We start from the raw sequence: 137,804 nt of genomic DNA, 5'->3' as shown, positions 1-137,804 counted from the left end.
ACTTTTTTAAAGCAAATTTTGATGGACAACATTTAAGCCCTGGGCTGGTCCAGCTGCGTTCGGAATATCTCATAATCTTCAGGAATGGTATCTGGAGGGGGAGAAATTGAAGTTGGTGTAGATTAGCATCAAGATTGCAAATGAGAAGCGTAGTAAACCAGTAACATGAAATAAACACACCCACAACCCTGTCGTGTGCAAACAGGAATCCAACGAGACCCGAGTGGTGAGACAGGTAAGAGGAGCTGGGACCCTCAAGAAAAGCCAAGCATGATTCCAAGGGATCAACATTCAATGGTAGTAGTCTCTTGTCTGAAACCCCAGTTCAGATCTTGACCAGGTGTAGGGGATTGCCAGTCTCCTTAACACCCCTGCCAATTTAATGGGAAGTGAACTTTTGGCTTCCTGTCTTCGCCAGTGCTGCTAGAGAAGAATGTCTGCCAGATTTCGCTCCGGAGCTCGGTGCATTTTAGTAATGGACAAGACAACCCCTCTCTAAACAACCCACTTTCATTCACATGGGATCCCATAAATGCTGCACTAGCTCGGTTACGCTAATTGAAAGAGCTGAATCTCAATCCATCCCTTGGGGGGAACCAGGAGCAGGGCCATACATTGCCTGGGGGAATGTCAGGGAGTCAAATTCCACCTCTCCCCCTCCCCCCAAAGGCTGCTGTACTTAAGCACCTTTTAGGATAAAATGCAAGTTGTGTTGCTAATCTCTCAGAGCAGGTAGCACTGCTGGGACAGCTGACAGCAACACTCCTGCTTATGGGAGCAAGAGGCTAGTCAGCACAGGGGACAACTCACCATTGCAGCGGTAACGCAGGTTGGACCAGATAATATTCTCCTGGGAGAAGCAGAAGACCCCCAGACGACCCCCTCGCATGGTTGTATCAAGGACGACTCCGCTGTCTGCTACCATTTCAGGGCCTTCATAGAAGCGAGCCCTGGAAAGGGGATGATGTATCTTAAGAGGCCTAGCCCTATTAAAAGTGATTTCCTTTCCCAAAGGAGGGAGTATTCCCCCTTCAACTCCTAGACATGCTGAGTAAGGAGAGGGGCACGGTGTTTGACTTTAAACAGGAGTTGAGTTTAGCAGTTGGTTCCCCCTTTCTTAAATGGTCTTAGTGCAGTTTTTAGGTTGACTCCCTCTCCTTGCACAGGGAACAGAGCAAGCCCTGCTCCTTACCTGATGTATCCAACTTGAGGCCGGTGCTGTAGGAACCAACGATACGAGGTCTTGTCCTTCCAGCCGGAATTCCTGGGGTCTTTCCATAGCAGTTTGACCTGGTCTGTTGTGTCTCCAGTGTGCCAAAGGGAATTACGGAGATATTCTCCTGGCCCTGTATTAGATTTCACTGCCTGAGGGAGGAGAAAGGGCTGTGGTCATGTGTAGCAGGAACACTAGAGGAAGCTAGTGCTACATTCATCACATGTAGATACCTTCTGTTCATAAAGAGCAGCTCTGGCCAGAGTGACAGCAAAGCTAGAGCGTCCTCCCCTTCCCGCACATAAGGTGCTTGATCTTAAACCAACTGCTCCCCGCTCCCACCCACCTGGTAAGACTAGGGGAGGACAGGGGCAGGGATATCTGAAGCCCCCAGGGTGTTCCTCTTGTGGTCTTACCTTCAGCTGAATTCCGGGCTCTGCTACTGCTCGGAAGGGGTTTGCCTGCCAGTATGTCTGCTCCATCTGCTTCCACATCACCACATAGAAACTGGAGCTGTCTTGGTAACCGAAGATAAAGCCTGCATAATCGTCGTCTGTGGCAGTGTTCACGTGGAAGGTGCCCTCAAAATCCACCCCGTTGAATGCAGTGTAACCTCAACCGGTAGGAAGGGGGGAGAAATAATCACCACTCATGAGCCAAGAAACAAAACAGCCTAGTCCCCACTAGAGCCTCAACCATCCTGTTGGGATCCAGACCTTCCTTTCATTGGCTTAATCCAGAGACCCATTCAAATCCGGTCTCTCCCTCTACTCCCTTAGCGTTAGGTCCTACTAGCGGATCAAAACCAGCCCCTGGTCTTGTTGAACCGAGCCTCCTGCCCAAGTGTCTAGTTTGTCCAACTTCCATATTAGCCAGAAACTTCCCTTGTTCTAGGTGTTGCTAAGAAAAATCCCTTACTTTATTGCACCCAGATTGCTTATTACAGAGCCAGAACATTCAAGACGAGAATTTCTTTCCTCCAAAGGAGGGAATTTGGCTGAACCACTAAAACCATCTCCAAAATGCTCTTTGAAAATTGTGCTGGGAAGAGGAATTACATCTGGCTGGAGAGCTGATTCTTACCCACAGCCAGGCCAGGATCGCTGTTCATGGTCTGGACAATTTCCATGCCCTGTGAAATGCAAGTGTTAACTCATTACCATCTGGAGTTGAAAGCTTTGATCATTGTCACGTGGGCTTGGGGCGAAGAGGTGCAAACGTGCTTCCCTCTCTAAGGAGATAGCAAAATTCCACTCAAAGAGAGTTTATTCCAGTCATCTGTGAAAATCTGGTGCTGATTTAAGACGTGCTGTAATCCCCACCCCAAAGGGCTGGGAGGTAAGGGAGAGATTCGGCTACTCGCTGCAGAGAAACTCGGGCAGGCTGGTGCCACCCCACAGGGGCCTCCAGCCATGTCTCTGTGACCTGAGCCATCTCTCCTCTTCTGGCTCGCCCTAGTGACAACACAACTGGGCAAAGGGCAGGCCCCAGCCTCAAGCTTTGCGGGTCATTCCCCTCCCACTCAACCAGCCAACAGAAGAACGTTGGGGTTTGCGGCTCTAGGTCAGTGGATTCGGCTAAGCCATCTAGCTGCATCGCTTACTAATTCCTAGCGCCCCCTCACACTAGATCTGAAGCAGTCTCCTACCTGATTGAGGACAATCCAGTTGGGATCAATCTGTGCGTCGCCCTCAGGGTCCAACACAACTGTCTGGAAAGCCCTGAAATCTGTCAGAGTCACTTCTGCATTCTCTGGGCACACGTCGATTCTGTCAATCACCTGGTCACTGTCAAAGTCATCTTCACAAAGATCTCCCACACCATCACCTGCGGAGGGGGGGGTGATAACGTGCACTAAGTCTCCTGTTCTCCAATAGCACCATCTCCTCCCACCTGCTCGGCTCTCAGCGCCATATTTTTTAGGGTAGTTGTATCTATGCTGTGATAACTAGGCATTTACCCCGTGAAAGGTCAAAGTGTCACAATAACCCAGAACCACCAGTGTTGATGGGAGAAGGTGCAAAAAAGAGACCGACTGAATTAGTCCCTACAAAAAGACCACCTGATACAACTCAGGCATGGTCTTAAAATCATTCCTGGTAAACAAGTGTGAGACTGGGGAGAAAAAAAAAAAAAAAGTCAATGAATCAAAATGGATGTGTCAAAAATTGGGCCTTATTGGTGGACAAAATAATGCGAGGACAGGCTCTTCCAGCCATCACTCCCTGGTGGGGGTCCTTAAAGACTTGGGGGAGGGGGAGGAAATACAGATGAACAGAAGGAGGCTACTGCTACACTGACTGAAAGAAGGGGAAGGAACAAGCTTCACTCCTGGCTGCCACCCCCGCTGTCTCTGGGGACCTTGGACCACCTTCCTCCTCATCCTGCGCCATGGCCTGACCTGCCTAGACCAGAGAGGGACCCAGATACCACCACCACCACCACCACCACCCCGCTCTGGCTGAGTCCTGACCACCAGCTGGGATGTGACACTGTCTCCTTCCCTATCTTATGTCTTCTCCTTTCTTCTGTCTGGTAAGAGTCTAGCTTAGCTGGCCAACACTGCTGTAAGCCTGTGACCAGAGGGCAACTAAAAGCCATGCCCTAAACAGTCCGATGCGGGCACAAGTTTGCCAGGTCTCGGAGCAGCTGATCAGACGATGGGCTGGGCCTGTGTTTTTCCAGCAGTGAGGCTGCAAGTGAAAGTCAACCCCAGAGCCAGCTGTTTTTTCTCTTTGCTGCTCTTTTCTCTCCTTTGGGTGCGGTCGTCTTGTTTTGTCTTTTAGGAAACAGGATCAGACTCTAACAGCAGCTCCGGCCCAACTCAACTAATTTCCGCTCTTTTCCCAAAAAGGACAATTATTACCATCTTTTAGTACGATCTAAGAAACTGTCAAACAAGGAGGGTGGTCCTTTGAAAAACTCTTGCCAGGGGAAGGGAACAAGGGATGTTGTTAGCATAAAAGCCTTATTTAATACTTTACATTTCCAATGCTTTAACCAGTCCCACTTCTCTTTCGGTATCTTTTATTAAAGGGTAACAGGATTTGTAATGGTGCTAAGCAGCCCGAGGTGTCTCTAGCAAACCCCAGACCTGTTTAGTGACTAGGTTCTGGTAACGCCTTTAGCCCGTGTATTCCATCTAAATTAATAAAACCACCTCCCAGATAGGTGCCCTGCTGGGGCCGAGTGTCCAAGCACAGCTGGACTTCTCTGGAGATGGTTCTGTAGGAACCCCCACCTGGGGCTGGTTCCCCCTCCCAGTCACAGATGCTGATAATGCTGGGGGTGGGGAATTTCACACCTTTTAACCCCATTTCAATGTTCTAAACTGTGAGTGCCTCTTGCTCCCATCCATGGGGCCCCACTGACCATGATACTGGGCATCTGGGTCAGTCACTACACCCAGGAAAAGGAAGTCATGTCTCCTAAATGTTCTTTAAACTCGCTAGCACGTGACTGAAAGCAAGAAGGGGCAGGTCCTGCAGGCTGGTGCGACACATGTTCCCCTTACTGTCTGAATCGTCTTGGCCGGGGTTGGGGACTAGCCGGCAGTTGTCAGGGCCGGGAGGCCTTAGATCCGGAATCCCATCATTGTCATCGTCGTCATCACATTCATCTCCAATCCCGTCGTGGTCTGTGTCCAGCTGGGAGCTGTTGGGCACCGAGGGGCAGTTATCATGGGAGTCCTGGTGGCCGTCCCCGTCCCTGGCAGAGAGAACATCAGACAAGCCGAGCTCAGAACATCTGGCAAGAACAGTGGATACTAAAGGGCACAATAGGGGCACATGAACTCTGCCCTACATGCAACAGCAAGAAGCCTGCAGAGAGAGAGAGAGAGAGAGAGAGTGTGTGTGTGTGTGTGTGTGTGTGTGTTTTACAAAGGCACCCACCTGTCAGGTGAGCTTGGATCCTGCCTGACAACAGGAAAGTGGCAGCTGGTGGTTTCACCAGCCATAAAAATCTAACCTGTGACTTAAGCCATGATGAGTTTTAAATTCACTCAAGCTGGACATGTCTTAATAGACCAGGGCTGGGCAAACTTTTTGGCCCAAGGGCCACCTTGGGGTTGCAAAACTGAACGGAGGGCCGGGTAGGGAAGGCTGTGCCTCCCCAAACAACCTGGCCTCCGCCCCCTCCCACTTCCCACCCTCTCACTACCCCCCTCAGAACCCCTGACCCATTCAACCCCCCCGCTCCTTGCCCCCTGACTGCTCCTCGGGTCCCCCTTATCCAACCCCCCGGCCCCCTTACCATCCCACTCAGAGCAGCATGTCTGGCAGCCGCGCTGCCCGGCTGGAGCAAGACACGCTGCTGCGCTGCCCTGCAGGAGCGCCGTCCGCACAGCAGCATGGCTGCGGGGGAGGAGGGACAGCAGGGGAGGGGCCAGGGGCTAGCCTCCCCGAGCGGGAGCTCAAGGGCCAGGCAGGACCGTCCCACAGGCTGGATGTGATCCACGGGCTGTAGTTTGCCCACCTCTGTAATAGGCCAATAGTCTAGACTATTGCCTCAAGACCAGTTGTTACTTGTTCCCGCAACACTCCTGGATTGTGTGTAGCCTGAACAAGCCATGGGGCAGCTGGTTCTCACCGGTCCTGGTTGGTGTCGCACAGATCCCCCACCAGGTCGTGGTCAGTATCTTTCTGGTAAAACAAAACATTAACCATCAGCTGAAACGTGCCCCAGGGGGACTGAAGATTTAGATCCCAAGGAAGAACGGAGACTGCTTGGGCCTCAATTGCTATTTAGCGCTGCCAAAGTGAAGAGAGCCCCACAGCGGAAGCAATTTCTCCTGCAGTGCTCATTGTGAACGGGTTGATTTCTCCCTGCAACAGTCGTGGAGAGTCGTACCCTAGGCTGCACAGCCGCTGCTCCGTCAGGCCCACTGCATGCTGGGAACTGTGGTCTCTACAGGCTGCTATTTGCAAGTGACAGTCTTGTCACGCTACCAGCAAGGGCGCCCATGGCTGGGCAGTGTGGGTGCCATCCCTGCCCCTACCCCCGGGGAGGAGAGCTCAAGCAGGAGCGGCGTTTACTTGCCTGGTCTGGGTTACTGATGGTGGGGCAGCTGTCACACACGTCCCCCACTCCGTCCCCATCGCTGTCTTTCTGATCAGGGTTGGGGGTGTTTTTACAGTTGTCCACCATGTTTTTGATCTCTGAAAGCCACAAACACAGGGCCCTTTAAACCAGCACTGCCAGGAGAGGCATCTGCAGCAAGCTTGGGAGGGTAGAGAGGGCAGGAAGTGCGGCTGCCCCAGTTGTTCATGTCGCCATTTCTTGTTCTTCATCACCCCCCCTCCCCCCCGCCCTGTGTGCAGTTCATGTATTTATGTTCAGTGCCTCCAAAGGCTCTTCTCTGGGGCTGAAATCACAAGACCAGAGGCCACATTATTGTGAACCCTTTAATGGTTCAGGGGCAGAAGCACGTGCCTGTAAACATACATTCGTTTGTTCAGCCCGGTATAACCTTACTAACTAAAGAGGCAAAAAGAGAACAGAAGATTTGGGTCAAGTAAACACAGCCTGACGGGAACCAGCGGCCACAGGAGAGCATTGAATTGTTGAGCTTTTTGCACTCGAGGTGTGAACGTACTTGACTTGAGTTTTGGCCGGCAATACCACCAGGTGCCTACAGAGGGCAGCTATGTCTGTCAAAGGCCAAAGCGGTGCCCACAGCTGTTTGCTGCATTCACCAAACTGGGTTTTGTCTACACTAGATTTTTTTCCCCCTTTGCAGCTCTAAGGGTGAGAAACTTTAGTTTTCCAAGCAATGAACACTAATCCAAAAGTTACAGCAGCCTCCCCCAGGACACGGGAGTCTCCCTAGTGCCCATATCCCCTCTGTGACCTGGGTGAGAGCTAAACCTTTTCAGTGTCCTCCAAATATCCAGCTGGTATTGGAGGGGGGAGGAAGGAAGGGTGTTGAGTGGGGGGGAGGAAGGAAGGGTGTTGAGTGGGAGGGAGAACTATGAGAAAATCCCCCGGGACTGGTAGTTCCCAGACTGTGGCACAGGGTGTTAGTGCTCCTTGTAACAGCTGCTTCTACAAGTGTCCAGGATTCCCATTACAAAGAAATCTCACCCATGTTATTCCTAGACACGTCTGTACCATGCCGGCCTGAGAGAGGAACCGGTCTCAAACCTGCGTTCCTCACAGAGTGACAGAGCTGCAAACAGGCAGCATCTTATCTGTCCAGGAGTAACCGGCTGCAGAGGGTTTAGACCAAAGTTGTCAGCGTTTTCCCAAACTGCTCTAAAGCAGATTTTATAGATTAGCCTTGGCTTATTTACTACGCATCGGCGGTTAGACTCGGAAAACTCCGACAGCATCTTCCGGAGGCCTGCGATAGGCCAGACACAACATACTCCGCCACCTCTCTAACTTCCCTTCTTATCACAATGCCATCAGCTCCTCCACCACTGAATCGCACCAGAGAGATTCCTTAGTTGTAGCGACTCTGGGGAATAGTCTGTAAAGGAATTTCCTCTCTCTCAGGCCTGAGGCAGTTGTGGTTTCTGGCTCTAGAAACTGCCTTTACCCCCAGCCCAGCTAGCTGGTGATGACGTATAGACCAGCAAACCTGGCCCTGACACTTGCTGCTTTAACTCCCTGAGTGTTCCCTCAGCAGGCCTTCATCCACGGAGCGGCCTAGGCTGGGAGCCGCTCGGTTTGCCCAGCGGCTTCATTTCTACATGGAAGTTGCTGCAGCTCTGATTTGGGGACTCGGGTTCTAGGGCCGCTGTGAAGATCGCGTGTGTTGTGGCCTCTTGTGAGCCGTGAAGGCTCGTGGCCTCTGTCCGTGGTGGGGGCGAATCTCTGCCCAAGGACACAGTGATTAGAAGTGCTTTAGCCCATCAGAAAGTAGCGCTTTTCCTGCCGAGCTTTAGGCCACCTGGCTCCAGTATCTGGTTTCTGCCCAATGTGACTCAGTCTGTGGCCAAGGGGCCGGGACCAGCTCGAGGCACCGCCACTCTCGTTTGGGTGTGATACTAATACCCTTGTCAGCTCTTGGGGATCTGCGTCCCCGCCCCCCGCTCTTACTGTCTCCATCTATGTCATCGTCACACGCGTCTCCCTTCCCATCACTGTCGCTGTCCCGCTGGTCGTTGTTCTTCACGTGCCGGCAGTTGTCGCAGGCGTCGCCGAAGCTATCCTTGTCCGTGTTGCGCTGGTCTGTGTTGCGCACCAGGACGCAGTTGTCCTGTGAGGTGGGGGGGAAGGGAGCCGTGATGAAGCTATGCCCGGCCGTGGGGAAGGTACCGAAAGGGGTCACAGGGCAGACCTACTTGGAACTATCTGAGCCCAGCCTTGGCACCGAGCCTGATGCCCTCATTCCAGGCATTGTCGCAAAGCCCAGGAGAGGTGTATGTTCAGCTGGTACCAGCATTTGCCCAGGACCAACGCTGAAAAGCTGGGACACACCCATCCCTGCCACTCCCTCAGAGAAGCACGATTTCATCCAATCGCAGCCTCCCCCTCTTCCTCCACACCCGCCCCTGCCTTGATCGTTCCACGAGAGGAGCAAAGCCTCCGGTCAGCACTGGACAGAACAATGGCTCATTAGGGCACATCTGAAGCCCTCACCCCAGAAAGCCCCCTTTGCTTCAGGTACCTTAGGGGCTGCCCAAGCTTTGCCCAGCAGAGGCACACCCTGATTAGAGCCAGCCTCAATGTCACCATCCCAGGGTGGAGGCTACAGGCCTCCAGGCGTGTAGGCAGAGATGGAGCACTGCATGCTGGGACCTCTTGTTTCCCTGGGTTCGGTGGGTATGTGCTGGCACGGCTTGGGACTAAGCATTAGAGAGTCCAAACCTCTGCATTTAATATCCCATCTCCATCAGCGTCGTCATCGCACGCGTCGCCGATGCCATCCCTGTCCGCATCCTCCTGGCCGGAGTTGGGGACGGTCACGCAGTTATCCTGACAGAAGAGCAGCCGTGAAGTACCTTGAGCTGCTGGTGTATTATGGAAACACACCCACCCACCCACACACACACTTTTTTCAAACCACAAAAGCCTGGACACGCCTGCCCTGGGAGGCAGGTCACTCCTGAGCCAGGCCCAGGGGCTGCTGCAAGCGACGCGCCTGCGTGGCTTAGGGGACAGTGGTTCCATAGGGGTGGGAAAGCGGAGCTGCCCTGCGTTATGAGTTCTTTGCTCTGCATTGCCCTGGTGTCCTGCTCAATCTCTTACCTTGCGGCATTTTCGGTCTGTGCAGCGCAGCTTCTCATCTGGGAATCCATCGATGTCTGTGTCTCTCCCGCAGACGTAGCCGTTCCCGGCCCACCCGACAATGCACTGCGAGACAGCAGATGTGGGGAGTGAGGGCGCAGGGAGAGGTCTACTGCAGAACTGCTCTCCTGAGTCCATGCATCCAGGCTGCAGGGCTGCATACCATGGGCTGCACTTGGTCTCAGAACTCCTGGGGGATTGGATGCCTCATTCACAGGTGGGCTATCCCCTGGAAGAGGCAGCTGTGCTGTGATGTGGTATTAGCTCAGGTCTGAGCTCTCCGCTGCATACTGAGGCATAGAGCGAGACTCAGCAGCCCTGGGCTCCCCCTGGCCCCAGCGTGTTCCACTGGACCTTGGCTCCCAGTCTGAACAGGACTCACCCCCCTTCAGCGCCAGCGTAACGCTCAGGGGCTGTGAACACACAGAGACCACGGCTCACTGCACGTAGGCAGCAACAGGCCACTCCGGTGTGCGAACGGGGAAGTTCCTCTCTCAGCTCCGCTGGGAGAAGGAACTGATGCTGGTGGCACGTGCTGGCCAGTAGGGTCAGTGATAGACACAGGAACCTGTATGCACTTAGAAAAGCAGACCGGACGTGAAGGGAAAACAGGCCCCCCGAAGGCCCTGCTGTCTAAGCGAAGGGTGGTTTGGTTCTCACCACACACGAGATGGTCCCATCCCGTTCAACGATGCAGCGAGCTCTCTCATGGCACGGACTGAGTTCCCCGTTGGGACAGCGTCTCTCCGCCTGGCTTCTGCACCCAGCAGTCTGGTCCCCAACAAAGCCAGGCTTACAGGACCCGCACTTGTAGGATCCCTGCCAGGGGAGCAACAAGAAGTAACGTGGGTGCTGGGAAAACGTTGCTTGAACCCCCCCATCCAGTGGGGGCGACTGCTCCGTCCCAACTGAAAGGAGACGCTGCAGGGGGTCTAGGGGCAGCGGCCCAGGCCAGCTGTGCTAGTTACCCGAGTGTTGATGCAGATGGAGTTTGGGACGCAAGCCCTGGCGCTGTCCGTCTCACATTCATTGATGTCTGTACAAACCTGTCCGGGAAGGAGAAAGCGGGAGGGTGAGTCACACTTCAGTAGAAAGCAGCCGCCTCCCTTAAAGTGGCTTTTGGGATGGGATGAGGGGGATGGATGTACCTGTTTGTTGGCTCTGGCGAACGCTAACCCAACCCCTTGGGGTGCTGGTCCAGTGTAGCCGGTGGGACAGGGGTCACAATGGAAGCCAGGGGCAGTGTTAATGCAGTTGACTCTTGGGAAGCAGGGGTTTGCGCTGCACTGTAGGCAAGAAGGAGAGTTCCTGCTGAGTTGCTAGTTGCAATTCTAAACCAGCCATTCCTCGAGTCTGACCCTGGCGGGACGGGGCAAGGAGGGAGGAAAGGCCCCAAGAGGCAGGCAAGAGGGAAGGGGAGCTTTGAATTTCTGTGCCACTGGAAAGTGCAGCTCCCCATGTACTCTGCTCTCCCAAGCTGCATAGGGCGCAGACAAGGAAAGCAAATCAACTGACAAGATTCCTTCCTGTTAATTTCCAAGGTGCCATCTGTTTCCCAGGCAGGGCCCTAACTTACACTTCGTCTTGGCAGCGTCTCAGAGGCCAAAGTACCATATAATTTGTCATGCTGGTTTTGAGGGGTCGGGGTTTATTCACAGCACTGTGGTGTAATTGCCCATCTCAGAAGGAGAGCATTAGCATTCAACAGCACATCCAGCCCCAAAGACTAGACTTTCCTTCATTATAACTTGCTTAATCCTTTTCCCACCGTTTTAATTTAATCCTTGTGCATTATATCCCCAGTAAAAAGAACACCTTAGAGACTAACATTTATTTGAGCATAAGCTTTCGTGGGCTACATCCCACTTCTTCGGATGCAACCACTGTCATTAAACAAAGAAACCTGTTGCCATCCAACAAACCTCTGCAACTGAACAAAATTCTAGCCGTACAAAGGAAGTAAAACCGGTCTTTAGTAAGTGACCAGCCAAAGAATCAGGGGGGAAAAAATCATTTGCCTCGTAGAAGCTGATCTTAAACTGCAGAGACGGATCGGAAACAAAGACTGGTTTCCCGTGTTCAGAGGGAGCCCGCTGGGCAGGTTTCAGGGGTCCATTATGATCATCTAGTCTGACGTGCACATCACAGGCCAGCGAGCCTCACCTGATCATTTCTGCATCAGGCCCATGCCTCCTCATTGAGCCATTGCATCACTTTTAGAAAGAGACGCCAGGCCTTTAAAGACTTCTTGGATGGAGCAAGAAGAAGGGAGTTTTAATACATGAGACACGCACCCAACTCCAGTTAAATTACGGCGGGCATTGGTTTGTTGCATTAGGCAGGGAAATTTAACTGTGTGACCTCCATTGATGATGACAAGGCTAACGTGAGAAACCCTTACTCTGCTCCAGAGAGGAGTTAACCACAGGTTTTTGTAATGTCCAGTGACTCATTGCAGATGGTCTCTGACCTCATTGATATCTGTGCAGTGGGTCCCGTTGCCTGTGAAGCCCAGGGGGCAGGGTCCACAGTGAAAGCCAGAGTCAGTCTCTGTGCAGGTAACTCCAGGGAAACAGGGGTTTGGTAAACATCTGGGAAATCGTGTTATGCTGATCCCTGGGCCAGTTGCCCCTGGGTGCATGCCTGGAGAGTAGAAAACACGTTAGGAACAGAGCTGCCACAGCCAGCACCTAGCATATGTTACACTTACCTGGTGCCTTCTCATAGTGCTTTACAAATAGTGAATGATCTCTCACTACCCTGGGAGGGAAAACAGTCATGTTCCTATTTTGCAGATGGGGAAATTGAGGCACAAAGAAGTTACTTGTCTGAGGCCTCTCAGACTCAGTGGGAAATACAGCCTGGAATCTTGACTCCCCAGCTGGTACATTAATGACATCCACCTCCTTCTCAATCCTGCTCGCCTAACCGTCACACCCATTACCCAGACTCCCCAGGGTAGCAGAGGGTCCCGAACTGGCCCCAGAAGGGAGGGCTGGTATGACTCCCGGGTGGGAATCTAAGATTAGCATCTATTTCTGAAGCTCCAAGGTTGTCCCGTAGGAGGACTGTTACCCAGTCTGCCTTGGAGGTACGGATTAGAGCTGCAGCGATGCTATGAAGTGCTCTCGTTCAAGGCCCTGACAGCTCGACGGATAGCCCCAGGAATGCCGAGTCATCCATCTTTCCCCAACCTCTTTGGAAACCAGAATAATGAGCAGGGAAGACAGAGATCAAGTGAGAGGAAGAAAGTTCAAGACAGTTTTATGAGCAACTTATTAAAACAACTGCTGTGGATGAATGTGATTCTGTACGGTGGGTCCCAGAGGCTCTGGCTAATCTCTTTTCCTGCAGAAATGTGGAACCAGTTACTGCTCTATTCTTTAGCTGTGCTGGCAAATAACGGAGCATCTCCCTCAACTGCGCTCTCCTAAAACCAAGTACCCTGGAAGTAAATCTCAGCCCAGAAAGTGGCTTAGTGGGGAGCAGGCAGCAATCGATGTACAAAATGTTGCTTGTTTCCTTGCTGGGACGGGACAGAAGTGGCTTGGAAGGAATGGCACAGAGCAACGTTCCCTTTCATTCACAGCTCAAGAGCGGCCCACTAACTAGCAAACCTGTGGAGGTGCATTCCTGGGCGATTAGAACATGCCTGAGGTGGGGGTATTAGGCGACTGGAGGCTGTATGCACCTGAAAACCGAAATGACCGCCCTGCCCGGTGCAGGGCCGTTATGGAACACAGTTTATCCACAGTTGAGGATACAAAGAGCTGGGGGTTGTGTGGACTAGGCTGTTCCTGGGGTAGCCGTAGATGGAGAGGACTCCGGGCTCACCTCCCCGCAGCATTGCACAGGTTTAACTTGAGGCCTGATTTTCAAACAGATGCAAAAGGCTGCGTGGACACGCTGCGCTCCGGCGCAGAGCAGCGGTTTAGCTTACGTTGACTAGGAACACATCTGGGCCGATCTAAAATACAACTGTCCACACAGCGTTTTACACGCAGTTGAATTAACCTAGTGCCTGTGTGTGTCTAGGCCAAGGCCTGCGTCTCAGAAGGGAAGAGGCTCCCAGGCCCTGCACCAGCTAACGGTTCTGCCTGCGATTGCTACGGGGGTGACACCCTAGGACAAAGACCTGAGCACAGGGCTGGGATCCAGAAAACCCCAAGCTCTAACCCAGCTCCGACACTGACTCTCCGGGGGCAAGTTGCTTCACTTCACCCAGCTGTGCACTAGGGATACTTATCCTCCGCTGCCTCCCAGGAGTGGGTCGTGAAGCTTCGTTAACGGTTACAAAGTGCTTTGAAGAGGGGCATTGCCATGTCTGAGGATTATCCTAGGGCACGGCTAGTGAACATGAACAAGTCGACCCCTCGCTGGGGGCTGTGCTAGGTGATGTCTGTTGCTGGTTTAAACAGACGTAGGCGGCAGCAGTGAGCAGTTGGGCCTGGAGCATTTAACGGAACAACTCACCACAGGCGTCGCACTCCATGACTGTGTTTTTCAGGAACGTGATCTCCTTAATCTAGAAAGGAAACAAGAGCCACCAGTTAGCCAGGAGTTTCCGCTCCCATTCAGGTCACTTGCTCTGAGGCTTTTCAGCGCCAGAAGGGAATCGCACACCTGTGCTTCTGCACGTTTGTTTACAAGAGGCGTAGTCTCCGAGTTGTGGGCCTCGGGCGGACCGAGACCACTTTATCTCCCCGCCCTCCGCACCTCTCATACACCCTTCAACCTAGAGGAGACAGGTCCCCATTGCTGCCGAGATGAGCTTACCATGGGCCAGGGCAGAGAATCCCAATGCCAGGGGAGACACGTTTCATTTTTCCAGGGGCTTTAATACTCATGCAAGTTGTGGAGCTTCTCCCTCATAGCATTCCCTGCAGCTGTACCTCCCCTCTGAGCTGGAGGGCGTGAAAGGGAAAGTCAGGGCCAGTAAGGGGTTTATTAGTGTCACACACGGGCCACTAGACAAGGGGTTCAGACGGGGGAAATAGAGGGAGAGCAGAGACTCTCCGAATACCTGGGGTGTCAGACAGCCTGCTCAGCCCGGCAGGTGCCACAGCTGGTACCCAGCAGCGCTGAAACCAAGGCTTAGTCCTGCCCTTCCCCTCCAAAAGGGGCTTACTCCAGGGAGCCCCCCATTCACTTAGTGACCTGCTGGGTTTTCTAGTGTGGGAGGATGAGAGCAAAGCAGCTGGCAGAAGCCCCTGAAATGGCTGCAAGGGACTGGCCACCCACCTAGCCAGTTCCTTTAATCCAAAGGGGGGGCGGGAGATCAACAGGGTCATTAAAACAATCTTGCTAATCTGCAGTGGGGGGTGGAGACAGGCTGTCCCTTCAGTGGAGTGAAGGATGTTGGTTTGGCACAGACAAGGGTGTAGGTCCGTTTTCAGGCACATGTAGAACCGAGCGTCCCAGCACTCTCCATGACCCCAGCTCTCCTAAAGCTACAGCCAAGCCAGAGAGCCTGGTTCGAACCCAGAGAAAGCGGCTAGCAAGGGCAGGAGCAGCCCCAGGCTTTAGTCTGGTTCTGGGGACACCAGTTAGGTCCCAGGCAAAACGCACCTTCCAGCTGTGGCCCCATCGCAACTAGGAAAATGCATTAGCAAAGGTGGTGTTAGGCAAGACTTTGCACCAGCGTGGACACCTTTACAAATAGCAAGGGCAGACCCTGACTGCCTGGGAGCCTAGTGGACGAAGTGCACTGGCTGGGGAATTGTCTAGATGACTTCATAGGTCTTTTCCAGCTCCCATTTCTATGGTTCCATAACATCGCAGGGAGCAGCGCTGCCCAAGTGAGGGAAGGGGAGAAGTCAGACTGCAAAGCGACATCCTCTGGTCTCTCTCCAGCACCCCACAGCCCTGGAGTTCTCATCACCATAGATCAGGATTGTGCCCACACGGAAGCATCTGTTCACATCTCACCCACAGCTCCTACGTACAAGGGCAGGGGCTCATTTTCCACCAGACTCTTCCTCCATCCAGCGTTACCCTGAGGCTACAGTAATCTTCACGTCATGTGTTTAGAATAATTTAATCTAAGCCAGATGTAGCACCAAACCCAAATCCCCAATTCAAAGCATTCCAGCCAGCGAGGGAGTTTGGAGCAGGATCGGAGTGCTGCTATCCAGCACCACCTCGAATTCATCCAGGGTTGCTTGATGCTGTGGGTTCGGGCTGCATAGCCAACCTGGGGTTGCTCATTACTGATGTGTGAAATGCCGAATTGTGGAAAATAAGGTAATAGCAAAACGTAAAGAAATGAACAGCACATCTGTGTAAGCTTCCACCTTAGCCATGTGATGTGCGAGAGTCTGTTAGAGAGGGAATCCATGGAAAAGACGGGCGGGGGGGGAGAATAAATAAAAAAGCCTGTGTGGAGAAGCAACGCTCAGCTTGAAGGGAATGTTGGAAAGCACCGCCCTAGGCTACTGGGAGCCATGTCTGACCTGATTCCTAGCAAACACTGGATATTTATGCAACAGCCTGAAATGTGAGAGTAATTCAGTGCAACAGATGGTTTTGCAGATTAGAGGCCGTCCAGTTTGCACTGGCACCGGGGCCTGGCTGCCGTTCCAATTCTCTGGCAGGCAGAGGCTGCTGCCTCCCGTGAACGGAGTCGAGAGGGAGAATGGAGCCTTTCTATGGAGTTAAAAAGGAGCTGACCAGACAAACGGCCACCTCCTCGGTAAAACAGGCAAGATCTAAATTCACCCAAAGTTCCAAAGTCCCTCAGTTGCTGCTGGAGCTAGCGAGGTGTAGGATTAAAGCAACAGGAGGAAACCAAGCCAGTGAATACGAGGCTTGTTCAGAGCCCGTGTGACTTCTGTTTCCTAGAGCCTACTGGGTGGCTGAATGGGCTCCTCTCTCTTCCAGCCTGGCCTCTGCCTGTTGACTTCATAAGCCCACAAAACCAAGGAAAAAATGACTGTTACTGGCCCTGCCACACGTTACTCCAGTGATATATGTCCAGTCTGTCTATTCATATACAAAAATAATTCTTCATTTGTGTTAGTTTTTGGTAAGATGGGGGCCCAAGCAGCAGAGTTTGCATGGAAATTCGAATCCAAATGATCCCAGAATTCAGGGATGCTCAGAGCTAGGTGTGGGGGTCACGTGGGGATCCTACCCTTGCCTAGCATGAGAATACCATTTTGATCTCCCTGTTCAACAGGTCAGTGTGCAAGGCAGCTGCCTCCCTGGCCCCTCTGGCGCAGCGCGAGACAGAACTGGACCGCTTTCTCACGTACCTGCTGCTTCAGCAAATCTCTGACTTCCTTCAGCGCCAGGTTCGTCTCTCTCATCTCTGCGAGCATCTGGTGCCCGACATCCCCTCCTACTGAAAACAGGAGCATCAACAGTGGAACACGCCAAATAGTCTGCTCACCTCTGCATTGTGTGTACTGATTCTTAATTGTTCTGCCTCTCCAAATAATTACCAGGGCAGGGCCGCCCAGGGTGGGGGCAAGTGGGGCAATTTGCCCCAGGCCCTGGACCCCGCAGGGGCCCCGCAAACCCTGGCCCGGCAGCGGTCTGGGTCTTCGGCAGGGGCGGGTCCTTCAGTGAAGCGGAGCGACTGAAGGGCCCCCCGCCACCGAAATGCCGCCAAACACCCGGACCGCTGCTGGGTGAGTACAAGCGCCGCAGCTCCCCTGCTTTGCCCCAGACCCCCTGAATCCTCTAGGCAGCCCTGATAATTACAACCCACTAGCGAGGATCCCCTCCCCAGTCTGTGGCTAGGAGGTGGTTGTGAGAGTAATAAGGAGTTGCATGCTACAGAAGGAAGAGAGTGCAGGGACTTTATCACAAATCCTCTATCAAGAGGGAGTACCTTGTAACGTGATCAACATGAAAACCGTCGGAGGAACCTGTCTTCATTTCACCCCAAAGCCACTAACCAGACCCCTCTTCCTCAAGGGGTAACCATCGACTTCCCTAATGCATTTACTGGGCACATTGTGACACGTGCAGGAAACGCAAGATGGGTGACACCTCCCCGTCTCCAGGGAGGGGGAGGGTGTGGGTGACATTTGGGTAACCTGCCAAGATTCATCACTCTCCCAAGGTGACACTTAGCCCCACCGCTGAACTGCCAGGCCAGCTCATGCGTTGGCTGTGGGGTTAACTGCTCGGGTGGCAGGTTTTGTGCTGGTTGCATACAGGAGGGGTGTGCTGCTGACGAGGCAGAAGGAAGTTTACAGCCCAAGGCTGTGGAGGATTCTCTGGGGGCGGCACCAAACGTCAGCTGGCCCGAAGGCTGCGCCCATGCATGCAAACAAGAGCTGCTGCACAGGGGGGCCCACCCTGTTCCTAAGATACCGGAGGCTCTTCACCCGCTGCTTTAAGGTGCTTCGCGGGGCAGTGTCGCCTGCCCACTGGTGGAAAGCAGCAGATCCCCCGGCATAGAATTGGCTTGTTGGGGATTCTGGGACGTGCCAGGGACATCTGCCCACGTCCACAGAGTACGAGCAAGCAGGCACACGCACCTGCAGGAACTGCAGCTCCAGGGGGATTGAACAGAGGTGTGCAAAACAATTCCTAGGTCACCACTGGGCAAAACCAACCACTCTGAATTCTGATTTGGCCCCTCTTTGAAATATCTGATGGTCCTCGTGACAATGGACCATTCCAGCTGAATTAACTAACCCCAGCGGCTAGCTCATTCGAATCCCCCGCCATGCTGAGTGAGAGAGGCTCTGTCTAGTGTATAATCCTGGATACTGATGGGGGGGGGGGGGAGAGGAAATTAACATGATTTGTAACACAGCACAATTGTCCAGGCATTTGTCTCTGTGAGGTGACATCACTGCACATGCTACACGGGATTGGACCTGAAGACCATTTGGAAATCGCAGCTAATTCAGAACACAACAGCCTGCAACCAGCCTTGGCTCCCCGTCGGCTCTGCAATGAAATTCAAGGCATTTGTTTTAACGGGTGAAGTCCTGAGTGATTTGGGCCTTGTCTGCCATAGAGCCTGCCTCTGTCCTCATGCAGTCCCATAGCAGCCGTAAGCTACAGGGTCACTTAAGCAAATAAAAGGTCTTGCTATTAGCCCCTGGGTGTTCAGAGAGGGGAACCGGGCTCAGGATTTCAGTTCCTCACAACTTGGGCTCTAGGCCCAGCTCTGCCAAGGTATTTAAGCATCTAACGTCCATTGAAAGCAATGGTGCTTAAACACCGCTCTGGTTCTGGGCGCTAGGACCTAAATGTGGGTAGCCTTTGAGGCCTGCTGCAAAGTTCATCTCTGCGCCAGTGGGGAACGGCGCATTTAAAAATAGCTCAGAAAAAGCCACGACCGATGGATCAGCTGTGCTGCTCTTTTCCTGACCCCAAAAGGGAGACCACCACTCTCTCTTCTCTCCTCTCCTCTCCTCTCCTCTCCTCCAGGCATTTCTAACCAACCTGATCCCACGGTACCTCGCACAGGGAGCAGGAAGGATGTTTCCTATCCACACACAGCACTGTGTAATTGGTAAGGTGCATTATGGGAGAAGGGACTGTCATCCTCCTCTGAAGCCTGAGGTATCTGCCAACGCCAGTGGCGGGATATCAGACTTGAAGGCCCACGTAGTTGACCCCATACAGCACGTTGTATGTTCTGTAATGAATAAACCTGACTGTCTGGAGGGTTGGCTCTGATAAGTATCTCAAAGTTTGGGTGAATATTTGTAACCTCTCCAGCACAATTAGGTCTAGGAAACGAACCGACAAACACCACACGAGTGTCTAAGTCAAACACCAAATGAAACCTGCTTTTCCCAGTAGGGAGTGGAAGGTGGTCAAACATTTTCTGACTTCACACACATATTCTGAGTGTGTGTTCTGGCTTAAGGGTCCATTTTATCTGAATGGGTTTGTCTGTCCCGAGTAGCATGATACTATTTTAAAATGAACAATGGAAAAGATTGCATATTAAAAGAACTAAACACACACACAGAACCAGGTGTCCAAATGGGATTCCCCCAGGCAACCTGAGCATTTGCAGACATGCCCTTTATTTTGCAGCCCATATTCTTGAGCTCCCTCACGCTCTTTCCAAACACATTTTGTCCTTTGGAACTTGCTCTTTTAGTTCTCGCTTTGCTTGACATGGGAATCACAGAGTCCTCGTGACTTGAGCAACAATCCTGAACGTACTGCTCAAGAGACAAAGCACTGCCATGAATCCCACAAGGGGCTGAATTCCTAGCCTAGACGATAGGGTTTCCCTGAGCTGTGTGCGTATGCAGAGCATACAGAAATCCCAGGTATCTGCCATGGAACATCCTGCATCAAATAGGTCTTTAATCTCATCCTTTGCAATACAAAGATGACTTGCCAGGGGCATGTTATCCTATTTACAAAATAACAAAAATTTGGTCAGTTCCAGCTGCCAAAGGGGAAGAGATTTAATTTGTTAAAACATCGTTAAACAGAGGAACAAATACAGCCTAGGACTGGAACGTTTAAACCGACTGGCTCAAGGTTTTGTATGAAGCAACAATTCATAAAAATCGAATTCAGGTATCACCAGCTATGGTTGACGAGTCATCCGCTTTCTCGCTGCTCTGCTGCACACAGCGTTTGCAGAGAAGGTCCGCGCACATAGAGGTAATTAAAACCCACTTACCTCCTACACTTGTCATCTGACTTGATGCAAAAGGACAACAGAGGCTTAGGAGAAAAATGAAGACTAAAGTCGAAATCATTCTTGAATCCCAGAGAGGTGAGGATGTGTGGGCTTCTCTTGCAGGGAATTTATTAACCTGCAGGTCTGCCTCTGCTCCCCATTAGTGTCTGTGGTTTGCTGTTTATGAAGTTGCATTTCCTTCCTCTGAAGTTCTTCTCTGAGGCTAGACTAGGAGTGGACGTCATTTCTGGCTCCCAGTCCACCGAGAAAGGTTACAAAAGTAAACAATATGAAAAAGTCATCAGGAGAGCAGCTTAGTGTTTTTTTTAAAACCATCTTGCACCACAAAAAGGTCAGAAAATTCCAGAATTAAATGGATTCCCTTTTAGATCAATTACTTTTTTTTTGATGGGGTGGGGCGGGCCGGGCGGAATTTACAGCCCTGGCTCTACTGGCATTTTCCTTCTGGCATCGCTCACAAGAACACATCAGCTTACGGTGAATGTGGGCTGAACTAGAGTTTTATCCGGAGTCCCTTGGACTCCCAAAAGACAGTTCTACCACTTGGGCTCAGCTGCTGTATTATTGCATCCTCTTCCAGCCATTAGAGGACAAAACCATCACATCCTTCTCCCATTCAGTGGCCTTCCATGGGGCACAGGCTCAGCACAGATTATTACAGTAGCTGGGGGCCGAGCTGCAACAGAATATTTGTGGGGCTGCAGTGACCGAACCGGTCAGACGGTGAAGTGTCCATGTAGCACAAACCACCAGCACTAGCGGTGCTAGCTGGCCTTCTTGTTAGTTATCTTAGAGAAGAGGCCAGCACTTAAACAGGCCATAGAGACTTGCACACTTGCCCTCATCCAAGAGGGGCTCTTACGGGGAACGAAGCATACTGGCAGGGTGGTGGGAGGGAGAGCTCTTTCTGCTACTCCCTTTGCTGGTCCGGCTGTGTGGATAATTGATTCTCAATCCAGCACCTTCCACAAGCACCAAATTCACCACACAGCAAACCCAGGAGGACTCAAAAATCCACTTACAAGGCAGTTTTGGGATGACCCTGCCCATATGGGGATTGGGGCAGGAGCCTCTCAGCATCATCCGAATAAGAGGAAGTTATGGGTACAACTGCGGCCTACACTGGAAGATTATCAGGGGTGACGAAAGCCAGTTAGCGCTCCTCCTTGCTCTGTGCATGCTCACAGTAGGATTGTGAACTCTGAGAGGCTGCCAGAGCACAGCTGCAGCAAGTCAATCGTGCTGTTCTCGTAGAGGTGCCACAAACAGCAGAGCCCCAGAGCGAGGCACCTTTGGCTCCTACGCTGGTGGAGCAGCAGGACCTTTGCATGCTCATCTGAAACTTCTGGTAAGGTCTGAAGACAAAACGACCACGTAGCCCGTGTGCTAGAGTGGGAGGGGAGGCGATTCAGAGGGACCCCACTGGTGAAGGTGCAGGGGAGCGTTCAGCGAAGGGGGCGGTCCAGCAATTGTTAATGTTATGTTCCATGAATGGTGGAACAGGAAGTTTTTACTTTGTAGAGCCAGCCCAGAGTTGTATTCAAAATATAGTAATTTACAGCTGTTAAGCAGCCTTTATATGACTTGTCTGAAACACACAAGAGTCCTCTTTAGCCAACTAGGGCTGGCTACAGCTGGGTCAGGAGCCCCTAGGGATGCTAACGATGCCCATTTTATTTGCAGTAAATAAAAGGAGTTCAGCTTGAATTGAAAATAACTGTCACTTCCCACCCATTTCATCATTTTCATCATTCTTTCAGCACCTTCATGGCAAACCAAAGCAAAACCACTGTGATTGTCAGATCTTCACTAACAACCCGCTGCCTTTCTTGGGGGCCACTCACTGGAGAAGCCAGCCTACTTTTTTATTTTTAAGCCAAAAAATTTCAGTGAACTAAATTCTGTCGAAGATGCTGGACTGAGAGCCCTAAAGACCAAGTCCTCTGTCCCAAGAACACGTATTACTTGGGCAGCAACCATGCAGGCTTTCCACACATTATCCCCCAGCTAACATCCCTCCATCCTACTTTGGAAAGACCCCTTGCTAAGGGGCAAGAGTGTTGTTCAGTGTCTGTGGCCCATTCACCCTGTGGCCTTTCTGCTAGATGGCCAACAAGGGACCCTTTAGTGCTACTTCTGGTGGGGGCAGAGTTTGATGGGAAGCACATTACTTTGACAGGAGCCCGACGGCTCATTATGCCAGGCCCAGCACCGACTCTCCAAAATACCTGTTTGGTTCAAGGAAGAAAAGCATAGAACGAGAGAGACGTAACCCACATGGAATGAGGAGCGCACACAAGGGTCCCTTGTGAGCTAATCCCAGCAGGAATTCACACAGGAGAATTTGCTTAACGTGGAGAAATCTCTGTATCGATATAGACACAGACCAGCCCATCAAAACCGCAGCATTACAAAAATAAAAACTGGAACCATTCAATCCAAAGCAAATAAAATGTGCCGGTGCAGTAATAACGTTTTCTGCCATCCGAGTGAGGCGTTGCCTAATGATATCAGAGCAATAAAAATCCTTAAGGGCGGCCGCCCCATAAACAGGAGTTTGGATGCCATGTCACAGTGAGTGCTGCTCAGGCCCCGCCTAGCCAAGCCCAGACAAGGGCGAACGAGGACACACACTGCCCTTCAAAAACTAAATAAGAAAAAGTACAGGAAGTTAGAGCAAGTGGTTAGACCAATGCAGCTGCCCTGGGAATTGTTCCCTTGGAATTAATAAGGGTTTTAGTTTCTTGCCCTGTTAGTTTTGCAATAAAATTTCAGAAACCAAAAAGATAAGTCTCCGACCTGCCTCATGTCTCCTCTCCAAACCAGATGTTTGCCAACCCACGGTGCATGGACATGTGAAATGATGCAGCCCCTAACCAGAAAGGGAGCAGCACCTGGAACCATGCAAAGTCGTGGGGGACATCAGCAGCAATCCTGATCCCTCTGCTTGGGACTCAGCATTTATAGCTCGAACACCCCCCTTGCCATGGCTACCCAGTGCCTCACCTGGGGCTGCTGGAGCCTGTTGACCACACTGGTGTGTGAAACCCCCACGACTTTCACATAGAGTGTAGTGATTCAACAAACCTCTGAAACAACAAAACATTAGATGTTAATTCACTTCCTTCCATGTTAGTCTGGGGACTGAAAACAAAAGCTAAAGATAACACTGGGAGGGAGAAAAACAAACGCAAACCTGGGGTGAAGGGCATCTGGGACAGGCTCAAGGGACACTAGGAACAAGCCAAGCCTCCTCCTTCCAGGAAGTTAGCCCCTTCACACAAGATGAAGTCATGGAAGCACTAACAACAATCAGGGCTCCCACCTGTGACCCTTGCTGCTGCTGGCTGGTAAAGGAGTAGAGAACATCTGGGACCCCCACTAACAGAGCCCAGCTACATTTCTTCCTTTACCTCCCATCCCATAGGACACAATAGTCTAATACTAATGAAGCCATCAGTGGACCCTGGAGACGTCATTAATTCGCCCGTGCCTTTCTAAGCTAGATAATAGGGAAGTTAGCAGAACACACACACTGATCTGTTCATTTTAAATCCCACCTGTGAAGGAGAGAGAGAAGCGATTGTTACTTGGGCTCAGACACTCTGGTGCTGGGGAGCCGCTGATGTATCAGTCTGGGCAGCCGTGACCACCAGGAAAGTGTTTTCACTGCACACCAATCCCCTGCTGACATACTGCGGTGGAGGATCCAGCTCTCAGGGCTGGAAGGAAAGGGCAGTCTCCATTGCCCATTCAATCCTCGGCCTCTGTGCCAAGACTGCGAACTGTGATGTCTCTTTCTGTGACTTGGATAGCGTTCTGCATGGAGCCAGACCAAGGCCCTGAGCCTGTGCTGCTGTGTCTGATGGGCATTTTAGAAACAGGCACTTTCTCCACTCGCAATTCATTTGTGCAAATCAGTTGTGGCAGCTGTCAGTCCCCCAGCTCCCTGGTCTAGGTTGGAACTGACAACCCAGAGGGAGTTTCCCCGTCACCAGTCCCTTGTAGGCCTCATTCCTAGTGCAGACAGGTGTTTGCCAAACTATGTTTTATTCTACAGAACAAAGCCAAAATCCTCCCGCTCTGCCCCCCGCCCTTTTAATATTATATATACACACACACACACACACACATACACACACACTACAGAATTTTTCAGCAAGATACAGAAGATGGGTCTCCAAAGCAACAGGCCTGGAATATTCCCCTTGAGTGAATTTTCTTAGGTGCCAAGTTTGAAATCTGGGCCTGATTCGCCTCTCGCTGACCCCACCGTAAATCGCAAGTCACCCCAATGAAGCCCATGGAGATGCTGCGGCGTAAGAGGAACACTAGGCTCTTGGCACTTGCAAGTAGATACGAACGCGCTAAGCTGTATGCCCCGCTCTGAATGCGGGAAACTCAGCGTCGGCACATTCATCTCTGTCCATTTCTCTACAGGTGGGTAAACCAGTACAATGCAGAACGATGACAGATGGAAGGATTTCGAAAATGCAGGGCAAAGCCTATTAAATACAGATAAAACCTCATCCCTTTTCTAGGCAGATCTCCATGTAACGTGGGGACACAGACATTTTATGTTTTTAGCCTTTCTTGCGGAAGTTATAGGTCACTTTTCTTCCAGAACAGCTTCTGGAAATCATTTCCACTCTCATTCATAGTAGGCATATACACATGCAGAGGAAAATAGTGAGGATTTCTACATGTCTGTCTGGAGTTTAGCAAGCACACACTGTCCTCACAGGATGAGATCATTCCTACTCGTATTTTCCTTGGACTCATCCTGTACCTTTCTTTATTTGGGTCAGAGAGCTAGAAATCTCCCTGCAGCCAACATTCCAACAGCATAAATACACAGCAGACTAGAAAGGGCGCAGGCAGAGCTGAAGGCTACTGTTTTTCTTACGAGGGACATATTAAAAGTTGCTGACGTGCCTTAAACTTGTTTTGATCTAATGGGAAAAGATTTTCCCAATTTCCAGGGTCTTGTTTTTAATATTGCTGAGACAAAAAATGAAGAGGAGCCAATGTTTAGGTAGGCCCTAGTGTAACACTATTTTGTTCCCTGTGGCAGAACTTAATGCACACCTTGTCCCCAGAGCTGTGCTGACCTCAGTAGTGAGGCTAGTGCACAAACAACAAAAAGTTCACGGTGATTTCAAAGTTCAATTAGAAATACAGAAGATGGAAAATATTCAGTGAAGGACAAAATCAGAAGGAAAAATAAGTGATTTTCAAGCCTATAAGGGTGGAGTTGTTATAAACAAAGAAGAGAAAAATAAACACTTCCAACCTTTAGAAGTGTAAGTACTTTACAAAGTACTTGACAATGTCCTTTATAAGGTGGTGATCATATTAAGGACAATCCTAGGCTCTTGGAGAATACATGGATATTTATGTTCATAAAGATTTTATACATACAGTATATAACAATGGAGCTGAACAGTCGTCATAGTAGTTAAGGATAGACAGAAGAGATGGAACAAAGAGACCTACACGTCTCCATCAAATGCAAGACAGTGTAGCCCAATAGAGGATGCAATACCTGGCATTTAAATAGGCCACTTTCATCTGTAGTGTTAAGTGCCATATGAAGATGGATATTTTCCCCATTTTACAGACGGTGAAACTCCAGCACAGAGAGGTGAGGTGACTTATCTAAAGCCACACAGCAGCCTCAGTGGTAGACAGCGGAGGTCTCCCAAGTTCCAGTCCAGGGCCATTTTCTCGAAGGCCAGCCCTGGGACTGAGGGCTTGATTGTTCAGCATCTGAAGAGCTGCATTAAACCGCAGATCACCGAGATCGGCAAAAAAAGAAAAGTAATGGATAATTGAACAGTCAGATCCACAGGCAGAGGTGGTGCGACGGGAGGACTTGTGCAGGCTCTAGCCACCTCAAACTTTGCCGCCCCTGCCCCCCCTTCCCGTAACCACCCCTCCCGGTGCAAAGGCCAATGTTGCGCAGAAGTAAGGGTGGCCTTGGAAAGTTGTGAAACTCCTGGAAGATGAGGATTTTAAAAGTTATATTTGAAAATTTCCCCTGTGTGAAAGTCCCATTTTCAAGAGAACATTGATTTTCACCCTCAGGACGTTCTTACATTTTTTTTAGAAGGATTGACTATGCACCATCACAAAGTTCCAGTGTATAAGTAGCTATGAAGTGCCAGCTGTATCCTTCTGAAAAAGGATGATGAAATATATATGTTAATATGAAACTAAAATAAGGAGAGATTCCTTCCAGCATCTGAGGAAGAATTCCCATAAATAAAAACACATTCACATTCTCTTTGTCCTCTTCAACTCTTAGCCTCCAGCCAAATGTAAGAATCAAAATTAGCATGACTTGACTGGGAATTATTCAGTGTTGTCCCATTGTACACATACTGTGTAACATAAGCACACTGATAACTTCTCTATGGAGAAGGTGACATTTGTAATCCGTCAATTGCAAGGCAAGACAGAAAGGTGTTGTACAGCCAAAGGCTTTATTTTATTCTGTAAAGGGAATTCAATCTGTGCTGGCAAAAGGTGCCCGACTGAAAACCTTGGAGACTGAATCCGTTCTTTATCCACAGAGCCAGAACAGTGCAGGCTGTGCACGCTTCCTCAGACAGGCCACCTACTTCAGTCCCTCTGGGGCACTTATTTCGTGGTGTCTCTGCTGAGACACCCAGCAAGGGAGCCAATTAGTACTAATTGAGAGAGAGTCGCGTTTGTGTGGTGTCCACTAGGCAATGGACTCTGAACTCATGTCACATCAGGACCACTAGACAATAACTTTCCATCATTACTGCCCTCCAGGGCCAAACTCACACCAGTGATCTAGAGGTGAAAGAGGTTCGATGTCTCACTACCAATCTCCTGAAACCTCTGATGTTCCCCAAGAATCACCGGGGAGCTCTGCTGTCGTAGGTACTCATAGGGTCCTGATTACTGTAGTATCTGAGCATCTCACAATCTTTAACGTATTTATCCTCACGATGTTCCCATGAGGCAGGGCCAGGCTATGGTACCTGTTTTACAGATGGGGAAACTAAGGCACGGAGCGGCTTGACCAAGGTCACACAAGGCGTTTGTAGCAGAGCAGGGAACAGAACCAGGGTCCTCCCAAGGCCTAAGCTACTGCTGTAACCACTGAGCCTTCCTGCCTCTCCTTATGCGAAGTACATGATTCCCAGCAGCTGGCAGGGGCGATGAACGTTAGTCAATACACTCAACTCTAACAAAGGCAATGGAATATTGACTGAGCTCTTTCCCAGGAGAGGATATTAGCTTGCAAAGGGTGTCTCAGTAGCCAGGAGAATGAATCACTGAGAGGGGAAAGCACAGATTTCAGGGCAGACGGGGAATGAGGTGTCTGACACTCTGTGAGAAAGAGGGAAGAGGAGCAAAGATTCCTTCACTAACTCTTCTCGTCAGCAACATAAAATAGATGTAGCCAGTGACTGCCCCTGAGTCCAGCTGTATCAGAACTCCTGAGATCCTGAGCCATGGCTCGGCAGGGAGTCCGGATCAGGCTAAACTAGACCAGCCAATGGCTGTGGAAGTAAAATCTCTGTTGGATGTGTGAATTCTAACCCCACTGGTGTAGGAGGAACATCTGTCAATTGGGGTCTATTTAACCAGGTTTAGTTCCTTGCAGAGGAGAAAAGAAGGAGAAGGTGAGGCAATCCCCACGAAGACTGAAATGCTGGAAGAGTGCCAAGGGGGAAAGGGGCTGGAGGAGAGAATCATCTTGTGGAAAAGGTACTGAGTTTGGGGAGAGTTGGGCATCTGGGCCCTACCTCCCTAGGAAACTTTGGACTTGCCTGCAAGGTAAGAGAACCTATGGGGAAATGGAACTAAAGCTCTGGGTGTTGATGAAGACAAACTGGATATTGATCCATCCTTTATTAGTGTGATGCTCCTCAAGTGTACACCCAGTGTTGTGAGGCATCTCCCCACTGCCTGTCCTTCGCATGGGACAGCCTTGTCCGTGCCTGGTGTGGATCAGCTCCCCGAATCCACCAGCCTCTGCCATGCACGCTCTACCAGGCCTCGTTCTCTCTGTACAGGTATTGACAGGCACACACCAACCTCTGAATACTCCAAGTGTTCCCTGCAGCATCCAGCCCCTTATTGTCTGAACACTCCCAGAATTACCAGGATCGCTGTTCCCAAAAGAACAGGACCTTCCAGCTTGTATGATTCAGTTCAGGACCAGCACCTTGCTTAACACCACAGCACTTGGATTGATCTATAGAGAAAATGTTTGTTTATTATCAACAATTAGAAAGTCAGGTAGTAATGAGTAAGAATATTGGAAAAAGAATCAAGATCAGAACACACTTTCTAGAGACTAAACTTAACTAACAGATTAACCTCCTGTCTGAAGAAGTTTTCTCTCACCCAAAGCCAGTGGCATAGCATGCAATCATTCACTTGCATGCCTTAGGTGACCCAAAATGGCATCTTCCAAGCAGCGTGACCTTCCATGCATGTTGTGCAGAGGATGCCATTTTGCTCTACAGAAGAGCATCGTCCACGGGGGCAAGAGGGAATAGTCCTGGGGGCCAGATCTGGCCCATGGGCCACTAGTTGAACCAGGCACAGCTGCTGGAGCATGTAGGGCATACCGTGCATGCCACTGCCCAAACTTCTGATCAGTGGTTTGACCAAGCCTGGCTGAGGCCCCTCTTCATGAAGCAAAACCGCTGTCCTTTTACTTCCTCCGTGCAGGGTGTTTGGGAGTCTTCTCTGCCCCCCCCCCAATATAGCCAAGCAAACCTTTGATAAGGTTCTTCCCTCCCCCCCCAGCTGTTTCTCTCCCTCTCTTGGTTCCAAAGTTCTTACAAACCTACATTTGCATTCAGTTCAAACGGGAGACAAGAAGCCCGTTGTGAATGAGACAATACTCCGTTTACACATTAACAGATAGATGAATGAACAAACATACCTTGTCTGACAGCAAACCTGTTTTTCCCCTTTGCTGGTGATCAGGACCTACAGACTTTAAGAATATATTTTATTCATGTGTACACACACACACACACACACAACTCCTTACCTGGTATCTGTACATACATTCCACAGTGATTTTGTTGACCAGAGTGACACAGGCATTTATTCAAGACCTCACATGACACTCTTTGGTGAACCAGAATGTATACACCAGACCCACGAGATGCCTGTAACCTCTCTGCACCGCCTTGACAGGTGGCATTAAGAGGTTCTTGGGTCCCAATAAGTACTACTACACCTGAGAGAGTGTATCTTCCCCCTCCACCCGTTTTGCTGTGGTCAGGTCATCCTGGCCCATTAGGCAACAGCTTGGTGATACTTGGGGTTGGCTGGAAGGCCAACTCACCCTAGTGATGGTCGGCTGAACTCTCTAGGGCTGTTGACTCCAAGCTCATCATGACAAATCTCCTGCAAAGCACAAATCTCAGACCAGAAGCCTGATATTAAGTGTGGAGGCCTAGATGTTTGGACTCTTCACAAGCCCAAGGACAAGAGTGCTCGGGGGATTTTTACAAGCCTACAGACTTCCCACAATTCCCCCTCAATTATGCCTTGTCCTCAGTTTAACCCTGCTGGCTGAGAGGCTCTTGTTCCCTGGGAAGGTTCAGGTTCTGGAGACTGGAGGACTGGAAAGCAGGGATATGCTCTGGCCATGGAGAGCCTTGGTTGTCCCCGTCCCCCCCTTTCCTCTCAAGTAGCTCATTGTAATGAGGCTTGCAGATGGGGATGTAAAATGCTGCCAGAGCGTCTCTTCCCCACCACCACCCTGCTCAAACCTATCCCCAGCATATGTTGTAATCACACACCCAGGAGAGCTGTTAAAGGCCTTACAGGAAACATCTGACATTTTTTCCTTTGCTATTCATGCCATTTTCTATTAAGAACCATAAAGGCTTCTAACATTGGATTAAACTCATTTGCAACAATGAGCTAGTCCTGTTCCAAGGGCCAGCAGGAGCTCAGGCTTGCCGGGGGGGGAATAGGAGGGAGCTGGGATAATTAGTTGACCTGGACTAGGAAAAAAGACGATGATGAAGGGCTGCTCTCTCCAAAAGGAGATGCAAACTGATGGTGTGGTTAAGGCTGCATGGTTTGCTGGGAGAAGTTTTCCCTAGGGCTTGGAGCAGGCACCATTGTCAGTATGCAGTAAAACTATCTTGGCACCAGCCTCTCTTTTTGGTCCCTTCATTTCCCAGAAGCCACCACCTCTACCCTTAAGACAAACAACGCCGTCTACCAACTGCTTTCCACTTGTTGGCTCAGTGCCCCATGAACAACAGGTCACTTCCCAAAACTTCCATGGATTTGGCAGAGTTCAAAACAGTTGCTCTAAGCAAGCTATTATTTGAAAAGTGACGTATGTAATCCATCTAGGCAGACAAAGCCTCCTAACGTGTCATGAAGCGGTCTTTAGCAAAGGTGTTAACAGGAATTCTCTCCTCCAAGAGGGACTGGAACTGCTCAGGGCTCTGAGATCACATGTGAAGGTTGGAGACATGATGTACAAGTTTAAGTATCTGAGGGACAACAACATTTCTTATGGAGCACAGAGAGGCAAGATCTTGTGGATCTTTCATCAGATCTTTTATTAACACACCACAAATATCTAGCGTTGACCCCACTAGGGGCAAGATGCCAAATTTGATGGACCCAGTCTTGATGTCCTAGGGCAGGGGTGGGCAAACTTTTTGGCGTGAGGCCCACATCTGGCTATAGAAATTGTATGGCGGGCCATGAATGCTCAATAAATTGGGGTTGGGGTGCTGGAGGGGGTGAGGACTCTGGCTGGGTGCGTGGGCTCCAGGGTGGGGCCAGAAATGAGAAGTTCGGAGTGTGGGAGGGGGCTTCGGACTGGGGCAGCAGAGGTGTGTGAGGGCTCCAGGTGGGGGTGCAGGCTCTGGGGTGAGGCTGAGGATGAGGGGTTTGGGGTATAGGAAGGTGCTCCGGGCTGGGACCGAGGGGTTCGGAGGGCGGGAGGGAGATCAGAGCTGGAGCAGGGGGTTGGGACACGGGGGAGGAGGGGTGGCTCAGGAGTGCAGGTTCAGGACAGCGCTTTCCGCTGCTTCTGGGAGCTGCTTGAGGTATGTCCCCCCTCCAGCTCCTACGCGGCGGCGCGGCCAGGTGGCTCTGCTGTGCACTGTCCCGTCCGCAGGCACCGCCCTTGCAGCTCCCATTGGCCACGGTTCCTGGCCAATGGGAGCTGCGGGGGCAGCACTTGGGGTGGGGGCAGCATGCGGAGCGGAGCCCTCTGGCTGCCCCTACGCATAGGAGCTGGAGGGAGGACATGCTGCTGCTTCTGGGAGCCATGCGGAGTGGCCCCCAACCCCACTCCCCAGCTGGAGCGGGGCAAGCCCCACACTCCGCTCCCCAGTGGGAGCTCGAGGGCCGGATTAAAATGGCTGGAGGGCCGGATGCAGCCCCCAGGCTGTCGTTTGCTCTCTCCTGACCTAGGGCAATTCCTATGGTCTTAGAGCTGTCTAACTGCACCTGCTGTGCTACCAGTCTGCGGGTCGGGGCACACGGACTCTGTGAGATACGGGTCCTATTTCCACACGACATTACGCAGCCTAACATGCGCTGACCTCAAATCACCACCTCCAGCTACAAGCCCACAAATGCCATTAGCCCTTTTGTAGCACTGCTTCAAAAAGCCTCCCCTTTCTACAGGGCTTTTTAGCCTGCAGGATCCCAAAGGACTTGACAAACGGTGCGTATCTACCACCACCAAACACAGCCCCTTCAGGGTGGGGAGCACCTTCCCAGTACCCAGCAGCGTGCTGAACAGAGGGGAGAGGGGAACATTTTGGCCAGTGATGCTGAAGCAAACCTCACCTCCTCTTGGTAAGAGCCAAGGAATGGTTAGTGTCCATTCACAACAGCCAGCCTCTGTTTCTAAGACCCACATGTGCAGGAAACTGCATAAAATTCAAATCCTCTGCCTTGGAAAGATGAAGTGGTGAGCTAACTCCAGCATTTTGAACCAGTGGTTCTAGCAACCTTGTTTCTCACAGACCACAAAGCTGTCCCCTCTAACTATGATCTTCCCTATGGAACACCAGGGAAGTCTACGTACCATGCTTTCTAACAGCACAGAGGGGTCCGTGCCTCCTGAGCATCTAAACCACAACGGTCCTCAGGCTTTTCAGAGTGTTGATCAAATCTTAATCAGGAATTGTTTTTAGATATTTCCTCTCATTGGCATTTATAAGGCCCACCTCTCCTACCACTTTTTCATGCTTAAATAACGTCCCTGTGGCAACCAGTGATATTACTTATCGGGAAAAGAAACCCCAGGAAAAGATGTAATGTATGTTTAGCCATCCAGTACAGGTTAGCAGCTGGAAGTGAGGAGGAACAGTAACATACAACCAGCCAGCTCTTTGCAGACTCCCAGTGACCACTTGCTTGGAAACCACTGTTCTAGATGTCTAAGCTGCCATCAGATCTTCCAAGAGATGTAACCCTCTTTGGTGCCTGTGGTTGGAATTATCCTGCATTCAGAGGGGAGAAAGGATATACCACAGGGTACCTCTAGACTGCACTTTCTGATATTCTTAGTTGGGGGATGCCCTGAAGTGTAAATCTGCAAACTAAAGCAAGTATAACATTGCATCCTCGAACTTCCTGGAAAAGTCAAAAAACTTAGAATCTCGTGGCTAACGTTTAGGGAACACGGCCCAAAATGTTACTCTGGGTATCTAAACAATCTAGGTGCAGAGATATGCCTGCCATGTATCTCCAGCAAAAAGGTTGAGAGTGGGGCTTGGAGGCAGATAGTACAACTAGCATCTCCTCATATGTCTATCCTTCACAGAAGTAAAATTACCTGCGTAGCCCTCTAAATCTACTGCTCTGGATTCATGAAGTGGATAACATCCCAGACATTCTGAATCTCTCCCCACACCCTACTCTCACCACTTGCTCTTTTTAATTTGAGAGCTGGGAAATCACGGGCTCAGAAGTCTAGATCTTCTTTTCTTCAGCACAGCTCGATCCAGTGTGTCTGGATTGCATAACTGACATCTGTGTTTTTGGAGGGGGATGCATAACTCAAGCCTGTTTTCACCAATTACATTTTTTTTTCCACCAGGCTTTAACCACACACAATTTTCCTGCCTTCTGAAGAAAACACACACACTTTGTCTATTTCCAGGAAAGTGGGATTTTTCTGGCATTAAATTCTTCATGTAGTTAATGGGACTGATCACACGATCCTTCTTTTTAGTTTAATGTCTGCCTTTCCCCAACCTCTTTTCCTTTCTTTCTTACTTTCTTATCCTACTGCCTGAAGAGCAAGTAGCCAACAAATTCTTCCTCTTGGGATCAGTCAATGGACTTTAGAAAAGTGTCCTTTCTATTGAAAAAAATGAATATTTTTGGGGTACCTGCAGTTCGCAGTGTCCTGTATGGAAGGACGAAGGGAGCCGAGGCTAGTTCCAAATATCAGCCCTTAGAATAAGCAGGGTTAAGGACTCTTGAAGAGGCCAAATACAGCACAGGTAGTTCTACAATGCAGGTGGCAGTCTGGTACACCTCTCGTTAGGAAAGATTAGGGAAGTTTTTTATAGGCTCCCTTTCGGGCGAGTGTGGCCCATGGACGCCTGGTAAGTAATCAATGCAATTATCAATTGTGCCAAAGTTTTAGGAGCCCCTGTTCTGCAAACCACCTTCCTGGTGTGGCCTTTCCTTATTTTTGTCTGTTAACTTTAATGCTCACAGTGGTGACCTGGCGATTGGAGTCCTCCTGTCCTCCAAGAACAGCAAGAGCACAGTCCGCAATGGAGCAGGCTTACCTCAAATCAGAAACCCCTCTTCACCAAACCGGATACGCACTGAGGCAGCTGACTATGGGGCCCAACGACACTGGATTTTGCAATGTGGACACTGAACAACTGGGAACTGGATTGAGAGATTTGGGGGGGGTGGGGGTATTTTTAAGAATACCTTTAGGGAACTTTAGGCATGCGTCTGACAAAGTGGGTATTCGTCCACGAAAGCTTATGCTCCAATACATGTTAGTCTTAAAGGTGCCACAGGACTCTCTGTTACTTTTTAGGGAACTAACAAAACCATACTCAGAGGAACTCCAAACACTCCCTTGCCAAAGCTGGATTGATTGCCCCAGCCCCCAGCGCTTCATTACAGTAACAAGACACACCGGGAAACCAAGATCAGAGGAGAAATTCTCTGAAATGAGGAGAAAGCATTTTATGAATTGCCATGGAAATTCTTCAGGTGCGGGTGCTCGCTGCAGTTGCTATGGAAATGGGAGGGCACTTCACACAAGGGAGGTTCCTGGGGAGTGCAACACACACAAAGCTACACCTTGGCAGGACCATATGCTGCAGGATCCTGGTTAGTCACCTGGTAGAATTACAATCTCAAGGATCAAACAGTCTGAGCTTGGGACTGTAGCAGAGCCTCAGTCTTGCAGGTTACATTTTCCCCCTGTATGCTCTGGTGGGAGGCTACTTGAAAGATTTGTAGCAAACAGGACTTGGGGTGATGGAGCGCCTCCTTCCCAAAAACACTTCAGTGCTTCCACCAGCCACCCCAAAAGCTTAAACCTCTTAAGAGGTTTAGACTCAAGAACACGTGTAGAACTGTAAAACCCGGTGTCCTTGACAGAGACCCTGTTACACCACGAGGGGGCAGTTTGCCACAGTACTTGCTCCTTACCAGTGGGATTCTGCAGGTCCCTGTCAAAGACACTTACAGCTGTCATAGGCATGAACAGACACCAGAGAGATGTTTACACGGCCCACCCTGTGGCAGCGGGGAAGGACACAGCCATCGTCCTTGGACAAGGGCGCACTTCGTCTCTCCCACAAGAGAAACACAGCTGGTTGTAAAGATGGAGTTTTAAAGAGAAACAACAGCACAGATCTACCCAGCTGAGCCCTCATTCACAGCTGGTTAGAAAATGGCATTGAATGATCAGAGCCACGCTCATGCATAAGCATCCTCCGGCTTGGCCCTCAAAGCGGGCAGGTGCTGTTCGGTAAGGTACCGAAAACCACAGCAGCTTCCCTGCTGCTGGGAAGGAACACTTGTTTATCTGGCTGGAGCTACCTTAAAATGGTTACTAACCAGCGGGAGTCAGCTGGGTTCTAGAGTCTAAAATAGTGATTTCATATAAAATGTGCACAGCTTTATTCCTGTGAAACGGAGACGAAAGCTCCCAGCTCCCATTTCTCTATGTATGCTGGGTAGCTGTAGCTGGGTTGGTCCCAGGATATCCGAGAGACGAGGTGGGTGAGGTATCCAATAAAAACCACCTTGTCTCTCTAATTTCGCTAGTGTGTCACACCAAAACACCAGTGTGTGAGTTCCCCCTAGTGCTCCAGGCTGTCCTTTCACCTCACTGTGGGTTTCTTCTTCTGCAGTATTCATGATGCTTTAGCCAGGATGGGATACTGGCGGGTTTGTAATTTGGGCCTTTTTGTGTATCATTCACAAAAGAGAAGAAAAATCCAGTCTGCAACATCCTCCAGGTGAAGAGCATAACGCTGTCTCCCTGGAGAGGTGCACAAGATGGAGCACATCTGCATAGACTCACTAGTGACAGGTGGCCTCCAGATGCTTGGAGCCTTGAGGCTTAGCCAAACCGCTCAAATCTGCAAAAATATCAGGCCAGAAACCACGCAAGAATGACCTGGCCCTTTCTTCTCCTGGCCCACCTGGAGCTGGCGAGGAAAAGCTTTTATTTATTTATTAATTTATTTTCAGCACTAAAAGATTCAGTGTGGCGGTTTGGGTGAAGATTCAGGACCGATTCTCATCTCATCAAAGCCACTTTGTGGATCCCAGGGTTAGATGGGCGCAAGCCCCCACTCACCTCCAGCTCCAGGCTTGCTCTAATTTTAATTCCATAAATAAACCTAGTGGTGGTCCCATGAACTCGGTTTTTAGGGTTTTTCCCTCCCACAAAGGCCGATCTCCTCCAGCTAACACAGCAGTCAGTTCCTCTTAGCAGTCTCGGCTACAGCCAAAACACTGTGCGTATAACAGGTACTGAGTTCCTAACAAAGGCAGTAGAGGTCAAGCAGAGAAACACCTATCATAGGGTGAATTTGAGAGTCCTCTTTACATGCCTTGTCTCTCCTCTACTTGACAGCTTTTCAATCTTCAAGCCCTTCTCAGTGCCAGCCATTCTATCTACCACTTCTTTCAGCCAAACACACACAATTCAAGGAAACACCATGCCTGAGCTGAACAACCAGCATGGTCACCAAAGATCTAGCGAGAGATTTTAATGGCAAAGCAGGAGTCAGGGGAGAGGCTGAGGGGGTGGTCTCTGCGTGACTCTTGACTTCCTGCTTATATGAAAAAGTAAAGCAAACAGATGGTCAGCATGTCTCCCAGGGAAGTTGTCCTAGGGAGATCCAAGTTCCAGTTATGCCCCCAGATTCTCCCTATAAAACACTGAGCTATTTGCCATGTATTCCAGTTGGTGCCCTTTTTTTAAAATGAGGTTTGCGGTGGCCTCTAGTGGTATGCAGGAAGAACAGTCCCCGCTGTAACAGCACAAAAAGGAGATCGATTCATGTCTAGTGTCTCATGCAAAGCAGACCAGCCACTCAGCCATGCACACTGAGATTCCTATGCTACATGAGGAGGTAGTACCTGGAAGACAGTTACTCACAAGTAACTGGTTAAATTCCAGATGTTGGGATTAAAGAACCCATAAATTCAAACCAATTGTGTTTCCATAACTGGGTCAGAATCTTACAAAATCAGGTTCTCACAGGACTTCTGGTGCTTCCTGATCCTCCTCAAGCCAGATATACCATAAGAGCAACCCCTCTAAGTGGTATCTCAGCATTTCTGCTTCCAGGAGAGCCAAAAGGAAGAACACAATGTGCAGGGCGGAGGGAAAATCAACCAACCATATTTTTCTAAGCTCCAGGGAAAAGGTTCAAGATCAGTTTGAGATTCTGGCAATGGTTCAGGTCAGTTCTTTATGTAAACCAGTTCTTCCATCTATCGCACTTTGCTCTCCCAGCGCATGAGCTGAAAGCCTGAGCCGGCAGCCACATACCTATGCAATAAGCATGCCAACAGCAGGCAACATCCCATGGCAAAGTCTGCTCACCTCTGGGACAAGGATCCTCAGAGTTTTATTCCACCCACCAGTGTTCACACATCATGACAAAGGAGAGCTATAGATGGGCTCTGGGTAGGACCCATTTCCACCACTTATGTTAGAATAACATGAAAAGCCACTCTGCCCTAGAATGAATGTGCAATTTCTGTGGTGTTCCTATCAGCCCAGGATTTGGCTTCCAACTTCAAAACCAGCAACGCATGGTCTGGTTGCAGATGAATGCACTTGTCACTTGAAAAGGATGCACCAGCTTCCTTCCCTCCAAATTCCACTAATCCCCAGATCTGGGGGAGTTACTGGGTTTTGTTTTGGTGGGTTTTTTGTTGTTTTTTTTTTTTAAAGATTTTTTAAAAAGGAGCCCTTTTCTCTTCTGCCCTGCATGGCATTGGACTTTCTATGAGCCATCTGTTATATTGTGCAAGTTCCTCTCCTAACGCAGAAAGTATTTCCTCATGTCCTGATGTGTTTTGGCCAGTGGCCTGGTGTTGATCTTGGTCCACAGGAGTCCACTGCCCAATGCATTCAGTGAGGTGTGTGTGTGTGTGTGTGGGGGGGGGGGGGGGGATTAAAGGCATTGTTCAAGTGCCACTTAGAATTATGGCTCTGCCAACCTTCCTTCAAGTTCCATTTGCGAGCCTGTCTTCCAACAGAATCACATGCAAATCTGTTGCCAGTAAGGTGGCCTATAATATGTGAAATCCTTTGTCAATGACCAGCATGCCATCTGTTTCCCAAAAAGCTAACCACATGGTGCCTTCATTCTGCCTTGGTGCAGCATCTGAAACCACAAGTCATGGGAGGAGATTGAGGTCCAGTTAAAGTTCAGTGACATTTTATCTCTTTAATAAATGTTTTCCAGCAAGTGCATAAAAAGATTCTCTCCCCTCTTGTTTTTTCCATGTGACATAAGCAAGGCTCAGGGATTTCTGGACCAGAGCTCAGCAACAGCTCCAAGTAATGCTTCTATTTGGTCATAAGTCAAGCCAGGTAATGAATTTTCTGGTACAGACAGCCCAAGTCTACCACGTCCCAGACTCTGTGATGAGTTAGTGTTGCCATGGGCCTAGCTCAGCACCAAGAAATGCAAACAGATTACTCCTAATTATGGAGCTTGCACCAGCCATTGCTGCATGAGTCTCACAAGACACCCCTTGTAGCGTTTGCTGGCCTGTCTGGCATGACATAGAGGTGCCCTGCTTATGTTTCCATTTCTTCGTGGCACTTTTATTTCCCTTCCAGTCATTCGTTCACTGTTTGAGTGTCCTGCTTCTTCATCTGGTTTATGGAACAACTGGGGACCCAGATGACCCAAAGGAGGATCAGGCTTTGAACAGCACTTTGGGACTATTCGTGCTCCAGTTTTGTTGGGGCTCAGAAATTGTCCCCCAAAGGTGCCACGTAGAGCCCCGCAAATCTACGGATATCTGCTTTATAGCCATGGATCTCACGTGTGTGGATCACAGATCGGATGCGGATACAGATTTTGTACCCACATAGGGCTGTAGTGTCACGGTCCTCAAGGTATGGAATGAAGGTGTTGGGTGGGTCACACTGCATCAGCCTTTAGCAGCCCCTTGTTGCCAGTCCCTGTGCAGCAGCATCTCAGAGGGGAATCTCTGCTCCTACGTGACTGTGGCTCAGCATCTGACCAGTGGGATGTAAGATTGGGGCTGTTCATGAAAATCTCCAAGAAATGTTTTGTATTTTAAGATCCACCTACCTCTGGTAACACTGAAAGAAACATACAAAGTTAAGGACCCACCCATCCACTAATGCATTATGTAATATATGGACAGCCCCATTGTACTGGAAGGAGAGGTGCCAAACAGTGACCCCCAAAACAAGAGAACTAGATGAAACCCTCAGTTAATATTCTGAAACATTGCTTCTGGGAGGCAGGGGAAAACCCACTGCAGTTCAGGTCCTGGTTCAGGAAGTTGACACTCTAGCCATCTGAGACATCCACTCTCATGAGTACAGTTAAAATCTTGGATCTCACTGGGTTCGGGATCCTGTCGAGTCCTGTTTGATCAAGTTCCACAAATGGCCCAGGTTCACTTTGGGAGAAGATGATTTCTGGGAGGCAATGCATGGCATAGTGGAACCATTCATGACCTATGTACAGAGCTGGTTTGGATCCCTCTCAAACCCACAACGTTCTGGGAGATCAACATTCTGTATGGGAAACACATTCTTTCCTCTAAGAGTCAGCCTCCCTATCCCAAAACCACTCTGGCTTACAAATCCAATCTCCTGCTGTCCTGCACAGGCCCTTGGGACAGCAGGAATAATACATCCTAGGGAGATTGGCAGTTCTGTATTAGAAGGGCTTTCAGACTGGCAAACCTGTACTGTAACTCCTTGTGTGCTCTCCTGCTTTCTCTCTCTTCATCTCTAGCTTTGGTTTGTTGGGGGTTGGGAAGAAACAGCAACAGGACAACAGAGAACATCAGGATTAGCAATGTTACCATGGTGTAGAAGAGTTGACATTGATTTTGTGAAGATCGAACAGCTGCAGAAGGAAAAAAATTTGTTTACTTGGTGGGGTCTGCGCTTATCTGAGATGCCAGTCAGGACAGGTTGCAGCTAAAGATGCGCTAGATGGGGAATGTGTGGTCTGTATTAGCATGTGCTATTGCAGCTGTACGGGTTCACCCATGTTGATCAAGGGATTGTGGGATCAGGGCCTTAAGCTGTAGGCTCTTCGGGGAAAAGGACTGCCCTACATGCTTGTACAGAGTCTCCCACGATGGGACTGGAAGTGCTAACTCAGTATAAGTAATACTGACACGTCATATGGTTAAATATACATTATTACATTTACAACTTTCAGCAGAGTTTAGATACAGAATTGGCAAACCCAGAGGGTAATGCAGCTAATTAATGAACTCCTTGCATTATTTCATTTTTAACACAACTGCCAAATTAACAGATTTCTCCCACAGCAGGAGAAGGATATTTCCATTCTATGCATACATTCCAAGTAAAGATGTTATTCAGTTACACTCTAGGCTGAAACACAGCAACAACTAGTAATGAAAAACGCAGGGTGTGACTCAAAAAATATTGTTTTTGAAATGTAATTCTCTCTCAAGACATCACTTGCAAAAGCCAAGTTTAGATTTAACCTCTGTGCAGACTACACCGCATCAAAGTTAAAAACAAATCTCTAAGGCAGTCACAGATTTTAAGAGGAAGAAAGCTGTCTCCATAATCACAAATCATGTTGCTACAATTTGAAGTATTTACAATCTTAAATGAGACACCAAGGAGAATTTAAACCCACTATTCTTATTTTCTTTCCTCCACAGAAACAGAAGAGAGAATCACAGATGATCCATCAGCTCTTGAAATTCAAACAAACATAAAAACCCTGTATGTGGTGTCAGGTTCTACATTACATTGAAATAACCTCACTGCTCACCATCTGCTCAGATAAGTGCCCAGACATTAAAACAAAGAAAATATACAGTCTCTTAGTGAATCAAGAACTTAAAAAAAAATGTAAACTCAGATAAGGGTAGTTTGTTGTTTTTTTGTTTTAAATCCCACTTGAAGAACCCATGATGCCCCTTTGGGAAACAATATTTTCAGACAATTCTGCTTCATTCCCATATTTTTTTCTATGCAATTGACCTTGTACAAAGAGCTAACGTCAGTAGGCAACAGCTTCTCTCAAGCTACTACTTGAAAGTATCCCCAATATTTCCAGTAAATTTCCTTGAACTTGAAAAGGCCAGTCCTTTCTGGTAGCAAACTAATTTGTGGCAATCACTTAAAAGAAGGCCATTCCATAATTCAGTTCACCCAATTTTAACTAGAGAGATGAGGACAAACTTGTATGTTTATTCTTGAGGAGTTTCTTCCACTTTCATTCCCTAACTTAAGAACTGTTTTAACATTGTGATTGCTTGGGATAAGGTTTGAACCTACAGATCTACAGAAGGGAGTAAGTTAGGGTGACCTGACAGCAAGTGTGAAAAATCAGGACAGGGGGTGGGGGGTAATAGGAGCCTATATAAGAAAAGACCCAAAAATCGGGACTTTCCCTATAAAATCAGGACAGCTGGTCACCCTAGAGTAAGTGTAGTACAGCTAGCAGGAAAGCTGTAGCATGTCCTCAGACAATTCCAGATGGAGATTGTCCCCTAATGAGTTACTCAATTTTTAAACAGGCTGAAGAAGCACTCTCCTATGAGACCTCTGGTTGCTAGCAGACACATTTTACTTGTGATGGTCACCAGGAATGCCTGGATGGGAGCTGTTTATTTATGCTACACAGATATTTACTTATCCCCTGACTTTGGGAAACCTGTGCAGATGCTCAGTTATTCCACAGCTTTCACTTGAGAGGGGGATCATGAGGATTTGTTAAAAGGGATATTGCCAAGGGGAAATCCTACATTGAAAGAAATATTTCCCTGCATTGCTGATATTTTTAAAACTAACTTGACTTCACAGTTTATGCTCTTTGTTAACATGTTCTCATTCCCTGCCCTTGGAAAGTGAAATTAGATTTGTCAGAGAGTTTAAGGCCAAAAGGGATCATCTAGTCTGACCTCCTGTCTATCACAGGCCATCAGGACCACCCCATACCCACACACCAAACCCAACACCTGAAATTAGACCAAAGTATCACAGCCCACAAGAGACTAGACTATTACATGCCCCACAGAACTGGAGGGACTGAGGTACACCACTGTGAAGCACTCTGTATTTATAACTCGTTTCATTGACTGACATTATTACTAAATGCCTTTTTATGGCACTCACCACCATAGTGCCTAGGCACTGTTACCTATACATAGATACATTACAAAGAGAATGATTCTTCAGGAGTTCAACTAGCTTTCAAGGTCTCTTTCCTCCCTTCCTCCTTCCCCATATTTTTTTAAGCTACTTACGTGTGACTGGCTTCAGGAGCACCTTCCATGGCTATGTTGTAGCGCTGGGAATCCCTTTGGAAAAGAGAATTCTTACACCACATTGCAGGCTGCAAGATCTCAGGTGGAAGAAAGTTCTACAGTAATGGGCTCTGCTCCACTGCTGGTGCCTCTGAGAACACAGCTGGGCTACATCTGCTGTTACGTTCAGGTTTCCAATGCTTTAGGGAAACTTCTGCATTCACAAAAGTATCTGTTTTCATGGAAATGACTTTAGTTCAAGAAAACATCTTTTGTAAAGTCCTTTTCATGCAAAACTTAAATGTTCAGCCTAAAGATACTTGAAAAAGTCCCTTTAATGTTTTGTTGCTCTGAAGGGTTACAGGTTCAGTATTGTGCTCTGTATAGTTATAATGTAAAATTAAATATCTTTATTTCAACTTCCCTCATAACTGCAAATAAACACAAAACTCTTCTCCCTGTAATATTATAGTGACTTTTAACCAAAAATGGTATATAAAAGGGTGATACCATTCTTATTTCTGTTAGTGAACTGTATTACTCTCTGAGCAGATTAATACAGAAAATATATTGGCTTCAATGGGTTTACCATAGAGATGATTTTAGCTCACCATTCTTAGCAAAACAAATTTGCTTTGAGAAAGGCTCTTCATATTTCCGAGGCTGTTTTTAGAACTAATCAAGAGAGAAGCACACAAGGGATTTATACCAGCATGCATATGAAATTAATTGAAACAAGGATCACCAGCCATTCATAAAACACTTAGATGAGAGTGGATAGCATTTGATATGAAGAACCAAATAACATTCAGATAAGATGAAGATGGGGAAGCAAACTGAGACAAGTGAGGGTACTCCGAAATCAGGGGGTTGCACCAGTTTTACCTGCCTGCTACCCAAGTACCAGCTTGGTCCCCAAACATGTTACATCTCAAATTTCAAAGACTGGTGGCACCAGCATTCACAGGCAATGTGAAAATTGAAGGAAGCTAAACAAGTCCACCCTCTATAGACCTCACTCCTGCAACAGAGTGCTGGAGTATATCTACACACAGTTAGTTTCCATAGGGGAGCTTAAGTCATCAGTTCAAATCCAGATCAGGTTGGTAGTGATTAAAAGTTGTTTGACTGGTCAGTGGTCCTTACATGAAATTGGTTGGTGTATCTGAGTTCAGCTCCCAGTGGCTAAATGTCTACATCAGAACTGGAACCCCCACTAGCAAGCTCAGCAGAAGGGCCAGGGGTTGTATAGGCTATGGAGACTGAACTGCCTTTTGATATCCTTACAAGGGCAGTATTAGAGCACATTCACATGGTGAGGATATATACAAGAAGCTTCCACTGCCCGTGTAGTAAGTACCCATTCCGCAGATAAACGTGGGACATCGCTCTCTAGATCTGCCCTTCACCAGAATTCACTTAACCACAACAGGTACTGAAAAACCCCATGGGGAGCATGAAAGGAGATCAGAAAGGGGAAATAACTTCTTCACCCTGTTGTTGGTTTCTCTTGTTCTGGTGGATCTTCTCTGGGGCTGTCCAGGTAAAAAGGAAGACACAGAGAGAGGAGTCTAAAGAAATTTGTGCGCTCTCTGTCTGCAAGGAACATGTACATAGTCACTTGTATTCAGTAGATTCCCCCTGATTTTGGTGTTTGTTTTTAATATTTTACATATACATATATATACACATGTGTGCGCGCACACACACACTGTTGCAGCTAACACAGCAGAGCCATTCACTGACTAAGGGTACATTTTTCAAAACACTTAAGTCCCATCTACAAAAGTGACAGGCTCTTAAGTACCCAAGTCACTTTTGAAAATGGGACTTAGGGTAAAATCATCAAAAATGCCTAAATAACTTGATCATATAACTCATATAAATAGCCCCACCCTCTCTCCGCTTAGCCAAGCAATTGCCCTGTCTCCTGGGACAAGCTGTGAGGATGAATGTTCTGGAGCACCCATAACTGCACATGACTATTCATCCAGGCCTCATGGGACTGCTAAACATTTGCACAATGGGGAAGGTTGACTTTTCTGCTGCCTCCCAGCTACGCTCTGTCTCCCATGGGCACTACAGTGTGCTTCCTGCCAAAGAGTTTCGACCCTGCTTTCAGCAGCCAAAGATGCACCCCCAGAATGTGCCACACCGTCGAATTGTGGTGGGGGTAACACTGCACTGAAGTCACTGGGGTGCAAAGATTACATGAGTTTGAATATCACTGCGCATTAAGTACAGTGTAGCACATGCTAGGGCTGTGCCTTTGAGTTCCACAGGAACCCAATAAACCTTGACATTTGTTCGTTTTGTCTACGGCTTCTTTTGTCTCAAGGAGCCACTTACAGGCTGAAATAATATGAGATCTGGGCTCCTCGGGACAGTTCCACCATCAGCCTAAACCCATGGAAGACAAATACAAAGACTAGCCACCTACCCTTCTAGTCCACAGACCTATTAGAGATGTTCCTGTAGGTTTAGACACAGAACACAGACGGACACTGCAGGCAGCACTGGACGGGAGCAACTGTGCTGCTGTCTCAGCCCTATCTCCCCCCACTGCACTCAGGGCAGCCCCCCACCCCCAGCTTCACCAGCCAGAGCCCAACCAAGGGGCCCTTTGCACCAGTGACGGCCAGCTCCAGCTGCAGGGCGCTGCCGGAGAACACCAGAGCTGCCACCTAGTGGCTGCTGCTGACCAGGCCGCGTGGCCAACCCAACTCCTGCATGACCCAATACTACAGCTGACTGTCCAAAAGTAAAAAGGTGAGGACAAGCTACAGGTATGAAGGCTTGAGAAAAGAACCACTTTACTTATTAATCATTATCACAGTTTCTCACATCCGTAAAGCACTTTGGGATTGTTTGGGATGAAAGGGACTATAGAAAGAAAAATTATTATCCCAGAGTAACCTTCCAAACAAAAAGAAAATATACATTGCTATGTACCTGCACAGAGCTGTTCTTGGTCACGGCCAATACTACACTGATGTCCTTTTATGTCCCTCTTGTGGTGGAGAAGTAGTATTGCAGCATCTGCAATGGTAGCTAGTTTATTTACTTCAAAACCCCAAATTTGCTCCATTGCTGCTGTTATTTTATGTTTCTGTTTTCAAGATTCTTTGATATTGAAATTTCCCCAGTATATTTTGACACAGAAACTTGATCTGAGTAATGAAAGACCAGGAGGTATTCACTGCAGCCAAGCTGTGCAGCAAACTTTACAAGATTACGAGCGGAAGGATGTATTTTGTTGTAGGTTAAAAACAATGAATAATTAAAAATAAAAATCAATTCAGTTAATAAGAAAGAAAGGGAGGAAGAAAGAGATGCCTAAGCAAAGAAATGAAAATGACAGAGCAGAGAGAGAAAAGATTAAGTGGTTAAATGTGCATGATAAATTAATTTATTACATGGCCCTGCAATTCTGTAATTCATTACATCATTCTTTATCATATGAATGTCACCAACACAAATGTAGTGTGTGTGTGTGTACGTGAACATGCGCACTATAAATAAAAATGAGGGAAAACTGGCAGCACCAGATCTCTAGTGGGAAAATCACACACATACTAAGAAGCATAAGAGAAATCAGCATAACTCTGGGAGTGGGGAGTGAGAACAGGTAAAGAAAGAGGGGGACAGGGAGAAAGTGAGACATCTGATGGAAGAAGCCATTCCAGATTCTCGTTGCTGAAATTAATTGTTCATCTTTTCTTGGTGCTAGTCTTCTCCAAAGTGGGAACGTTTCCAAAGCTAAACCAGGGAGAAGAATTCAGAACCTTTCTTTAAAGAGAGTCTGAGAGGGGTTATTTCTCTTTCTCAAAAATTATCTCATCAGCATGTGTTACACAATTTTTGTGACACGAATGTATTATGCTCCATACTATGCACGCATCTGAACAATTACTGTTTCGATGAAGCGATGGGAGTGGGAAAGCAACACTGTTGTTAATAATTAGAACAGACAATGGTATCTTCTGTAGCAATTTACCATCCCTAACCTTCCCCTTCCTGGAGCCACTTCAACTGATGTTGGATGTCTCTGCTGATAGCATGCTGTTGCTAAGGGCTGTTGCTAGGCTCCATCACACACACAAATATGGATGCTCCGTCTTTTGGATGGGGCTGACTTCAAACAGGAAACTGGAGATGAAGTCCAAAAATGAGGAACATAGCCACACAAGCAAATTAAAAGAATGTGGGGTTCATATCTTTGGCATCAATATCATTTTCTATAACTTCAGTTACACAGCTGAGCACTGTCCACCAATAATTTATCATTAGAAAATGAGAGACAACAGTTACATCTGATGGGACAGAAGTAAACATAGGTCTGAAAAGGAGAGTTGAATGATATGGGCCAGTCAGAAATTCAGTCATTTTGCATTAACAAAACGATACATCTCAAATGTCTGTGGTCCCCTCACCCTGGGTTGTTTGCTTCCCAGATAAAATTGCTTGGATTCTTTGGCTGTCATTTCAAACAAGCTGTTTTGTTGCGATTTTTCACATTCATGTCTATTGGCTCTGAACATTTCACGTCATGGTGACACTTCCTGACACTGTCTCCACAGCTTGGAGTTTTCAGAGACCAATCAGCTTCTTCTTTTCATAACAGCTTGTTTTCTCTGAATGGGGGATGTTATCAAATCCCAGCATTCATGTGTCTTTGGAGTGAAATGTGTCGAGGGAAATCGTGGCAAAGCTGGCGATTCTGAAAGTGGCTTGAGTTATCTGCACTAACTAAGAGATGAACTGTTGTATATGTCACTTGTATAGCTACAATTAGCAGATACCTTTATAATCATCTGTTTGGGTAGATAGTGGGGAACCATAAACAAATGAAACCATCTTGCACACTGAAGCATGCAATTAGCAAACATCAAACATCCTTTGCAAAAAGAAATCCATCCATGTCTGCTTCCTGCACAGCTCCATATTACTGAGCACTGCTTATAAAAACTAGCTGATAATAATGGTAAAGAATAATGACTTCTCCAAAGATTGTGCTCTAACTTTCCAGAGCTTTACTTTCCTTAATTTGATGTTGGGTATGTAGCAATGAAGACTAAAGATTCAGTGAGTGGCCATCAACCCTGCACGAGCACAGAATTTAAAGATAAACTTACGGTTAACAGTGCAATTGGTTGAAGTGTGGATCACAGGACAAATGTAGCCATGGAAATTCTGTGATGCAGCCCACAGACATGCTCATCTTAAATATAGTAGTGCAGTCCGTCGAGAGTACGGGTCCCAGCAGGAATGCTCTGTGGTTTGGGCCAAACTGTTCTTTTGCTGAAATCATAACCTATAGTCTTCACTGGCCACATCTTCACATTCACTAACATAGCAATGGCAGTCTCCTCTATTTTACACAATTCAGGTGTGGCCATCAGGCTCTTGGTTAATTACCAGTTTGGTTTGGGTGAGCCTTGTCTACACATGTCAAAGTGAGCAAAAGGTACCCAAATACCTGGCTCACTATGGTTTACTCCCTGTTATTTGGGCCCTGGAGAGACTGAACCAACTTTGAAGGGGTGGGGGACTGGAGAACTTCCTTTGCAGCCCTCCCATTTCAGCACCTTAGACAGCAGCCTGATTTTGCAGGAGGACATAGCCAACATTGGTGTTCCCAGTTCAGAAGCTGAACCAGCTGCAAAATTCACCATGGGCTCTCTTGTGCCAGCAGTATTGTTTACACTTTCCAAATGACCTGTTAAAGTCCATGTTTATCTTCCATTTTATGTAGGATACGGGGGGGGGCGGGAATCAAGACATCTATCAGCAGTGCTCCAAACCTTTAGATCTGTTCCCAGAACTCAGACATTGATGATGCTGTGAAACAGCCAAAGGATGGAAGGGCATTTTGGGTGATGAAACCAAACGAGCAGCCCACTTGACTTCCTAATTTTCCTCTCCAGCATCCTACAACAAATAGCTTTGAAGCTGAAGTAGGATTTACTGTTCTGTCACAATTGTGCTGTTGTATGAGCTCAGGGAACAAACTGGGTGTTTGTGGATGCACCAATTTTGCTTCATCCGACCCCCATGCTTTGTAAGCCAGAATTCTGAAGAATTGCTCCCTCTTTCAGCTTCACTCTACTATCACCCATCAGGGAATCACAAGAAATTGATCATTCAGACTATCCTGTAACACTGGACAACTGAACTGAGAATGAGACTAATTTGTACCGACCTTAGTCCATGAATCTGGAAGCCTGTAGTCAGTGTCGTTTTAAACTTTTCTGCTTCAGAAGTCACAGCTTCCCAAAACAGAGGGCAAACAACTTCTCTCCAAAATTAAAAGGAGGGTCTACAGAAAAATGAAAGGGTTACTGGTTTGCAAATAGGATGCAAAATCTTTCAAAACCTCTAGGCCACCAGGTGAATCTGGCCTGGGTTGATAATAAACTAATCCTAATTGCTGTCATCCAATGGAATATGGTGTTTAATTTTGATGGATAATATCAAAGTTTATTTTTAAACATTTTTTTCTTCAATTTTTATCAATTTATATTTTCACAGTTGTGCAAAATTATGGGTTTTAAGCATTTTTATTTAAATTTTCACAGTTTCAGGAAATTAGGAGGGGTGTCACACAATAATTACTTAATGATAGTAGATGTGGAGATTTAAACAGCTAAAGGTTTATAATTGTTAAAACACAAATTGTCAACATGACATGTCAAAATATACAAAGTAAATATCCCTAGATCCAACTCTAATAAGTTCTCAAGCAGCATTTCTCTTCCTTTGCCTATCTGTAAATTTTTATTATTGATGGAAATATTTTTCGGCGGTGTGTGTGTGTAGTGAAATTGATGTTTACCAACATTTACTGATAAAAAGCTAATCCTTCCAAACTTACCTCTGTAAAAGGAGTTGTTGGTCTCGAGTTCCTAGTGGCACAGTTTCTATACTGTAAAGCCACTGCCACAATTATTCCCTTTATTGGCAATCTCAGAAGAAAAGACAATGCTCTCAGTTTTAAATGGGCTCCCTCCAGAACACAGCTGAGGTATATTACTGGGGAACAGTATGGGAGAAGCTTGCATGGCAACTGCCCATGCCATGTCTGTTGTGGATAAACAGGGTTTAAGTTTTCAGTGCTGTTTGGATTGTTGCCATTCACCAGAATAAAATTCATGATTTTTCTTTCACAAGGGGGTTCTATGTGGTGGGCAAACTCCTTGGGATAAGCCTAGACTTTGAGTCAGAGGGAGTATGATTTTTACTCTCAGCTCTAAACTGGCTTGAAATGTTTCTGTTCGTTTTGTTTACCCACTTGTCAACAGCCTCCCATGGTGTATTCACAAGCACTTCTTTCATGAAAATCCATAGAAACCTATGATTGTCCAGAGCTTCATGACTGAAACGGGGCCCAGGTCTAGAGGAGTCTCGGACCCAGATAATTGTCTCTCTGCTGTTCCTGATGCATAGATCAAGCCTGATTTATTCCTCTCCTCTGTAGAATGGGGAAGTTGTAAACTACAGAGAGATACTGTAAGTCTCTGGCAGTTCCCTTTCCCAATAACTCTCCTGTCATAGCACACAGAACAGAAAGTACCTTGAAAGTCCCAGGTCATGAAAACCTGATGATGTCATTTTAACATCCTTCTCCATGGAAGACTAGACATAGTGAGGCTAGTAAAACAGGAGAAGTTGTCTTTGAGACTTGAAGGACTGAAAATAACTCTAGTCCTGATTTTATACTTTACACACAAACACTTGGCGCTTGAGTCTGTGTGTGCTGGGTTACTGTTGAACTGTGGAAACTTCATGTAATGACTTAACTTGGTGCCATATTACAGTATAGCAGCAGGGACTTATTGCCTCAATCCGTTTTTCATACTGTCTCTTACGGTTAGTAGCTCATTTGACTAACTTATCTTAGTTGTCTGGCTCTATTTTCACAAGAAGGGACTCCCCTGAATGACTGGCAGGCTCAAAACTCATCACTACTACTCCTCATTATTAAAAAAGTCAGAATGGCACGGTAGTGTGAAGGGATACTAGATAGATAAAAGTCATAACAAGCAAATCCTTTTCAATCTTTTCAATCTTAAGGTCTAAATCACTTCTGTGACTCAATGGAATCCTCCATCCTATAGCCAGGCCAGTCCTTAGAAATCATAATGGCTTGATAAAACTGGACCAACGAGCAGATCTTTTAGCCTCAAACAGCTGGATTTGTTGGTTCAGGGAAACATATATATATAAATATTTGAGGGGTAGCCGTGTTAGTCTGAATCTGTAAAAAGCAACAGAGGGTCCTGTGGCACCTTTAAGACTAACAGAAGTATTGGGAGCATAAGCTTTCGTGGGTAAGAACCTCACTTCTTCAGATGCAAGACTTGGTGAGGTTCTTACCCACGAAAGCTTATGCTCCCAATACTTCTGTTAGTCTTAAAGGTGTCACAGGACCCTCTGTTGCTTTATATAAATATTTGTGATTCCAGATCTGGAAAATCATCCTTCCAAGTAGGAGAGCAAGACAAAGAATTGCCACAGTGCAGTACAAATGTCAGTGACTGACTCAAGTGATTCTGAATGTGGATAGTTTAAAGATAAACCCACAGTGTATCCTGCTTCCTCACAGAGGCTTAGAACTTTAAAGGTGACATCAAACAAGCCATGTGGGGAAATACTGGCCTTCCCAACCACTTTACTTGCTTTTCTATGTTTGAGTGGTGCATGATATTTCAAAGAGAAGGATGTTTCAAAGAGAGAGAAGGAGCAATTTGCCAGTCTCCATCAATGTAAATATTTCTTCAAGATCTGATGGACAGCAGCTAACCTGGTACACCTGTGCTCTTGGGCTTAGGTTTTCTCCTACACTGAAACTAGGAACAACATAAAAGTTAGATGTAGAAGGAAACATATAGTCTACTCTCAACAGCTGTGAATACAAGTTTTGGGACGGGGGAGAAAAGGTTTAATGTATGCAGCTTTACATGACTATTTTGCCACAACTGACCTTAGAAAAATGCTTAATTTTGTGCTGGTAAAAAAATGATGGGAGCACTGGAAACCAAAATCCTCTATTTATTCATCTCACCTATACCACAAATCTAATGTGCCTCAATCTTGACCTGGAAGCGCCATTTCTAATGATGAGCAGGGATTTCAGTCTCCACGGCCCGTTCAATTACTAGTGCCCCCGTGCAACTGTCAGCCAAAGTTCCAATTAGTATAAATCATTAATAATAAATAATAATACTTAACACTTCTCTATCACCTTCTGACTATCTCACAGTGCTTTAAAACATTAGTTAATACTCACACCTTCCTGTGATATGCATATTTGTATTCCTGATATACAGATGGGAAATTGAGGCAGGCAGACAGAGGGAAAATGAACCCAGGGTCCTACTTCCCACACTCTTGTTTAACGACTATGTCACACACCCTCTGATCTGGGAACGGAACCCAAGAGTCCTGATTCCAAGTACCCTGCTTTAACCACATCACAAATTACAGAGGTGGCTTTTGAGATGTAAACAAGCATCCCTAAGGGCATGGGGGCAACTAAGTAGCTGACGTGACATGCAATCATTCTGGGCCGGGGTTGGATTCAAACCAGTGACAGGAAGGTGAAAAGCCCCCTACATCAGTAGTTCTCAAACTTTTGTACTGGTGACCCCTTTCACATAGGAAGCCTCTGAATGTGACCCCCCCCTTATAAATTAAAAACACTTGTTTATATATTTAACACCATTATAAATGCTGGAGGTAAAGCAGGGTTTTGGGTGGAGACTGACAGCTCACGACCCCCCATGTAATAACCTCGCCACCCCCTGAGGGGTCCCGACATGAGAAACCCTGACCTACATGAACCAAAGGCAACAGAGATTTCTGTTCTCATTCTGCTCTGATAATGAAGAGCTTCCCCTCATCTCAACCTCCTGGAGGGAGGGGACAGCTATAGACCTTCCTCCCCCATAGTGTGTGTGTGTGGGGGGGGGGCAGCCTGAGACCTCCACCACCCAGAGGGGGCAATTAGAGACCTCCCCCTCCCCACCAAAGGGGGCAATTAGAGATAATCTCCACCACTGGGGCAGGGAAAGACCTCCCACCTCCCCCACCACGCCCCATGGGGGGCAGCTAAAGACCTCCTCCCCCACCCATGGGGGGGCAGCGAGAGACCTCCTCCTCCCCCACCACTGCCTATGGAGGCAGCTAAAGACCTCCTCCCCCACCCATGGGGGGCAGCGAGAGACCTCCTCCTCCCCCACCACTGCCTATGGGGGCAGCTAAAGACCTCCCCCTCCCCATGGGGCAGCGAGAGACCTTCCCCTCCCCCACCACTGCCTATGGGGGCAGCTAAAGACCTCCTCCCCCACCCATGGGGGGGCAGCGAGAGACCTCCTCCTCCCCCACCACTGCCTATGGAGGCAGCTAAAGACCTCCTCCCCCACCCATGGGGGGCAGCGAGAGACCTCCTCCTCCCCCACCACTGCCTATGGGGGCAGCTAAAGACCTCCTCCCCCACCCATGGGGGGGCAGCGAGAGACCTCCTCCTCCCCCACCACTGCCTATGGGGGCAGCTAAAGACCTCCTCCCCCACCCATAGGGCAGCGAGAGACCTTCCCCTCCCCCACCACTGCCTATGGGGGCAGCTAAAGACCTCCCCCCACCCATGGGGCAGCGAGAGACCTCCCCCACCCCCACCACTGCCTGGGGGGGGGAGTGACAGGGTCCCACCCCCTGAGAGGCGTGGCCTACGGTTATGGCCTCGCTCGGGCCCCACCCCCCGCGCCTTTCCCTCCCCCCCTCCGGGTGTGCGTGCGTACGTCACGGCTCCCCGCGTACGGGGCGCGCCGCGTCGTCGCCCCTGTGCGTTCCGCGTCACCCAGGCCTGGCGCGCGGCTGCGGCGGCCGGCCTGTTCCGCTCCTAGCGCCTCGGCATCGCTCCCGCTGCGGCCCGACCCAGTTGATTCGGCTGCGTCCGGCCGAGGCGACGGTTGCTTCGTTGGCGTCCGGCTCGTCGCGCGGCCCGGTGCGCGCGGCCCATCCAGGGCTTCGCGTCGCTCCGTGAGGCGAGGCCCCGCCGGCCGGAGGGGGGGGTGGGCCCGCTCCTCGCCGCCGCCATGAGCGTGGAGGCGTACGGCCCCAGCTCGCAGACACTCACCTTCCTGGACACCGAGGAGGCCGAGCTGCTCGGCGCCGACACGCAGGGCTCCGAGTTCGAGTTCACCGACTTCACCCTCCCCAGCCAGACCCAGACCCCGCCCGGGCCCGGACACGGGGGGCCGGGCCCGGGGCAGGGGCCGCCCGGACCGATCGAGGCACAGGTGGGTCCGCGCTGGGAGTGGCCGTGGGGGGCCGGCCGCGCAGACTGTCCCCCCTCCCCCCAGATGGGCTGCGCTCAGCTCCAGAGCTGGGCTGGGGTCCCGGGTGGGCAGGTGGCGCCCGGGAGAGGAGACCCCGGCCCCACCTCGGCATGGGCCGGGCGTGGCGGCTCCTCTCCACCTGGGCGCGTTCGCCTTCTCCGCCCCGCCAGAGAGCTGGGGGCGAGGGCAGCGCTGGGGCCTGTGCCCCTCTCCCCTCTGAAAACACATGGCGGGGCAGGGAAGCCCCGGAGACAGGGTCCGGTGTCACGGTTGCATCATGAAGAGTTGGTGACTTCCTGCGGGAGCTCAGTGTCGTTCTGGGGAGCACTTGGCCGAACCCCCAGCGAGCTTTGGCCGCTCATGCAAAACAACGAAAAATCCTGCGACGTATCACTTCCCAGCTTTGAGATTTATTTTTGAGGAAACCCCTTCTGGAAACCAGTTCGTGTTTCTAAACTCCTCGTTTCCAATTGCGTTGTTGCTAAGCTGGTTTGTTGTGGGCTTGCCTGTGTGTGCCTGTCACAACCTGGGATTGAAGTTCAGAGGCTTTCCGAATGTCATCGGCAAAATGGAAAATATAGTTAGGGAAATGTGATAGCAGTTAATATACCACTGAGTGTTAACCTTGTGTGGTGTTTTTATTGATATTGGAAAAGAAGGAAAACCAGGATTTTCTTGGAATAGTGAGTGAAAGAAAAGTGGAAGTTATGCATCCGAAGAAGTGGGTTGTAGCCCACGAAAGCTTATGCTCTAATAAATTTGTTAGTCTCTAAGGTGCCACAAGTACTCCTGTTCTTTTTGAGGAGTACTTGTGGCACCTTAGAGACTAACAAATTGCTTAGAGCATAAGTTTTCGTGGACTACAGCCCACTTCTTCGGAAAGCTTATGCTCTAATACATTTGTTAGTCTCTCAGGTGCCACAAGTACTCCTGTTCTTTTTGATGTACACAATGAAATACTATAATTGAGGGTAACATTAATTTAGATTTTATGGCTCTGTATGTGGCAAAAAAATTACATTGCTGTTTTTAAAAAAAAATCTGAAGCTTCATAATTTGCTGTAATATTTAAAAAGATCACAGAATATGCAAATTAGTTAACTGCATGGACAAACTGCATAGACGAGCAAATACTGATATAATCCCAGTACCAACAATGAGCTGTTTGTAAACAATGTACAGATTAAAATGCGAATTAAAAGGTGAATTGAAGTGCTATTAAAATAAATTTAAGATTCAAGAATATTGTGCGCGCTTTCATTTCTCCCTTTACTTATGAAGACTTATATTCAGAGTTCTGTTCTCTCCTACAATTGACAGCTGCCTAAGGCAGAATTGGGGGTGCAACTCCCTGAGCTGTTTTTGGTGTTCTTGATGTGTTCTGTTGTAAGAGAAACCCAGACTCCTGAACTCAAGTCATGGCAGTTAAAAGGATTCTCAGTTCATCTTTATTGGTCTCTTTACTCATGCACTCTGATATAAAATCTTAGCAAAAACCCAAGTTGCATATATCTAGACAGAGGACTTATTTTTTATAGAAGATTAATAAATAAGAGGGGAAAAGATTAACAACATTGCAATTTTTCATGCTTCACTCAGTTATCATCTTATCTGCATGCTCTTTGTATAGAACCTTCCAGTTAGATTACCTATACAGTAATCTTCTACATGTATAGAAATAATCACACATCCTACAAGAGAGAACCATACTAATATCATATATTGTCCTCCCAAAAGTCTTCAAAAGTCTTTTGTAAGTTTCTAAACAAATTATACTTCGTAGTTCTATAACATCTGGGTAATATTCCCTTCAGATTTTTCTGATTACGAGTCTTACAGATGCTAAAATTCCCTGACTGAGGATTAAGACCAAATACAGTTTGCTTTAAACATGTGGTTAGAAAGGTTTTAACTTCTACATTTGTTTTCCTATGTACAGTATGTTTAGATACTTACTGACAGATAAAATCTATAGCCATCCTGTGGAAAAACTTGTTTTTATATCTCTTTAACAAGCTGCTGAAACAATGTTTTAAGAAGCTTTTACAAGCTGTCGTATTTTTCTTGATACTCATTTTGCCTTCAAATACTTGTTTCACAGCTTGATTTTTTTTTTTTTTTTTAGATGTTGTATAGGCAATGTTCCTTTTGAACCACAATATAGCAAGAACTATAGATCTCCTTAGTTTTCCTAATCTTCTTATGTAGCTGTCCAGTCCTGTACATTTTAGCAGACTCAACTTGTGATCATATAGATCAGGGTCTTTCCCAAAGGCTTCTGGGAAATATTTTCCTGCCTTAAGTAGATACATAAATTTGTAATCTGTCTGTGCAAGAGAAGTAACAAAAAAAATAACTTACAGGGCCTGAAAGTTGATCACCTTTAAGTATTTTTTCACTTCATTAAATCCAGTTTAATCTTATTTTTAAATATGCGCACATTGTTTACTTGCTATGGAGTAATGTTCAAATGTCTCCCTAATTCCTAGGTGTTAGGAGGAGAGAGAGAGAGTTAAATATGTTTCCTTCGCTCACTCTTCTAACAAAGTATAGGCAATTGATCCTTCTCTCCATCGTGACTTTCTTTCTCTAATGTGTATTAAACCATAAATTTGAGTGTTTGTTGAAGTCGGCTGGTGTCCCACCACTGACAAAAGGTGTAAGGGATCAGCAGTGCGATTCAGCTGTCCACCTGTAGCTCGTACATAACTGGCCTTTTTAGATGCACTATGATGTTTCTGATCTTGTCACTATAGCTTCTATTTGCTGTCTTACCCCTGTTGTTTCTTACAACTTGTTTGTTGTCCATTTCCCCTCTTCACAGCATTCTCTAAACTAGCATTTAAATTTGTAATGTAAAGTTAATACTAACAAGTTTTTGAAGGTTCGTGTAGACAAGGCATACTGTCTCTCTCATGTGCTAAACTGGTTGAGTGACCACATCTGGAAAGATGGGCCAGTGGTTAGGGCTCTAGCCTAAGACATGGGAGATTTGGGTTCAATTCTCTGCTTTACCAGACTTCCTTTGTGACCTGGGGCAAATCAGTTAGCCTCTCTGTCTGTTCCCAATCTGCAAAATGGGGATAATAGTTCTACCTCACCTCACAGGGGTGTTTTGAGGATAAACATTAAAGATTGAGGTCTTCCAGTACTATATTAATGGGGCCATGTAAGCACCTAGAGTAGAAAAGTAGTGTGCCTTGTCTACACTAATTTTTAAAATACGTAAGCATGTTTTAGTTAACATCAGACCTTATAATATGCTAGGTAGACAAAGCCCAAGTGTCCTAAGACTTGTACATCTTACTGAGCAACCATGGTTTGATGACTGCTACCATTGTATGTTTTGTGATCCTCATTTTCTGTATCATATTAAACTTAGATTGTGTGCTGTTTGGGGTTCTCTGTTTTGGGAAGGCCTAGCACATTTCTGGATGCTTAAAAAATAAATACTTGTGATGGGACAGTACGCTGTCCTGTCCTGGGGACAACAACCATGTAGTGCTGGAATGGGTATTGCACCCAGTACATAGACCCGTAGCCTGAAATGAACCCTATTTATCTGAATACTGGAAGAGTTCCATATACTTGTTTACGTCATTAGTATTTATCCCACTGTAGCTTTAAGTTTGGTACCTACCATATAAGTGGAAGGGCAATAAGTGGATACATTTATGCCTGTGTGTAGATCAGAAGATTGCCAGACAGTGTGGTTCTCTCCCCCCCCCCCCCCTTCAGAAATTTAGAATGGCACTTCCGTGATATTTTGTTACCACTGACTTGAGAAGTAATATATTCAGGAGAAGCCTCTATTCAAAGAATCTTTCAGCTACTTTACCCAAACAGAATAATGCTGCTCTGTAATTTTGTCTCCTGAGTCTGATAAAGTGTTGCTGATCAGTTTTGCAAGGGAAGAGAACAAAAATGCTGAAGGACAGACCAGCTCTTTTGTGGTGTCAGTATTTTTATTGGCTAAGCCCCCATCTTTCAAAATGTTTATTACTAGGGTGCTAAATTCATTTTTTAAGATGAACACAAGACTTCTTTAATAAACAATTTGTGCCAGATCATTAACAATATGTGTATATAGGCTAAAATTACAAGAAGGTTTTAAAACAATAGTTGAATCACTTCCTTGTTACTTGCCTGCCAAGCCCCGAGTCTAGGCTACTATTTGTACCTAGCAACAGGTGACATCATGCACACCTAAAGTTCTGAAAGGATGGAAGCTCTGTATGATATCTTGGGTGTAGCTGATAGCCAATTGTTGTGGTCAGTTGTTGCAGGAGTACGGCACAACTCTGCTCTTAGCTGATGAAATACTTTTAATTTCACTGTCCTTTAAAATGAAAACCTGTGCAGTTCCACAGAAGCTAATTATCCACTTTGACATCTAAATTTATATAAGCTTCCAAACAGTTTGATTACAGACAAGGCAATTGACAAGTTTAATATATAATTGCTTTTTGAATTTAGGCCATTTACATTCAAAGTGCACATGTATGTGCTCAGTATTTGTACTGTAAGAAATTCAAATTATTTGAAGATCTGAATACTCTTTTTTGTCATGTTTCATGACCATTTAATGATATTTTAGTTACAAAATTGCACTATATATTTAAGGAAGTTACCAGTTATCTTTCTATGTCTTCCAGGGGACTGTTGTTCAGTCATTTAGCTGATGAAGTTTGGATTTGTCTGTCTTTGGAGTCAGTCTGACATGCTGTTGTTCAGTATTGCAATCCCTGTGGCCGCTGGAATTCTTCTTTCCTCTATGAACCATTATTCCTCATATAAGCAGCACTCTTTAAGCCGCTGGGCTGACTATAAATCTTTTAAATAAAAGCAATACTTTTGAGGAGGTAGTTACACTAAATATTCATACTTTTAGGTTGGCTGAAGGTGCTTGGCCCTGTGCCTTGTACCACACCTGATACATTTTTAGCTTGCAAGTGTTAGTCCATTCTAAATTGTATTTTGTAAATTAGAATTTACTTGCTTTTGAGATTAACTCTGGAATTGGGTGTTAATTAACTATGGGGTACTTGGATATCTAGATGAGAGGCATGCAATGAAGCAGATTTATTTTGTTCTAATTTTATGTAGCTCTTGCAATACTTCTGGAAAAAACTAAGGCTACTTCACTGAGATATGTAGTGTTCAGACAGCACTTCATCTCTTAATATGAAGTCTAGAAAGAATGTGCCTCCGTCTGTCCTTGGTCTTGGTTTTGCTCGGACTGCAGAGAGGTTTATTCAGAAAATCCTTGAGTTTATTAATGGGGACAACAAAAGTCTGAAGAAACTTAGAAATAGGTCAGAAGCCAGCATTTTTTGGATTTCATTTTTTTTAAGGTTTACCATCTTGTCATGAGGATAGCGGTAACAAGTTTCTCTGTGGAAATGCATATTTCATTGTCTAAGGGAACTAAAGAAATCATTTGAAGGTAAAAATAGATATCAAGAATAGACTTTGCATTAAATGTCTGACTCAGTAAACACATTAAAATATTAAATTAATATCCAAACTTTGGGCCTCACACAGACCAAACCTTAAGCATTAAACTTCCCTTTAGTGGGAAACTTCCCTTTACTATGACATTCAGAGGCAAATACTTGTCATGCATTTGCCTGATCCAGTCTAATTAACCTAATCCCCATAGAAGAATTTAATTATATCATATGTCCCTTGAGAGTGTCTGTCTTCTTGGAGTAACTTTCGCCAATAGCACTGTTCCAAAATGTTATGTTGATTAAGCCTATGCTAATCAATATGCTCACGTTGTGGTATTTGTTTTCCCAGACTTCATACCTGAAGGTGGATTTGGGATTAAGCAGTATTCCTCTTTGTGTTATTCCTTACCTGCCTGTGGGGTGGTCTTTCTTACAAGATAATAGGTCAGATATGTGGGTGGGGTGGACAAAGCTTTTTGGGACATACATCCTGGCTTTTGACACCAATATATTAGCTGAGCCAGTTTGCATGAGCGTATGACAAGCTAATTATTTATCTGCTTTCTAAATGTTATAATTGACACGGGAATTAAACTAGAGCACCTATAACTCTATGTGGCAATGGCTGCTTTAATCTGATACATTGAGTCAGATTCTTTTCATGATGACCTTCATTACTAGTAACAAGCACCCAAACCTGAAGCACTACAAAGATGCTGGGAGAAGGGGTAATTCAGCTACTGCATTGTAAATACCTGTGAAAGTGTGATCATTTTATTGCATACATTTTCTTTGTGCTTATCTCCAATGTCTGAGGAGCTAATGTTACATAAGCATAAAAGGGACAAAATATATTTGTAGCATGCATAAGGTTGAGATTTGGAGCATTAACTTTGCTGACACACATCCTGGGTCAGTGTTGCAGAACTGCATGGTAGTAGTGAATAGTGCTCCATTAGTGAAGGGGTAGAGCAGTCCTTTCATCACTCTTGTTGTACAGGCTTTGTTGTTCTGGATCTTTGAAATCATGTTTCTCTGAAACTTGGCAGACAGGCTAGGCTGTCTGTTCAGACTGAGTCTTGCAGAGTTTGTCTTGGATTTTTTTATAGTGATATAAAGCTATTATTTGGGTTTTGAATTGGAAGACTCATTAAATAGTTAAAACTAGCTTGAAAAATGTCTTATGTATAGTCATTTTCTTACCCGATCTAATATGCACAGTATTTTGTGATGCAGTATGTTATATAGCTAATATTACTGCATTTGTGCATTAAGTACTTTTTGTTAAAGAGCATGAGACACACTCCTGGGTAGCTTTGAATGATAATATGCTTAGAAACAATTTTTGCTTAAATCTATTTTCTGTACTTCTCTCATTTTTTAACTAGACTTACAAAAACAGGTTATTTTTGTTTAAGAATTCATTTACTCATTGATGTCTTCATGTAATGGAATCAATAATTTTGATATGCCAGACAAAAGATTATGGCCTTGTGGGCCAGGAACAGCAGAAATAGATGCGGGGGGAGGACCTAGACAAATAAAGATCCTATTTTCAGGTAAATATCCGTAGGAAACTATGGGGGACGGAAAAAAAAAAGATTTGACACTTATATAATTGTTTGAGCATAATTTGTGATTTGAGTAAATTCTGACTATGGGCAGAACAGCAACCAATCTATATTCTTAATCTTTCCATATTTATTTTATTGGATAATTCTAGCATCTCACATATAGACTCATATCAGTCAATGTTTGTTTTGTTACCACTGTATACTCCAATATTATCCTTTCTTACAACTACTTTTCTCTCCAAATTAGACCCTTTCAAAAACTTGTTATATTATCATAAGCATTTGTGAAGTAGATTAGTGCCCCAACCCCAGTCTTTCTGGCATGGGGTATTACTTATAACTGGGGCATTAACTATGTAACTTATATCATCAAATTTCTTTTTTAGGTTAATGGTCCTGATGGGATACTCCAAAATGGTGCAGTGGATGATAATGTAGCTAAAACCAGTCAACTGCTTGCAGAATTAAACTTTGAAGAAGATGAAGAAGATACCTATTACACCAAGGATCTTCCTGTGCACGCTTGCAGGTAGTCTGAGATCTTCATGAACTTCAGAGGGAGCCTCAATTAGGCTTAAGTAATCACATTGAAAACTATAAATCTTAATGATACTGTATACCCAATAAATATCAAAAGGACATTGGAATTGGTGTAAATATATCCTGTTTCACTGTCGCCAAACTTAAAAATTAATAAGTTTGAGAGCCATTTTGTATGCCTTTTAGCGAAGTACTTCCTTCGTACCCAACACAAATAACCTTCTTTCTGCCTTTAAATGAAGCTGCGGTCCATTGGTTAACCACAGGAATGGAAATTAGGATTTTAGCTTTAATCCCAACTCTGCTGTTGATTTGTAATCTTTGGGAAATTGACAGGTTAAGTCAATTGCTTGTCTGTAAAGTGGGGATATTTACCCAGCTTTCAGGGGTGTTGAGGACTAATTTAATGGTTGTAAAATGTTCTGAAGGCCTTGGATGGGCGGTACTCTATAGAAGTGACCAACTGAAGTCTTGAGTCCTGTGTAGTAAAATACACAAATGCTCAATTAGCATACAAGCAGCAGGTACATAGCTTAACCTATATACTAACCGTACTAGTCCACTGCAGTTTCTGCATATTGTAACACAGTATCTTAGCAAGGAATAGTGGCCTCTGGCGAGGCAATATATACATAATACATGAGGCAAAGAACCCTGTAATATAAATTCAGCTGCTAAAATATTTATTAAATTAAAACTGGGAGATGTTTGACCTCAAAATGAGAATGTAGTTAGTGCAACTTGGATGGAAGTGACTGAGGCTGACTTGGTGGTTTAAAGGCTGAATTGCAGAGCATTGCGAAGATTCTGTCAAAATGAAAATTAAGAGTATGGAATAATAGTTTAACCCATCTCACACCTAGTTGCCAGTTTCAGCTTATGTCTATAATACAGTGAATGGTCTGTGCATTTTTAATTGAACATTCCTGTAAACAGTTACCTGATTATTTTTACTTGTCTCTCTTTGATTTTAGTTACTGTGGTATCCATGACCCAGCTTGTGTGGTTTACTGCAATACCAGCAAGAAGTGGTTCTGTAATGGGCGTGGAAATACATCTGGCAGGTAAGTGACTAAATGACAGAAATGGCAATAATAAATTCTGTTTATAGAGAAAACAAATTAGGTTTCTGATGCAGCCTACTTCATTTTCTCATGTGATTGTTGACTCCAAAAGAAGGTTGGCTTTTAAACATCCACTTGAGTTTTTAACATGCACAATTAACCTTTTTTTTAAAGAAATTTGCTCTGTGGATCTGCATGTGAGCTTTTAGCTTCCTTCCCCATCCAATCTTCCCATTATCACCAGCACATACCAAGGAACCCATCACCTCCTCAAAGTCAGTGACTTAGGAGCGTTGTCTGAATGAAGCTAGCAATAGTTTCATTGGTCATTTGTCTACTAAATGAACTTTGTTTCCTCTCCTCTGCTGTTGTTCAGCAGCATCCATAATTGCTGCTCTTGCCCTGCAGTTGATCTGTAAGGAAGCCCCAGATCCTTAACTACTAGTAATTTTTTTAAAAAATGTGCGGTTTCCCTGGGAGCCAAGTCATTTCTTCACATCTATCCAAGGGCTTGTCTACACTTACATCTCTGCAGCGGAGTAGCTGCAGCGCTTAGTGAAAACCCTGCCTACACTCAGAGAAGTTCTCCTGTCAGTGTAGGTACTCCACCTCCCTGAGATGCGGTAGCTATGTCAGTGGGAGAAGCTCTCCTGTTGACCTAGCATTGTTTACACCAGGGGTTAAGTCCATATAATTGTCACTCAGGCGTGTGGATTTTCCACATCCCTCAGCGACATAGTTATACTGACATAAATTCCTAGTGTAGACCAAACCCTAGATCAGCTGAGTGAAGTGCTAGTGGTTAACTTCTTCTGTTGGCGAAAATAGCAAGTATTTGTAACAGACATTCTTTGTGTTTAGTGCTAACTGAGCTGTTCTATTGTCTTAAATTAGGATTAAAACTGAGTCTAGTGACCAGAATTGTTTTCTGCATTAATCGTATACGAACTTGTGTGTGTTCTGGTTTCAGCCACATTGTAAATCATCTCGTGAGGGCAAAGTGTAAAGAGGTAACTCTTCACAAAGATGGTCCTTTGGGGGAGACGGTCTTGGAGTGTTATAATTGTGGCTGTCGTAATGTGTTCCTCCTTGGCTTCATTCCAGCTAAGGCTGACTCGGTAGTCGTATTACTGTGCAGGTGAGAGAATCGCTTTTTGGGGGGAGTTCAAATAAAGGCTAAAGCAGAGTAGAATTTGATGGGATAGCCTCATGTATTTCTAAAGGGCAATACTTCCTGTTTTCACCTAATACCAAAAATGGTTCTTGCATTCTGAGCTGTCATCAGGCACTTTGTGGGTGAGTGCTTAGGCTTCATGTATTAAATAACATTTTCCAAGCCATACTAGAATAAATACATTTTCTATTATTCTGGGAATTCATCCTAGTTTTATGAAGGGAGTCTCAGGCAGTGAGTCTTTCCTTTCATTAAACACATTAAACTTTTGAATAATTTTATGTCAGATATACCAAAGTAACACTTCTAGGTGGAAGCTGACACATTAACCTCTAACTAGAGTGGTGTACTGTGGTTCAGACTGACAGGACTTCTCTCAGCCCATAAGATTACAGCTGTTCAAGAACAGAGTAATCGTATATTAAATTGAAAATGGTCCTGTAACAGAACATAGTCATGAAGTCATGGTCTCTACTAGATCTGATAAATGCTATAGCTTGCTATTTATCTGGCAGTAGAAGATCCATTTCTATGGTAAGCTTCTACTCTCTTATTTAATTATGTAATGGCATATTAGAAATAGTCCTCTGTTTCTGTTCTGTATGCCATCCTAATGAACAGTAACTGAATCAGAGGCAAACACTCTTAGGAACGTGCTACCTTAGATGGTAGGATTGTCAAAGTGATGCAATATCATTCGTGAATATTTTGAGAGCACTCATCTCCATGATATCATAGTGGCAAGTGCAGCACCTAATCATAGTGGACTCTTGGCCCAATGTAATTTTTGAAAATACTGAAAGATTTGACTTCAGAAGCATAACTTCGCATGGGTAAATTTGTTTTTACACTTGTCTAATTTAAATTCATTATCAATATCTTGATTGTGCAGGCAACCGTGTGCCAGTCAGAGCAGTTTAAAGGATATTAATTGGGACAGCTCACAGTGGCAGCCTCTTATCCAAGACCGCTGTTTCCTTTCCTGGCTGGTAAAGATTCCTTCTGAACAGGAGCAGTTGAGAGCACGTCAGATTACAGCTCAACAAATTAACAAACTGGAAGAACTCTGGAAGGTATGTGCCACTCTAAATTAGGAATGTGTAGCCAAATATTAAATTCTGTGTATTTAATCATGGTGGGAGAGACCTCACTATTAACCATTTGTATTATGCCATAGATTTACACAGCCTTTTACATTCATGCAGACATGTTCCCCACACCGACTTGACCATCCAGAGTCTTGACAAACTGGACATAGGATAGCAGTTCATGAGCGCGAGGGTTTGGGAGATTACTAATCAGATGGAAGAAAGGATTGTTTGGTTAAGAGTGGATAATGCTATGTATTCTGCATTTTTGAGTAGATCACAAAATTCCAACACGCTCTATCATTTAACATTGAAAGGACACCGCCAGTTTAAACTGTATCTGTAAAACCAAATTTCCTTACCTGTATTAACACATTAGATTAAAGTTCAGTTCTATTCTAAGCAATGATTATATACAAATATCTGAGTAAGGAGATGCCAATTTGCTCTTGGTATTCAGTCTTCTCTAACTTCAGTGACAAACTTTAACATCTAATAGCAGTTCGGAGACAACCCAACTAAGTGAGAGCAACTTTAATGAGTTTGCACAGTTTTAATTGAGGCCAGAATTTTGCCTTAGGTGATTTATTATTGATAGTGGTGTCTGCCCCAGAGAACACAACTTAACTTTCATGTCCAAGTCCGAGCTTGCGGGGATAACAGTTTAAAAAACAAACATAAAAAACAAAGCTGATCAGAGGTCAGATGATGGTAAATGAGGAACCCCGTGATGCTATGTCTAGTCACTTTTTAGAGGACAGAATTTTTAGTCTGAAACAATTTTAAAAATCTCCTTTACTCTCCCTGTAGCGTTTACTACTCTTATCTCAGCTTTGACAACGAAAGTCTGATCAGCTTGATGTTCTGGATCTCATGCCTTAGAACTTAATGTACCATTTCCCGATTCTAGGAAAATCCATCTGCAACCCTTGAAGACTTGGAAAAACCTGGTGTTGATGAAGAACCGCAGCATGTCTTACTTAGATATGAGGATGCTTATCAATACCAAAATATTTTTGGACCTCTAGTCAAGCTTGAAGCAGATTACGACAAGAAACTCAAGGAGTCCCAGGTAGTGTGATTGAAACATTGAAAGATGCTTATTATTTAGTTATTAGTAAGCAGTTCAAATTGATAACATGAAACACCTGGCTCCTAACAATAGAAAAGAGAAGACTTAAGTGAAATAAACGTAGCTTTACTACAGTAGCAACTGTCACCATTATCATTACTTGTACCATGGGAGATAGATGGAAAATGATCACACAGAATTTAAAGAGATTGGAAGCAGGGGGGTGACAGAAAGCAACAGTGGTGGTGCTACTGGGTTTTGAAACATGTCTGAATCCTTAGTCTCTCCTTCCTTCTTTGAGAGGGAATCTCCTCCTTAGTCTTTAGAGAATGTGATTCTGTGGAGGACATCCCAACTTTGAGAGAACTGTTACCAGTTTCATTGGCATTCTGTTGGGTCATCTCCTCCATGGAACCACACTTGCCTATCTGCCAGTTTTGGATTTCTCAGATGGGCTCCCAGCGGAACTTAGGGTGTCGTATGGGGGCACATAAACACCTGGCATATGTGATTAGCGCACACGCTTATGTACAGTGCCTGAAATTCAACATCTTTGGGGCCAAAAGCAGCATTCTTGAAGAAACTGTAAAGAAATTGGAGATGATGGCTCAGTACCTCAATGGTGCCAGTTGCTGGTAAGTAATTCAGTTTTGTAGAAATACAGTTGTTATGCAAATGGTATAAACTCTCTTTAAGTGTTTGTAAATATTTGGCTGTTCTGAGCATTATAGAAAAGGAGGATAGTCAAGAAACGTCTCTGGTACAATTCTTTTAGAAAGTAAAAGATGCCTTTTCTTTACAACTTAGACCCAAGATAACATCACAGTGAGATGGGACCTGGGCTTGAACAAGAAGAGAATTGCTTACTTCACTTTGCCAAAGACTGACTCAGGTAATGATGTCTGTTATATCTTCTTAGATTGTTTTGAGGTAGGTGTGTTGTCACCAGTAAGTAACATTAAAATTGCATACAGTCTGATGGTCTGTCTTGGGGCACAGATCAGTTTTGTATTTGTTGGAGGGTTGATTTACCAGTACAGACTTCAAAAATAACTGCTTGAATGTTCTTCTGTTTAGATATGCGTCTTATGCAGGGAGACGAAATCTGCCTGAGATATAAAGGAGACCTGGCCCCTTTGTGGAAAGGAATTGGTCATGTTATTAAAGTTCCTGATAGTATCCTTTACTTTTTTCTAGAGATGCAGATCATTTCACTGACTCAGCTGCACCGTGACTTGAGTAGTTCATCAGTTAGATCTCAGGGATAGGGGGATTGAGGCAGTTCTTTAGAGGAAAATGGAGTTGCTTCCATCCCAACGTAATTCTTTCACTTGTGCATGTAAAGTACTCGTTACCTTGAGCAGGTCACTTAGCTTCTGTGTGCCTCAATTCCCCATCTGTACAATGGGTTAATAGCACAGCCCTACCTCACAGGAGGGTTGTGAGGATAAATACATTCGACTGGCCAGTGCTCAAACACTACAATAATGGGGGTCCATAGGAGTACCTGAGATGATCTGCCCACAGGAGATAGGAAAAGAGGAAGAAAGGAAATTAACTTTTAAACTGCTTTAATCACTGTCCAGCTGATGCCCAGGGATCTGCTTATATTTCCACTTTCCAATATTTTTAAAGTGGAAAAATAAATTCCAAATTTATAAGATAAATTACTACTTAACAAGGCTCTGCAGATTATGGTGATGAGATAGCTATTGAGCTGAGGAGCAGTGTTGGAGCACCTGTGGAGGTTACTCATAACTTCCAAGTGGATTTTGTGTGGAAGTCCACTTCATTTGACAGGTACGTAAATTTACTGGCATTCAGAAAGTAGTTTAGAGACCAGCAGGTGTTTGACATAATCAAAACACTTTTTCCTGGAGTTCAATTTGAATTTTTACTGGGGAAGAAGTACTTTGCATCTGTTTCATGAAATTCACCTCCAGAGAGAGAATGAGGTGCACATACCAAAATTGGGACCATATAGGTCCTTTGCTTCAGAGAGAATTATTTTTTCTCCGTATTCTGTTTAGAACTGGATCTGATCTCAAAAGCGTCATTGAACTCCTCATTTGTGTACCTCATTCTGAATGCACATTGATTTGTATCATGAATATTATTAACGTAAAAGAAAGGAGACACAAACCTTTTCTCAAATTTTATCTTTTCTGGTTATTCTCTAGAGCTTCAGTCCATTTTGGATATGTCTTCACTGGAAGTGAAGGTGTGCTTGTAGCATGAATAGGCATACCCATGCTAGCTTTAATCTAGCTAGCACTGGTAAAATAATAGTGATGATGTGGTGTCACCAGCTTTAGTGCAGGCTAGCAACCTGAGTATGTACCTAGGGTTCCTTTCAGCTAGCCTGTTTGTTCTACAAACACACCTTCACTTTGTAGTGAAATCATGTAACAATTCAGTAGCATATAAGTATCCAGCTTTGTCTCTAAAACCTTAACAGCTGAACACGGCAATGAAATCTGAACTGCAATCTTTGGAGTTAGTAATCATTGGGACACTAAAGTCTTCAGACTTTGATTTACAGACTTCTGTGAGCCATGTGAGGCTGCTCCAAAAGAAACCTGTTTAACACAACTCTTCCTCAAACCCTGCAGGGGGTGTGGAAAGTAATCTTGACTATCTGTAGTGGTGTTTGCCTTCCTTGGAGTTTTTCCTCCTTTGGAAACACACTATGGTTCGCTTGCACAAGAGCAGTAGCTAAGAACATAGGGAGCTCAGGTTTTGCTAGCAGAATGACAGAAGGCTAACCCTGTTTGCCAGGCTGAAAGTGTTTTGTCTCCTCCCCAGCCTGCTTATTAAGCTAATGGGGTTTTGAGTTTGTTGCATCTTGTACCTAATTCCCCTCCACATTACAGAAGTTTGTGGATGAATACGTTCAGTTCATGTTTTGTGATCTGTCTTCACTTGCAGAATGCAGAGTGCTTTAAAAACATTTGCTGTGGATGAAACTTCAGTGTCTGGCTACATCTACCACAAACTGTTAGGTCATGAGGTAGAAGATGTGATTATTAAATGCCAGCTGCCAAAGCGTTTTACAGCGCAAGGACTTCCTGACCTCAATCATTCTCAGGTAATCCTATCATTTCTCTTGTCAGCCATAATTTCATAAAGGATTTACATACAAGGATTATAGACTTGAGTGAAAAAATGTATGATAACCTAACTATGCTTACCTACATTAAGTACAAACGATATGCTAAAATAGCAAAACTTTTTTCAGGTTTATGCTGTAAAGACTGTCTTGCAGCGTCCTCTGAGCCTTATCCAAGGTCCCCCTGGTACAGGAAAAACTGTGACATCAGCCACTATTGTCTACCATTTAGCTAGGCAGGGCAATGGGTAAGAAATTTTAACTGATAACTGAATACTTTATATGTTGAAGCTGTGTGATACTTTAAACACTTATTCTGTATTGATAAATAGAAATTAAATTCTACAGCTGTTAAAGTATATACTTAAAATACAATGCTGTCTTGCTGCAGTTGGAACATTTCTTCCAGAAGTGTGCCACTCCTGACAAACTTTCAAAATGCTGAATTTGAAAAACATGTGTGAACAGCTTATCTTTGGGATCTATTCAGATTTTGGATGATTCTGATCTTGTCTTGATTAGCTTTTTTCCTCTAGGAAAGTTTTATAATTCCTCAGCACTTGTGTTGACATCAGTTTTTTCTTCTGTTTAATTTTTAAGGCCTGTGTTAGTTTGTGCCCCAAGTAACATAGCTGTGGATCAGCTCACTGAGAAGATCCATCAGACAGGGCTAAAAGTCGTTCGTCTGTGTGCTAAAAGCCGCGAGGCAATTGATTCTCCGGTATCTTTCCTGGCATTGCACAACCAGATCAGAAACATGGATAGGTAAGAAGTTGTCCAAGAAAAATATCTTGGGGGCTTGGTGTTGCAGTAGGTTATCACGTGAGAATGGCAAACTACATTAAATTTAATGCAGAGATTGGGGGTAAGCCATGACTTAATAAATAATGTGAGTTCAGTTGTCCCTTGTGAACTGCCCAAAAAAAAAAAAAAAGTCCACTGCTCAACTGCCATTCTGCTCAAGGGAGCCCTAGAACCCCAAATATCAGGAGTTTTACACTAGAATTTTAAGAAGAAAACATGATTATGTTTTGATGACAAATTCCTTTGCTGTGTAGTATGCCTGAGCTCCAGAAACTGCAGCAGCTGAAAGATGAAACTGGAGAATTGTCATCTGCTGATGAGAAACGCTATCGTGCACTGAAACGAACAGCAGAGCGTGAATTACTTATGGTACAGACTCCTTTTCTCTTTGTTAGGACTTGTCATTTTTTGCAGACTAGTGAAGGGTTGGATAAGTAAATGTTTAAAACAGTATGTTCTTTGGGGCAGGGCCACAACCATCTACATGTGTTTGTAATATAGGCATAACAATTTGTTTACAACCTGTGATTAAGTAATGTCCCTCTTTAAATAGCTGCCTCTTTTCAATCCTGAGGTGGCTACACTTCACTGGTAGGTGGAGATCTGTGTATCATTGTAAACCACTTGGGAATTCTTTCAGATTTGTAGATTCCAAGGCCTTAAGGGACCAACCATTGTGATCATCTAGGTTGATCTTCTGTCTAGCACAGGCCATAGAACTTCCCCGAAGAAAATTCCTAGAGCAGATCTTTTAGAAAAACACTCTTGCAATTTTTAGATCAAGACAATGAAGTACTAAAAAAACTTGCATGGTTTTCCATATAAAAATATTATCTATTAATATACACTTGGTCGGTATTTACTAGCATGTCCTTTCATAACTGAAATTTTGTAACTGAGTGTGCTGGTGCTGAAATACATGTTTTTGTCTGTTTATCAGAATGCAGATGTTATTTGCTGCACATGTGTGGGAGCAGGTGACCCAAGACTTGCAAAAATGCAGTTTCGTTCCATTTTAATAGATGAAAGCACACAGGCTACTGAACCAGAATGTATGGTGCCAGTTGTTCTGGGAGCCAAACAGGTACGAAGGGTTGATCTAAAAAATAATGGAACTCCTAAGCAGATACAAACAGATATCTATTTGCTACTTATAATGCACAGAAAATGATTGTTGCAGCTTTCCCTGTTTGTTCTCCTGTGGGAGTGAAAACTCCCCACTTTTTGGATAGACAGTTCCCTATTGCAGGTCCAAACAACTTTTTTGTTTTATGTGACAGCAATAAAATTGTCTTCTTTCCAAAGTGCGATCTTTGTTTCAGTGTGATTGACATGTACTGACGGAGACTTCACCTCTGGATGACTCTAAGGGGCTACAACAGTGGTTCTCAAACTTTTGTACTGGTGACCCCTTTCACATAGCAAGCGTCTGATTGCGACCCCCCTCCCCCCTTATAAATTAAAAACACTATTTTATATATTTAACACCATTATAAATGCTGGAGCCAAAGCAGGGTTTGGGGTGGAGGCTGACAGCTCGCGACCCCCTACGTAATATCCTTGAGACCCCCGAGAGGTCCCAATCCCCAATTTGAGAACCACTGGGCTACGAGGTCTGCTATTCATTACTGGATATAAAGCCTATATGAAGCTCATCAGCATTCTTGATGATAATTTTAGAGTAATATGCTATACATTCAGTCTGTCTTGAAATCTGTCTGTTCTAGTATTGCATCAGCTAGGACATCTGCGTGAGAGCTTAAGATGTCTATACTATGTAGTTAATGTTGAATTTCTTTTTTTTTTATACAGCTGATCCTTGTTGGTGATCACTGCCAGCTTGGTCCTGTCGTGATGTGTAAAAAAGCAGCGAAGGCAGGCCTGTCTCAGTCCCTTTTTGAGAGGCTTGTGGTGTTGGGTATCCGTCCAATTCGCCTGCAAGTGCAGTATCGTATGCACCCTGCACTTAGTGCTTTTCCATCCAACATCTTCTATGAGGGGTCACTCCAGAATGGTGTTACTGCAGGTAAAATACAATTGACACAGAACAAATTGACTTACATGCAATCCACTGAGAATCAGAATGAGGGATTCATTAATATAGAATGTCTTAACTGCATTTGTTGGAAAGGAGGCATTGACCCTGGACTGCATCTAATTTTAATAGTTGCTCAGTGCATTTAAGGTATGTGATGCTAAAGAACCATTGTGAATGTTTTGGTTTATATTTTTTTCCTCCTCAGCGGACCGTGTGAAAAAGGGCTTTGATTTCCAGTGGCCACAGCCAGATAAGCCAATGTTTTTCTATGTGACACAGGGTCAAGAAGAAATTGCCAGTTCAGGCACCTCTTACTTAAACAGGTAAATAAAATTCAATGCTAATGTTACATAAGTGGGGAAAATTTTCAGTAGTGACTAAGTCCCATTGAAAATCAATTAGACTTAAGTGCTTAGGAATTTTTCCCATCTGCCTTCATATTTAGAGCCTTAATGATCCCCTAATATTCATAGGAAGGATGACGGATGACCTTGTGTCTAAGGCACTGGAGAGGGACTCAAGAGCCTGACTGGGGTTCAGTTCCTAGCTCGGGAACAGACTGTGACCCATGGGCAAATCACTTAAGGAACTGAGGCACAGAGGTTATCTGTAAAATGAAAAATTCCCCTATCACAGAGCACTTTTGTCGCTAAATTCATAATATTTGGAAGATGCGAACATAACATAAGAAATGGCCATACAGGGTCAGACCAAAGGTCCATCCAGCCCAATATCCTGTCTGCTGACAGTGGCCAATGCCAGGTGCCCCAGAGGGAGTGAACCTAACAGCTAATGATCAAGTGATCTCTCTCCTGCCATCCAGCTCCACCCTCTGACAAACAGAGGCTAGGGACACCATTCCTTACCCGTCCTGGCTAATAGCCATTAATGGACTTAACCTCCATGAATTTATCTAGTTCTCTTTTAAACCCCGTTATAGTCCTAGCCTTCACAACCTCCTCAGGCAAGGAGTTCCACAGGTTGACTGTGCGTTGTGTGAAGAATTGCTTCCTTTTATTTGTTTTAAACCTGCTGCCCATTCATTTCATTTGGTTCTTATATTATGGGAACTAGTTCTTATATTATGGGAAACAAGTAAATAACTTTTCCTTATTCACTTTCTCCACACACTCATGATTTTATATACCTCTATCATATCCCCCCTTAGTCTCCTCTTTTCCAAGCTGAAAAGTCCTAGCCTCTTTAATCTCTCCCCATATGGGACCCGTTCCAGCCCCTTAATCATTTTAGTTGCCCTTCTCTGAACGTTTTCCAATGGCAGTATATCTTTTTTGAGATGAGGAGACCACCTCTGTACACAGTATTCAAGATGCTGGCGTACCTTGGATTTATATAAAGGCAATAAGATATTCTCCGACTTACTCTCTATCCCTTTTTTAATTATTCCTAACATCCTGTTTTCTTTTTTGACTGCCGCTGCACAATGCATGGACGTCTTCAGAGAACTATCCACGGTGACTCCAAGATCTCTTTCCTGATTAGTTGTAGCTAAATTAGCCCCCATCATATTGTATGTATAGTTGGGGTTATACATACAGTATGATGGGGGCTAATTTAGCTACAACTAAGCTACAACTAGGTGCTTGGATACTGTGGTGATGGGGGGGGGGGGGCAAACAAGTTCTTAGATGTATAAACGAGCCTAAGTTAGAGTTCCATCTCGTTAAGATGAGATTAATTTCTGTAACCATAAGTGATGGAATAGAGTTACACAAAATTGTCCTAGTCCAGATATTTGAACTCCAAAGTACTGTTTTAAATCAGTAGGAAAGAAGTATTTAGTCCTGCTAACACCAGAGATTGAAATAATTGTATATCCATTTAAGTTTACTTGTGTGCTGTGTAATGCTGTGGATACATATTCTCACTTTCAAAAGCAAGCCAATATCAAGCACAGATCTGTGACAGTGTGAATTGATTACTGCAGCAGCAAATTCCAATCAGTTGCTGTATGGAAGTATTGGGCTCCAATACACTAGCTTCTGAAGAAAAAAGGCTTCTCTCTTGGAGGTGTCAGTCTGATAACATAGGTCAAAGAGTGAGAGTAATAAACACGTATAGTGGAAAAGGATATCTTTAATCTGGCACTTGTCCCCTCCTCCTTCCGCTTCTCCCTCTCCCTCCTGCTCCTTTATAGACCCTGATAATTTGCAAGAAGTATTTAGCAAGTTAAACTTATTATTTATTTAACTTACTTCTGCAATATTTTTAGTTTAGTGACTTCAAAAATAAAACAAAAAACCTCTCTTCCTAGGACGGAAGCTGCTAACGTGGAAAAGATAACTACAAAGTTATTGAAAGCTGGTGCCAAGCCTGATCAGATTGGCATTATAACTCCTTATGAGGGCCAGCGCTCTTACCTGGTACAGTACATGCAGTTCAGTGGTTCCTTGCATACAAAACTCTATCAGGTATGGAATCTTTGTACGGTTTCACAATAGACTTTATTTCTGGGCTTCTTTTCACTTTCAAGATATTTTGAAATTCCAGTTTCAGCTTACTTGAAAAGACCAGCTCTCCAACAATGGCTGTAGTATACCAACTGTTATACTTTTGGGTCATTGCTGCAAATGAGACCAAAGCTGTATACTTACTATAAGCCCTTTTTTGTAACACTGAAAACATTTTGTGACGATATCGTCCACTGAAGGAAGACCTTGGTGGAAATAGGCTAGTGGAATGTTCCTGGCAGGAGCAAATCTAATTTCTGTCGGTTATCTGGGTTTTCCAGTATGATGGCTTGAGAGCTGCAACACTGATTAGTATTGTTTAAAATAGCCGTGTTTCAGAATAGTGGGGAGTCCACAGTGCCGTCTGGCAGCAGCGGGGATAATTTATTTTTCTGGTACAAATGTTAGTATGCTATTGAATGATAACTTTTATATGTCAGCGCATTATGGTTATGCTATTTGTTCTAAAACCAAGAATGTTTTTTTCTCCCTTAATGAAACTGCTTTTAGTCATTAACTGATCCGATCATTCCACTAATGTCACAAGAACAACGTTGCTTGCAAAATGATGGGTTGGTTAGAGATGTTCAGCCAAAATGCTTTAAAATACTGATCCTTAGCATAGTTCTCTTCCTTACACTGGGCTTCAAATAGTTTACATGGTGGTTCTCCTTTGCAGGAAGTGGAAATCGCAAGTGTTGATGCTTTCCAAGGACGAGAGAAGGACTTTATTATCCTTTCTTGTGTAAGAGCCAATGAGCACCAAGGAATTGGATTTTTAAATGATCCTAGACGTCTTAATGTGGCTCTCACCAGAGCAAGGTGCAGTATGATTATAATACTCTGCATGGATGTAGCAGACTTTTATTACTTACATGAGCTCTTGCCCAACAAAAATTACACTGTTATTGAAAACATAAGAATGAACAGAACCATCTGAGTAAGCTAACAGGAATGTTAAAATGATTCCTGCATCTCTAGAAACACTCTTATACCAACTGAAACTACATTAGTCCATATGCCTTTAACATTCAAGTGACTACAAATTGTCAGAAAATGACCTATTTGTAGATGGAGGAGTTTGACCTTGAAGCAAACATGCCCCTTCCTCCTTGCATCCATTTGCTGCAGTAGAAAGGGAGTTCCATGTCTTTCATTTTCTCCCCATTTTCCAACAGTCAGCAGAAGCTGGGGTGTCTCGACTGCTCTGCCTCTCTCTCAGGAACTGTTTCTCTGGGTTCTTCTCTCCTGTGAATGGGTCTAGAGCAGGGGTCGGCAACCTTTCAGAAGTGGTGTGCCGAGTCTTCATTTATTCACTCTAATTTAAGGTTTTGCGTGCCAGTAATACATTTTAACGTTTTTAGAAGGTCTTTCTATAAGTCTATAATATAGAACTAAACTATTGTTGTATGTAAAGTAAATAAGGTTTTTAAAATGTTTAAGAAGCTTCATTTAAAATTAAATTAAAATGCAGAGCCGCCCCAGACTGGTGGCCAGGACCTGGGCAGTGTGAGTGCCACCGAAAATCAGCTCGCGTGCCATAGGTTGCCTACCCCTGGTCTAGAGTTTGCCTCATGGGGGGCACTTGAGGGGTGGGGGAGTGTGAAATTGATGCTTTGTCAGTTTCACTGTTTCCCACAGGTTTACTTTAAAAGTTTTTTGGGGGGGGGGGTAAACTAATCTGGTTGAAGTACACAGTAGATTTGTTTGCTAAACTAGTCAATATAGCATACCATTACTGGTATAATGAGATCACTGCAGCAATCTTCCTTAAAGGATTGTATGGCTTAATAAAGTCTTTTTGTGATAAATATTGGCCACAGGATCAATGTCTCTTGGCTTTACCTTAATGGACTTTGCAATAGATCAAGGCATCTAATGAAAGGAGCTAGTTAATCTGAGGCTGCACCCACTTCCATTGTCCTCTTCCAAACCATAGCCGTTAGAGGCCTTATTTAAGGCAGTAAGTGTTTAATTGCAGGCACAGATGTTCACTACCACAGCAAAAAGCAGCATATTTAAACATTCTGCAGTCCCACATGCTCCTTCTCTTCTTTCTCTCCTTGACAATTCCTGCTGTAGACAGAAGTAATCTGTTAGGCCTGTAGGGCAATCTTTTGGGAGTGGTATGCACGAAACAACCACTAGTAAGTTTCTATGAACTCCACTGGTTTGGGAAAAGCTGGAAGCAGGGTATAAAACGAACACAACCTGCTTCTCAACTGCCACTCAGGTGTGTGCCTAGGAACCTGAGGCCTTAGTTTGAGCCGGGACTATATTCCCTTTGCAGTTCATACGTATAAGGATAGTGGGAGCTACAGCACATAGAGGGAGACTATATCTCGACTTGAGCAACTTACTACATCTTATTCTGCATTTTGTCATGTTAACTTGGTTAATGTAGAATTTCTTAAAATTAAGCTTTACAGTTGACTTCTGACTTATCTGATATGACCATCTGATATTCCATAGATATGGAGTAATTATTGTTGGGAACCCAAAAGCTCTGTCTAAACAACCACTTTGGAATCACCTGCTGAACTACTACAAGGAGCAGAAGGTACTGGTAGAGGGACCACTAAACAATCTCCGAGAAAGCCTTATGCAGTTCAGCAAGCCCCGTAAACTTGTCAACACCATCAACCCAGTAAGTTACTACAAATCCGCTAGTCTGTCTTTTTAAAAAATATATACGGGAGAAAGGGGAACATGACTGTAAAATGGTCAGATTTTCCTGTGACCCACTTTATCTCAAGTTTGTGGCCAGAGGGGATTTTGGTCCTAGTGAGAAACGGATGGTGGTGGGGCTGACTTTTGTGGGAGATGGTAGTGAATGTCCTGCTCTCCCTTGCCTGCACAGTGCTTTGACAGAGCCAGCACTGCTTCAGGATACTGCAGGGCTGGTTCTATAGCATCTTGAAGCCTCGCTTCCTATGGTCTGAAGCTGAGCCCTGTGTGGGATGAGGGAAAGGTGAAAGCTGCCCTGGGATCCAGAGGCTGAGCAGTGAAGGGAGGGAGCTTACTCATTCCCTCACTTGCTGGGTCTGTTTTTTCTGTGGGGTTTTTTCCTTAGCTGGTGGGATGTGACCAAGCAGGTTGCCTCTTTAGATCTGCTTCCAGGGCCAGCCCTACTGGATGAGAAGCCTTTTTGTAGTAACCTCATCTTTCTTGTGTAGGGTTTTAAATGTAGGCAGTAGTTTTTGAGATTAAGCATTCTGTAGGAATGTCAGATTTCCTAAACTTGACTAAACTTATTAAGCTTAAATGTGCTTTTGTTCTACTATCTTCAGCTAAATATGGATCAGTGGCAGTAAATACAAATAACTCTTGTCATTGGGTTGTGGTGATACCCTAAGTCATGAGGAACAGCACATGCGTGGCGGGGGGGATAGCTCAGTGGTTTGAGCATTGGCCTGCTAAACCCAGGGTTGCAAGTTCAATGCTTGAGGGGGCCATTTAGGGATCTGGGGCAAAAATCTGTCTGGGAATTAGTCCTGCTTTGAGCAGGGGGTTGGACTAATGACCTCCTGAGGTCCCTTCCAACCCTGATATTCTATGAAAGGAGAACTGTGTGATAAGAACTGTAAAATGGAGTCAGTCTCATGAAACTCCAGCCCATTTTAAATTTAAAAACACTTAAAATAACAACTGGAAATAAATGAACTGACTGGTTTCAATGGCAGATTTGGATCTTTTTCATGCATATATCTAAAGCTGAAATGAATTTGATACTTTGACAGGTAACCCAACACAGTCCCTACCCTGAAGAACTTTACTCTAAAGTTGCCATGCTTTTCAGTTTGCAACATTGGTTCTAAATGTAAGGATTTATTGTCTAACTTCATGTAACGTTTTTAGGGTGCCCGTTTCATGACTACTGCCATGTATGATGCACGTGAAGCTATTATCCCAGGATCTGTTTATGACCGGAGCAGTCAAGGTAAGGAAGTTGTGGGAGTTGAACTCCTTTATTGACTTTCCAATTATGTAGTCATCAGGTGGGTTCTTTACTTTTTGATACTGAGCTAAGATTTCTCTTGAAAGCTCCCAAGTAAAAAACAACTTCTCACCATGTACAAACAAAACTGCTTTGGGCAAAATTTTACAATGAAAACTCTGATTTCTAAATTTAATTGTGGCATGGACCACCGTGCAAACGTGGCATTTCAGAAATCCCAAATTAACTTTTAGTGTAAACTATTTCATAACTTAACTTAACCCTGACTTAACCATTTGACTGTTGCTGATCTGTAGCTTGCTCTACGGAATGCTTTGGCAGTACAAAAAATCCAGAGAGACAATAACGTTGAGCTGTTAACTAAGCTGTTAAATTTTTCTAGGACGCCCATCGAACATGTACTTCCAAACACATGATCAAATTGGAATGATTAGTGCTGGACCCAGCCACGTCACTGCTATGAACATTCCTATCCCTTTCAACCTTGTGATGCCACCAATGCCACCACCAGGATATTTTGGGCAGGCTAATGGACCGGCCGCAGGTATGTAATCGTTAAATACAGACCAAAAAAGCATGTTAATTACCTTTGGTTCTCCCTCCCAACGACACTACAGAAGGGGCATTTTGAGGCCCAGGTGGAGGGAGTGTTTTACAATGGCTTCTGGTAACACTTCTGGCTAAACTTGCAGCAGTGTTGATGGTTTCAGAGGAGATTGTCTAGCCTTCCTCAGCTGTAAGGATTGGTGGACGTGATATAAAGCTTCTGATTATCCGCCAGGCTCTAAGAAAACTTCCTATCCATCAGGGTCTAACAGTATACTTTATACTGTCTCTAAAACTTTAGATTCATAGATAGTTGCTACCTGAATAAGTATAATGTTGTGTAGTTTGCTAAGCCACCAGTATACATTTGACTAGAAACAAAATGTAAAATCATTACATATATAAAATATTTTCACTCTCTTGGCGGGGACTAACTTTTTCAGGACGTGGGACACCTAAAGGAAAGGCTGGTCGTGGTGGGCGCCAGAAAAATCGTTTTGGGATTCCTGGAACTAGCCACTCAAACCTTCCAAACAGTCAAGCGAGCCAAGATGTGGTGTCCCAGCCATTCTCCCAGGGTCCACTGACTCAGGGTTATATCTCCATGAGTCAGCCATCACAGATGAGCCAGCCAGGACTCTCCCAGCCAGAATTATCACAGGTAAGAGTGTAATAATCCTATTTATAAACTGCCTAGGCTACAAAGTGGCTTTTTTTTTTTTTTGCCAGGAGTCATGCGCGTGGAAGAGGGTATGTGTGTATCGTGTAGTTTTTGGGAGTAGCTTTCATTGCCCTTCCCCCACACATTCACAGTCTGAATATAAGGATATTTCCCCTTGAGGTACATCCATTAAGCTCTGTGGTGCACGTGCATCCAGGTACATCGATATTGCACTTCATTTTTACATGGTAATTTCATTTCACCGTAGGCCCTAACCTGAAATCAGACCCATTCCTAAAGAGGTATTCTAGTACCTTAACAGAACAATTATTGCAAATTCTGGGCATTTCAGTAATGCTTGCAACTACACTGGGTAAATCACTGTAGAAATTCAGCAGCAAAGGGGTTGATTAAGGGGACAGTTAGTCTGAAGGAAAACACTGTTCTATGGCAGCCACAACCCCATTTGCGATCTAATGCAGCATACGCTCTTGAGACCCTAATACTACAAAAGTTTTGGGAGCTTCACAGAAAAACTCTCTCATTTCAGGACAGTTACCTTGGTGATGAGTTTAAATCTCAGATTGATGTGGCGCTGTCGCAGGACTCTACTTACCAGGGTGAACGTGCATATCAACATGGTGGAGTGACAGGACTGTCACAGTATTAGAGTGTAAGGCACTTCGATTCAGTTCTGTGTTTCTTTACTCAAAGTAACCTCTAGCCCACGTGGCAATAGGGAAATGATTAATGTGAATTTTGTTGTCCTTTCCTTTCTTTAGGTTGAGGAAGAAGAGCTAAGCTTGTGTGGAGCTTAGTTCCATCAGCATTTTATTCTGGGTAATAAAAAAAATAAAATAAAATGGATACCTGTTTTCCACTGCTAAAACTGAAGCACCACTGTGTGAGAGCAACAGGAGAAAGAAAGAGAAACCAACCAACGGAGAGGAGAGAGAAGGGAGCGCGCGTGAGAGCCCACTGCTAGCTCACTGAGACAAGGAGACTGACCGGAGAGGAGAGAGAGCACCAAAGGACTGGCTGGCGCCTCACTGGGAAGGCAACTCGCCCTGAAAGAATGAGTGGTCAGCTGAGTCCCTGCTCCCCCAGTCAACCAAGCTTGAGAGAAGGGCCTTAAGCAGGTTTCACTTCATTCCATACTTCTCTTTGCGAGCAGGGCATCACTTTTCAGAGCAGGAGGGGAGAGGAAAACCCTCATCTCAGAGTTGTTCTCATTGGAAAAGGTACTATATTTTAGTAGTAACTGTTGACGTTTTAAAAGCAAAGTATCTAAAGAGGAAAGATCCTGCCGAAAAGTGACAGTAAGCCAAGCAGAAAACCAGCCAGAACATGGTGACTGTTCAACGCTGAGATGCAGGTTTTGTTGTCCAAAACTGGCTCTGAAATTCTAGTGTCATCATGTCGCCCACATTCTGAATGGGTATTTCGTGACAAGGTGGTTTTAAAGAGATTCTTTCAAAGGAGCACTGAATTTTTAGAAGTGTCTCTGAATTCTTAGTAGTGGACCTGGGAGATCCTTGTTCTGAGAAGCTTACCAAAAAATTTAAAACAAACAAACAATCTAAATTAGAGCACCAACCTTGAGAACTTTCAGTGTGATTTAAAGTTGCAGCAATCAGCCTCTTCTTCCTACAATGGATAGCAGTTAGGAGTGAAAGGAGCCTGCACGCTCAAGCAGGAGGAGGGTTTCAAAGTGTTTTCTGTATGCTTTAATTGGCTACTGTCTGGACTCTACTCTATGAAAACAAGCCTTTCTGTAAGATGAACTGTGCGCTTAAAAGGGGATGGGTTCCTGTACCCTTCGGCCCTGGAGGAAAAGACGCTAGGAGGCCTGCTTTATTCACTCCCACTGATGCTGGGAGGAAGTAGTGGAAACTGGGGATTATATTGGTTTTGAAGTAAAGACTCTACAATGATATTGAAGCAGGTTGGAAAAAAATAAATGGAAAAAGCAGGCAGTTGTTGGAAGGTGGCCTCTGATGGGGTATGATTAGAGACAATGGAGTAGGCTTTTGTGTGGCTTCTTCAGTGATTTAATGCAGATAGCTGAATGATTCAGGTGTTGAAGTTAAAAACAACCCTGGAGACTGCGTTTCAGGTCGTGAACATGGCTGTGGCATCAGTGCTGGCTTGAGAAGTAGTTGGAAGTCGAACTGAAAACAGCACATAAAAAAAGCCATCCAATTTCTAAGTTGTATCCGTGTCCTAAACAAGTCAAGTGGGAACACTGGGAGCATTTTATTTGTCTAAACTTTTTTAGAAATAGCACAGAGAACTTAAATTCCTACTAACCCATTTTTATCAGATCTCTAAATTAGAATAACCTCTACCTCCTAATTGGCTAAAAATCAGTAGTGAGTGAATTAATTACTAACCTAGATGTTTTTTAAAGTTTATGAATTAAGTTAGCTTTATAATCAAAGGGCTCCAAGTGTTTCTAGTCTTTTTTGTTTTTTTGAGGAACTAAAAAAAAAAAACCACCAACAGAAAACAATCCTCTCAATGAATGTACTTAGACTAAATAACAAAACCCACTTCTTGTGATTTGGAAACACCCACTTGCATTACTCTGTCCATTCTGTAGATTATCAAACTGCTTTCATAACTTGTATTTGCTGTAGTTTTCCATGTCTTTCCCCCCCCCCCCCCTTCCCATTATAGTGTAGTATATCCATAGGTTTTGTAAGTAGTGTGCACGTGAAATTTAGAACAGATGTTCTGAATTCACTTTTTTGTTTATACTGGTCATAAATTGCAAAATAAATTAGAAACCTTCCTGAAACACACACAACATTCTTGTTTCATAAAAAGCCTCCAGAGTTTAGACTTCTACAATGTGCAAAGAATGGAGACACAGGCCACCTTCCTTCATGTAAGAGGGACTATTTTATTTATTAACATTTTAATTTTTTTCCTTCTGGGTAGGCTGCGTAGTTGCATAGAGATTTGAGATAGGTTTAAGCTGTAACTCTTTGTGCAATGCAATCCATTGAGTAATGTAACCCCTTCTTCCCCTGCCCCCAACCCCTTTATTTCACTGGTTGGAATGCTTGCCTCTGCTTTGTGCTGTTTTTTTCCTTTGTAGCAGTTACTCTGAGTTTTATAAATCCGCAGACATCAGTGCTAGCACTGTTAGTCTTTTTTTGATTTTGTCTGTATGTTTTAAACCTGTTGGTCATCAATAAAAAAATTAATAAAGAGCTCTTGCATTCAAGCTGGGGCCTATATTTCAGTAATCATTTTCGACCTTTTAAAAACAATATTTGTGACAGTTTGGCCCAGTGTTTGTTTGTATAAACTTCACGTTTATTACATTTTAACATATACTAGTACAAAAGTGTGGGGTGTTTCTAGCATACATAGATAAGCAAATGAACTGTGAAAAGTTTGTTAAAGCGAAGTACCCCACCGGTACCCCCTCCTTTGGGTCTTGTCCAGACATGTGCATGCTGTAGGAATGTTGAGAAACCCACGGAGGCATTCTGTGCCCATGCATTGATGTTACAGAGAGGCTATATGGCAGTAGTCAGTTGCCCTTTTTATGAAAGGCTGTTAGAGGAGCTTGATCTTTTTTTAATATTGATGGCAAGAGCTTACTTCTTCTTCCAGGCTGGGGATAAAGACTTCCTTGCATAAAACCCATTGGAAGTAATGGCAAGACCCTTTTGAGGCTTTCATCTGCCCCCTTTCAAGTTACTCTGATCGTGGCTCTGGTGGTAAAACTGAGACAACATAGTAATTGAATAAATCCTTTTTAATAAAGTTCAGCTCACACATGCTGACTTAAGACTGGGCCTATCAATCTAAACCATTGACACCCCCAACTGCACTTGGTACAGCAGTCAAGCATTTGAAAGTTGCACGATTTAAGGTACAAATACAGTAAACTTTTCCACACTGCTTTCTGACTGAAGCACAAGCTCAGTTTAGTATAGCAGGCTGCTGATGCTGTGAGCAGGTTTCACGTTAGTGCACTGACATCACTTCACAGGGGCTGTGATCACTAAAGTAGCTATTTCATGTGTCCATTCTGGTCCACAAAGTATTGCACATGGTTATAGCTGTCTTTCCCTCCTAGCGTGAGAATCCTCTAATTGTTTGGACTGCACGGTGGATAGGACAGAGCCCATTAGTTATTCATCTCTTTGTGCTTTGGTAAATGCAAGTGGAGATTTAGATGGAAAGCAAAAACCTCCCTCACAAGTGTGACCTAAATGAACTGAGCTTTGAGTTCCTTGATCTGCTGTGGACTCATTTTTCAAAACACTCAGTATAACAAAAACTAAAATCCCTCTTCTTTCATAGAAATCCAAGTGTGTTTTAATGTGGAATTTAATTCCTGGAATTAGAAGTAAGGGTAAGTATTTAAAAAGGAAAAACACTAGCAGATCAGGTGTTTGAGCCTGTCCCTGTTACTTTCTAGTTTTTTCAAAAGAAATTGACTGATTTCTTTTAAGATGGGGCTAGCCCCTTGACTTTAATATTTTATAAACTTGAGTAATTGATCTTATAAACCATAGTCACTAATCTGACTAGCATCTCATTCCTTTATTAAATGTTTGATTCTGGTTTTGATGTTGTTCTTGTTTACTGTACAGAATAATAGGGGGTAAACTGTCTTAGAACTCCACAGTACCGCATGTCTGTGAATCAGCTTCCTAAACGGCGGTGCAGAGGGTACCTGAAAATGTTAGTGCATAACAGCAGGTCACCTGTGTGGAATTGTGGTAGCCTTAAAGTATTCAGACTTACTTGCTCCTGTTCAACAAAGCTTTGGGTATATCCAGTAGCACAACGCATTCATTGGGTAGGGTAGGGAAGTACATTGTCTGTGCAAATTAATTAAAATAAGAGGATAAACCTTTTAGTTTCCCCATGGGGACAAAGGTCTTTCCTGTTAATACTTAGTGAAACCGTTCTATTAAGACACATTACAAGGTAGATACAAAAAAACAAGTCTCCACTAGTTTCAGTCTGACTGACATTTAAAAAAGAGTTTCAAGTCTAATTCAGATTCCTTGCTCCTTCTCTTGTCTCCCCCCCCCCCCAGCCCCCCCCCCAAAAAGACTGCAATTAAAATAATTGTCCGGTATTTGTCCATGAAAGGCAAAACTTTACTTTGAGTTCCAGTTTGACATCCGCCCATAGAGGTTGCCACCAGGCACAGATCTAAAGTGTAGGGCCCTGTGTCTGTAAAGTAGCTGTAGCTAGCAACTGCTCTGTTCTTCTTTTAGCTACACCAGAAGAGGAGGTGGTTCAGTGCTGGGTGCCTTGGGAAGGGTGGGGGATGGGAGGGGTTCTGTTGTGATAACTTGTCTAAAATTCAGTCACAGTGAAACACTTCAGGGCAAGGGGGAGATTTTAGAACTTCCCCAGAAGTTTTCAGCTGGAAGGGGCGGAAAGTTGCCCTGGTAGGGATTACTCAAGTCACATGACTCAAAGCGTCAGCTGAGCAGCTGTGGTTGATTTACTTCTAACAAGTGCCTCACCTCACTGGCAACTTTGCCCAGGCTTCTAGCATGGCCACTTTAACACTTCAAACACCCCCCACCCACCCCAAATCTTATTTTAACATGAATCCCACTTTGAAGAAAACAGGCCATCCCTCAGCCACTTATCCCCTGGCACTAGCTAATAAACTGATTACGTTCAGAACAGGGCTGGTTTATGGTAGTGTAGGGGAGACCTACTAAATAGTAATAGGGACAGGGGCTTCAACTGCCCCTGCTCATCTGGAATTCAGGCTGAGTGAGCATTGCTGCTATGAAGGATCCCTGTGAAATTCTGTACTTCGAAGTCATCCCTTTTCCTGTCTTTCAGCTCGTATCCATCATCTGAAGGACAGGCACCTTCAGCAGTTCATTCGTAGGTGTTGAAGAGGGAGAGGGTCCTCACCCCCCTGATTTGAATACAGCAAACTTGATCTGCCTTTCACAATGCCATTGCTGGTCCAACAGGTCTGTTGGACGTACCCCTGATGCCTTAACATACATAATCTGTTTAAACAGTGCAATGTGTAAAGGACTAAGTAGTCCTAGTTCCTTCTACAAACAGTGTTAAACTCTTATGGAGTCAACTGGAATCAGGCTAAAATGAGACTATTACGCTACTTTCACTGAGCCAAGTCCTCATTGCTCCCCAGGTGACAGGCTAGTGCATTAAATAATTGCACAGGCCACTGCTTTACAACCCTCCCCCCCCCCCCCATTTATTTACTAGGATGTTGTTTAGGCATTGGCTGCTTATCTGCTATCTTATAAAAGACAATTCTTAGGAGGAGGGGAATATTTTTCTGTCCCTCTTACTGAGAGAACTCTGACACTAATCAAGGTGAAAACATATTTTAAAAGGAGACTTTGTCTATTCATCTTTCTACTGCTTTCTGCAGCCATCTGCCTGGTTGCCAGCCATAGACTAGATTCACACTCAATGAGTAACACGTAATACTTTTAAAGAATCAATGAATCGTCTTTAATTTGTTTGGCCGCTTGAATTTTTTTTCCTGCATCGAGTCAGTGGGATTGGTGAGTGCTCAGCACCCCTCAATCAAGTTAGACGCCCAAAATTGATGGCCCCTTAAACAACAAATTTAGGCCAAATTTCCCAAGCCAGGCTTCTTGCCTTACTCAAAAGCCAGAGCCTGACCACTTAGGCTACATCTTCACCACAAAAAGGCGTGTTTTACATTGCTAGGATGTTTTGGTGAGAGCGCTCAGTCTGAAAACACCTCTTCGCACTGAGTCAATTCACTTCACTTCCCCATGCCCCCCCCCCCCCCCCCCCCCCGTCCTGACATCTAACAGCTGGTACCAGTAATGCCCTTTCAAGAGCAATGCGGTATCAGGCTCCAGGCAGAGGTGATATTTTAGTTGCACTACAGCCCAGTGGGAGGAGAAAGAACTTAATCAAACTGAAGACCTGGTCATTTCTTCACTCGGGAAAGAGAGCAGAATTTAGCCAAATTGTCTTCCTGTTCTGGGGGAAAAAAATCCATGCTAGGCTCACACCACTTAGCTCAAGAAGCTGAGAAGCCAGCCGTGGTGGACAGTGGTACTGTTCCTACGAGCGTGGGCAAGCTAAGGGGGCAGGGCCTACGGGGCACTGAAGGGCCAGCAGAACTCATTCTTCAATGTCTAGGACATGGGCACCAGCTCCAGCCGTGCAGGACGGATACAGTACTGCACCACACCGGTGCCTCTAGGTCAGAACTAAGGAAGGAGGCACAGGGAGAGGAGTGCTGGGTGCCACATCGTCTGCTCAGCACTAGGGGGCATGGGGGAGGAGGGGAAAGGAGACTCAGACTATCACCATTAGATTTCACCAGGTTCCCGGCAAAGCTGGGTGAAACCCCAGCAGGTGGGAGTTGGGAAGCCTGATGCCTCCAGCCAATCAGCATTACATTAGAATCCCAAACTGCATTATCCTCTTGATGCCAGAAGTCAAGAGCTTCCCCCTTGAGGCTGCATTTTGCAACTGCGTCAAAGGGGTAGTTCTGCCATTAACTGCACCAAGGGATGGAAGGGAGGGCCCTACCCACCCACACGAAGGAGACTTAATACGTTTTGACCTATTACATCAAAAATCCCAGTTACTCCAGAGACCCATTCGATTCCCTCGTCACATCTCGATGAGCAGCTCCATTACCTGCAGCCACACTCATCCACCACCATGTCCTCGTAGTGTCTCAGCACCACGTTATCATGGTTGTCGTAATACAGGATGGAGATGGGGGACAGCCTGACTGGGACGCAACAGGGCTGGGGGGTTCCTTCTGGGTCAAGGGAGTGCACCATGGTCTGGAGGATGGCGTGGTTGGTGCTATTGAGTTCTGCCGTCAATGGGAAGGGGCACTCCCCGAGGCAATAGTTGGCCATGTATCCCTGCGGCGCGATGATCCAGTTCTCCCAGCCCACGTCACTGAAGCTGATGTAAAGCCGCCTTGGTTTGCAGAGGTTGCTTGGGGTGACCGGGGTATAATAGGAGCTTCGCCTCTTCCTGGAGGCCTGGCACTGCTTCTGATTGAGGGACACCACCAACAGCGAAGTGTCGAGGAAGGAGTCGATGCTGGCACAGAGGTTCTGCAGCCTTCGGGGTGGCAAGGCCTCGGCCCTGTCCCTGCTGCCCACAGAGATCTCCAGGATCAAGCCCAGGTTCTTGCTGGGGGTTCGCCAGCCCTTCGCCACTTCGGTCAGGTTGAAGAGGAGGGACTTGTGCAGCTGCGCGAAGGATTGCGCCACCAGCAGCTTGTGGTTGTACGCGTGGGAGGACATCCCCCGCAGAGACATCTGCAGGGCTTGGTACAGCCGCAGCTCAAAGACCTGCCCGCCACTGGAAGTGTGATAGGAGTTGTGGCTGAAGTTGATCTCCAGCTGAGCCATTGTCAGTTGCTCCCCCTCCTCCAACACAGAGAAATTAAAGTACAGACGTTTCTCCAGACACAGGAAAGTCTTGGGCTCCCCACTGTGAATGAAGTGGCCTGAGAGGGAAGGAAAACAGAGGAGGTGGCATTCGTTCCTTGAGCAGGAAGGGCCTCCCCACACACACACACACGCTCAGAGCAGTAGTGAAGTGGATAAACTAGCCTGACCTGAACTCCCCATTCCCCAGACGGGCAAACTCCATTTCCCCAATACTCGCCTTGACCATCAACTACACTCCTGGCTCAGCCTGCGCCCCACTCCGCTCTGCGACTCTCCCAGTGCAGTCAGGGCTGCCCTGAGGAACAGAACAAGTCTGGCAGATTCTCATCCTGCTCCACGCTGCGGGTGGGGAGCGGAGGGGTGTGCTTCTCTGCCACCCCCATGATACTGGCATCGGGCTCACACAAGGCCCCTGTTCAGGGCCTGGACAAGGTTCAATATTTTAAAGATAGAGCTGCCTTCTCAGCCAGTCACTGCTGGGGCAAGAGGCTTCCACTACCCTGGCATCATCTGGAAGTTCCTCCACAGCAGAGATTCCCCGTAGCCACGTGTCCCTGCTGCTGGGCGAAGGCTGCTTGGCTAAGAGAAAGTGGCAGACCGTACAAGAGAAACAAGCCAGAGCCAGCACCAGAGGCAAAGGTCTGCATGAGCTTCGGGGCTGGGTAGTCTGAATTCGTGGCTGAAGAACAGACCTGGGAGTCAGAACTCCTGGGTTCTCTGCCACTCACTGTTTGCTCCTCGGAGTCACTAAACCTCTCTGTGCTTCAGCTTCCCCATCCGCCTCCTTCATGGCAGGGGGCGCAGAATGTACTGCTCATTTCAGTGCTACTCCACCAAGGCCTGCTAGAGCAGGACCGGTCTGCTGGGCCCTTTGGACTCAGACCCTGATTGCAACTGGAAACAACAGATCCCTAAAGCAGCGAGTCTAGCTAAGGTCTAGCAAACAACTGGAACTGGCCTGGAGAGGCCCAGGCCTGAAGCAGCAGGAGCTGCTGCCCGTCCAGCTAAGGTACAAGGATCGAAGGGTGAGGTGGGAGCCAGGCCTTGTCCGTGTGCCAGTGCCCAGGGCACGGGGAGTTCAATCGTTTCTGCATTCTCCGCCCTACGTGGAAGACATGAATGCGAACCTGAGCTAAGCCACTGGAGAGCAGCAGCTGTGTTAATCGCACCCAGTTAAGGGACCCTAAGTCCAGCTCCACTGACCCCAGTTCCTTTAAAATATGCACCGGGCTGATGCTTATGGGAAATAGGAGTATTGCAGAACTGAACGGTGGGTGTCGGCCAGGGCCAGGGCTGTGCGCCGGGCACTGAAATCCCAGCCCCAGCCTCGTCTGCCCTGGTGGTTCCCTCGGAGAAGCACCAGTCACAGAAAAAGTCCCTCCCAGGATGTCAGAGGACGCGGGCGAGGCTGGAGGTACAATCACAACTCAGCCCTAGCCCTGTCCTGCAGGATCCCAGCGTGTCTCACCACCATCCCCGCTCAGCTCACCCGGCACAGACGATTTGCCAGGGCGCGGCGGGGGAAACTGAGGCACGGAGCAGTGACCTGCCGGAGCTTGCCCAGCGCCCAGCCCTTTGCTCCGACCACTGGACCCCACCGCCTCTCTCCAGCAAACACTAGGCCTGATGCCAAGGATCCCAGACGGGGTCAGGAAGCGGGAAGAGAAGCCGGACGGGCCCCTGCCCCAGACCCCGAGGGACCCCAGGGGCCAGAAGCCCGGAGTCTCTGTACCTTGGTCAGCGAAGACGCGGATGATGTTCCCGGGCACATTCAATTCCTCCACCCGACAGGCGCGGTCCGGAGCGCGGTCCCCGGGGGCAGGCAGCGCCCGCCCCTGGAAGATGCGCCACAGCACGGAGGGCACCGGGGCCGGGGCCGCGGGGGTCGGCTTGGCGCTCAGGCCCAAGGACTTTAAAAGCGACGTCTCCGGCGGGCTCCCCGCCATGCCCAGCGCCGCGCCCAGCAGCGCCCAGAGGAGGCCGGCTGCGAGGCGGGCTGGGGCGGGGGCTGGCCCCATGGCCGGGCCGGGCCGGGCAGACAAAGCCGCGCTCGCCAGAGGGAATCTGGAGCCACCAGGCGGGTGTCGATTGCGCCAGTGGCGCCTTTGATCTGGCGAGGGCGCAATTAGCAGCGAGGTCTCCCTGGATTGGGCAGGGGAGTGAGACCAAGCCCCCAGGCCGGGGCGCCCAGTGACCCTTTGGCGTCAGAGGGGAGGTGGCTTTGCCTTGTTCAGCCCCCAGCTGCTGCTAAACTCCGGGGGGGGGGGGGGCTGCCTGACACCCCCTTCCCTTGGCTTCACCCCCGCCCGGCTGGTCCATGCCCGGGATGGGCAGAGCTGCCCGGGCACCCGGGGGAAAGGGGCTGATTGTGGGACGGGGCTGCCCCTAGGCTGGGGGTGATGGAGGGTTTCTGCAGCGTGAAGCCACCTCCAGGCCTTGTGCTGGCTGGAGCCCACCAAGCCTTTTGTGTGCCCTGCGCTGAGGAGAGAGAGCGGCCCACGCCCTGGGGACCCTGCCTGTGAACAGGAGGGGATGGGGGGACTGTGCCCGCTGCACAGGAACGAGCCGGCCAGGTGCTCACAGGGGCCATGGTCAGACCCTCGCTAGGCCAGAGCTGGGCCCAGGGCAGGTGGGTTGCACACTTCCACAGAGCCTGCACCGGGGGCTTCCAGCCTGGCCCTTCCTGAGCATCACCCCCCACCCCATCTCCTCTTCGCATGGCCCACCATCAAACCCTCCCTGGAGACAGGAATGAGGCCATTCTCCTCCCACAACTGTAAGGCACCCAGCCTGTCCAGGTGTTGGCTTGGTGCCTTGGGGAAGAAGACCTGTGAAGTTTCCTCCCTTGAAATCCACAATTCTGCAGTGATCAGGGTCCCACATCCCCGCCCCCTCAACTGGCACCTCCTGACTGTCTGACGCTCCCCCAGCCCTGCCATCCAGCCTGATGGGCTGTTAACTTCCACACCAACCTTGTCAACTGGTTCCCTGCCGAGGGAAAGACATATCAGCTCATCCTGTGCCAGCCCTGCCCTGGAGCACCCTGTGCATTGGCGGCCAATCAGTGGAGCGGGGGAATTCAATTATAAAAGGACAATAAGCCAGCCAGCTGCCATTTCCAACTGCAAGGCAGGGGGCAGCCCCCCCCCATGGCTTGCTGCGTTCCACCGAGCCCAGGGGCCTGGCCGCTCAGAGATGGAGCCCTGCAACGTGGGGGCTGCAGTTCCCAGGCTGTGCTTTGGCTGCACTTGCATTAGTGGAGTCTGTTGTTTAAACCGACTAAACAGTTAAGCTGGCTGCAGACTCAGCACCCCATCCTGGCCTTGCCCTGCCCGGTCCCTCGGGTGTCAGTCACCCCCGGCGAAGTGGGCATGCTGGCAGCAGAAGGGGAGCGTTCTGATCCAGCAGCCACTTTTGCACAGGTGTAACTGACGACACAGGGTGCAGGGCCAGGGTGGCTTGGCCCTTCAATCCCTAAGGGCGTCAGGCCAATTAAACAGCACACAAGTGGTCCTGCCGCAGCTGTCTCTGTCCTGACTCTTCAACCCATCCGTCCAGAGCAAGACACTAATCCCTAGGAAACCTGCCAGAGAACCCTGCAGCACTGGCCTCGCGCTGCCCAGGCCTGCCCCAGCATTTGGGTCGGCCACTCATCGGTATTCAACCCTGCCTCGCCTCACGGCTAGCACAGCTGCAGCCGCTAACGGGCACTTGAGCAGCCAGCTGGCGTCAACGCACAAGCCACCATTAAACGACACGTTACCGAATTTACCGCGCCTGCATGCAAAACCCAGTCTGAAAGTCAGGGAACAAACGCAGCCAGTGGGTGGGATGTTTAATGTCCTGTCCTCGCTAGTTCGGCTGGCTGGGGGGACCCAGCCAGAATTGGGGGATTTCTAACAACCTGGCTCACGTTTTCATGTTACCTCCCAGTCTCTGATGTTTTCCAGGGAGTCTCTTTGTGGCTTATGCAGCGCTATCTGGGGTCTGCATCTAAGCAAGGGACCAGGAAAAACAACCAGCCTCTCACCCCCTGCCCGTTTGGATTAACCCTCTGCAGGCCGGCTGCACGTCCCTTCAGTGGCCTATTGTCCCCCTGGCTTGGAGTTAGGGCCCTCAGAGAGCAGCAAGCCGTCAGCCGACACTGCAGAAGTATTGCGATGGGATAAGTCCAGCTCCAGGGGGAGGGATGGGGGCAAAATTCCACAGGGTTTCTTCCCCACTGAGCGGAAACGTTCACAGCTCAGCCCAGCCCAGCCTGCAGGAAATGCAAAGCTCAGAACTCGCACTGCCTGGGAAACCGAGTCAGTCGGGATGTTAGCGAGTCCTTTGGTTTAGGCAGAGAGGGTTTCTCAGGCCAGGGGATTCATCAAGGCAGGAGACCTAGAGGGAGCAGCTGTCCCTTCTCTCTCTGATCCCTGGCACTGGCCTCCTAAGGGATGAAAGGGGCAGCAGTACTGAGGGAAGGCCTGTCTGACCAGCCTGAGAAGGCTGCTGGGAGAATCCTCTAGGCTCTGGCCGGGGGGGGGGGGGGGGGGGGGTCCAGGCAGGGGCCTGTGAAGTAACCCCTGGATGCACTTACAGCAGCTCCCTGTAGTACTCTGACCCCTACTGGACAGCAGGGCTCATAGCAGCACAACACGTCTCCCAAGCGGTATGTCACCATTCCCTGTTTGCAAGCTACAGCAGAGCTGGCTCTGCGCCCCCCACGCTTGGGACGCTGGTGCCAAAGGGGCGGGGGTGTTTGCCTCCCTGCTTCGAGCCCCTCACCAGCTGCACGGCCTCAGTCAGTGCTCCAGAGCCAAGAGCTGCCTGGGATCCCACAACTTGCCAGGTCTGGGGAAACCGCAGAGGGGGAGGATGGCGAAGGGGTGGGGTTGGCACAGGGGATCCCAGGTAACCGAAAGCAAGTTCCATATCTGACCTGGACCCTGCTAGGAAACCCCCCTCCCCACCCCCCCATCTCAGCCGACCCGTCTAGCAGCCTGCAGGGTGCCCGGCGCAAACTGGCTCCAGAAACCACGTCAGCATCAAGTGAAACCTGGCCAGAGCCAAGCCGAGAGGAGTGGACTGTTTCTGTCGGCTGCCAGCTGCTCCCCAGCTCCAGGCGGGGGTGGGGGGGGGTCTTGCACTCCTTCTCCACGGGGCTCTCTCCTTCGCTGGGTTCATGGAGGGCCCCGGGTCAGTCCCCAGCGGCTGCCCAGCAGTTCCATTATAACCGTTTGTCTTTTATCAGCCCGTTCTTCAGGTGGTTCCTGTGAAAGAGACCACGGCAGAAAATGACACCCCTTTATTTGCACCAGCCCCTCCCCCGGCCATCACTTGCCCCTCCCCGGGGTCACCCCTCAGCTCAGACCCACATGTCCCTCCAATCCCCATAGACCCAGCCTCAATCCCATGTGATGGGCGCACACAGCAGGTTTGAGGGTGACCAGGGAATGCAGTGGGGGGTCAGCACGTCGGGCCATCATGTCCGGCATGCCACCTCCTGCCAGATTGGGCGAGACTCTCAGCCCATTCCCCAATGCCAGATGCAAGGGGAACCCCCCTACAATGCAGCAGGTCCAGGCAGGAGGGATGGAGAGAGGTGTATGGGAAGGGACAGAGGGATGGACAGATAGACAGGCAGGCAGACGGATGATTCCTTCCTGACCCCACCAGCAACCAGTTTATGGCCTGTAGCCAGGGATCCAGCCCCTGTGCTCTCACCTGGCACAACCTCACCCCCCTGCAGCCCCATCACTGACCCCCTGGCACGTGGAGAAGTGTCTCTCGTACAGGCCCTGTTGTTCCCAGGACTCCGGGACGTTTATCCATAGCGAACATTTCCCTCACCCACCTGCAGCATTCCCAGCCTCCTTTACTGCTGTGTCCCTGCCCCCTCTCCCCACTGGGGGGCGCTGGGCCTGCCCCCTGCTCACCCTTCTTTCCAGGATTTGGGGAGCTGGAGTTCACCCGCTTTCCGGGGCCCTGTGGTTTTCTTGCTCTCCTCCACGTCGTATTCACGCACGTCATTCACCTCCTGCATCTGCCCCGTCAGCACCTTGGCCACAAACAGGACGATGTACTGGGGGGGACAGGAACCAGGCAATGACCCCACTGGCCACAGTCCCCGCTCAGCCCCCCCCCCCCCCCCCTCCAGCCCAAACACACTCACCCACTAACTAGGGCAAACTTCTGTCCTGGGGGCCGCCCCGCTAGTCCCGGGGAGGCTGGTCTGAGAGCAGCGACTCCCTGGGCCGGTGGGCTCCTGGAATGAGCATGCCAGGCTGGGAGCCGGGTGCCTGGCGCTGCGGGGGAGCAGCAGTGCTGCATCGCCCCAAGGGGGGAGCGGGATCCTGGGGGGCACGCAAGGAGATTCCAGCAGCAGATGAAGGGAGCCCAGAAAGACCCCTCCCACCCCCACGCTGGAGATCCACCGCTGAGACCGGGGCCAGGATCAATGGACACCCCCCCTCCCATACACACACAAGGTAATAGGTGGGGGGGGGGGCACAGCTCCAAACAAACCGAGCTGGGTTGAAGAGCTCTCCGAGTACAAATTACCCATCATGCCCCTGCTGCAGCCCCACCCCCAAATCTATTTGCCCAGCACAAGGGCAGGAGACTTCTATCCCTCTGGACTCCACAAACCCATAGCCTTAGTCATGACATCTGCCAGTCCCGGTGAGGGGGGGCAGCTCAGAGCTTAGCGAAGGCAGGGTCCAGCCTAGAGGGCCACCCGACCGCACGAGCTGCAGCCGCGCAGGGGGATTCCCTCCCCAATTCCCCAGCGGCTGGGAGGAGCTGTGGGACCCTCGGCCAGAGGGAGGCTGGAGGGAAGCAGGCAGCAGCCACGCAGTAAGGACTGGACAGAGAAGCACAGCCCCCTCCCTGCCCAGGCCTGAGTCCTGATTCTCCCCCCGCCAATCCCAGCTCTGCCTTGCGGGCTCTGGGGACGCCTGGCTGATGTGACCCCTTTGGGAGATGGCTGCCCACCCGTCCCTCCCCGTCCCCTGCACTGACAGCCTTTCTCTCCACAGTTCCCATCTGTCCTGGAGCCCCAGGAAATGCCCCAGGGCTAGGCTCCTTCCTGCTGTTAGCGCTCACTCTCCAGTCCATCAGCAGGCCAGACGGTGGGAATTCCAGCAGGGAGGAGGCTGGGGGGTGGGGTAGCATCACCTTGTGCGTCCATCCCACCCCCTCCCCCACCCAACCATCCGTGCCCCAGGGGCTCCAGCTCTGTCTCTCTCCAGCTCCCCAGCGGCAGGGTCTGTGCGGGGCCCCTGAGCCGCCCCTACTCACCAGGAACCAGTAGACGTTCATGAGGGCGAGGGCGAAGAGCAGGGCGTTGAAGAAGAAGTAGAAGGGGATGTTGGGCACAGACTGCAGGCTGGTGTGGCAGGTGGCGTAGAGCACTTTGAGGGGGAACCAGTAGAGACGGAACCAGAACCTGCCAGGACAGACACGGGAGCGGGGGGGAGTTGAGTGGCATTGAGGGGAGACCCCGGAGAGGGGCCCGGGGATGAGCAGCACCCCCTTCCCCCCCGCCCAGCATTTCCAGGTCAAGCCCCTTCCCCCATGTCTGGCCGCCTTGCGGCAGGAGAGCTGGATTTCATGAAGTCACTGAGGGGCTTCCCACCTGTCGCCGGCAGGCGCGGCTCAGACCCTGAGGGTGGCTGCTAAGCGGGATTACGCTGAGCCCAAGCGTCCCGGGAGGACAGTAGAGAGACTGTCCTGGGACAGAGGGGAAGATCTGCAAACTGCTGCTACAGGCCCATCAGTGGCACATCTGTCCCCCCACTCCTTGGGTCTATGGCCAGACAGTGTGTCCTTCCCCTTCTGCCCCCGCATGGCTGTGCCAGGGGCAGAGGGAGAAAAGAGGCTGGGGAGGAGGTGCTGGGGGGAAGTACTTGAGCCAGGAGCTGGTCCCTGGCTTTCAACCAAGGTTTTCATGCTGTCTGGGTGTGGCCCAAGAGGGGCTGTGACGGGAGCATGACCCTGTCTCCCTCTCTTCCCCTCCTTGAATCCGAGCCGCTCTCACTGCCAGAGCTGGATTGTGAAGGGGCCTGGACCCAGCTCCTGCTTCCGCCTGCCCTGGTGTGGCCATACTCTGTGTGCCTGATGTCATCAGCATCTCTGTGGCCACCTACCGTGACGTCACAAAGCAGGATTCCCAGCCCAGCAGGCAGCAGGAGGGACCCCCCAGCCCACCCAGCTCACAGCATGGCTGTGTCCCCCGAGGCGACGAGGCCTAGCGGCACCGGTGGGGGTTGGGGGACGGGGGTTGGAGCGGGGCAGGGGCAGGAACTCACCAGCTGATGCTGAAGGTGAGGCAGCCGAGGTCAGAGATGACGTCGTTGAGCCGGTGATAGATCCCGCCCCGGTGCTTGAAGTAGACGTTGAGCTTGGTGAACTCCAGCTGCACGTCGCTGATGTCGTGCAGGAAGAGCACGAGAATCCCCACGTTATGGAACCTGCGGGGAGAAGGGACCGTGTGTGCGTTGGTGAGCAGGGCTGTGCACATCAGGTCACGGGGAGGCGGTGGGCTCTATGCCCAGGCCAGACTGTATCGGAGCTGCAGGCTCCATGCGATGCAGACCGACAGTGCTGGATGGCCTGGCACTGGGTGGACCATATTAGAGCCGGGGGTGGGGGTCGCAGCATGGGGCCGATTAGAGCACTGTGGGGCAGCTCAGAGCAAGGGACAAGCTCCGAGTCCCTCTGATGGAGCCCAGAGGCAGTGCGAGCCATAGCTGGGTGTGGAACGGCTGCTGCATTTCCCAGTGGCTGCCCAGCACTGGGGCCCCACAGATCCGAGCGTGTCCTGTGCATAGGGCAGTGGGATGCGGCCGGATGGGCTGGGGGTCGGGCAGGGGCTCACCTGAACGCGTAGGAGAAGACGATGAGCGTCAGCGTCACCACGTGGTGGATGAGCATGACTACGGAGTCCCTGCGCCAGGCATCCATGTATACGGTGGCATAGATGGAGTGCCCGTAGAAGCTGCCCTGCAGCAAGTAGGCGATGCCAATGTCAGTGGGTACATCCATACCCTTCTCCCAACCTAGGAGCAGCACAGAGATCCCTGCATGAGCCCTGCACAGACACCTCCCCCCGCAGCCAGCCGCCGGAGCACTGCCCAGGGGAGCAGGGCCCCACTGGCTAGGCCAACACCCACTCACGGACAGTTCCTGAGCTCACATGTCATTGGCATCACAAGGAAGGTGATTTGGGGAGCTTAATCTAGGGATTCCCCCTTGACATCGGCCCCTTTGTTTGACCCTTGAAGACGCTGATCCCTTAAGAACATAAGAACGGCCAGGCTGGGTCAGAGCAAAGGTCCATCTGGCCCAGTATCCTGTCTACCGACAGTGGCCAATGCCAGGTGCCCCAGAGGGAATGAACAGGACAGGGAATCATCATGTGATCCACCCTCTGTCGCCCCTTCCCAGCTGCTAGCAAACGGAGGCCAGGGACACCACCCCTGCCTTCTGGGCATTAGCATCTGAGCTTCTTCTCTGTGGCGCTCACGTACCGTAAAAGACGGAGGGCGGGTCGTGGAAGAAGGGGTACTCGGTGAAGAAGAGCAGGTAGGCGCCATATGACCAGGACAGCGTGTAGAACAGCAGCTTCCAGGCGCTCTCGGGCATCTTGGCAGCATCCTTTGGCTGCAGGTTACACCACTCCCCGAACGGCTGCAGGGAGAGAGGGGACATGGGGCAGGGTTCAGGGAGGGGGACAGCAGCATCCCCGGATGGTGCCTCAGCTCTGGGAGATTCACTGCAGCTCCCTGCAGCCCTCTGCACACCCAGACCTGGCTCCAGAGGTCCCCACGCCCAGGGCACAAGGGGACCACATGTTTATAACTCAGCAAAAAGTCCTTGAGGGCAGCTCCTTGGCTGGGCCTCATCCCCCCTGAACTCCGGCCACAGGACAGATCCAGACTTGCACTGAGATGCCCTGTGCCGCTGAGCTCAGGAGTTTGGGGTTCCCCCCGTGCACAGTGGGAGCTAGCGACACTAACAGCTCACAGGAGAGGGACACAACCGTGGACCAGAGACGGGAATTTCAGCTAGACTGCCCCAAACACCATGGTGTCGATCACTCAGATGCCTAATGAACATGTGGGCAAAAGGATGTCTTTGTGCAATATTCATGCCCCCTGCAGCCGCAGTGAAAGTGCGACACCGCCAGGAGGTCTCCCCACCAAACCAGACTTCACCGTCCTGGAACTTCTCTGACAACAAACAGGCGGGAAGAACATTTGTAAAGTATCTTCCCACCCCTGCTCTCCATCAGAAAGGAGCGAAAACAGGGATCAGAACCTGACTTAACCCGCCCAAACTTTTCAGGCTCCTTCCACTGCTCCAGGAGGGTGGGAGGGGAGCCCCGGCAGGCAGCCAGAGCAGGAGAAAAGAAAGCTCAGGTTTCCATCCGGCTCAGACTCGGCCACAGCGGCAGCTGCTGTCAACACTGAGCAGTGGAGAAAGCAAAGGCCAAAGGCACGCTGTCTCCACATGCCCATCAGGGTCACTCCCCGGGGAGCAGGGCTGGCCCCAGCCAGCCTTCTGCAACCAAGGAGGGAATTCAAAACGAATAAATCCAGAGCCCTGTCTGCACTAAGAAACCCCAGGGGTGCCCTGTGAATGGGCTTCTGCCAGCGTGTGCCCCCTCCCTCTAAAAGAACCTTCACATCTGATAGGGGCCTGGGCCAAATGGAAAATCCCGGAGTCGCAGACCCCGTCACTCCTGCGAGAAGTGGGAGTGAGGGCGTGTCTGGGGCAGTGAGTGCTGGGGGAGCGGACAGCTAGTGGGTGTCTGGCTCAGTTACTCCCCGACACATGGATAATGCACCAAGGCCCCGTGCTGTGCTGAGTGTGCTGCGGAGGAACACCGGATGAGCCCCAGAGGAAAATAAAATACCTGCAAAGTAACCATACCCTTCCCCGGATCAGCAATTTCCAGAGCCGGCTGCTTGGCTCCTATTGGCTCCTTGAAGGCTATATTAAGACCCCAGCTGTTCAGTGGAGGTGGCTGGCCCAGCCATAGCTCCTCTCTGTGCATGACGGGGCAGAGAGATTCATGCAAAAGGCTCCCTTCCAAAGCGGCCCCATCCTGCCTAGTACGGACGGCTGACGAGTTCCCAGCACCAGTTGCTCCCGGGGTGGAAGCACCAGCTTTGCAACGCCCAAGTCCAGAGAATGCCCTGAAACTGGCAAGATCCCGCAGCCCCCCCAGCCAGGCTGTCTGTGCCTCCATCAGCCCCTGCCCACCCCCAGATCCTGCATGCGGGGCAGGGCCGCCCCACTCAAAGCACCACACTGCAGCAGGGGGAGAGGCTGCACTAAGGGAGGGTGAAGAATGCACAGGCAGGGAGTCCCAGCCCCTGGAAGGCAGGAATTATTTGTGGCTCTATAAAATGCAGCCCAGAAAGGAGCTCAAATAAGCCCCATTTGGAGACAGCTCAGCTCCCGAGCTGCTCCTGGGCAGGCCCCGTGTGCTCATGGAGCAGGGACTGAGAGCCTAGTTCCTTCCTTTGGCTGGCCCACCGATCATCATGGTAGTGGTTCAGGAGATCCGGGCTGCCTGCCGGCGTGACCTTGCCTCTCTTTGCCTCAGTTTCCCCTATCGGTACAAGCGGACAGTGGTGCTGTCCTACCTCCCGGGGGGACTACAGACAAACCCATCAAAGGCTGAGGCGTTCAGACACTATGGAGCCGGGTAAGGAGGCAGAGAGAGAACCGGCTCTGAGCTCTCAGCAGAAAGAGGCTGTCGCCACATCAGGGAGGTAGGGTGGAATTGCCACCTACAGCCAAGGAGGAAATGCACCCTCCCGAGCAGGAGCTGTTCCTCTCCCTTCTCTTTCCAGTGAAAACTCCCACGCTTTTTGCATGGCTAACGCTGACCCTGACCTGAGCACCCCAGACCGAGAGCTGCCCATGCGGTCTCTCCCCTCTAGACAGAGCCCTCTGTGAAATCAGGCAGCAGCTGGCTTTGGGGTGAGCCGTGGAGCAGAATGAGGGTGGGAGACACCAGAACAGGGAGAGCCTACACAGAAGGGCTGGAGGAGGCCAGGAGAAGGAGGGGTAAAATTACTGCCTCTGAATAATACATGCTGGGGAGCTGGTCGCAGGGGCAGTCCCGGCTCTGTCTGCCCACAGCCCAGACGGGTATGCTGAGGCCACCCACGCAGATGTGCATCAGCAGGTCCTGCACGCAGCCAGCCATCCCATGAATGATTAAGCAGGAGCCAGGCGGGCACCAATTACTCCTCCTCTTCATTCTGGGGTGGGGCGCATGCGGGGGTGGGGGGCACCCTCTTTGCCATCAGCCAGCTGCTGTTGCCATAGCAATGACAGAGCGATGCCCGTGTTGCTAGGAGCAACCGGTGCTGCAGCAGGAACAATGCATTGCTGGCTCTGGCTGAAAGAGCCCCAGGTTCTGGTGAGTGATGTAATGTGGCTGCATTTAAAGGGCCAGTGCTGTGGTGAAGCTGGACACAAGATTATGGCTTGGGAACCTCCTCATTGCTCCCCCTCCAAACAGAAAACGGGTGGGGCGGGTGGGTAGATTCATAGATTCTAGGACTGGAAGGGACCTCGAGAGGTCATCGAGTCCAGTCCCCTGCCCGCATGGCAGGACCAAATACTGTCTAGACCATCCCGGATAGACATTTATCTAACCTACTCTTAAATATCTCCAGAGACGGAGATTCCACAACCTCCCTAGGCAATTTATTCCAGTGTTTAACCACCCTGACAGTTAGGAACTTTTTCCTGATGTCCAACCTAGACCTCCCTTGCTGCAGTTTAAACCCATTGCTTTTTGTTCTATCCTTAGAGGCTAAGGTGAACAAGTTTTCTCCCTCCTCCTTATGACATCCTTTTAGATACCTGAAAACTGCTATCATGTCCCCTCTCAGTCTTCTCTTTTCCAAACTAAACAAACCCAATTCTTTCAGCCTTCCTTCATAGGTCATGTTCTTAAGACCTTTAATCATTCTTGTTGCTCTTCTCTGGACCCTTTCCAATTTCTCCACATCTTTCTTGAAATGCAGTGCCCAGAACTGGACACAATACTCCAGCTGAGGCCTAACCAGCGCAGAGTAGAGCGGAAGAATGACTTCTCGTGTCTTGCTCAGAACATACCTGTTAATACATCCCAGAATCAGGTTTGCTTTTTTTGCAACAGCATCACACTGTTGATTCATATTTAGCTTGTGGTCCACTATAACCCCTAGATCCCTTTCTGCCGTACTCCTTCCTAGACAGTCTCTTCCCATTCTGTATGTGTGAAACTGATTTTTTCTTCCTAAGTGGAGCACTTTGCATTTGTCTTTGTTAAACTTCATCCTGTTTTTACCTCAGACCATTTCTCCAATTTGTCCAGATCATTTTGAATATGACCCTGTCCTCCAAAGCAGTTGCAATCCCTCCCAGTTTGGTTTCAGAGTAGCAGCCGTGTTAGTCTGTATCCGCAAAAAGAAGAACAGGAGTACTTGTGGCACCTTAGAGACTAACAAATTTGTTAGTCTCTAAGGTGCCACAAGTACTCCTGTTCTTCTTTTTCCCAGTTTGGTATCATCCGCAAACTTAATGAGCGTACTTTCTATGCCAATATCTAAGTCGTTGATGAAGATATTGAACAGAGCCGGTCCCAAAACAGACCCCTGCGGAACCCCACTCGTTATGCCTTTCCAGCAGGATTGGGAACCATTAATAACAACTCTCTGATTACGGTTATCCAGCCAGTTATGCACCCACCTTATAGTAGCCCCATCTAAATCACACTACAAGTCCCAGCCATGCCCAAAGAGGTCTCCAGAGGAATGAAAGGGCCCGGAGTGCCCGCAGGTCCTGAGAGCTGGCAGCTTGTGGTGGATTTTGCTTTGCCCGCAGTAGAAGATACTGATCAGCCATCAGGGAAACAGATTTCCATTGGAAGCCAGGGCTTTGGCTCCCTCACACAGCTCTATCACAGCTCCCTTATTGCTTTCAGGCCTGGGCTTCCCCACTGCCGCCCCTCAATCCCAAGCTACAGTGCCCCTGCCTGGGCATCCCCCCAAGCGCCACTGGCCCCCAGGATCCTCGCTCGTCTCACGCCGCAGGACCATGGCTGGAGTTCTGCGGCCCACTGGAGTAGTTTCCTCTCTGGTGCAGGTCACATAGGCTCAGTGGAATGAAAATGAAACCCGACTGCACCCCGCTTTTACCCAGAGGAATGGGTCCCCAAAGCCTGCAGAACCAAGAATAATGCCCGTTGAATCAGCTGCCCCGCTATCTAAGGCAATCGCTAACCATCTAAGGAGGGGTGTAGTCTGAGCACAGGCCTGGGGACCCCCAACACTGTCCTCCTGCTCTTGACACCAACCCTATCTATGGGCTTAGGCAAGTCACTGAGCTGCTCTGTGCCTCGGTTTCCCCACCTGGAAAACAGGGATACCGTTCACCTGCCTCCTCAGGGTGCTGCGAAGGCTTTGGAAAACACAGTGAGAAATATCACGACAGTTCCCATAAATCATTAAAAGCCATTTCCTCTTCGCTCGAGCGCCTGCACCCAGTGGAGACCAGCCTTTGGAGCGGGCACCCTCGGGAGCCCAGGCACCCTCGGGAGCCCAGGCACAGCTGCCTCTTGAGCCCTGTGGGGGCTGATTAGTCTCCTGAGCAGCGTGGGTCAGCTCCTGAACGCTGACACACAGCACGTGAAACCCAGCCCCCGCCCTGGAACCCAAGGAAAATGGCTTCATTCTCTTCCACAAGAAATGGCCCATTGTGGCGTCACAGGCCTGCCAGCAGTGGCTAGGGCACACGAGCGAGAGGGCACCACTGTCAGGGCACAGGAGAGCTACTCTCTGCACCCCGAGAGGGACGAGGCGCAGGTCACACTCACTGGCACTGCAGGAAGGAAGCACTCCGGGCTGCTCATGGCTCCCAAGGCAATTCTTACCGGAGGGTCGGCCTGCTGGTTTGTTGCGAGTGGCCCTGCTACCTCCCAAGGCATTCACCCCAGCCAGGAGGAAAGCAGGGCTGGGAACTCACTCCGGTGAATGTTTTGGGTCCTGGGGAGAATCTGGCTCTTCGAGGCACAAAACACGTCACTAGAAAAGCCAGCCGAGCGGGGAGCCTGAAGAAGCGAATGCTGCACCCCAGCCTAGGTGGCCAGCATCCATTCACAGCCCCAAAGGAGATGTTCACGTTGCAGCGCTCTGCAAATTGAGAACCACCCGGGGATCAACCAGCCGTGTCTAGCCACGAGGTGGAAGGTGTGTAGCAGCTGCAGAGAAATGCCAGGCAGCAATTTAGGACAGGCAACGGAGAATATCTGACAAACTTCTCAAGGTGCAGTGGGCGAGGCAGGGTCAGGTGTTCATGTTGGATTTTGGCCAGGACCCAGGGGTCAACACTTCTCATTCTTGTGAAAAACACCACGGGGCCTTTAATAGCCCTAAGTGGTTGGAACCTAAGGTTTTGATCTCATCTGAGAGACGGCAGCTCCGTGCCCCCTGAAAGAGAGTGGGAACAGAAGGAGAGCGTGCGGGTCCACCCTTTCCATGGGCCTATCTAGGTCAGGGGTTCTCAAACTGGGGGTCGGGACCCCTCAGGAAATCGCGAGGTTATTACGGGGGGGTCACGAGCTGTCAGCCTCCACCCCAAACCCCACTTTGCCTCCAGCATTTATAATGGTGTTAAATATATAAACAAGTGTTTTTAATTGATAAGGGGGGTTGCAGTCAGAGGCTTGAGGTGTGAAAGGGGTCACCAGGACAAACGTTTGAGAACCCCTGATCTAGGTTCTGCACTGGTCCTAGCACCAGAATACAAGAGTCTCTCAATCCCATCTTCAAGCTTTCTCTCCAGCCTGGGATTGTCACACGCCTTCTCTGGTAACGTGCCCCAGACACCTACTACTTTTAGCCTGGACCAGTTCTCTCATAGGCTGTTCCCTGCATTTTGGAGCACAGCAGCTCATTTTCCACCTTCACCAGTGGGGGGCTGGTTCATTAAAAAGCACCACTCGAGGGCTCCTTCTTTCTATGTCACCCTGGTGCCAGCACCCGGCGCACGACTGGCCACAAAGCCAACAGTATCTGCCAAAAGCAGCCAGAAACGAGTTTCTTGGTGCAAGCTCAGTGTCCGTCTAGGCCTGCCCTCCCTCCCTTGACCTGGATCGTGCCTGGTGCATCATGCAAAGCGCAAGGGCCCAGTTCTGCCCTCGGTTACATTCATGCAACATCAGTGCACAGCCCCTGGGCCTGCTTGAAAGAGGAGCAGCTAGTACCGGCCTGATGGGCTATCAGGCACCGTGTCCTGTGCCCTCCTCAAGGCAGGGCCCCCTTGTCCTGTGCTGGGTACAGAGAACCCCATGACGGACACAGCCCTGGCTTCCCATTGGGCTATTAAATTGTCACTTAGTGCAGCACAGGCTGATGCTTTGTTCAACTCCTCCAGGCCATTGGCAGCAGCTGCTCCCTCAGGAGAGCTTGCTCCTCCCCAGGGACAGCAGCCTTCCACAGACCAGCTGAGTGAGGGCCACCAAAGAGACTGTATGAGGTGGGGGGGCAGAGAGGAGGCCTAGGCCTGGCCATCTCACAAGCCCCGTTTGTGGTCAGACACATCCAGGAGACGCTCAGGTTTGAACGCTCAACAGCCAGGCCCTGCCACTGCCACTAAGGGAGGACAAAGATTCCTTCCATTTCCTAGAGAAGAGGCAGAAGGTTACAGAAACCCCACACCAGACAAGAAATACATTTCCTCTCCCGCTTTCTCATGGGCGCCCCGCAGGCCGACCCCTCCCAAACCAATCCGGGCTAGAAGGGCCCTCGAGAGGTCGTCTAGTCCAGTCCCCTGCACTGAGGCAGGACTAAGTGTTCTCTAGACCGTCCCTGACAGCTGTTGCCTAATGATAGAGATTCCACAACCTCCCGAGCTCATTTGTTCCAGTGTTTAACCACCCTGACAGGGAGGAAGTTTTTCCTAATGTCCAACCTAAAGCGCCCTTGCTGCAATTTAAGGCCATGGCTTTTTGTCCTATCCTCAGAGGTTATCGAGAACAATTTATCACCCTCCTCTTTATAACAACTTTTTACATACTTGCAGACTGTTATCAGAGCCCCCCTCAATCTTCCCTTCTCCAGACTGAACAAACCCAATGTTTTCAATCTTTCTAGCCCTTTCATCATTTTTGTTGCTCTCCTCTGGACTTTCTCTAATTTGTCCATGTCGTTCCTGAAGCTTGGTGTCTGGAACTGGACACAATACTCGCATTGAGGCCTTATCAGTGCTGAGTAGAACAGAAGAATTACTTCTTGTGTCTTGCTTACAACATTCCTGGTAATACGTCTCAGAACGATGTTTGCTTTTTTGAAACAATATTACATTGTTGACTCATATTTAGCTTGTGATCCACTATAATTCCCAGATCCTTTTCTGCCGTGCTCCTCCTTAGACAGTGTTTTCCGATTTTGTATTTGTGAAACTGATTACTCCTTCCTAAGTGCAGTACCTTGCATTTGTCCTTATTGAATTTCATTCTATTTCAGACCATTTCTCCAGTTGTCCAGATCATTTTTAATTTAATCCAGTCCTTGCAACCCTTCACAACTTGCCATCATTCACAAACTTGTAAGTGTGCTCTCTGTGCCGTTATCCAAATAATTTATGAAGACACTGAACAGAACCAGATCTAGGACAGATCCCTATGGGACCCCACTTGATAGGCCCTTCCAGTTGGATTTTTAGCCATAGATAACTACTCTCTGAGTACAGTTTTCCAACCAGTTGTGCATGCACCTTATAACAAGTTTGTCTATTTTCCTAGTTTGCTCATGAGAAGGTCATGTGAGATGGTATCAAAAGCCTTACTAAAGTTGGGCTAGATCACCTCTACTGCTTCTTCCCCGGCCACAGGCTTGATAGCTTGGCAGAGAAGGATATGTTACTGGCTATGCTATGTTACTGGTGCCCTCTAAAGACATTGGGAACCTAGATTCTGCACTCCTTGCACATCTAAACGCCCAGTGAAAACAATGGGCACTCCAGATGATGCATGAGTAGGATCCACACGTAACAGGAAGAGGTGTGTTTCTTTAAGCAGCTTTTTTCAGAGATATCTGGTCACAGACAGAGCTAAATGAAGGTGCATTTTAAGCCACAATCTTTGTCCTCCTGCTAAGAAAGTGACTTCCTCTTTAGGTGCATAGCAGCTACAGGCCAAGTGCTGAGATCTATGACATATAATGATTAATGCTCAGTAAGGCGGCATTCTTGGGACACACAGAATTAATTGATTTCACAGGGATGAGCCTTTCAGTCTCTGAGAGAATGTTAAAGGATTAATTGCCAGAGATATAGGATTTGAACACGAGCGGCAAAGAGGAACAACTGCACTTGGGTTCTACACTGGGCAGTGACTGTCTCTTGCATAGAAGGAGTTTACTCACAGCAGATGGAAGAGTCCCAAGGGTGACAGAGGAGGTGAAAGCCTCACCTCACCTGCTGTTGAATGACCCCTCCTCTGAACAGCCTCCACATCAGATATATGCCACAAGACGCAGCTCAATTCTCATTAAAAATGGCAAAGCTCTTCTGGGAGAGCCAGACCCTCCAATCTTCCCTTTAAATCTCCAGCACGTGAATCACACCCAGGTGTTGGATGTTTTTATAAAGCCGTTTCCTCCCACTGCCCCCCCCCCCGGCACTGTTTGCCATCTCAGCCCCACATCAAACTCCGTGGCAGTATTTCAAGGCAAAGCAGCCCGATCCGGATGTAGCCATGAGAGCCATCCTTCTCATGCTTTGGTGACAACAAGCGTGACCAAGGGATGGCACCCCATCGTCAGCACGAGCTGCCAATTACCCACGGAGCGCCAGCTAAGCTACAAAGCACACACTCCTGCTGCGCTTTTCACCCTCCGATCTCAAAGCACTTTACAAAGGGGAGGGAGCACTCAGTTTATAGAGGGGAAACTGAGGCACAACAACAGCTGCTCAGTGACTTGCTCAAGATCACACTGTGTGACAGTGTTGGGATTAAACTCCAGGAGTCCTGACTCCCAGCCAGTCCCCTACCCACTGGGGTATCCAGAGAGAGTCAGGTGCTGCGTGTAGGGTTGCCAACCCTCCAGGATTGTCCTGGAGCCCCCAGGAATTAAAGATGAATCTTTCATTAAAGATTATGTCAAGTGATAAAACCTCCAGGGATACGTCCAACCAAAATTGGCAACCCTAGCTGCTCAACCCTGGCTCCGGGCAAATGGGGGCTGGAGGAAGAAGGGCGACAGAAAAGCGGCACAAGGCTACTGAAGTCCTACCTAACCCCTATTTTGAGCGCTTCAGGCCTTGTGCTAGTTCTTGGCACCAGGGCAAGCGTCGCTCTGTGACTCAATAGGGAGCAAGCAACGACACATGTGAATGGCTCGGCAGAGCGTCCCATCAGGAAGGCCCTGTGCGAGGAGAGGTGCGGGGACAGGAGCCCAGAGCAGTTACTGGGCTGAGGATGGATCATGGTTATTAATCAAGTCCTGCTCCCTGCAGCCTGGGTCACCCCACAGCAAATCGCCTCTGGAGATGGCAAGTTCTCCAGGGGAGCCAACCCAGGCTGAAGTGTCCCAGAATGTGTCCGAGCCGTCTCCAGGCAGAACCACCTCCCGCCCAATCTCCCCCCAGCCCTGGAAACTGTCTTGTCACCATCAGTGCTGAGGAAAGGGTTTGGTTTGTGCCTCTGACGGCTCCGGATTGTCACATGACCCAGGACACAGCATCTTCCATCTCTTTTGCCTTGAAAGTCCCATCAAGGGTAGGGTCAATCCCGGCTCTGACATACACCAGGCATCCAGGGCCGTCCCCCGGGCTAGGACCCATCGCTTGGGGAGAAGGGGCAGCTTTCATCTCATGACATTTGTTCAGTGCAATAAACCCAGAGCGACCCTTCTGCACAGGGGGTCGGGGCGTCCTCCCCCTTCCCCCATCTCCTGCTAGCCCGACCAGCAGCCCAGCACTTTGAACTAGGTCAGCCTGTATTGCAGCTAAGCCTCGGGCCACAGGGAGGAGGGGAAAGCCGCACGGTGGTGACAGCCTGCAGGAGCCCAGCTCACTGCCCCCCCACCCCTCAGAGCCAGGCCCTGCAGCCAGCCCGCCCGCCTGCCCCCCCTCCCCCTTTGCAAGACCTAAATCTCATTACTTCACCCCAGACGTGCATTGGGGGGAGGAGAGTTAAGTAGCAAGATACAACACACGGGTTCTCCTTGCAATGTAGCCCTCCCCAACCTCAACCCCCCCCGCAGCGCACAATGCAGCCCCTCTCCCCCTTCCCTCCCCTCCCCTGCCCCCATGCAATATAGCCCCCTCTCCTCTCCCCTCCCCGCAGTGCGTCCCCTCCCCTGCCCCCATATAATGCAGCCCCTCTCCCTCTTCCCTCCCCTGCCCCCCATGCAATATAGCCCCCTCTCCCCTCCCCGCAAAGCAGCCCCCCCACCCCGCAGTGCAGCCTAGGGTGACCAGATGTCCCGATTTTATAGGGACAGTCCCGATTTTAGGGTCTTTTTCTTATATAGGCTCCTAATACCCCCCACCCCCGTCCCGGTTTTTCACACTTGCTGTCTGGTCAAGTGCAGCCCCCGCCCCTGCCCCCCGCCGTGCCGCTCGCCGGGCGGGCACTGACCCGAAAGAGGCAGCCGGAGGCGGCCCTGCGCAGCCAGGTCCAGCCGATGGCACAGAGCAAGCAGAGGAGGGTCTCGCTCCAGCCGAGCGACGCGTTCTCGGCCCAGGTCCGCCGGGAGAGCTCCCAGCCGCAGTCCGTGCAGCTCCGCACCGCCCCCGCCAGGCTCCGGTAGCCGCACTGCAGTAGCTGCCCGTAGCCGGGCATGGGCTCGGGCCGCGGCATCCCGGCGCCCCGGTCACAGGCTGCGCGATCGCCCCCGGCCCATCGCTCCGGGAGCGGCGAGCGCCCGCGCTGCAGCCCGCTCGGCAGCCAGAGGTTGGCAGCTGCTGCCCGCAACGCGCAGGCTCCAGGCGGCGGCTGAAGATAGGGGGCAGCAGTGCGCGCTGGAGCAGGGGATGCGCCAGCCGCAGCCCGGTGCGACCCTCACCGGGGCCAAAGCTCGGGCCCTGCGCGCCTGGGGACGGGGAGCGGTGGGTCCGCAGGGGCGAGGCGAGTCCCCTGCAAGGGCAGCACAGAGCCCCCAGCAGCCTTTTTATCCCCAGTTAAAGGGGAAATTCCCCAGCCCCTAGGGACCAAGAGGGACAGACTGGACCTGCCCGCAGCCTAGCTGCTTAGAGAAAGCTGGGGCGGGGGTCTCCTTTGCAGTGCCAGGGGGAAGCTTTCCTGAATATCTCACTCTCACACAGGTGAGAAAGCAGGCCCCTTTTTCAACTGGGAACCCCCCAACCACCAGTCATTTTTGATGAGTTGGTCTAGATTCTGCAATCTAGCCCTAGGGCCCCCTTATCGCCCATAGGACAGCTTTATCCTCACCAGCCGTGGTACGGGTACCCCCACGGGTACACACATCAGTACAAACCCAACTTTCATACAGACAGAATGAGAAGTCAGCAATCTGTCAGTAACAGTGTGCTGTGACATTTGTATTTTTAGGGCTGATTTTGTAAGCAAGTAGTTTTTAAGTGGAGGTGAAACTTGGAGTATACAAGAGAGATCAGACTCCTGAAAGGTTGAGAACCACTGCTCTACAATATCCTTCACCCAACTCCTCCCTTCCCAGCTAAACACAGCTGAGGGGAAAACCGGCTCTCTCCCCCCTTAGAATGCTACAGCAGCACTTCAGTGTAGACACTATTGGGGGGGGGGGGGGGCGTTCTCCCATCGCTATAGTTAATCCACCTCCCATGAGAGGCAGGAGACTACGTCAACAAATTCTTCCATTGACCCAGCACTGTCTCCAGAAGGGCCAGATCATCTTAGCTACACGGCTCGGGGGTGTGGCTTTTTCACATCACAGGGGACGTAGATGGCTTGTCCTAATTTTTCACTGTAGACCAGCCCATAGTGGTTTCATGTTGACAGATTTCAGTTTTTCCCTTTCAGAACACGTTTAGCCCAGCTTGCCCATGAAGGAGAGAGTGCAGAGTCCTTGATCAAATATTAACTATTTAATACTTTTGGAATCAATACACACAACAGGAAGACTTCCCCTGAACTTTCCTCTGTCCACAAAGGATCTCAGCAGGAAGATATTCTGAGCAGAAGGAAGATGTACATTAGCATGAGGTATAAACAGCCAAGTAGACAGCTTGGTGCAGAGAAACGCGGTGGGTTTACTCTGCCTTCCACACCTTTCCTGGAAAGCACATGAAATACAGCACAGCTGCCGTGTCTAGCACAAGGTACAAGTCAGACCCGAGTGCAGAATAGCCCACAATGCTTTTGAAGATATGCAAACGTAACTTCCTCCTGCTTTAATTGTATCTGACTTGCAAGCTCACAAAGCCTTTGCTAAATACACCATTTCAAAGCCACTACCACAAATCAGCTTAGCACTCCCGCCAGCTGCCGAGGTGGGAGTCGACATACAAGACTGGAAAGTAAACCAACATCTGTAGTCATCAAATAACCACTCAAGAGACAGATGTGTCTGTGTTCCACTGGGAACAATATGAAGATAGAACCCTTAGCCCCCACATCCTGATTCTTCACTCTTACTTGCTCCCACCCCACGAAACCCCAGATGGCCAGTCAATGGGGCCATCTCCTGACATGAGAGGCTCCCCCCCATGAAATGAATGCGCTGCCTTTGCACGAACTTGGTCCCGAACAGAAGTGGCTCCCCGGCTCTGGGATCCTGGTGGCCAGGCTGCCTTCACACACCTCTCTCAGGTAACAGTCAGATCAGCGCCTGCTGCTCCCCATTATCCGACACGACAGCAACGTTCGAGCGAGAGCACAAAGCACTTCTCTAGGCTGCAACTTGTATCTGATTAACAGATGCCGTGTTCGCTGCTGCTCCTCTATGCAGCCGCTGTGGATACAGCAGCCATTCCACTGAACATGCACCCACCCTCCTTCAGGGCGTTAAGGGCTCAATCCTGTGCCGTTACACACGGCTTTAGAGTCCGTTTCTGCACCTGCAGTTGATTTCACAGGATACGGGCCTGAGACAGTGTGTCTCAGCGTGAGATCAAACTCTGCGATGTACTTAAAAGTTGAGTCAGCACTTCGTCTGCAAATGGCCCCTTCTCAGCCACAGACCCGCTCCCTGCGCCTTGAAGTCAGTTCCGCTGACAAATGCAAAGCCACAGCTTTGTTCATCAGGGCAGGCAGAAGGCCGGGCTTGTGTTTAAAATCAAACACTGGAGGGACAGGAACGCAGTTGAGCCCCAGCGCTGCCCTTGACTCCTGTGACCTTAGGGCCATCCGTAAAATAACAATACTTCTGAACGCACAGGAATGCTACGAGGCGTAATTCCTTCGTGTTTCTAACGTACAAGAACCACCTCAAACAAAAGGCGGTCGAGAAGGGCCCAGTATTATTAGACTTCAGCAACAGGAAGGCAAAGATGCCTCGTGCATCCAGCAGCACTTCAACTAAATTCCAATTGCAGGATCCTTATTAGTGGGGTCGAAGCAAGAAGCAGAACAAACCCCCATGGGACTTTGTACCTGGAAAATTACCTGTTGAATTGTACAGTGGGGTGGGTTTGGTAGGGAAAAGGAGAGGAAATATTGATCAGCGTGATACCATTTGAGGTCACTGCTTTGAAATGGTTCCGATTTTACACTTGGATCCCACAGCTCCATTACAGAAAATCCAGGGAACTCACCCGTGATAAAACAAACTTGTCCTGCTCGCTAGGCCCGACAGACAGCACATTCCCCTATTTTTATACTGACAGTACCGGCTTCCCCTCTGCCACTTGCTTTTATTGTTTCAATTTTTAAGTCAATTTATCATGGCCCATCAAGTGGGGAACGGCTGCACCGAAAACACAAGCCCCTTTCACATCTGCCGCAGACGGCGCCACAAAGAGAACATTCATTCAAGATTGGACCCTGAAAAACCGTCCATTGAAAATAGCTGCTCGCTAAACCGGCCCGGAAAGGGACAATGAGCCCTTTCAGAGCAATCACAACCGAGGTGGGCACAAAGGAGATGCCAGCCAGAAACGTTTGCAGCCTTGCGTAGCCTGCACACCAGGAAGCAAACAGAAGACTCCAGACATAGATAAACATTAGAAAAATCTCAGCTAAGGACCCCATGCTGACATCTGCCCCTTGCACGTCTGATGCAACAGAACAGTTTGTTACATCACATGCAGTAATATTACATGCTGCGCACGTTGCACTCTAGGTTACAGAGATGTACAATTTTTTGGTGTCACATGTTTGCTGCACAGTGTGTCAGGTTGATCAGTTCTTTAGCTTTTAATGAAATATGGGCAAGCGTCCCCTCCCACGTACAGGAGTTAACACATACTGTGATCCGGACTTTGTTGCGGGAAGATGCAATGTTTCCCCGTCCCTGTGACATGAGCTCACTACATTTTACTACCTTAAGATCCAGGCTGGCACCTCTGCAATCAGAGTACTTTGGGTGTGACTACTTTTATTCTGGGGAATCTTCCCTTCCCTCCTGCTTGTAGCATCCCAAGACATCCTGGAGGCAGGGAAAGCTGTGTGTCTATCTCCAAAGGGTCTTTTAGGGAGCTGCAGCAGCTGGCAGTGGTGCTGGAGTCCATGGGAGAGGCAGATGTGGAGCATCATGCTCTTGGAAAGCCTCAGGGGTCAGCCCTGAAAGAAAGGTGGTAACTCAGGATCCACCCATCTCCCCAAAGTAGCTGTTAGGAGGCTCAGCAGTTGAAGGAAGAGGTAATGTAGGAATGTTTACGTATAGATAACGCCAGCATAGAAAGCAGAAGGGTCACACCAATCCACAAAAGGCTTTATTAGAAATGTTTAAGGTACAGCGTTGCACACTGTGGACATGCACTGTATTTTAAACAAGGAGTTTGGAACCTAGTTAAGTCAGGACAGAGGTTTCTAGGCTACCCGTCTCCATGTGTTACATACACGCTCGGCATCGGCTTGCTGAAAACACAAGACCCAGCCACGCTGAGACCGATGCCAGACCGACTTGCGGAATGAACTCTGTCCACAAGGCCAGAGAGACTTTGCACATCCCCCCGTTCCCACGGTACCATAGCGTGGATCTGCAGACTGCCTCCCTGAGTCCTCATGCACTGGGGGCGTACTGCATGACCAGCCGGTCAAAGTCATTCTCCTGTCAAAGAAAATAAAAAGAGACACTCTTGGTTTTTAGCTACTGAAACTATTATAACCTTGTTTGCTAGTGGGCTGAAGAAAAGGCTACAGCATCTCAGGAGGGCAGCAGAGAGGCGTCGAGATTGCAACACCCTAAATCAGCAGTTCTCGACCTTCTCTGTAGGAGGTCCTTCCATACTGTTAGCCCAGCACAACCTCCTGCTATCTAAACACGGCACACCTCCCCCCATTTAGGCAATACGGGAAGTGGACAGAGGTCACAATCAGCTGACTGAGAACCCATAACTCAGAGCTGTTGTTTCAGACATTCAGGCAGACACCGCTCCTCTGGTTATTCTTGGTTCATGTTTTCAAGGTTGTCTCTACAACCATGAAGGCCAGAAACATAATTTGAATTTTGGAATGAAAGTGTAAAAATGGGAGGATGAGCAGGCTTGATCCACTAGGCTAATTCCAACAATGGCATGACCGGTTACCTTTGCCTGGTACTCCTGTATAAATGGGTGACTTTTATGTGCATCTTTCAGTTGTGACAAGTAGCGATTGGTAACCTGGGTGGAAGAGATACAAATGAGACCCCAACATTGAGATCAGAGGAGGAAACGCTAAGAGCTTAAACTGACACGTGGGAGAGTTGATCTTCAGAGGGCTTTACAGGCACTGAAACAGGGCAAGCAGTTTTCAGAAGCCCTGTCCACCAACAGCTCCAACTGAAGTCAGTGAGTTACGGGGGTGCGGCAGCTTTAAAAGTCAGGTCTTAACGGACGTGCTCACAGTCATACTATGACCCAGTGGCAAAGCTGGGACTGTAAGCCTGGAATTCAAGGCTCTCTCAATCCCCCATCCCGAACTTCCCCCTCTATTATATAGGAACACAAGGCTTTTAGAGAATGGTACAATGCTCTGCTGATTAGCCAAGGCGGGTTAAAATAGTCCATTTCCCCAACTTCAGTTAGCCCAGGAGCACATAACACCTTAACACCCAAGCGAGCCTAGTATCTGCACACCTTTAGCAACAGCAGCACACCCACCCACTGCACTGGACTCAGACGGGCAGAATTAGCCTCACCTCTGGTGGTTTACCCAGGTGCTGTGACAGGACAACAAAATTGATCAGGGTCTCCGGATGACTGCTATCCTGAAAGCATAAAGGGAAAACACATCAGACTCTCTGTCCTGCCTCCCTATTACTGTAACCAGGTGCAGCACCCAGCCTGTTTCTGTGCCTGGAAACCACCTTCTCCTTAAGAGCCCACAGATTGCGGTACAGGTAGGGGAAGAGTTAGGCCCTAAGAGGTGACAGGCAATGAATTCCTGAGTGAACACACCATGGCTAACGAGGTCCTAGGACAAGTAATCAAAGGCCAAGAGCCCAGCTACCCAAGTGCCAGGAGAACTCTGAAACGCACATGCCTGTGAGATGCTAAGCGCTTATGAAATGGGATTTATAGGAGACCAAGCCAGTGAGACCTGAGTGTCTCAGCCATGGGCAGAGCATTTTAAAAGACATGTTTAACAGACTCCGCCTACTCGGGGAAGTGCGGGGGCTCCTGAACTGGAAGTCAGCTGCCTGAGAACACAATGGAACAATAATTTGCCTGGACAATCCACTAAAGGCAGTGTAGCTTCCAGAGCTTATGGGGATGTTTCAGAGAACAGGAACTGGATTCAGAATGACATGACATAGGGTTTAGACAGAAAACGTGATTTAAAATATGGAATTAAACACCCCCCCCATGTTCTCGCAGGCTGCAGCCAGCCAGCCCTGGGCACAATGACAGAAGATGAGGCTAAGAAGCAGTTAGATATACATGCATGAAGTTTAATGGTCAACATTCTTGCTACTTTTCTTTTGCCTCTTTCCAGAGTGGCGGATTTAAATCCAAGGTTATACTGCCAGACAGAAAACACACCTTGTCTAGCGCCTCTTGGAGCACACCGTCTGCGTCTTCCCACTTGCCCTGAGCCATGTAGCAGGCGGCCTGTCCATTAAGCAGTAGCAGGGTAGAGGAGCATTTGTCTGCCATCTCTTGGAAGATGTAATAGGCATCCTGTAATTTCTCCCCACCCTGTGGGGAAACGGGACCGTTAACCTGTGATTGTGCTGCATTGTGCCAAGGAGGCTGCAGTGCTGCTGTAGACGAGGGTTTAAACATTGTAAGTGATGAGGTGCCCCGTGATTAAATACAAGTCGACTGAGTCATCATTTCCCTTTGAGCAATAGCCTTTGTGCCATGGTCAGAGCAGCCGAAAAGGCGAGGAAGCTCGTCCTTCACGAAAGCAGCTCTCACGCTGCTCGGGTTAGTCTCCACACCTCGGCTTGCGCAGGAAGAGTCTGACCCAGTTACCAGCTGACCAGTTTTAGCCTGTTCTCAACCATCTGCCACTGGGCTGCCCAAGCCATTGTTACAAGGGTATAAACTGGGGGTACAGCTACACAACAAGCAGCGAGGCCACCGCAGTGCAGGCCCTTACTCCAGTGACAGAAGCGGGTTCTCCGTTGCTGTAGTAAACCTCCCCCCTCCGGAGAATTCTTTTGTTGACCTAACTGCATCTACAATGGGGGCTAGGTCAACACAACGCAGTCACAGCCTTGACCGTTGTAGCTATGGAGACCTAAATTTTAGGTGTAGAACCCGCCTTGGTCTACAGGGCTTGCATGAACTGACAATCTCTGCCTAACCATTTCCTGCAGTCATTGGGTCTCCTGTAAATAGACAGATCTTTAACAAGGCTGCGGAAGAAAGAAGGGCAAAACCATTAAATATTAAGAGCCACTTGGAAGTTTGTGCCTGGTGAAGACAGATTTTAAATTCTTAATTTTAAAAGACCCATGTCAGAAGCTGGTGGTGATAAATCAAGTGGGTTATGAAGAGAATTTAAGTCACAGAACCAGGATATTATTAGCTGGGTTTTTCAAGAGGGCTCAGGTCTTGAAAAGCCCATTGTTCTCAGAGGAGGATTCTTTGTTGTTTTTAATGGGAAATGAACTCTTGAATATCTGGCCCTAAACTATTACTCTAAAAATGACTGAGACGAGGGACAAGGACAGAGCTCAATACTGAGGCCAATTTTAAAATTATAACTGAGTTGTTATAAGCGTGCCTCCACCTTTATTGAATTTTAGGAAACGTTATTCCTGCCATACACAGGATATTTGGAGAATGACAGCTCACATGTTTTTGAATGCTTAGTTAATTAAATGAAACTTCAATCTAAGGAAATTCCTAGGAATTCGCTTTCTGTGAGCAGTGACAGGCCCCCAAAGTGCTCACGGGAATGACACCTCCTTAGCCATAAAATCACATGCATTACCTCCACATGTGTTAGTGTCTCTGGAATGAAGCTTTAGAATTTCAGTTTTGCTTTAATATTCCATATTAGTTTCTTGTATATTATGTTTGAAAGATATATGAATCAATAGGAGTCTTTGTCTGCACACTCTAAGCATACTACAAAGGGAAGGTTGTAAATCTAGGAGCCAGTTAAGCAAAGGACAAACTAACAAGGGAGTCGTCTCAAAGATCAGGACACTGCCCTGGTGCAAGGTGCAAGACTGCCAGACACAGTGGTTGTCATGTTTGAGAGAGACAGGTCATTGTGTAAAAGGATGCAAGGGTATTCTTTATGCAAAATATCCCAGAGGAGTAAGTGCTGCTTAAGATGAGTCATCAGAATTATAAACCAAATCATTAAAGTGGCCTTTTTACTCTCCTCTTTGCAAACAGAAAAATCTTTAGTTTTAACCCCACACAAAGAACTCTAGAATTATTCTTGTTGAAACTGATTTCTTCTACAAACATACGAAAATCTTCAAGCTTTTAAACTTTAAGGAAAATATGTATACCTGGGAAGTGTTTTATGCTACTTCTTACCTTGTTTCTCCATTTAAAGGTGAAAACATTTGCTTATTCCTTAAAATCTTAAGAGGATATAGACTTCTTTTGCAATATTCATGTAAAAATATTTTATATCTAAATTCAAACCCTCCATATAACAACTGAAGAATTCCAGCTTTGCTATGGATGCTTTAGCAGACTGCATGATATGAGCTGAAGATGCTAGGGCCTGCCCAGAAAGGTGCTGAGCCAATGAGATGGGACAGCACCAGATACTGAAACCAGGCCAAGCCTGAAAGGGGTGGGACTTCCATCTTTACCAAGAGGATAAATCCCTCTGAACTCAGCCATTTCATCTCAGCTCCATCTGCTTCTCTCATCCAAGGAAACTCACTTTCCCCTTATTAATAGGGCATTCATAATTACTAATTGTGAGTATTCTGTGGGTCTTTAACCTTGGTGTCCCCTAAGGCATGGTAAGAATCTCATTTAACTAAGTGAGTGGATGTCACCTTCCTAAACTGGCAGTGAGACGACAATTAAGATCTGGCCTAACATTTCTTGTTTCTCTAGACTATAAACTTTTAGCAATTTGGTGGATAAAAAGACTTGGCTCCCAACACGTCTTTCTCCCACACACACACGTACTGAGACTGCTGTGTCCTGGGATAATTTTAGCAAGGTTTGCCTTGTGACTGCCTGGAGACTAAACAGTTAACTATAGTCCTGGTTACTAAGGCACACAAAAAACAACAAAAGAAAATGGTGTCTAGGTAGCACACAGCATTTCTCCCCAGAGCTAAAGAAAACGAACACATTAACAGAGCAGAACTATCAAGCAGAATACAAGTCACCCTTCCATCTGGACACACGGGAGAGCTGCAACTGCAGAGAGTAGCAGGCTGGGCAAAACTGATTTCCAAGGCCCTGTTAAAGGCAATGGGAGTTCTGCCTGATTAAGGCCAACAAGATTTGGTCCATGGTTTTCTTTCAGCTGTTTACATCTCTCTCCACAGTCCCTAGATCACACCAGTCTGCTGGGCTCCTGTGTGTTACTGTGCCATTCAAGTGCCAAGTTATGAAACAGAAGCTCAAGAAAACGTTATTTATTTTCCAGACGCTGATGCTACATTGTCATAAGCACCTGGCACTATTATTCTATCCCACACTTCCAGACTGAGAGGTGTCCACCTGGGTCATAGCAATTTAAACCTCCAATAAGAGGATCATCACACGTCTGAGGGGGTCACTGAGGGAGTGTCCGGATTGTGGGATTAGTAACAGGACATGGAGCCTTTCACCTCTAATTCAATAGTCTGAATCCAAGCCAAGTCAGCAGTGGCCCATCTGGTTCTATTCTATTTAGGTGCCTACACAAGCCCTCCCCCCACTGTACATGATCACCCTGCATCAACTCTCTCAGGCCCCTTCTCCTCTCCTCTGGGGGGGATAACCTGAGTAGCTTAATGTTGTCCCCTCCTCCCAATGTAACTGCCCACAGGTCAGGAGCTGCTCTGAGGGAAAAGCCAGGTCAAAGGGGCAAGTTTCACAAATGGACCGGAAAGCTGCCATGTCCATGGCCTGCAGGTATGAAATCTGGTCTCAGGCAAACTCCTGAGAAAGGCCCATCTGAGGGAGATGCCTTTGCCCCAGAGGGAGGCAGTTCCACTGCTCCCGAGAAGCTGAGCTGTTGAGCTCCTGGAAAGAGGGGTTCAAACCACTGCGGGTTTTGACATTAAGGACAGAGACCTTAGAAGGTGACCCAGAAGCCACTGGAGTGAGCAGCACACTGCTGGCTGTTAAGAGACCAATAAATAAATAAATGGAGATATCCTATCTCCTAGAACTGGAAGGGACCTTGAAAGGTCATCGAGTCCAGCCCCCTGCCTTCACTAGCAGGACCAAGTACTGATTTTGCCCCAGATCCCTAAGTGGCTCCCTCAAGGATCGAACTCACAACCCTGGGTTTAGCAGGCCAATGCTCAAACCACTGAGCTATCCCTTCCCCCCGAGTACATGCTCAGTCCAGTTCCTAGTGACCAGCACGTCCATGTAATAAAAACCACAGCTGGTGCCTCTGTTGGTAGCCCCAGCAGACAGGCTGGAAACTGAACGTCCCTCCTGCTCCCTAAAACGAGGTCTCCTGGTCAGGGTGGAGGTACACTGGCAGCAAGGTCCCCATTTATCAGAGACCCTGCAACTGCATCTAGACAGGAGTTGGGCTCCACACAGCAACACTGACACATTCAGAAGAAGCCGAGTGATGGCAGAGTAATTAATCTGCAGTGCGAACTGTTTGAAGTGCTGTGGGAATGAATGGCTAGCAGAGGCAGGACTCTGCTCCACAGAAACCCCAACGGCTTTCCGCAGACTCGGAAGGCATCGAGCTGTTTCTTTGAATGGCTGGGAAGGGGGATGAGAGATCAAAAGTGTGAAATGCAGTTACCATAGCACAACGTAAACAAATCTGAATCAGACCTGAAGGGTGTCTGGTAAATACCAGCTGCCACAGATCCCACTGAGCCTGTTTCCCTGAAAGTGGGTTTAGCTAGAGCGGGGCTTTATTTATAGGATCAGATGTAAGCACAAATACGCTCCGCCGTAAAGACAAATTATTAAATTTTTCATCTAAGGTCTAACTAGGGCCAGCATTGAAATCTCAGACTGCCGTTTCCCATTTTACGTTATCATCGTTTGTGAATTATTCAGCTATTGCGAAACAGGAGCTCTTCTGTGTCCGAGTTAACGATCAAGTGGGACACATGAAAAAAGCTTGCACTCAAAGGAACTCATTAGTCTGGCTATTCCCCAAGCACCTGCAGGGAAAGCAAACTCACATGGTAAAGGGGAAAGTTAAAGGGAAAGAATTCTCAAGTACTTCTGCCCACGCTATTTGCACCTCTGGAGAGGGAGGCAAAGGGAGAATGATCAGAAGTGGGATGGAGTCATGCCAGTGCTCTGAGACGCCAGGTCCTAGCTTTTCTAGGCAACTGCTCCAGTTTCAGTGTCCAGGATGCAGCAGCTAGTGCCCACTCTCTCCCACAGCTGTGGGCCCTCTTGCTATCCCCCAAGCCTGACAGTAGCACTACCTTTTCGCACAGCCCAAGAGCCATTTAAGCCACTCGAACACGAACAGCTGGTAGGCAGCAGTGACGCACAAAGGCTCATCATTAAGGTCCCAGTTCAGCCAGAAACTCCAGCATGTGCCTAACTGAAGGCAACGTCACTCTCTGTGTGCTCAAACAGGGACAACCCAGCAGGTGTGTAAATGGGGGCCCAAGGCTGGGATGGGGAATGCAGAACACCAGTCACTGAAGCCTGAGGACACACCCCAGCAGGGAGTCCCGTCATTAGGTTACTGAACATTCAGGAGCTGATCCTACTGCTACGCTGCTCTAGGGGGGAAATGCATCCGTCACCTTTAAACACAACCCGTTGTGTGTGCTCTCCTGAGAACTCCACCTAGCCCTGTTTGTGTCTGACAGGGCAACTTCCTGGAGAAGATCAGGAATCTGTCTACTCCCCAGTCTGGCCTTTCCCTTGCAGTACCTCATCGCAGGCATGGATTCAAGCAGTTACGGCATTTCGGAGAATGTGTGAAGAGCCCGAGCGTAAGGCAGTGCCCGTGGGGTTGAGCAGGGTCTCGGCCTACAATACTCACTACAGCCAGGTTCACCCAGGCAGTGGCCAGCTGGGTGAGCGTAGCATCCTCATCTTGCTCCTGCATCTTCTTCAGTTCCTTGCTGAGTAAACACAAAGGGGAACCACACAATGCGCCACACAAACCAACACAGGCCAGCTCGCTCTAAGTCCCAAGTGCACGGAGGCCATCCCTTTGCTGCCCTCACAGCTCAGTGAACTGAGGCTAGGGTCCCCTGGGACCCTGCCCTGCCAGTCAGCGGCACAGCGCCATTGGGCTCACTGGCCTTTGTAGTTTGGCACAAACGCCTCCAGTGTATTTTCCTTAAGCAGAGGAACCATCGCAGCCACCAGAGAAGAACATCTGGTGTTTTATTTCCCTTTAGGGCAGTAGGCGACTCAGGCACTGGAGGATCATTTAACACTCCACTGAGGTCACGACTAAATCCTAGAACCCTGCTGCTTCTCTAGCTGCACTCACAGCTACCCCTTCATTTCCAGGGTCCCAGCATCCTGAGGGAGAAGGGTCTGCCACACCAGCCAAGGGGGACGGACGCCTGCCAGCCCCACCGGTGACCATCCGCCTCAAATGCTGCCTGCAGGATATTGACCCCAAGGCAGAACCAGAGTGGAGTAATGCCTTTCCATGGGTCCGGGTGGATTAACGTGCCCCCCCCCCCCCCCCAAGGGCCTCTCTACGCAGTGTCAATGACAAGCCGAGCGGGTACATCTGCACACAGCAAGGGAATTTAATGTGTGGCAAACAAGCTACATGCCCATGTGGCACAGAGAAGATACGAGCTTACCGGGCCAGATCGAGCCTGTCGAGCTTCAGCAGGATCTGTATCATCATCGCCATGCTGCAGGGAACAAGCGCACATCAGGGCTGGATTCTAGGCTTTTCTGCACCCCCTTCACAGCAGGGACTGAAGTGTCCCCCATGGACCAAAGGCCAGCACCACCACGGAACTGTTACTCCCCTCTTCTTCCACCCAGGGCTCAGAGGGCTTGGCTACTCCAAATCTACTGTCTGTTCCTACACTCAGGTCTTCCCAGGTTCCCTTAACACTGCTTTAAAGCATGGTTGTACCAACTGTCTGTTTTACTTTGTGGAGTCGGATTCCAAGATCAACCCCTTTTAGTTAATAAAATATTTAATTGGAAAAATGTATCACTATTTCATCAAAATCAGACTCCCCTACCTCATGGTGCCCAGTGTCTCCCCTCCTCCACCCAATAAAGAATACACCATCAGCAGAGGCCCCTGCACTCAGAATCCCCAGCAATTGCTCACTGCTGTTGTGCCAAAATCTCCACTATAAAAACTTCAGCCAAGTTTCATTCAGGTATCGTGGGTGTCAAGTGCAACTCAAAGCACCAGAAGAGAGGCCTTGCACGGGTACACCGCATGGATCGTGCCTGCCCCTTTGGAAGCACACCGCCTAGCGAACAGACATGGTGCTAGAGAGTAAGAACAGGTGTTTCACCACCTTGCTCGCTCTGCAGCGGGGAAGCAATAAAGCAGGCAGCGTTATTCGGGTACAGAGAGGACAGCCTGCTCCAGGACTCTGATTGCTCTGGTATCATAATGCCCTTCTCTCTACCTGAAAACATGCAGGAGATGTGGTATCCTGAACCCCTTAGCCTCCAACTGGGTGAGTGTGTGTGTCTTGTTCTGGGATGGAGACCTCATTACTTGTTCTTAACATCCCCAAATCAATCTCTTACTGGTTTCTATAAAACTTTAAAACAAGGCAGACTTCACCTGTTTCTATGGCAACATTTCCTTGGATCACAGAATCATACAATCATAGAGGTTGGAAGGGACCTCAGGAGGTCATCTAGTCCAACCCCCTGCTCAAAGCAGGACCAATTCCCAACTAAATCATCCCAGCCAGGGCTTTGTCAAGCCTGACTTTAGAAACCTCTAAGGAAGGAGATTCCACCACCTCCCTAGGTAACCCATTCCAGTGCTTCACCACTCTCCTAGTGAATTTTTTCCCCCTAATATCCAACCTAAACCTCCCCCACTGCAACTTGAGACCATTACTCCTTGTTCTGTCATCAGGTATCACTGAGAACAGTCTAGATCCATCCTCTTTGGAACCCCCTTTCAGGTAGTTGGCTGGATCACAGAGCGTGGCTTTGTTGGGTGACACCTGGGTGTCTGAGCTGCACTCACCATTCCAAGCTTTCTCCTTGGTGTAGCGTGCGCAGGGCCGCATCAGGGTTTGCGTCATGGAAATAGATGGAAGCCGCCATCAGCAGGAAAGTTGTATTGGTCACATCAACGCTTTTTGCCATCTTCTTGTCCAAATCAGCAACAATTGTGTCCCTGTGGAGAGTGAGCTGGTGAGAGTTTCAGAACAGATCATTCCATTTCTAAGCAAGGCAATGGCTGTCACCCTCCAGTAGGGAAAGTCCATCGAATTTTTTTAATTCAGCCTTTTAAAAATTATTTGAACTAAAAAGCATTGGGAAAAAATATTTTCATGCCCACACTCAAAAATAACGCAGGGGAGTTTTACTAAGCATGGCCAGCAATTTGGCAGGGCAGAAGAGTTTCAGCCCAAAACAATAATTTTTCAGAAATATATCAAATACCTGAAATCAGCCAATGGAGATGGAGACAAATACTGTACATGCTCCTCGCCCAAGGCCAGCTAAACTGATCCTGCAGACAATGCTGTTTTAACATCACGAACCAGTGAGCGGCAGTTAGACAGACAAACCAGTTGGGCCAACCAGCAGGAATTGCTGACTAAAACCTGCCTTCAACACCAGTCTATCATCTGAAGATTGGAAGTGTTTTATTGTGCATTGGTATAGGAAGCATGACCATAGACGCTTGGCTCTGGAATGTTAAATGTATAGACCCATTTTTAACAAGCCAAAGAATAACTGGTTAAAAATACTTCAGTCATTCCCACATGATCAGGACCACATGCAGCAGTGACCAAGATTATGCTCCCACTACTGAAGCAAATTCTTTGCTGGACAGTATTTGTATGTTACAATAATTCAATGTCACACTTACCTCTGAGTGTCGTTTGAAAGATATTCTGCAAACATTCTAACTGCTTGGAGCTCAGGGCAAGCATTGGCTTTGATTTCATCCAGAACAACACCATATTTTCTCTATTGAGGACGGAGAGAGACATTGTGTAATAATTTAAAAACAAAAGAAAAACAGTTCACTATGATGTAAGTTACAAAGTAGTAGGAACATTAATCTTTGCCACATTTCCCCACATGCTCAGATGAGACTGACTAGCTGGACAGAATTAACAGAGAAACACTGTTGCAAGTGTCACTATTAATGAATCTCCACTGTTTGTGTTACTAACATAACCACAGATTATTAGACAAAGAACTTTAAAAAGCCACTATCACTATTTATGCTGTAATTTATTTGCAATTTACTCAAACTGAGTAGTCGGTTTCATATTGTGGTTCACATGAACGGGCAGAAAAATCTTGTGTTTGGGTTTCCCGACACTTCAAGGAAAAAGCTGCCATTAAGAAAGTTAAGTACTTAAAACACTAATTAAAAAGTTTAGACTATTTGTAATTAAAACCACAAGACCCTTACATTTTGGACCTAAACTCAACCAACGACAGTTGCAGGCTGAGTGAAGGTGGGTTATCATGGGCTGCATGCAGGGAGAAGTACAACAGGCGTGCGAGAACTGGGAAATAACTGTTTTAAGTCTATAGCTCATCACCAACACCACAAAGAACATGTAGTAAATCTTCACCCAGTGGATGATGTTTAGGACTCCTATAACACTTCACAGGCTTGTCTAGCCCCGCATACCCTATTTCAGATATGGGGAAATACAGGCCAGAAAGGTCTCATTAGTTCAGTGGTTCTCAAACTGTGGGTGGGGACCCCAAAGTGGGTCACAACCCTGTTTTAATGGGGTCACCATGGCTGGTTTAGACTTGCTGGGGCCCAGGGCTGAAGCCAAAGCCCGAGGGCTTCAGCCCTGGGAGGCAGGACTCAGGTTACAGGCCCCCTGCCTGGGGCTGGGACCCTTGGCCGGCCCTGCCCAGGGCGATGGGGCTTGGGCTTTGATACCCCCACCAGAGAGAGTGGGGCTCGGACGGGATCAGGCTTCAGCCCCCTTCCCTCCCCCCCCTTCCTGGAGTCATGTAGTAATTTTTGTTGTCAGAAGGGCGTCCCCGTGTAATGAAGTTTGAGAACCCCTGAAATGGTTCATACTGTGCTCATCCCCTTGTCAATCTGGGTGGAGGTGACGGGCCCCAAGGCTGCAGAAGGAATCGATGTCAGACTTCAAGAGACGGAGGTGCTGGATTTGAACTCAGAGCTCCCTGCGCTCTGTCCAGGCCCCTCTCCATGCAGAGCCCGGGATCTCACCTGGGCAATGTAGGCTCGGTATAAGAAGACATCCCGCTCCACCTCCCTTTCCGGACTGGACGGCTAAAGGAACAAGAAGGGGGAGACCGAGATTGGTTAGCCAGCACTATCAGACCCCTGAAAGAATAACGCAGCCCTGAGCATGAACTACAGCAAGGAGATGAGACCCATGCCTCAGTGGGGGAGAATGTGTGTGTGGAGGTGCGCTGGGGTCTGTCTGCAGGAGTGGGAGGGGAGGGAAGGAGTGCAATTTGTGATGGGTGGGGCTAGAGGGGATGAGATTTGGGGTGAAGGGGGGACAACCCCCACTGCGCTCAGTGGGTCTGGAGAGAATAAGAAGATAGGGGAAGGGAGGATCACCCCCCCCCCCGCTGGGATGGGCGGGGCTAGAGGGGATGAGGAGATGGGGGAAAAGGGAGTGAGGAGATGGGGGGAGGGGAGCACCCCCGCTGGGATGGGGGGGCTAGAGGGGATGAGGAGATGGGGGAGGGGGTCACCCCCTGCTGGGACAGGCGGGGCTAGAGGGGATGAGGAGATGGGGGCGAAGGGGCACCCCCGCTGGGATGGGCGGGGCTAGAGGGGGGAGGAGATGGGGGCAGAGGGGGGCACCCCCTGCTGGGATGGGCGGGGCTAGAGGGCCTCCCCCCAGGACGGGCAGGGCCAGAGGGGTGAGGAGATGGGGGGGAGGGGGCACCCCCTGCTGGGATGGGCGGGGCTAGAAGGAGGAGATGGGGGAGAGGGGCACCCCCGCTGGGCCGGGGGGAAAAGGGGGTCACCTCCCGCTGGGATGGGCGGGGCTAGAGGGTGCACCCCCGGGACGCGCGGGGCCAGAGGGGGGCACCCCCCTGCTGGGACGGGGCGGGGCTAGAGGGGGCACCCCCGGGACGGGCGGGGCCAGGGGGGAAGAGATGGGGGGAGGGGGCACCCCCTGCTGGGATGGGCGGGGCTAGAGGAGGGGAAGAGATGGGGGCAGAGGGGGTCACCCCCCCCGGACGGGCGGGGCCAGAGGGGGGTGAGGAGACGGGGGGAGGGGTCACCCCCGCTGGGATGGGCGGGGCTAGAGGGGGCACCCCCGGGACGGGCGGGGCCGGGGGGGGAAGAGATGGGGGGGAGGGGGTCACCCCTGCTGGGACGGGCGGGGCCAGAGGGGACACCCCCGGGACGGGCGGGGCCAGAGGGGGTGAGGAGACGGGGGGAGGGGGTCACCCCTACTGGGATGGGCGGGGCTAGAGGGGGCACCCCCTGCTGGGACGGGCGGGGCCAGAGGGGGTCAGGAGATGGGGGGAGGGGGTCACCCCTGCTGGGATGGGCGGGGCTAGAGGGGACACCCCCGGGACGGGCGGGGCTAGAGGGGGGGGAAGAGATGGGGGCAGAGGGGGGACACCCCCTGCTGGGACGGGCGGGGCTAGAGGGGTCACCCCCTGCTGGGACGGGCGGGGCTAGAGGGGGCACCCCCGGGACGGGCGGGGCCGCTTTCAGGGAGGGGCCCAGGGACCCCCGAGCGCAGCTCCCACCTTGACCCGCTGCGCCTCGTTGATGGCGGCCTGGTAGGCGCCGATGTAGAAACTGTTCTTGACGTCGAAGAGCTCGTCCGCGTCCCCCCCCTGCCCGGCCGGGCCCGGAGCCGCCGCAGACGCCATTTTCCCCAGACCCAGCCACGTCTCCGGAAGCGGCCCCGCGCGCGGGACGCTGGGAGTTGTAGTTTCCGGCGAACAATAGGGCTGCGAGGGGTGGTGATGTAAAACACCGCGACACCGGAAGTGGGTGCAGAGCGGGGCACACTGGGAGTCGTAGTTTTTTCCTATGGACTGAGAACTGGGAGCCAATGGGAAAGAGAGGGGCTGGTGACGTATATTGCTGGCGCCGGAAGGTGTGCGCTGTGGTGTGCGAGGCGCCGGTGAGGCTCGTTCCGACGCGGTCCCTGTCCCGGCGGCATGTCCAGCTTCCGCGGGCTCGGGCTGGCGGCCTGGCTGGCGGAGCAGGCGCAGCAGCTGGGCATAGGCCGCCCCACCCCGGTGCAGGCCGCCTGCATCCCGCCCATCCTGCAGGGTAAGCGGAGCTGGGCCCCGCCCCCAGCCCCCTCCCTCCCCCCCGGGGCCTCTGCACACCCCCCCCCCGCCCAGTGTCCCCTCAGTCCCCCCCCCAGCCCAGTGCCCCCCCACCGGGGCCTCTGCACCCCCCCAGCCCAGTGCCCCTCTACACCCCCTCCCCAGCCCAGTGCCTCCCCCCACCGGGGCCTCTGCACCCCCCCAGCCCAATGCCCCCCTCAACCCCCTCCCCCCACTGGGGCCTCTACACCCCCCCGCCCAGTGCCCCTCTACACCCCCTCCCCAGCCCAGTGCCTCCCCCCACCGGGGCCTCTGCACCCCCCCAGCCCAATGCCCCCCTCAGTCCCCTCCCCCCACCGGGGCCCCTACACCCCCCCAGCCCAATGCCCCCCTCAGTCCCCTCCCCCTGCATCTCCCTCCCACCCACCAGCGAGGCCTCTGGGTCTTTCCCTCCCCCCAATCTTATCCCCTGTGTCTTGGGCTGAAAACGTCCCCTGGCCATGGGGGCCGAGTTGGGGGAGGGGATGGGAGTGGAGGGCCTTTCCCAGGGCTGCGCACATTTGGAGCCAGGTCTCTGCACCCTGGGTACACGCTCACCTGGCCACTCTGGTCTCTTGCACGCAGGTCGCGACTGCATGGGTTGCGCCAAGACGGGCAGCGGCAAGACAGCTGCATTCGTCCTGCCGGTCCTGCAGAAACTCTCTGAGGATCCCTATGGTATATTCTGCCTGGTGCTGACACCCACACGGTAAGGCTGAATTGTGTCGCTTCGTTTCACCGGCTTTCTAACAAATCCCGTTATCACCTGTAAGAGGCTCAGGAAGGTTCTTGCCTTAGGTGTTCATGTTGCTCCATCAGCAGGGAGATAACAGAACCTCATCTGTCACTGATCAGCGGGGCCTAGTCATGGAGGTGGAGGGTGCGTTTGAGTCTGTGGAATAGCTCTACTGACTCACACTGATGGCCCATGTTGTCCAGTGTCTTGGCCCTGACAGTGGCCAGGAGTAGATGCTTCAGAGGAAGGTGCAAGAAATCCCTCTGTAGTGGATTGGTATAATCTGCCTCCCATGAAGGGTTTATGCCTAATAGTAGTTAGAGATGGGTCTAACCCTGAAGCATGGATTTTTATCCCGTCCAAAACTGTTTTGTATTGGCCATAACTCCAGATATTCTTGTTATCCATGTAAACTACTTTTCCTTTGACTCTTAGTAAAGTCTTCATTGCAATGACATCCTGTGGCAATGAGTTCCAACAGTGTAATCAGGCACCAGACTGAAAAAGTATTTGCAGTTTTGAATTCACTGCCTTTTCCTTTGATTGTTCCATAGTTTCGGTGTTGAGAACAGGACAAGAGAAATGCATTTTCCTAAACCATTGCACTTAAATCTTATCCTGTTGTTTGTCTTTCTGGGGTAAACAACCCCAGTCTTTTCAGTCTCTAGTCACTGATCTCCTGCAGTGGGAACACAATATAACCATGGTGTTTTAGTAGATGGTTTTTCTATCAGCCAAAGGGAGGGATATATTGGTTAAACAATTTTCCTGGCTCCAGCTGTCATTTCCCTGCATTCCTGTTCTTCCATATTCTGAACACACGAGCGTGGCACTGCTGCCCCAGAGCGCCCGTCATGATATGGCAAGGCCCTGCCAGCATCATCCCCTCATTAATCCCGTCTCCTGGGATTCAGAAGGAAACAACCTGCATCCAGAATCGTTAAACAATAATCCCCTTCTCCTGGGGTCCAGTTCAATTCCGCTTCTCCCAAAAGAGCTCCCCTCAGGACCAGAGGTCTTCCCAGCCCCCCTTGGAGCTGAGGGGATTTCCTGTCAGGCTTCTTCCTCCTTGGCATAGGAGACCCACAGGCCTCCTCCTTGGGTAGCGCTTGTTAATTCAGGCCAACTGCGGTCTCCAACCAGCTCCCTTCTTCCCAGGCCCCTTTTACCTTAGTCCTTTTCTTCCTGGATTGGGAGAGCTTAACAGGTAGCCACATTCCCCTGCTGGTGTCTCTGGGAGCGCCTCCTTTTAACTGCATTCTGGGAGCCTTCGGAGGCCCAGATGCTCACGAGGAGGCTGGCTAGCCGGTAACTGCTCACACATGGGCTGAGGTGGGCTCGTTTTCATCACAGGAAGGCTGGGTTTGATTCTCTTTTCGGGACCAGCCATCCGTGACAAGGGTAATAAATATAACTCTGATATTTCCATGTTCTATTTTTCCCCTTTTTCTTTCTCTCTGACAGGGAGTTGGCCTATCAGATTGCTGAACAATTCCGTGTTCTGGGGAAGCCACTTGGCTTGAAGGACTGCATCATCGTTGGAGGGATGGGTATGTGTGTGCTGGTTATAAACTGGCCTCTGAGAAGACACAGCACAGTTACGTGTCTGATCCACTTTAAGGGGCTGTGCAGTTTCAGAGCACTGATGGCTCTGAAGTCTGTGCGGTGACTGGAGGAAAAGGTGGCTTTAGGGGAACTGTGCTTGTCCAGAAGGTGCGGAATTCTCTAGTTCCAGTAAAACCTTACGCGCACCTGAAATGCACCAAAATACAGTGTTTCTTTTGTCCATTAACAGATTTCTCCGTATTTGACGTGTGACTGTCCCTTCCCAGCAATCACAAGGAGAGGGCAAAACTAATCAGCTCTAAGGTTTTGTTGCTGGTGTACTTTGCCATTGAAGGGACAACCTGAGCAGACATAACGGTTGATGGCTGTGGGATTTGTTGTTCATTAAGAAACAAATAGCAGCCCTCAAGTGCCTCTTAGTAAACTGCCAAGTTAAGCAACGTTTGGGTGCCCATCTCTGCTTGAGGGGCCCAGCCTCTTGCTAGGGACGAGGCAAGCATTTTAAAGAAAAAGCAATGTCGTTGTCATCGGTCCTTGTGTATCACCTGGTATCCAGTATCAGGGTTTAAGTGAGCGACTTTCTCCCTCAGACGCGACATTCTTCTGCTGTAGAGTTGTCCTCCTCTGCCTAGGATGTGTCGGACCGACGCTCATGAAATGAGGAAGGTGTCTCCAGCTTCCTCGGGCTGGAATTTTCAAACGCTCCTTTAAAAATCCCGGCTTCATTTGTTGTTTCATTGCAACATGAAGTAGCTGGAGAGGGCCCGGCTGGAAAGGGCCAAAGTTTAATGATCCTTGGTAAATAAATGATGCTGGAAAGTCCCAAATAGTCGCTGGGTTTAAGAGGAAGCCTTTTTGTCACCGTGGTTCCCTGGACTTCTTCCTCTATGCAATGCCTGGTTTTAGTGTCCGGCCCTGGGAGATGGGGAGCGTCCCACGTTCCCCTTGTTCGGTGCCCTCAACTCACACGACTGCGTCTTGTAGAATGAGGCCTGTGAGAGGAGACCTCTCCAGCAGGCTGGCTGCTCTCCCAGATCCTGGCCTGGGGCGTCTAACTTTGCTCCCTTGGTGTTGTTTTTCCAGACATGGTGGCCCAGGCTCTGGAACTCTCCCGTAAGCCTCATGTTGTCATTGCCACGCCAGGCCGGCTGGCTGATCATCTCCGCAGCTCCAACACCTTCAGCCTCAGAAAGATAAAGTTCCTGGTAAGGCAGCGCTTCAGTTCCTTTCCCGCTGTGACCGTCTCCCTTTCTAGACATGGGAGCATCTAAAGTGAGTTGCTGTGTGTGGGGAACAAGCTGCCGGGCTGGGCCAGGTGCTGCGGATGCTTGAGGTTTCCACGGGCTGAACAGTCACAGATCCAACAGCTGGAGCCTGCAAATGCACCAGCTTGTCACACAAGGGGACCTGGGCTCTGGAGAATGAGTCAATGGCACTTGTGAGGGGCCCTTCGCCATTGTATCTAGGTGCTGAAATACAGATGGTGTCTGCGTTAGTGGAAACAGCCTCTCTGTGCCCCAGTTCTCTCCATCGTTCATGCAAAAGCCTCTCTTTTGTCTTGCCTATAACCCTTCGCTTCAGTCTCCTTGTCGCATACCTCAGGCCTGAATTCCTTCATATAGCCACCGTCTCAGCTGGGTTTGGAAACTTCGCCCCCTGCCCTGTAACTTCAATATGGTGGAGCGTTTGGGGGGCTCAGAAGTGTTGTAGACTATGTACGGGGTAGATTGTGTTCGGCATCATTATTGTGTTGCTGTGGAACAGTCTCCCTTGTCCAGTCTTCTGTCGTACCTTGGTTGTGGCTCCATGTGGTGCTCACACTCGATAGCACGTTATTGTGCAAGTGTTGATATCTCTTACAGCGTGTGAGGATTATCCTCCCTGGGTTACAGGTGGGGAAACTAAATCGCAGTCTCTGGGCCTCAGGCACGGCCACAGAATCCATGTCAGAGCCTGGGTTGGAACTCTGGAGTTCCTGGCTGGAGGCCGGGCTGCCTCATCGGGACCATCCCGCCCCTGGGTGGTGCGGCTCCTCTCAGCCTGGCTTGTGTTGCTTGTTTTCGGCCACGTGTTGAAGGTTTTGGACGAAGCTGACCGGCTGCTGGAACAGGGCTGTACTGACTTCACCAAGGACCTGGAGGTGATTCTGGGGGCTGTTCCAGCGACCAGGCAGACGCTGCTCTTTAGTGCTACGCTGACAGACACGCTGAACGAGCTGAAGAGCCTCGCCATGAACAAACCCTTCTTCTGGGAGTCTCAGGCCGAGTAAGTCTCCTGCTGTTTCCTGTGGTGTCCCCCTCCCAGTATACAGCAGGGAGGCTGTGAATGTCGGCACATTGGGCTTCCCCTCATGACTGCCTTGGCAGTATTGGGAATGGTCGATACTTCTCTCCCCATTAACCACTCGGTCCCAGTCACACCCTATGCTGTTAGGTGGTGGGGACTTGGTACTGGACATACTGAACCTCGCTTCCTTTGCCCGGCTTCCCCAGTGCTTGGCTGCACCGGGTGGTCTGCCGAGGAAGGTGGCACCAGCAGCTGGGTGACTAGGGCAGAGCTGAATACGGCTGAAATTGTCACTTCCCCTTTGCCTTTATTGTATTTTGACCCCACAAACTGTGAGCCATCAGAGATATTTAATGTAAATTAAAGGAGTTGGGCTGCCCTGGAGTCCCCGGCGTCGGGAGCTGGGGAGCCAGTCAGACAGGCTGCCACCTCCCCAGGCTTTTTGGTGTTTTAGATTTGTATTTATGTTTTATTTAGTCCCACTAGTAAAACACAGGAGGGACTGGCAGCAATTGGGCCTCTTACGAGAATCCTGGGCAGTTGTCTAACTTAACCGGCTTCATTCTCCCCTCTGCATGTGGCCCCATCTCCCCACTGTATCCTTCACCTCCCCCAAATCTGACCCATCTCAGGATAATGTCCCTTTCCATCCCCTCCCAAACAGAGTGCGGACCGTGGACGAGCTGGTTCAGCGCTACCTGCTTGTGCCGGAGAAAGTCAAGGACGCGTACCTCGTCCATTTAATCCAGACCTTCCAGGATGAGCACGAGGACTGGTCCATCATCATCTTCACCAGCACCTGCAAGTGAGTCCGAAGCCAGGGCCATAGTAATGTTTAGGCTTCGGTAGCTCAGACCCCAAACTCCCCGCTAACGATAGTAAAGTCAGAAAGGCACGTGTTGCCCTAGTCCAGGCACTCCAGTGGGGTCCGAGCCCTTTCCTAGCTCCTGGGAGGTGAGTGCTTCCCAGTGCCAGGAAACAGCACGCTATGGAAGGGCCAAGTCTGAGTATCTCCACTGACCTGCTTAGTCCCGACCCAACAGTGTAGAGAGGGGCTGTGGTCACAACGGACTCCAGCTGCATTGGGCACTGCTGTGCTGCGTCCTCCTGGGGCTCTCCAGTATAGGGCACCGTGGAGGGATGGAGTAGGGCCAGAAGTTGCTGTGATTCTGTGATTGTCGCCCCATTTCCTTCCCTTGAGTGAGTCCAGTTGCAGGGATTTAACCCAAGAAGTGACTGTCCCAGAGGAAATCCCACAGTGCTCTTCAGAGAGTCTGGGCTCCCCCTAGTGTCCTGACCAACCTTTAACAGCCAGTCCAGTGGCCGCCTGTGAGCGAGTGCCAAGTGTGGAATAGGCATTCTGTTTGCCAGCATAGCTGAGGCACTGTGTACCTGGGTCATGGGAGGCTCTGTTCTAGGCCATCGGCTTCCCCAAGGACAAGATATGTAACTGGGAAATGTCTCTTGTTTTTAAGGAACTGCCAGATCTTGAACATGATGCTGAAGAAGTTCAACTTCCCGTCAGTGGCTTTGCATTCCATGATGAAGCAGGTGAGTGACCCAGCAGGGCTGCGCAGTGGGGTGCTGGGGCACGCGCACATCTTGGCTATGCTGTGGAATGAAGGCCTCAGGTTTTTACACATTTATCCGTTGAGCGAGGGCATTCAGGGGGTGACTCTTGTTGTCTTCCCTAAGGAAGGGGCATTGCTGGGCACAAGCCAGGTGGGTGCTGTGCTGGGTTCAGAAACCCACCTCTGCTGAGGTCCCTCGCTCCTCGCCTGCCCTCTGCCAGCCTGGTCAGGGATGCACACTTCTTTGCTGATAGCTGTTTTCCCTGAAGCCAGAAATCTGTGCAGGGCATGCGGCTTCATCCAGACTCCTCCTCCCTTTGCAGAAGCAGCGCTTTGCAGCCTTAGCAAAATTCAAGTCCAGCGTCTTTAAGATCCTCATCGCCACTGACGTGGCTGCCAGGTAGGAGAAGGGGAAGCTGCTCTCTGCGGCTACAGAGCTCTAGCGAGTTTCCTAAGCAGCAGAACCACCCAAGAGCTGTGGGGTGGGGTTTGCGAGAGGGGAGCTCGAAGGTCTTGTCTGGGTCAGGGCAAGGGATTGTTCCCTTCAGTCATGGCCCAGGGTTAGGGAACACCCTGGAACTCGCTTATGTACCTGCTGTAGCTGGATTCTCTGTTCATCCCCTGCCTTTTCACGCTGTAACCTGTGAGTTCACGTGCTGATAGAGCTGCCTTGTGGGAGGGGCTGGGTAGCCCGCTGGGCCCCGAGGGGAACGGCAGGCAGTTGACTGGGCTGCAGAGTGACACGCAGGGGCAAGCTGTCTTGGTCCCTGGTTCTGAGGACTATATGAGGAGACGGTTGAGTCCCTGGAATCGGCTCGGGCTGGTCACTGCAGGCCCCGTGGGTGTCGAGTCTCCAAGGGCTCTCAGGGAACGCTGAGATCAGGAGATGCCCCACTGCTGTCTCCTCAACCCCCTTTTCTTTGCTGCGCTCCAGGGGCTTAGACATTCCAACAGTCCAAGTTGTCATCAACCACAACACCCCAGGCCTGCCGAAAATCTACATCCACCGGGTAGGCCGGACGGCCCGTGCAGGTGAGGAAGGAAAGCCAGCGAGAGGCACGGGTTGGGTAGTGCCACGGTTCAAAGCAGAGACCCAGTGATGGGATTCTTGCCCGATTCCTCTTTCATCCAGTTTCAGACCAGAAAGGGGGGGGACCATTAGACCCTCTGGCTGACCTCGTGTATATCACAGGCCACTTACCCCTGCTGGCTGCTGTGCAGTGTCAGATCAGACTAGGCCACTGATCCAGCGTCCTGCCCCCACCGCTCACAGCGCTGACTCGTCTTGGCTGGTATCCCACCTCTGACAGCAGCCAGTAACCTGCCTCGGAGCAAGTGGAAGACCCTTCTCCTCACTGCCCCTCTCCATAGTGCGCCTGTGCTAATTCCTGGAGGCGAGTGGGGCCTGAGGGAGGGTTAGTCTGGGGATCACTGCTCATCAGAGTTCACTTAGTCACCAGCGCCTGGTTCTGGTTCTCATCCCTCAGGCCGGCACGGACTCGCCATCACGCTGGTGACGCAGTACGACATCCACCTGGTGCATGCCATTGAGGAGCAGATCAGTAAGTGGAGAGCATCAGCGCAGGCGTGGCTGCAGCCACGGCCTCTCCGACAGAGCCTATGGCCCAGGAGCCTTCTAGTAGCAGAAAAACAGCTTCTCTCCCCTGGCTTTGCAGCCGAGGCCCGGCAAATCTAGTAGCTCCGTGTCTCCCCCAGGGCGGGAGCCGCCCCGGTCACCAAACCTTCTGGTCTTTGATACTCTAGTACGACTGGTACGTAGCGCCTCGCACCCAGCGGGATTGCAGAGGGCTTAGCAAGGGCTGCGTCTCCCCACCCTGAGACAGAGGGTGGCAGCTGTGGACAGCAGCTCCTAGCTAGGCTGTGCAGCGCTCCTCAGGAAGTGGAGAAGGCTCCTGCCTGCAGTTGAAGCAGCCCTGCTTTGGGGAGTCCTGGCAGCCCGGCTCTCCGTAGGGCGGTTGGGTGAAGAGACTAAGGCGGTCTCTCATTCTGGTCGCCGTGGGGGGGTTGGTCCCGTGTACATGGTCCCATTATCCCCAGTGATAGCAAGGGGAAAGTTCTCTGGGGCGCTCTGAGTCAGTAATGACCCTGATCTCCCTGCAGCGGAGGGGCTGGCCCCTGCTCTCGTACCAGTCTCTGAGCTGTCCGTGTGTCTTGTGTCCCGATTTAGAAACGAAGCTGCAGGAGTTCTCGGTGGAGGAGCGTGCGGTACTCAGCATCCTCACCCAGGTGAACGTCGCCAGGAGGGAGTGTGAAATCGTAAGTGACCGGAGCATGAGGCGCCCTGGCCGGGGAGCCGGCTTCCTCTGACCAGGAAACGCTTCCCCTCTAACCCGCGAGGGGCATTTAGCTTCGGCAGGGTGTGCAGCCCTCGCTTTGGATATGCAGCTGTGTGGAGGGCTCGGGACTCATTCCCCTTTCTAGAGGAGGCCTGTGCAGGACATGAGCTTTTGTAATGCAAATGCTGGGGCAGGGACCCAGGTCTGCTGTTCCCCGTCTCTAAGGTGTGCCCGTCTGGTGATATTGGCCTGCTCGGCAGTGCGCTGGGGGCCTGGGCTTTGGAGCGAGGGTCTGCCAAGTCCGGCAGAGCTCTGCTCAGGCCTGCGACCCTCCTCGGAGCCTTGCTGCCGGTCCTACTGCCTGGCTCCTCATCGCGCTTTTGTCTTTTGCTTTGGCAGAAACTGGAGGCGACTGATTTTGATGAGAAGAAGGAAATAAATAAGCGGAAGCAAATGATCCTGGAAGGAAAGGTGAGTGATGCGCTCCAGCCACTGCCGCCAGGTACCAGGACAAGCACTGACCTGTCGCACAGCACAAGACACCCATCCCCCCCTTCGCTCCTGCAGTCTGTCTGCCTCGTTCCCCTTTGAGCAGCTTCTGTTCGCCTTGAAAGGAGAATGATGAAGAGCTACTGACAAATGGGTTGTCCCATTACGTCCTTCAGACCTGGTGTCACGTTCCTCTCCAGAGTCAGTTGTGCTTCAAAGAGCAGGGTGGGCTTGACAGGACGTTACTCTGCAGCCCCCCTTGGCCCCCAGTGGGGGGTCAGAACGGGCAGCTGAGAGAGGAGGGGAGCGGCAGCATGGAGCAGCGCTAGGAAAGCGGAGGAGGTCCAAGGCTGGGATAGGAGAACCAGAGAAGGGAAGGGACTTGCCCAGATTTGTGCACAAGGCAGTGGCAGAGCCGGGAATAGAACCCAGGAGTCCTTACACCCCGCCCCAGATTTGGACCACAGCCCTCTCCTCTGGGGTGGAGAATGGTCGAGCAGGGTGAGGAAGCAGAGCAAGAGTGCACAAGTAACCAGGGCACGTGGTCTCTGGAGACGGACGGGCAGCTGGGGAAGGCCAGGGTCCTTTGGGTGGGGGCAGGGCTGACAGAACCCCGCTGCATGTCGTCAGTTTCTCGGCGTCTGCCCTTGCAGGACCCGGACATGGAGGCAAAGAGGAAGGCGGAGCTGGCCAAGATCAAGAGGAAGAACAAGCAGTTCCGCGAAAGGGTCCAGCAGACGCTGCAGGAGAAGAAACAGCTTCAGCTGAAGAGGAAGCTGCAGAAGAAGGCGCGTCGGCAGCAGAGACGGGTGGCCGAGGAGAAGTGAGAGCCCCAGGCGCTTACAGCTGGGGGTTGCTGCCCAGGGCTCTTCCTAGCCCCTGGAGACCACGCAGCGGGGGAGGTTGATGTGGAAGCTTCTGACTTGATGTTGGTGTTTGAAGGGAGGGGGATCGCTCTGCCCGTGTAACCCCTTCTCCCTCCCCTCCAGAGACTCAGCTGCTCTGGCCCATCCTTCGGCCTGACCTGGGCGGGATGGGCCTCAAGGGGTGTCACTCCTCAGCCCCCCACGCCCAAAGGAGGGATCCAAACTCTTCTCCCTTGGGCAGCTGCTCCTGCTCATGGTGATTCTCGGTTTCTCACCTGCTCCCACCCTTCCCAGCGCTGGTCCCCGCCACTCCCTCTTGTTTAGATGGGCAGCTTCTCCCCAAGTCGGAGTCTGAAAGCCCTGAGCCAAGGTCAGCTTGGCCGCTGGCTTCCTGGCCTGGCTGGCGGTGTTCTGAGAGGGTAACAGCTAATAGAGACAGGGGAGGGGCTCCATCAGGGAGGCTGGTCTGGCGTGTTTTGTGATAATTTCCCTTCCTCCTAATTTGTGTGACCTGTTATCCGAACCCTGTTTATCCCGAGGTCCCTCTGAGCCACATTTCAGATCTGTCCCCTGACCTGCAGCTCCAGACGGCTCTTCAGCCACAGGACCATCACGGGCCCCTCTTCCCTTCCAGGAACGGAGGTTTCCCTCCCCAGAGCCTGGTTTCAATCCCAGTATCCAACTCGACCAGGTCAGAGGTCTTTGATTCACATCTGAACAGGATTCCCTGGCCATCTCAGGAGCAAATATCCTTAGCTCTGAACAACCCACAGCAGTTTGGATTCTGCTCCCTCCCTCCCTGACACCCCCACTAGACGCCGCAGAATGGATGCTGCTGGTTTGCACCCCGACCAATGAATAAGTGACTCTTGCACCAAGAATGGCCCTGGATGTCCCAGCGTGAGGACTTGGCCAAGTGCACAAGGCTCAGCGAACTTTAACCTCGGGGGGGCGGGGCGGTGTGTGCGCCATCAGGGAATGTGCTTCCCTCTGGAGCCTCAGAACTAAGCGCAGCTCTATGGTGGGGGGCCCGGCAGGGAGGGAAGTGATTTCTGCTTTGGTGATGGGGGGATGTTTTCTGTGACTCGCATCTTCCCTGCCCCCAAGAAATATTTATTTGCAATAAATAACTGGGTGTCTGGACTCTCCTGGTCGGGGGACTGGCGTCTTGTCCAAGGGCTGTTGGTTGGAATGAGGGCTCGGTTTCACCCTGGCATATCGAGCTGGATCAGGGACTCTGCAGCCGGAGGCACTGAGGGCAACACGCAGTTTTGTTTCAGGGGCGTGGTCCAAATAGCAAACAGGCTTCTCCTAGCCCGAGTCTGCCCCAGTCCCTGCTGTCATGGTGCCAGGGGGGCAGTTCTGGAAAGCTGCATCCCATTCTTGGGGGGCCGCTCGCCCCCTCTGAGT

At 49.0% G+C, this 137,804-nt stretch overlaps 6 protein-coding genes across 10 annotated transcripts in view; 2 read left to right on the top strand and 4 right to left on the bottom strand.

Moving 5' to 3' along the window:
* COMP (cartilage oligomeric matrix protein) overlaps positions 1–20,327 on the bottom strand; it is a 20,855-nt gene extending 528 nt beyond the window's left edge. Inside the window, exons 1-19 of one of the 2 annotated variants that reach the window (XM_024108170.3) lie at positions 20,064–20,327; positions 16,702–16,790; positions 13,922–13,973; positions 11,919–12,091; positions 10,597–10,734; positions 10,417–10,494; positions 10,109–10,267; positions 9,410–9,514; positions 9,029–9,136; positions 8,258–8,417; positions 6,254–6,372; positions 5,804–5,856; positions 4,728–4,921; positions 2,862–3,040; positions 2,297–2,345; positions 1,630–1,826; positions 1,193–1,365; positions 811–950; positions 1–91 (exon numbers count right to left, since the gene is read on the bottom strand). The exon at positions 1–91 is cut by the window's left edge and continues 528 nt beyond it. In XM_024108170.3, coding sequence (XP_023963938.1) covers positions 33–91; positions 811–950; positions 1,193–1,365; positions 1,630–1,826; positions 2,297–2,345; positions 2,862–3,040; positions 4,728–4,921; positions 5,804–5,856; positions 6,254–6,372; positions 8,258–8,417; positions 9,029–9,136; positions 9,410–9,514; positions 10,109–10,267; positions 10,417–10,494; positions 10,597–10,734; positions 11,919–12,091; positions 13,922–13,973; positions 16,702–16,790; positions 20,064–20,142 — 2,304 coding nt within the window. In that variant the 5' untranslated portion in view covers positions 20,143–20,327 and the 3' untranslated portion in view covers positions 1–32. The remainder of the gene's footprint in view (positions 92–810; positions 951–1,192; positions 1,366–1,629; positions 1,827–2,296; positions 2,346–2,861; positions 3,041–4,727; positions 4,922–5,803; positions 5,857–6,253; positions 6,373–8,257; positions 8,418–9,028; positions 9,137–9,409; positions 9,515–10,108; positions 10,268–10,416; positions 10,495–10,596; positions 10,735–11,918; positions 12,092–13,921; positions 13,974–16,701; positions 16,791–20,063) is intronic. The other variant, XM_024108171.3, reaches the window with a different exon arrangement.
* Positions 20,328–53,045: 32,718 nt separating this feature from the next.
* Positions 53,046–82,218, top strand: UPF1 (UPF1 RNA helicase and ATPase). 2 transcript variants are annotated; one of them, XM_005278978.5, is made up of 24 exons: positions 53,046–53,395; positions 60,848–60,990; positions 61,976–62,065; positions 63,036–63,203; positions 64,132–64,312; positions 65,238–65,399; positions 66,207–66,291; positions 66,477–66,575; positions 67,091–67,199; positions 68,328–68,487; positions 68,638–68,756; positions 69,109–69,273; positions 69,567–69,681; positions 70,253–70,396; positions 71,125–71,338; positions 71,556–71,673; positions 73,626–73,782; positions 74,501–74,643; positions 76,294–76,468; positions 77,680–77,761; positions 78,162–78,323; positions 78,769–78,986; positions 79,537–79,659; positions 79,769–82,218. In XM_005278978.5, the coding sequence occupies exons 1-23, from the start codon at positions 53,192–53,194 to the stop codon at positions 79,654–79,656; spliced, it is 3,333 nt and encodes a 1,110-aa protein (XP_005279035.1). In that variant the 5' UTR covers positions 53,046–53,191; the 3' UTR covers positions 79,657–79,659; positions 79,769–82,218. The 2 variants fall into 2 exon arrangements, with proteins under 2 accessions (XP_005279035.1, XP_023963936.1); XM_024108168.3 differs by having other exon boundaries at positions 67,082–67,199.
* A 70-nt stretch (positions 82,219–82,288) lies between these two features.
* On the bottom strand, positions 82,289–89,628 carry GDF1 (growth differentiation factor 1). The gene is made up of 2 exons (XM_005278975.5): positions 89,157–89,628; positions 82,289–87,480 (listed from the first exon to the last, which is right to left on the bottom strand). Exons 1-2 carry the CDS (start codon positions 89,440–89,442, stop codon positions 86,645–86,647), a joined length of 1,122 nt encoding a protein of 373 aa, XP_005279032.2. The 5' UTR covers positions 89,443–89,628; the 3' UTR covers positions 82,289–86,644.
* Positions 89,629–91,244: 1,616 nt separating this feature from the next.
* On the bottom strand, positions 91,245–112,023 carry CERS1 (ceramide synthase 1). 3 transcript variants are annotated; one of them, XM_065578540.1, is made up of 7 exons: positions 111,907–112,023; positions 96,940–97,099; positions 96,288–96,468; positions 95,719–95,880; positions 94,709–94,856; positions 93,346–93,491; positions 91,245–92,679 (listed from the first exon to the last, which is right to left on the bottom strand). In XM_065578540.1, the coding sequence occupies exons 2-7, from the start codon at positions 97,052–97,054 to the stop codon at positions 92,637–92,639; spliced, it is 795 nt and encodes a 264-aa protein (XP_065434612.1). In that variant the 5' UTR covers positions 97,055–97,099; positions 111,907–112,023; the 3' UTR covers positions 91,245–92,636. The 3 variants fall into 3 exon arrangements, with proteins under 3 accessions (XP_065434612.1, XP_005279033.1, XP_023963937.1); XM_005278976.5 differs by lacking the exon at positions 111,907–112,023 and adding an exon at positions 108,063–108,454; XM_024108169.3 differs by lacking the exon at positions 111,907–112,023 and adding an exon at positions 108,063–108,412 and having other exon boundaries at positions 93,346–93,467.
* A 261-nt stretch (positions 112,024–112,284) lies between these two features.
* On the bottom strand, positions 112,285–126,205 carry COPE (COPI coat complex subunit epsilon). Its single transcript, XM_008171574.4, has 10 exons — positions 126,011–126,205; positions 124,497–124,559; positions 123,153–123,253; positions 122,298–122,450; positions 120,922–120,975; positions 120,138–120,219; positions 114,551–114,706; positions 113,707–113,775; positions 113,114–113,188; positions 112,285–112,635 (listed from the first exon to the last, which is right to left on the bottom strand). The coding sequence occupies exons 1-10, from the start codon at positions 126,134–126,136 to the stop codon at positions 112,588–112,590; spliced, it is 927 nt and encodes a 308-aa protein (XP_008169796.1). The 5' UTR covers positions 126,137–126,205; the 3' UTR covers positions 112,285–112,587.
* A 132-nt stretch (positions 126,206–126,337) lies between these two features.
* Positions 126,338–137,537, top strand: DDX49 (DEAD-box helicase 49). Its single transcript, XM_005278973.5, has 14 exons — positions 126,338–126,545; positions 127,169–127,292; positions 128,784–128,869; positions 129,969–130,090; positions 130,963–131,150; positions 131,836–131,976; positions 132,647–132,722; positions 133,066–133,142; positions 133,677–133,774; positions 134,230–134,304; positions 134,931–135,019; positions 135,439–135,510; positions 136,182–136,351; positions 136,934–137,537. The coding sequence occupies exons 1-14, from the start codon at positions 126,431–126,433 to the stop codon at positions 136,941–136,943; spliced, it is 1,443 nt and encodes a 480-aa protein (XP_005279030.2). The 5' UTR covers positions 126,338–126,430; the 3' UTR covers positions 136,944–137,537.
* The last annotated feature ends 267 nt before the right edge of the window (positions 137,538–137,804 follow it).

The sequence above is a fragment of the Chrysemys picta genome, chromosome 25, assembly GCF_011386835.1.
Source record: "Chrysemys picta bellii isolate R12L10 chromosome 25, ASM1138683v2, whole genome shotgun sequence".
NCBI classification, from domain to species: Eukaryota; Metazoa; Chordata; order Testudines; family Emydidae; genus Chrysemys; species Chrysemys picta.
Note: the sequence above shows the minus strand (reverse complement) of the source record. Positions and strands in the feature narration are given on the sequence as shown.

Coding starts and splice junctions, on each gene's coding strand:
- GDF1 (XM_005278975.5), bottom strand. CDS start 89,442: ATGGGGCCAGCCCCCGCCCCAGCCCGCCTCGCAGCCGGCCTCCTCTGG. Junction 87,481..89,156: donor CCGCGTCTTCGCTGACCAAG/GTACAGAGACTC, acceptor CTTCCCTCTCAG/GCCACTTCATTCACAGTGGG.
- UPF1 (XM_024108168.3), top strand. CDS start 53,192: ATGAGCGTGGAGGCGTACGGCCCCAGCTCGCAGACACTCACCTTCCTG. Junction 66,576..67,081: donor TGTTATTAAAGTTCCTGATA/GTATCCTTTACT, acceptor CTACTTAACAAG/GCTCTGCAGATTATGGTGAT. Junction 77,762..78,161: donor TTATGACCGGAGCAGTCAAG/GTAAGGAAGTTG, acceptor AAATTTTTCTAG/GACGCCCATCGAACATGTAC.
- CERS1 (XM_005278976.5), bottom strand. CDS start 108,284: ATGCCGCGGCCCGAGCCCATGCCCGGCTACGGGCAGCTACTGCAGTGC. Junction 96,469..96,939: donor CCCGCCCTCCGTCTTTTACG/GTACGTGAGCGC, acceptor TGCTGCTCCTAG/GTTGGGAGAAGGGTATGGAT. Junction 93,492..94,708: donor TGAACGTCTACTGGTTCCTG/GTGAGTAGGGGC, acceptor TGTCCCCCCCAG/TACATCGTCCTGTTTGTGGC.
- DDX49 (XM_005278973.5), top strand. CDS start 126,431: ATGTCCAGCTTCCGCGGGCTCGGGCTGGCGGCCTGGCTGGCGGAGCAG. Junction 128,870..129,968: donor CATCATCGTTGGAGGGATGG/GTATGTGTGTGC, acceptor TTGTTTTTCCAG/ACATGGTGGCCCAGGCTCTG. Junction 135,020..135,438: donor CCAGGAGGGAGTGTGAAATC/GTAAGTGACCGG, acceptor TTGCTTTGGCAG/AAACTGGAGGCGACTGATTT.
- COPE (XM_008171574.4), bottom strand. CDS start 126,136: ATGGCGTCTGCGGCGGCTCCGGGCCCGGCCGGGCAGGGGGGGGACGCG. Junction 124,560..126,010: donor ACGAGGCGCAGCGGGTCAAG/GTGGGAGCTGCG, acceptor TTGTTCCTTTAG/CCGTCCAGTCCGGAAAGGGA. Junction 122,451..123,152: donor CTTTCAAACGACACTCAGAG/GTAAGTGTGACA, acceptor CACTCTCCACAG/GGACACAATTGTTGCTGATT.